This window comes from Natrix helvetica (assembly GCF_964273705.1).
Source record: "Natrix helvetica genome assembly, chromosome: 2".
Taxonomy (NCBI): domain Eukaryota; kingdom Metazoa; phylum Chordata; class Lepidosauria; order Squamata; family Natricidae; genus Natrix; species Natrix helvetica.
In genome coordinates this window covers 67,522,328-67,666,506 of record NC_138552.1, presented here as the reverse complement: position 1 = coordinate 67,666,506, position 144,179 = coordinate 67,522,328, and the positions used below count along the sequence as shown (strand labels likewise).

Genomic DNA, 144,179 nt, shown 5'->3' with positions numbered 1-144,179 from the left:
GAAATCTCTTTACGCCGCCTTTCAAATAGATGGCCACATGATTGGAGTCTTTAAAGAGCTACCTCCAGCGATGTTAAAGTTTAGAAGGGACTTTGGATTTTTGGTAGCGGAATTGAAGAAGAGAGAGATACCAGTATAGATGGGATGTTCCAATTGGTGTTATATTCAGATACGAAGGGGTGAGGTACCGTTTGAATACAATAGACAAAGCCAGGGACTTTTATTATGGAATACTCAAGAAAAATGCAACCCCCCCACGTACATCTACACCAACATCAGCAGATTTGGACGTCTTAGAGCTGAGGATGTTTGAGAAAGAGACAGAAGAACAAAGAAAGCAGTTGCCAACAGAGAAGGAGGTGCAGGGTGCTGAAGGTGGATTTCGAGTGGACCCCTCCGGATCTCTGTTGAGCTCTTTTTTGGAAGAAGGACCGTCTAAGACCCTCATTGAAATGCCAATACTTAAACCTGTGGAACAACGCGTTACCAGATCCACGACTAGACAAATGCTAGAATCTCACAAGCAGGTGGACCCCCAAATACAATGTGCTAAGAAAGAAGTTAAGAAGCAAACTGGAGCCATGGGAAGAGCCGGGCCGAAGATTAGTCTTGTGGAGAGAGATCTTCAGCAAATGCTCTCAACGCTCCAGATTAGACCTAAAGATGCTTAAGCTATTATCTTGGAACGTGAATGGATTGAACTCTCCACAAAAAAGGAAAAAAATATTTTATTATTTGAAGCAATTTAATAATGATGTTGTTTGCCTTCAAGAGACTCATATTAGGCTGCAAGACCAGAAGTATTTAGTGAATTCAAAACTGGGAACATTGTATGCTGCCTCTAACTTGGTAAAGAAAAATGGAGTGGTGATATATATAAATAAAAGATTTCCAACCAAGGTTATAGAGGCAGACGATAGTGGTAGATATATAGCAATTGAACTTGAAACAGACTTTGGTGCTATTTTGGTTTTAGGAATTTATGCACCTAATCAATTACAAGAAAGTTTTTACAAGATGCTTCATTTAAAAATTTTAGATTGGAATTTTAAGAGTATTTTAATTATGGGAGACTGGAATGGAGTGATTTCGCCAAGAATAGATAAGAGAACAACGACCAAATTCATTACCAAATTGCCAAAGGCCTTTTTTGACCTACAAGATGACTTGAAATTAAAAGATGTTTGGAGGATACAACATCTAAATGAGATGGACTTTTCTTTTTACTCAGATAGACATAAATCCTTTTCAAGAATTGATTTCTTTTTGTTAACACCGGATCTACTCCCTAAAGCTAAGAAAACCAAGATATTCTCCAGGACACTTACGGACCATAGCCCGGTATGGTTACAAATTGAACTAGGGAAGAGGCCAAGAAGGTCTTGGAGAGTAAATGAAAATTTATTTAGATACGAAAAAAATGTTGATGAACTTAAAAAACACATGAAGGAATTTTTCAGTTTTAACATGAATAAGGGTACTCCCATTGAAACAGTTTGGGATGCAAGTAAAGCTTACATGCGTGGGGTCCTGATACATATGAATTTCAAACATAAACAAACTAGACAGAAAAGGAGAATGGAACTGGAAGATGAAATAAAAAGCAAAGAACAGCTGCTTATAACAAGCCCGAAAGACGAGGCGCTCCAGATGGCGCTAAAATTGTTGAAAGACCAATTTCAAATGCTTATAGCCGAACAAACAGCAACTAACTTGCAATTTGCTAAACATAACACCTTTGCTAACGCTAATAAACCTGGTAGGTGGTTGGCTTATACTTTGAGAAGGAACACGAATGATAGAATTATTGATAGAATTGAGTATGGAGGGAAGATGGTATATCAACAAGATTTGATTAAAAAATCATTTGTGGACTATTATGCTAAGTTATATGTACACGATAATATACAGAACAAGTCAGTAGATGATTTTGTGGAAGAAAAAAGAGTTACTAAAATATCTGTGCTTCAAAAGGCAAATTTGGAACGTCTGATAACTGCTGATGAGATCACTTTAGCTATAAACCAACTTAAACTAGCAAAGGCTCCAGGGACTGATGGTTTGACTGCAATGTACTATAAAACTTTACAACTGGAAATGATTGAATATCTTACACAACTTTTTTGTAACATACAGCAAGGCGGTAAAATACCCTCCTCATGGAAAGTGGCTTTTATCTCATTAATACCCAAAGATAAAGAGGGCCCTAAGAAACCAGAAGATTATAGGCCGATATCTCTTCTGAATACAGATTATAAAATATTTGCTAAGGTACTAGCCAACAGATTGATGCCGGTTATTCAAGAGATTATTCATCATGATCAAGCAGGATTTATTGAAGGCAGACATATGAAGGAGAATGTAAGGCAACTCATAGATTTAATTGACTATCTTGATAAGAATAAGCAGATCTCGGCAGCGCTGGTCTTCTTGGATGCAGAGAAGGCCTTTGATCGAGTGAACTGGAATTTTCTAACCAAGACTCTGGAAAAGATGGATATGGGACCACGATTTCGGCAGGCAATTGGAGCAATTTATCAGCAACAAAATGCACAACTTATTATTAATGGAAATCTGTCAACAACTTTCGAGATACAAAAAGGTACAAGACAAGGTTGCCCATTATCTCCATTGTTATTTATCTTAACTTTGGAAGTCTTGTTGAACGCAATTCGGGACTCAGAATCCTTAGATGGCATAACTATTAGGCAAAAGGAATATAGAACTAGAGCATTTGCCGACGATCTGGTTGTTACCCTTTCACACCCTTTGAAATCAATAATCCAGATGAAAAATATTATAGTAGAATTTGGCATGGTGTCTGGGTTTAGACTAAATCAAAACAAAACGAAAATGATGGTTAAAAACATGACAGAGTCTCAAAGAAAGAGATTTGAAAGTTTAGCAGGCTTTGAAATAGTCTCCAAGGTCAAGTATTTAGGAATACAAATTGCAGAATCAAACACAAAACTTTTCTCAAATAATTATGAAGTGTTGTGGCAAAAGATCCAGAAAGACCTTGAAGTATGGAAAAAGCTACAATTGTCTTTGCTTGGAAGGATCTCAGCAATTAAAATGAACATTCTACCTAGATTTATCTTTTTATTCCAGATGATACCGGTGTTTAAAACAGATAAAACTTTGTTAAATTGGCAAGCAACATTAAATAAATTTGTTTGGAAGGAGAAAAAACCGAGAGTAAAGATGAAGATTATGCAAGATATTCGTGAAAGAGGCGGCCTTAGACTCCCAAACCTTCGATTGTACTATGAAGCTGCGGTACTAACGCATATAGCAGATTGGTTTGGGAAAACAAAAATGGATTTGCTGAATATAGAAGGCCATGATCTTGTTCTGGGATGGCATGCATATCTTTTTTATGAAGATAGGGTGGACAAAGTGTTCAACAATCACGTTCTCCGAAGTGCCCTGATGAGAGTATGGAAGAAGCACCGGCCCAATTGGGATTATAAAATACCGCTTTGGTTGGATCTTGCAGACACCATGGGGATTATGATTAAGTCACTCGGGGGTTGTTTATACAAAGATGTGCTTATTGCTGATGGTGATGAATGGAAGTTAAAAACTTTGGAACAACTGTTGGAAGAAGGAATTGTTTTAAATTGGTTACATTATATACAGCTACAGAAGAGATGGGAAGGAGATTGAAGGGTCGGTTTTATGGACAAAGAAGTGGATCTGATTAAGCAGATAAAAGAGACTGGCCCAAAACAAGTTAAAAGAATATATAATGTACTGTTAGAAAGAGATTCAGAAAGTGAATTGGTTAAGGATTGTATGATTAAATGGGCTCAGAATTTTGGTGAAGTTGTTATGTTGGAAACATGGGAAAGAATATGGGTTCAGAATGTTAAATTTACACAGTCACAGAATTTAAGGGAGAATTTTTATAAAATGTTTTACAGGTGGTATTTAGATCCTAAAAAATTATCATGCATGTACCCAAATATTCAACCAAAATGTTGGAGATGCGGGTGCCTAGATGCTACCTTTTTTCATGTATGGTGGACCTGCAATAAGGTTAAGGCTTTTTGGATAAAAATATGGTGGGTCATGCAAAATGTACTGAAAAAAAGAATACAATTTACTCCGCAAATGTTTTTACTGGGTATAGCTAAGGATCTTACTAAAGGGGAAACAAAATTGGTTCTGTATATGGTCACAGCAGCTAGGCTGCTGATTGCGCAACATTGGAAGAAAGATTTTTTACCGACAATTGGTCAATGGACTCAGAAAGTGGCGGGGTTCGCCGAAATGGCAAAAATTTCAGCTTTTTTAAAAGATCAGAAGCAGGAGAATTATACACAGGAATGGGCAAAATGGATTGATTATATACAGAATAAGTACCAGACTAGGAGGTATTATGTAGCCTTTAGCTAAGATTGTTTAGACTGATAGTTGATTAGAGTAAATAATACATGGGATGCTTGGAATCATTAGAGTGGTGTATAGTGGAAGTCAGGGGGGGGTTGAGTGGGAGGTGGGGGTGGGTTAGGGTGGAGGGTGGGGTAATATATATGTATAAATATACTAGAAGATGGGATTAATGAAATATTATTTTAAGAGAAATTTATATTATGATTTATATATGTTAAATTAGTTTAGAAGAAGGGATTGATGGGCTATTATTATTCTAAGAGAAATTTATATTGTGATTGTTGGGAAGAGAGGGGGTACAATATGTGTATGAGTAATCTACTTTTAGACAGGGGGAGGGGAGGGGGTAAAATAATTAGTATAATATTTGAATTTCCTTTTTTAGGGGGCGCTGGGGGAAGGGGAGGGGGTATAGTATCTGTATGGGATTTACACTGTATGGTGGGGGGCTTAAAGGGGGAAATATGTTTGAATAAAACTTTTTCAATTAAAAAAAAAAAAGAACTGAGGAGAAACTTCCTGACAGTTAGAACAATTAATCAGTGGAACAGCTTGCCTCCAGAAGTTGTGATTGCTCCAACATTGGAAGAAGAAATAAGACAACCAGTTCTCTGAAATGATACAGGGTTTCCTGCCTGAGCAGGGGGTTGGACAAGAAGCCCTCCAAGGTCCCTTCCAATTCTGCTATTGTATTGTAACGCCATGCGTGCCGGGCGACATGGCTCCTCATGCCACTTTTGGCATGCGTGCCATAGGTTTGCCATCACGGTTCTAGAGGCTAAAATCTGGAAAGGTCACACATTTCTGTGCTGCATGTGAATCATAGAATACCTTGATTTTGAGCAACAAACTTCATTGGAATTCCTCTATGAGGAATTTTGGCAGTATGCTCTTCAGGAACCAAAAGCATCAAAGACAAGGTGGTTCAACAGGCAACATGTCCTTTTGGTCACTACTCAAAAAAGACATTCATTTCTGATAAATGGTTTTCAATTCTTTATCAGCAGAATGCTGCACCTGAAGACTTTGTTTCATTCCCATCATAGTGTAATATGATTGATAAAGTGAAGCAAAGAGAGGTCCCTATTAGTCAAACCAAGATTCTTGGGGACTGATATAAACATTCATAAACTTATGAAATGATCAAAACCCATAAACAAATTGATCTTTTCATCACTAAATAAAAAAAAGATTAATATGAACACTTATCTTGTACTCGGCAATATAAAAATGGTACATTGCTTTAGTTAATATGAAAAAACAAATACTTTTTTACTGTTAAAATTAAATGTGTGCCATAGATTTACCATCACAGTTCTAGAGGCTAAAATCTGGAAAGGTCACACATTTCTGTGCTGCACGATAAAAAGAATGTGTGGCTATGCCATTGAATTGTTATTGAAAACTTTTTTCTAACATTTTAAAGTTGAGTTTTCTTATGTTAACCTAGATATAATCAAAGCCTAAATATTTGAGGGTTCATTCCTAAGTAATGAGTAGTTAATTTTCAATCCAATTCTTATATTTTGATAAAAGCTGGGTGTATTGAATAAAAGCATGGCCATTAAAACATTTGAGAGACAAAATTCTGATTGATAAATTAAATAAAAATCTGGTGACATAAACAATAAAACTCAGTGAATTAAAATGTTGCTATTGAACAATTACCTACCGTATTAAATGTGCTTCACCACTGAAAGATTTATGATGTTTAGTTCATGCTTTATTAAAAGAACCTTTTAAATCTAGTCAAACTTCCTTAAATACAATTTACAATGTACTTTTGTGATGTGCAGCTTTGAATATCTGGCACCTGTATAGACTACACAATGAATCTCCTAAAAGGCACATTTACTTAGGAGTTAAGATCCCAAGGTAGTAAATGTTCATTAGGCCCTTAAATGATTGCTTTAAAGCAGCTTTTGTAATGTTGAGAGCATGGTTGTCCCTCCCCTCAGCTGCTCAATATTTATTTTAAATGTATTAAACTGCCTTTGAAATATTCATTGCACGAAAACCCTTTTTATGTTTGCGTGGATTAAATTTACGCGTCCAAATTAATGCTATAAATTGCATTTACATAATTCATTTGCCACAAAGCAGCATTTGTTTCCCATGTATGGCTGTTAATATATGCATTGGAAAAAGCAACACAGCGCTGTATTGTTTTCACATCAATAATTTGGCCTAAACAATTTGTCAACCACTTCTGTGTCACTCAGTTGTTTGGCTGCAGAATTTCTTCTTCCCTCTTTCGCCAAACACCAATATCCCTATTTCACAATTAAACATCTATGTGTGTTCTCAGGCAAAAGAGGATCTTGTTTAGAAGGCTACTGTGATCCTTAGGAAAACATTTTATTAAAAAAATGTGTTAGTGTTGTGCTTATTAGAAAAGGCAGCAGGGGACTTATAGAAGGTCAGCCTCTAATAGCTTTCCTTTTGGATGTTAAGCATCTTAATGAGGGAGAGAGAGGGGAGGGAGGGAGAGAGAGAGATAATGGAGTTAAAATGGGCAAACAAAATATAGCAGCTTAGAAGGATATCCCATTTTATCAGAGAAAAGCAACATAAATCATTGTTATAGTTTAAATTATAGGTGGGTTGCAGGGCTTAGCCCATTTTTCTGTGCCTTGGAGGCAGTGGTGGGTTTCAAAAATTTTTGGAACCTCTTCTGTAGGTGTGGCCTGCTTTGTGGGAGTGGCTCGGCAGTCATGTGACTGGGTGGGAGTGGCTTGGCAGTCATGTGACCGGGTGGGAATGGCCAAGACGATGTCACAGAATTCTTTGCCCCAATGGATGATCTACAAAAAGATATAACAAAGGAAATTTATTATTTTGTGTACTTACGACTTAAATAAGATTAAAATAAGTACACAAAACAATAAAAGAGCTACTTACAGAAGGAAGATGACTATCTTTGCCAGTCTTCAATATTACTGACTCCAATGAATGGCCTGCACAAAGAAGAGATGCAGAAATGAACTCTTTCATTGCATGCACTGCATTAGGATGAAACCAGCACACAAAATAATAGAAAAGGAAGATCACTGTCCTTTTGTGTGTTGAAGTCACACACTGACCATCTTGCTCCAATGAAAGGCCTGCACAAAGAGATACCGAAAGGAAGACTTTAATTGCTTGCACTACTATATTAAGGATGAAACAAGCACACAAAGCAATAAAACAGCTGCTTACATAGGAAATATGACTGTCCTAGCGGTCATATTCTGTTGCCTCTTCATCCTGTTAAATAATACTAACTGCAGAAGAAATAAAACAATATTGGACTCGATTGTGGTTGTAAGCTGAGGACTACACTACAGGTAACAGAAGGGACCTCTGTTTTCACCCAACAATGTACAGTCTTTTCAGGAAGGATGTCCCCCAACAAACAGGAAAGATATAGTTTTTCATCTAAGAAGTTAGATCAAGAATGAATGTTATAGGTAGATTCACAGAGCAATACAGATTTCTTTTTCTGAAATTTATTCTTCAGTTCAAAAAACAGGAATATATGAATTAGGTCCAGTACTTAGGACAGACCAAGTAGCTATTCAAGAGTTAGTGGTGTCATGGTTAGAAGCAATGGTAAAGCAAGATATGGATTTAAAACCAGTAATATTTGGGCATTTCAAAGGGAATACAATACATATTTAATTTTACACATGTTAACAGCTGCTGGAATTGTGTTTGCACACAGTGGAAAAACAAAGATATGAAAATGAATAAATATTAGAATGTGCAGGAATGAATAAATTGACAATTAAAATCAAGAAGGCTTCGAATACTTTTTCACGTGAGATTTGTCTTATCAATAGCTAACTAACAGAAACAGAAATTAGAAATCTAAAAGTATGAAAGAAAACACCAATTATGTAAGGAAAGGTCACTAAAATGTATAAGAAAATATTATTAGTACTTGATCATGATTAATGTGTAGATAACTGCGGGACATTACACACCCACACAGACAAACTATGACAGTGCCAGGAAAACACCAAAAAATAACAATTTCCCCCCAAAAGACTGCAGATGAAACCAGTTTTTTCCCCTAACCCTAAGGACAGGAAGGACAAAGCCACTGGAATAAAAACCTTCAAGGCATTGTGGGAAATTATAAAGGACAGTGCCAGGAAATTCACAGAACCAGGAACCTCAATTACCTAAGCAACCAGGTATCACACAGAAACACATAAAATCTGTCAAAGCTGCCTTACACCAACCTGACCTGCCCATAGAAAAGCAGCCACTTTGAGACACATAAACCATGCACCAACCTGCACACTTAAAAACAACATATTGCATCCCAAATAAAACATTTGCAAAAAGGAATAACATTTCTTGTAATAAACATATTCTATAAACAATAAATAAATAAAAATTCCCTAAAATAATTTTTTAAAAAGATATTCTATAAATAATAAAAAATCCTTAAAAACCATTTAAAAATATTATATCCACAATAAATTAAAATAAAACCATTAAAAATATTCTATACACAATAAATTAAAATAAAACCATTTAAAAATATTCTACACACAATAATTTAAAATAAAACCATTTTAAAGTATTCCACCCACAATAATTCAAAATAAAACCATTTTAAAGTATTCCACACACAATAAATTAAAACAAACCATTAAAAAAATTCTATACTCAATACGTTTAAATAAAACAATTAAAAAAAATTCTATACACAATACATTTAAAAGTATTGAGTATAGAATTTTAAAAAATGGTTTATTTTAATTTATTGTTGATAGAATCCTTTTTTAAACAGTCTAAGACAATTTTAAAAAAGATTCTATCAACAATAAATTAAAATAAACCATTAAAAAAAATCTATACTCAATACTTTTAAATAAAACAATTTTAAAAAAATTCTATACACAATAAATAAAATATTCTTTAAAAAACATTAAAAACATAAAAGAAAAAAACTATGGGTCACTTACCAGCAGGCAGAATCAGCAGCTCTCCGATACGATGGATGCAGCAGAGAGCAGGCAGGTGACGAGGCAGCAGGTAAGCTGGACTGAAGGGACAAGGGACAACCGGGTCAGCTAGGCCCGCAGCCTGGCAGGCTTAGCCAGCCAGGCGAGGCTGGAGATTGGGGGGCGGAAGGTAGGGGGGTAGCAGGAACCCCCTTTTCGGCAATGTGGTGTACGCCAGCTCAGGTCTGGCGTACGCTAGCCTCCTGCTGCCGCTGCCCACCCCCTTTCGGCCACGTAGCGTACTCCAGCTTCCCATTGCCACCGCTGCGCCCCTTTCGGCCTTGAGCTGGCATACATTAGCCTCCTGCCGCCGCTGCCCACCCCCTTTCAGCCGCAAGTTGGCATACGTTAGCCTCCCGTCGCCACTGCCCACCCTCTTTCAGCCGCAGGCTGGCTTATGCTAGCTTTCCACCATCGCCGCACCCCTTTCAGCCATGCGGCATATGCCAGCTCACAGCTTTTGCGAGGGAAGGCCTGAAGGACTTCCCTTGCGAAAGCCACAAGCTGCCATATGCTAGCTTACTGCCACCGCGCTCCTTTCAGCCACGTGGCTTACACCAGCCTGCAATCCTGTTGCTCCTTGGTCCAAAGTCTTTTCTGATGAGAGCAACTTTTGCCAAAAGCACCAAAAACTGGTTCAATGACTGTAGGATTACTGTGCTTGATTGGCTTCTCCATTCTTCCTCCATACTCTGGGTCCTTGGTTTTCAAATGAGATGCAAAAGTTGCTCTCATCAGAAAGAGGACTTTGGACCACTGAACAACAGGACTTTGGACCACTGTGCTTCATTAAGACCAGGGTCAACACAGCCGTCTACCAGGAGATTTTGGATCACTTCATGCTTCCTTCTGCAGATGAGATTTATGGGGATCTTCATTTTCCAGCTGCCCACACTGCCAAAAGCACCAAAACCTGGTTCAATGACTGTTGGATTACTGTGCTTGATTGGCCAGCAAACTCGCCTGACCTGAACCCTATAGAGAATCTATGGGGGAATTGCCAAGAGAAAGATGAGAGACATGAGACCGAACAAAGCAAAAGAGCTGAAGGCCGCTATTGAAGCATCCTGGTCTTCCATAATACCTCAGCAGTGTCACAGGCTGATAGCTTCCATGCCATGCCACATTGAGGCAGTAATTGCTGCAAAAGGGGCCCAAACCAAGTACTGATATGCATGCTTATACTTTTCAGAAGTCCGATATTGTTCTATGTACAATCCTTGTTTTATTGATTGCATGTAATATTCTAATTTTCTTTTCTTTTTTTTCAAAAATTTTTATTGGTTTTTTAAACATTTATAGGGAAAAGGGTAAATGGAAGGGTGTACAAATTTTGACAGTTGCAAGTGTGGCAGGCGCCCCCTCCCTCCAAACTCATAAAATACATCTAAGTATAAAACATTAGTACATAATCATATAAAATCAGCATATTAATTCTAGAAAAAAAAAATTTCAATCAGTTTATATATTGTAATATATAATCTACATATAATTTCATTACTACTTTCGGTCTGTTTATAACAATGTGGTTTTCTTATTCATTTTTGTGATCTGAGCTTTCTTGGTATTGCCCCTTCTCCCCACGCTGGCAGAGCTCCGGCCCCTCCCGTGTCCTGCATAACGGTTGTAGAGTCTTCTGTTTTTTCTAGGTTTACTTTGTTTTTTTCCATAAAGGCCTGTGCCTCTATGGGTGTATTGATTCTAATTCTTGTTTCCTCCCAGAATATCAGCATACCTTCAGGCATCAACCATCTAAACCACACCCCCTTCTGGTATAATTTATTCGCCAATTGCGAATAGCTTTTCCTTTTTTCCCTAATTTTTTGGGGGATCTGCTTCAAGATGGTTATCTCCCTGTCATGATATGTCAATGCTTGCCCCCTTGTACACCCAGAATTTCGTCTCTTGTGCTTTTTCTAAGGAACTTAATATGGACCTCCCTAGGTACATTGTGTGTTCTGGCATAGGCTGAATTCACTCTGTAAACCAGATCTATCTCCCATTCCATCTGTTGTTTTTCTTTATGTATGTATTCCGCTAAAATGTTAGTCATAATGTCCCTTATATTTTCCCCATCTGCTTCTACAACATTTTGAAATCTAAGATAAAAGGACATTCTCTCAAATTCTGTTTTCATTTGCTGGATATCAAGTTCTTTGTTTCTCTTCTGCACTGCCTCTACCCCCCCCCCTCACCTCTGCCACCCCACCCTCCACAAGGTCCAGTCTCTGTGAGTTCTTGTAAATTTGGACTTGATTCTCTTTAATTTCTTCCTTCATTTCCTTTAATTGTTTCTTGATTCTTCCTGGCCCTGTATGAGTTGCTGAAGCATTTGTTGCAAATCCATCTCTGTGCTCTTAGGTTGCATCAGTTCTGTGATCTTTGACTATGTGGCAGGGCTGGATGTTGCAGATGTCGGGGCAGAAGTAGCAAAGCCAGGTTTTCCAGGGGGTGGTCTTTTTGGAGACATAGTTTATAAGGTAGAGAAATCAGTCAGTATAGAGAGTGGACAGCTGGAGAAGTAGAGCAGACAGATGAGTCCAGGGGGCAGAGAATCCAGGCAGAAGAGAGATTCTTTAGTCAGTCTGGCAATAGAGAGGAATTTTTCCCCCAGGGAGTTCAAGAAAATAACAATCCACAAGAGGTTCTTCTGGGTGACACGGAGACAAAGACCGGAAGCCTGAATTTTAAAGGTGGAGTCAGGTTTCACAGTTCATGAAGACAACGGAAGTGTGCCATCTTGTCCTGCCAGCTTAGGGCTGAGAGGCATATTAAAGTTTTAAAAGTTGACAAAGTTCTCAGGTCATCAATAAACTATGGAGCTAAGTCCAGCGAAAATCACTTTTACAGGGGTGAGGCATCATTGGTTGGCTCTCCCCCCTCCTCCTTCTCCTGAGGGCGAAAGCAAAACTTTTCCAAGCCGCTTATCCAAGGGGGGGGGAAATCCCCCTCCCTCCAGCCGCACCTCCAAAGTAATCCGAGAGTTTAACAATTTAAATTGCTGAAAAGTCCATCAAGTCAAAAGAAAGGGAATGAAGAGAGGAAGCGCCTCACCACACCGCCGCTGCTTCCTTCAATTTTGCATCGTCCGATCAGCCTTAAGCGAGACGCATGCGCGCCCTCCGAGACTGCTCCTCGATGCCTGGAGCGAAGCGGAGAAACCCCCACCAGCTGCCGCTGATGCTAGGGTCCTCCGCGAAGCCGCTCCTTCGGCAGGATGCCTCTCCGTGGCATCCTGTGCCCCCCAGAAGCAGGGAAGCCCACCGGGGAGCGGGAGCAGGCAAAGGACTTGCCCGTCGCCATCAGCCGCCGGAACCGGAACTCGTAATATTCTAATTTTTCTGAGATGGTGGATTTGGGGTTTTCATGAGCTGTAAGCCATAATCATCACAATTATGACAAATCACAGCTTGAACTATCTTGCTTTGCATGTCATGAGTCTTATCTCATATATTAGTTTCACCTTTTAAGTTGCATTACTGAAATAAATGAACTTTTGCACGATATTCTAATTTTACAGCTCCCTATAAAAGGGCTGCTGTCAGACTCAACCTTCGCTGGATTGTTCATACATGTTCTGTTACAATAAAGAGCTGTTGTTACCGTTAGCCTGTGTGAGCCTTTCCATTACCTGATCTAACACTGGCGACGAGGATGGGATTGAAAGGCAACTAGGCAAACCAAAAAGAGCATAGCAATCCAGCAAGTACATCCAGCCCGGAACTCAGTGTGGCTTCAAGCAGCCATTTTTGAGCAGCAAACTCAAAACACCCTCAGAACAAAAAATGGCAACTTCCGGTTGTTCCACGAACGTCGCGGGCAGGCTTTCTTTGAGCTTGTCGAATCAATAGGCTGTAGAGGTGTTTTTTAAAGATCTTTAACACCTTGGACACTCTTAAATTCTTGGAATTTACGAGGGAGAGATACAGTTGTCAGGTAGAGCCACTTGTGTAGCCCTCCAGAAGGATTTATAGCCTCTGGAGTGCGGGCAAGGAGAGCCCCCCTTTGCAGTTGTTGCATTCTCCGGTCTTTTGAGATCCTCCGCTAATGTTTTAGTGGAGCAAGACGCCGGGAACAGCTTTAACTCCGAGAACCCCAAGAAGGAAAACTCTTGCAAGTATTTTAAGTCTTAAGTTTGAAAAAAAAAATTCTTAAAAAGAATGCTACTGCTGAGTTTGAAAGGCATGGGCTTAGAACAAAGGATTCAAAATGGTGTTAATTTATAGATGAAAACCTAAAGAAAACGAAAGCTAATTGCTTGCTGACAGCCGGGGCAGTAAAGGCGGAACGGCTGAAATAACTATTAACAACTCCTAAGTCAGTTTATATAACCTGACCTACTTGGAAGAGTATTTTGTGAGAAAGTTGGGAAGAACTGTCCTCCTTTTTTCTGTTAAATATGGCAACGGATCAAGGGGCGGTTCCCCCAGCCGCTACAATTACAATGAATCTCCAGGACTTGAAGGATTTTATAGGCAAGGATTTGATGGATTTTATAGGCAAAGAAATTAAAGAGGTTAAACAAATGGTTCAGGACACTATAAAAAGGTCTGATCAAATTGATAAAAATATGCAAGCTATAGCGACGGGATTGTCAGAGGTGGTTCTTAAGGTGGACAGCAAGGTGGAGCAACTAGTCGTGGACTTGGAAACCAAAACGAAAGAAACAGATTTGAAATTTGTGGAAATGGAGGGGAATATGCAAAGGATGGATAATGAGATTATTATGATACAATTTAGATCTATGGAGTTTGCTATTAGACTTAGGGGCTTAAGAGAAAACTCTAGAGACGACTTAAGAAAAGTTTGTGCAGACGCTTTGGCTTACATTATTAAAAGTGGATGACCCCCGTGAGATCTCAGCTAAGATTGATAAAATCTACAGAGTAAATTCACGCATAGCATTACAAAGGCAACTACCAAGAGACGTTGTGATATACTTTACTGAGAGAAATTTTAGAAATGACATCTTGCAGAAGTCTCTTTACTCTGCCCTTCAAATAGATGGGAATATGATTGGTGTTTTTAAGGAGCTCCCACCAGCGATGTTAAAGTTTAGAAGGGATTTTGGATTTTTGGTAGCTGAGTTGAAGAAGAGAGAGATACAATATAGGTGGGATGTTCCAATTGGTGTTATATTCAGATATCAAGGGGTAAGATATCGTTTGAATACAATAGATAAAGCCAGAAACTTTTATTATGAAATACTCAAGGAAAGTGCAACCCCCCCCCCCACATACATCTACACCAACACCAGCAGATTTGAATGTCTTAGAGCAGAGGCTGTTTGAAAAAGAGTCAGACGAACAAAGAAAGCAGATGCAAAAAGAGAAGGATGTGCAGGGTGCTGTAGGTAGATTATGAGTGGACCCCTCTGGATCTCTGTTGAGCTCCTTCTTGGAAGAAGAACCATCTAAGACCCTCATTGAAATGCCGATACTTAAACCTGTGGAACAACGTGTTACTAGATCCACGACTAGACAAATGCTAGAATCTCACAAGCAGGGGACCCCCAAACACAATGTGCTAAGAAAGAAGTTAAGAAGCAAACTGGAGCCATGGGAAGAGCAGGGCCGAAGATTAGTCTGGTGGAGAGAGATCTTCAGCAAATGCTTTCAACGCTCCAGATCAGACCCAAAGATGTTTAAGCTATTATCTTGGAACGTGAATGGATTGAACTCTCCACAAAAAAGGAAAAAAATATTTTATTATTTGAAGCAATTTAATAATGATGTTGTTTGTCTTCAAGAGACTCATATTAGGCTACAAGTTCAGAAGTACTTAGTGAATTCAAAATTGGAAACACTGTATGCTGCCTCTAATTTGGTAAAGAAAAATGGAGTGGTGATGTATATAAACAAAAGATTCCCAACCAAGGTTATAGAGGCAGATGACAGTGGTAGATATATAGCAATTGAACTTGATACAGACTTTGGTGCTATTTTGGTTGTAGGAATTTACGCACCTAATCAATAACAAGAAAGTTTTTATAAGATGCTTCATTTAAAAATCTTAGATTGGAATTTTAAGAGTATTTTAATTATGGGAGACTGGAATGGAGTGATCTCACCAAGGATAGATAAGAGGACAACGACCAAATTCATTACCAAATTACCAAAGGCCTTTTTTGGCCTACAAGATGATTTGAAATTAAAAGATGTTTGGAGGACACAACATCCAAATGAGATGGACTTTTCTTTTTATTCAGATAGACATAAATCCTTTTCAAGGATTGATTTCTTTTTGTTAACACCGGATTTACTTCTTAAAGCTAAGAAAACTAAGATATTCTCCAGGACACTTACTGATCATAGCCCGGTGTGGTTAGAAATAGAGTTAGGGAAGAGGCCAAGAAGGTCTTGGAGAGTAAATGAAAATTTATTTAGATATGAAAAAAATGTTGATGAACTTAAAAAACACATGAAGGAATTTTTCAGTTTTAATATGAATAAGGGTACTCCTATTGAAACAGTTTGGGATGCAAGTAAAGCTTACATGCGTGGGGTCCTGATACATATGAATTTCAAACATAAACAAATTAGACAGAAAAGGAGAATGGAACTGGAAGATGAAATAAAAAGTAAGGAACAGTTACTTATAGCAACCCCGAAAAATGAGGTGCTCCAGATGGCGATAAAGTTGTTGAAAGATCAATTTCAAATGCTTATAGCAGAACAAACAGCAACCAACTTACAATTTGCTAAACATAACACTTTTGCTAACGCTAATAAACCTGGTAGGTGGTTGGCTTATACTTTGAGAAAGAATACGAATGATATAATTATTGATAGAATTGAGTATGGAGGGAAAATGGTATATCAACAAGACTTGATTAAAAATCATTTGTAGACTATTATGCTAAGCTATATGTACAGGATAATATACAGAATAAGTCAGTAGATGATTTTTTGGAAGGAAAAAGGGTTGCTAAAATTTCTGTGCTTCAAAAGGCAAATTTGGAACGTCTGATAACTGCTGATGAGTTTACTTTAGCTATAAATCAACTTAAACTAGCTAAGGACCCAGGGACTGATGGTTTGACTGCAATGTACTATAAAACTTTACAACTGGAAATGATTGAATATCTTACACAACTATTTTGTAATATACAGCAAGGAGGTAAAATACCCTCCTCATGGAAAGCGGCTTTTATCTCATTGATACCTAAAGACAAAGAGGGCCCTAAGAAACCAGAGGATTACAGACCGATATCTCTTCTGAACACAGATTATAAAATATTTGCTAAGGTACTAGCCAACAGATTGATGCCGGTTATCCAAGAGACTATTCATCATGATCAAGCAGGATTTATTGAAGGCAGACACATGAAGGAGAATGTAAGGCAACTCATAGATTTAATTGACTATCTTGATAAGAATAAGCAGATCTCTGCAGTGCTGGTCTTCTTGGATGCAGAGAAGGCCTTTGATCGAGTGAATTGGAACTTTCTAACCAACTTTGGAAAAGATGGATATGGGACCACGATTTCGGCAGGCGATTGGAGCAATTTATCAGCAACAAAATGCACAACTTATTGTTAATGAAATTTGTCAACAACTTTTGAGATACAAAAAGGCACAAGACAAGGTTGTCCATTATCTCCATTGTTATTTATTTTAACCTTGGAAGTCTTGTTGAACGCAATTCGGGACTCAAAATCCTTAGATGGCATAGCTATCAGGCAAAAGGAATACAGAACTAGAGCATTTGCCGACGATCTGGTTGTTACCCTTTCACATCCTTTGAACTCAATAATCCAGATGAAAAATATCATAGCAGAATTTGGCATGGTGTCTGGGTTTAGACTAAATCAAAACAAAACGAAAATGATGGTTAAAAACATGACAGAGACTCAAAGAAAGAGACTTGTAAGTTTAGCAGGTTTTGAAATAGTCTCCAAGGTCAAATATTTAGGAATACAAATCGCAGAATCAAACACAAAACTTTTCTTAAATAACTATGAAGTGTTGTGGCAAAAGATACAGAAAGATCTTGAAGTGTGGAAAAAGTTACAATTATCTTTGCTTGGAAGGATTTCAGCAATTAAAATGAACATTCTACCTAGATTTATCTTTTTATTCCAGATGATACCGGTGCTTAAATCAGATAAAACTTTGTTAAAATGGCAAGCAACATTAAATAAATTTGTTTGGAAGCAGAAAAAGCCAAGAGTAAAGATGAAGATTATGCAAGATACTCGTGAAAGAGGTGGCCTTAGACTCCCAAACCTCCGATTGTATTGCGAAGCTGCGGTATTGACGCATGTAGCAGATTGGTTTGGGAAAATAAAAACGGAACTGTTAAACATAGAAAGTCATGATCTTGTTCTGGGATGGCATGCATATCTTTTTTATGAAGATAGGGTGGATAAAGTGTTTAATAATCATGTTCTCCGAAGTGCCCTGATGAGAATGTGGAAGAAGCACCGGCTTATATGCATAATTAAACTAGAAGATGGGATTAATGAAATATTGTTATTTTAAGAGAAATTTATATTATGATTTATATATGTTTAATTAACTTAGAAGATGGGATTAATGGGCTATTGTTACTTTAAGAGAAATTTATATTATGATTGTTGGGAGGTGAGGGGGTACAATATGTGAATGAGTAATTTACTTTAAGACGGGGGGAGGGGAGGGGGTAAAGTATTTGGTATAATATTTGAATGAGAATTTTTTTTGGGTTGGGGGAGGGGAGGGGGCATAGTATCTGTATGTGATCTACATTGTATGGTGGGGGGGTTAAAAGGGGGAAAATTTGTTTGTATAAAACTTTTTCAATAAAAAAAAATGGAAAAAAAATGGCCATGCACACCCCACCAACTCCGTATGACCCAGTCACCGAGCACTGGGACTCGTATATGCTGAGGTTCGACTGCTTCCTCGAAGCCAACGACCTCATGGGCCTTTCTGAAGGCCGCAAGAAGAACATGATCCTCGGTTACTGTGGACGGGAAGTGTTCAAAACTGCCAAAGAACTATCAGAGCCAATGCCACTACAATCAGTCGCTTGGTCTTTGCTCCAGCAGACGCTGAGGAATCACTACGCTCCCAAGACATCTAAGCACATCCACCAGCACGAATTTAATATTCTCAACCAGAAGGAAGGCAAAATGATCAATGAGTACATTGCGGTGCTATGAAGGGCTGCATAGTACTGTGAATTCCGAGACCTAGATGAACTTATTCTTGACCGCCTCATATGCAGTGTGCGGGACATTAATTTACAGAGGAGATTACTTGCCAAATCTAACCTCACTCTACAAATTGCCTTGGATGAAGCCAGGGCATCAGAATCGGCCCACAAGTCAACAGAAACCCTGCAGCGCCAAAGCACTGAAGAAGATGCGTGAAAGAACACACGCATACATTGCGAGGCTGCAGAGGCCGAGATCACAGAAGGTGAAGAAGATGACAGCTGCTGCATGCGCAGTAGCAGCACCAAGCCGATGCGCAAATTCAAACCTCGTCTCCCGCCTTGTGCTAGCTGTGGAGGAGACCAAGCCAGATTGTCTTGCCATTTCCGTGACGCTATCTGCCAGCGCTGCGAGTGAAAGGGGCACATCGCCAAGGTTTGCAGAACCGAGCATCCCACAATGACCTGGCAGCCAAGAGGCTGACCTAACCTCCAGCAGAGGCTCGACCAAGGGGAAAGGCAGCCACCACCATGGCGCTCAGAGGGCGACACCAGAGTCACCTACCACACCTCAATCGGCCAAGTCTGCACAAGGCGGTCAAAAAAACTGAAGGTCACAGTCCTCATCAAGGGCTCTCCATGCGAGATGGAGATCGACACGGGGTCATCATTGACCATCATGCCATGGTCTACACTAAAGCAGGCTATCCCTAGCCTGAAGAAGCAATATCTATGCACCCCTGACATCCGCCTTCACGATTACCAGGGGAACTGAGTCCCCATCGTGGGCCAGGGCACTTTCCGGGTGAACTTCAACAACTTCAGCGGCTAGCTCCTAGTGACGGTGCTCATCGGTGACCTGCAGAGCCTCCTGGGGCTTGACTGGTTGGAAGCCCTTGGCCTAGAAATGACCAGTATCAATGAGAGCGCCAACAAGCTACTCGCAGACCCTACCCCCGAGATGCCAGTTTTTCGCATTGACTGCTTAGCGACTGGTCCCATCTCATTTAATGATGTTGCCCGCCACTCTGCAAAAGACTCCACGATCAAACAGGCTTTGAACTGGGTGTGGAGTGGGTGGCCCAAGGGGCCTTTTGGGTCTGATTTCAAAATGTACTATTGTAAGAGAGATGAATTGTCTGTTGTTAATGGCTGTTTGCTGTGGAGGGACCGGATCGTTGTTCCACCCAAACTGTGCATGGCAGTATTAGAGGCTTTACACTTAGGGCATCCTGGAATTGTCAGGATGAAGTCTTTGGCCAGGAATTATGTGTGGTGGCCTAACATGGATAGGGAGATCGAAGAATGGGTGGCTACCTGCACACCGTGCCAGGAGTAAAGACCAGCTCCCCCAGAGGCACCCGCTAAGGAGTGGGAGCGACCTCAAGCACCATGGTCTAGGGTGCACATTGATTTTGCTGGCCCAGTTCATGGCCAGACATTCCTCGTAGTTGTGGATGCCCACTCAAAATGGCTAGAGGTAGTCCTGATCACCTTCACTACGGCAGAAGCAGTCATCAAGGTACTACAGAGACTTTTCTCCACACACAGCCTGCCCAACGTCCTGGTCTCTGATAATGGCCCCCAATTCACAGCCATGCAATTTGAGACTTTCCTAGCAGCTCAGGAATCAGGCATGCCCTGGTTACACCATTCCATCTGGCCTCCAATGGTCAAGCAGAGAGAATGGTGAGATCTGCAAAAGAGACCCTATCTAGGATGGGCCCGGGAGATTGGCAAACACGGGTTGACCATTATCTGCTAATTCAACACATCACGCCAAGTGCCACTACAGGGAAAAGCCCCTCCGAGCTTCTCATGGGTTGCTGGCTAAGGTCCCACTTAGACTGGCTACATCCAAACTATTCTGCCACATCACCCCCGAACTCCACAAGCAAAATTTGCAATTTTAGCGTAGGGGATTCAGTATACGGCCATGACGCCGGGGGAACTCTGTGGATTCCTGCCACAGTGATAGGCATCACCGGGCCTCGCTCTTATCTCGTTGAGCTTGAGTTGGCTGAATTGGAGAAGGCACGTTGACTAACTCTGTGGTTGCCTCTTCAACTCCACTCTTAGACAACCAGAGGTAACTTCTGCACGAGTTAGCCAAAGCCCTACCCAAAAGGAGCACGAAGTCACTCCTTCCACAGCCAACTCAAACCCAAAGTCACCGGGATACTTAGCTTCTTGTGTTGCAGGCCCGCAGCGAGCTCTGAGCGAACCAGTTCTAGAAGCTCCAGCTGCAGCCTGTGAAAGGTTCCAGGAGCTTCCATCAAGCAGAGCTGCAGAGCAAACAGGTCCGTCTGACCTGTGTGAACAACACCCTCCGACAGAACTGCACAGGTCTGGCAGAGCTACCAAAAAGCCTGCCTACCTGCGTGACTACGTTACCAGTAGAATTATTCCATCTAAGAGGGGAGGGGTATTAGATACTAGCTACAGTTATAATGGTTTCCACCAAGGTCCTCTGTTCCAGCAGGAACAGAGGTTTAATCTCATTGGTCGAAGGGTCTGACAGCTCCCTATAAAAAGGCTGCTGTCAGACTCAACCTTCGCTGGATTGTTCATACTTGTTCTGTTACAATAAAGAGCTGTTGTTACCGTTAGCCTGTGTGTGCCTTTCCATTACCCGATCTAACAAAAGGAAGACTTATTTGTGAGTAAATGTATTTTGGCTTGAAGGTTAGATATCGGTACTCATTAAAAAAAAAAAACCAGTCTATTTTCCACTGCAAAAGCTAAATTCTCTTGGAATCAATTGAACTTTAAAATAATGTTATGTGCACATCTGATAAAATTACAGAAAAGGCTTCACTTATGTGCACTTGGGATGATGCTTAGGTGTAAGAAAAAAATATAACAAAAAATGAATAATGGCTGCTAGCATCATCTAAACTGGAATACACTTAATGTAATATCTTTTTGACAACTGTTATTTTATCTACTCACATTACCCTTGTGAGCTTTTCATGAAATCAGATTTGCATTGATACAGGATAATACACAGTATCAATCCCATTTGATGAGAGTTCTCCTTACTCTCTGCTTTCGATCCCAACAGAGATGTTTTCATTCTTAGGGAATGTCCCATAGACTGCTTTGTACCAAGCTTTTAAATACAGACAGTCCTTAACTTACAACAGTTCGTTTAGTGAACATTCAAAGTTACAACGGGAAAACTTTATGATCATTATAGCATTCCCATGGTCAGCGGTGGGATTCAAAATTATTTACTACTGGTTCTGTGGGCGTGGCTTGGTGAGCGTTGTGTGGCTTGGTGAGCATGGCTTGGTGGGCATGGCAGGGGAAGGATACTGTAAACCAGGGGTGTCCAAACTTGGGAAATTTAAGACTTGTGGACTTCAACTCCCAGAATTCCCCAGCCAGCCATGCTGGCTGGGGAATTCTGGGAGTTGAAGTCCACAAGTCTTAAAGTTCCCAAGTTTGGACACCCCTGCTGTAAACTCTCCATTCCCTCCCCACTCCAGGGGAAGGTTACTGCAAAATCCCCATTTCCTCCTGATCAGCTGGGACTTGGGAGGCAGAAAATAGATGGGACTAGTCAGAGATGGTATTTATCGGTTCTCTGAACTACTTAAAATTTCCGCTATCCGTTTTCCAGAACTGGTCAGAACCTGCTGAAAACCACCGCTGCCCATGGTCGCATGATCAAAATCCAGATATTTGGCTACTGATTCATTTATGATGGTTGCAGTGCCCTGGGATCATGTGAGCACCTTTTGTGACCTTCTGACAAGGTAAGTCAATGGGGAAGCCAGATTCACTTAACAACCGTGTTACTAACTTAACTGCAGTGATTCAGCTAACAACTATGGCAAGAAAGGTTGTAAAATGGAGATGCTGGCTGGGGAATTCTGGGAATTGAAGTCCACAAGTCTTAAAGTTCTCAAGTTTGGACACCCCTGTTCTAGAACATCACCATCTGTGCTAAAATTTCATTAGAAACCTCCAGAGTTCTGGCTGGTTCATCATACAGTTTTGTAATTAATACATTCTTAATCTTGCATTCTAGATTCTGCCAAATCCACAATGTGTATTATCTCTGCCATTGTTGTCTTTAGGGCGTGCTTAGAAAAAAAAAACATACAGAAAACCACCCAGCCCTAGCACACAAAGAAGACTTGTACAGGAGCAAAGAGCAAGATGGATCTTTGCTTAAAAGCTCCAGCTCTTTCTCATCTGTCGTTGACAAGAAAAGTCTGCAATTCTACTCAAGCATTAATTAGCAACGACTGCCTCAGATATCTGACTTATCACGATATATGCAAGTGGTCCTCAAGTTACAACTACAATTGAGCCTAAACTTTCTTGTTGTTCAGTAAGTGAAGTGAGCTTTGTTCCATTTTATGACTTTTCTTGCAACTGTTATGATTGTTAAGTGTACTGGCTTCCCCATTGACTTTGCTTGTCAGAAGGTCTCAAAAGGTGACACATGACCTTGGGACACTTCAACGGTCATAAATACATGGCAGTTGCCAAGCCCCCTAATGTTGATCATGTGACCAGGGGATGCTACAAGAGTTGTGTGAAAAACAGTCCTAGGTCACTTTTTTTCAGTACCAATAACATTGAACAGTCACTAAATGAATGGTTGTAAGTCAAGAGCTACCAGCGTAAGGAAAACCAAAAATCACATTGCAGCTGGATTTATACTTTGTGCCAACCAATCGAATGGTCTATATAGTTGTGATGTAACATGATGGGGGAGCCTGGTCACTGTGACTTATTTAAAAAGAAACATGGTTAAACAAACTATGGATTAACACAACATGTGAATGAGGTGGTTATTCATGCTTACAAAAGAAACTTGATAACTGCAGAAGGTTATGGGTGCAACATAACTAGATCAGCAATCACAATACAGACAGGAAGAATGCATATATGCATAGAAATCAGATCTTTTGCAGGATTTAAGTTCTATCCATTTTCTTTCAATTTTTGAAGTCATTTGAAAATTTAGCTGTTTACTCTGTATCCTTGAACCTGGGAGCAACCTCAGTGTTTAACACACTTGTTCTGCCTAGCTTAGAAATTGGGGGTTCGTACATTATCAACTTCACCTCTGCGGGCCATTTTGCTTCTTGGGCTTCATTGCCTAAAGCTGTGATTTGGGAGCCTGTGTGCTGCTTGCAGCTCTCCCCATTCTAAAATTGCATTGTTGAGATTTGGTAGCAGAAGGACCAAGCTCACAAGACCACAAAATTAACAGAGTTGGAAGAGACCTTGTTGGCCATCTAGTCCAACCTCCCGACCAAGCAGGAGACTCTACACTGTTAGATACTAGCTTCAGTTATAGTGGTTTCCACCAAGGTCCTCTGTTCCAGGAGGAACAGAGGTTTAACCTCATTGGTTGAAAGGTCTGACAGCTTCCTATAAAAGGGCTGCTGTCAGACTCAACCTTTGCTGGATTGTACATACTTGTTCTGTTACAATAAAGAGCTTTTGTTGCCTTTAGCCTGAATGCACCTTTCCATTACTCAATCTAACACTGGCGACGAGGATGGGATTGGAAGACAACTAGGCGAACCAAAAAGAGTGTAGCAATCCAGCAAGTAAATCCAGCCCAGAGCTCAGTGCAGCTTCGAGCAGCCATTTTTGAGCGGCAAACTCAAAATGCCCTCAGAACACAAAATTGCCATGCACACCCCACCAACTCCATATGACCCAGTCACTGAGCACTGGGACTCGTATATGCTGAGGTTCAATTGCTTCCTCGAAGCCAATGACCTCATGGCCTTTCTGAAGGCTGCAAGACGAACATATTCCTCGGTTACTGTGGATGGGAAGTGTTCGAAACTGCCAAAGATCTATCAGAGCCAATGCCACTACAATCGGTTGCTTGGTCCGTGCTCCAGCAAACGCTGAGGACTCAATACGAAAGGCTGCAGCGTACTGCAAGTTCTGAGACTTAGACGAACTTATTCTTGACCGCATCATATGTGGTGTGCGGGACATTAATTTACAGAGGAGGTTACTTGTCAAATCTAACATCACTCTACAAATTGCCTTGGACGAAGCCAGGGCATCAGAATCGGCCATCAAGTCAACAGAAACCCTGCAGTGCCAAAGCACTCCACAAGCCACATGAAAGAACACATGCGTACATCGCGAGGCTGCAGAGGCTGAGAGCTCAGGAAGCGAAGAAGATGACAGCTGCCGCATGCCCAGTAGCCGTGCCAAGCAGGTGTGCAAATTCGAACCACAATTCCTGCCATGTGCTAGCTGCGGAGCCATTTCTGATCAGCTTGCCATTTCTGTGACGCTATCTGCCAGTGCTGCGAGCGAAATTGAGCACCCCACGACGACCTGGCAGCCAAGAAGCCAATCTAACTGCCAGTAGAGGCCCAACCAAGGGGAATGGCGAAGCCACCACAGCGTTCAGAGGGCGACACCAGAGTCACCTACCACACCTCAATTGGCCAAGTCCGCACTAGGTGGCCAAAAAAGCAGAAGGTCACAGTTCTCATTGAGGATTCTCCATGTGAGATGGAGATCGACACGGGGTCATCACTGATCATCATGCCATGGTCCACGCTCAAGCGGGCTATCCCTAGCCTGAAGAAGCAGCATCTACACGCCCCTGACATCCGCCTTCACGATTACCAGGGGAACCGGCCAGGGCACCTTCCAGGTGCAATTCAAAGACTACAGCGGCCAGCTCTCAGTGACGGTGGTCAGTGGCGACCTGCAGAGCCTCCTGGGGCTTGACTGGTTCAAAGCCCTGGGCCTAGAAGTGACCGGTATCAACGCCTTGAAAGATGAGAGTGCTGAAGCAATTTTTAAGGAGTTCGAGGACGTTTTCGGCACTGGTCTGGGTAAGTATGTGGGGACTCCAATCTCTTTTAATTTGGACCCCAACATAGCCCCCATAAGGCTAAAACCCAGGAGACTACCATTCGCTCTCCGCCCAATAATTGATCTGGAAATTGACAAGCTTGTAGGCCAGGGAATCCTAGAGCTGGTTGATCACATATGCTGGGAGACCCCTATAGTGACACCTGTCAAATCTGAAGGTCTGTCCGCATCTGCGTGGACTACAAATGCACAATCAATAAAGTGTTATAACAAAGTGCTTACCCTGTGCCCATTGTACAGCATTTATTACATTCTTTAGGCCCCGGCAAAGTATTTGCTAAATTGGACATGGCACAGGCATATCAACAATTGCCTATAGATGGCGCTACGGCAGAGGCCCAAACCATTGTGATGCACAGGGGTGCATTCAAATGTCACCGCCTGCAATTTGAAGTTAGTATCGCCCCTGGCCTGTTCCAAAGCATCATGGAATGGCTTTTGCGGGGGATTCCAGGAGTCGTCCCCTATTTTGACGACATCTTGGTATTGGCTACAAATGAGACGCAACTTTTCAAACGTTTGCGAACTGTTTTGACCAGAATTAGAGACAAAGGCCTCCATCTCAAAAAAGAAAAATGCCAAATTAACGTGCCAAGGGTTGAATTCTTAGGGTACCTAATTGATGCCTCTGGGATTCACCCAACCACTAAAAAAAATCAAGCAATCCAGGACGCCCCTACAGCTTGCAATCAAACCGAGGTGCAGGCATTCCTCGGGCTCCTTAATTTCTACAGTGTCTTTCTTAAACAGAAAGCCACTGTTGCTGAGCCCTTACATCATCTCCTGGTGAAGAACATGAAGTGGTCCTGGGGCAGAGCTGAGGCTGCTGCATTTGCCACGGTAAAAAGACTCCTGTCAGCAGACACGTTCCTGGTGCAATACAGCCAGACCCTGCCACTGGTGTTGACTTGTGACGCTTCCCCGTTTGGTGTCGGAACCGTCCTCAGCCACCTCATGCCCAATGGAATCGAGGCACCCATAGCCTATTACTCAAGGACCGTGTCCGCTGCTGAGGGGAACTACAGCCAGCTGGACCATGAGGCTTTGGCTGCAGTGGCCAGTGTAAAAATGTTCCATGAGTACCTCTACGGCCATGATTTCAAACTAATTACGGACCACAAACCACTTTTGGGCTTGCTGGCTGGGGACCGACCTACTCCTGTGTCATTATCCCTGTGAATGACCAGATGGACCATTTTCCTAGCTGCCTACTCCTACCGTCTCATCCACTGACCTGGCTCCACTTTGGGGCATGCTGACACCTTGAGTCGCTGCCTGCTGCCAGAATTTCTTGCAGACCCTACCCCTGAGTCGCCAGTACTCCTGATTGACTGCTTAGAGACTGGTCCTGTCTCATTTAGTGACATTGCCCGCCACTCTGCAAAAGACTCCACCATTAAACAAATTTTGAACTGGGTGTGGAGGGGGTGGCCCAACCTTCATTGGATTGTACATACTTGTTCTGTTACAATAAAGAGCTGTTGTTGCCTTTAGCCTGAGTGTGCCTTTCCATTATCCGATCTAACATACACCATTTCTGACAAATGGCCAATTTCGCTGATGCTTTTTTGCTCTCCAAAATCAAAGGTGAACTGTGACAGATAATATTTTGTTTGGGTGCTTATTTGTCCTGTGCTTTTATGTTTTTAGTCATCCAGCAGTGAGATTGGCAGAAACATATTGGGTAGATAAATAAATAAATAAAACATGCAGTATTAGTTTAGAGCTAAAATAGAATTCATATGCAAAGCCTGTGTATCTTATTTTTGCAACATATATGTGTCAGTGTAACACAAGTTCACTTTAAATATTAAACTGTGCATTTTTTTTATCACACAAACAAGTATAAGCCTAAGCAACTGGAATGGATTGATTACTTTCAATCCCTAGGAAATATATATATATATATATCTTATTCAGATGGTTAATGACCATATTACCCCATGTTTAATTTTCTAGGACATAGATAAAAGTCAGATTTATAATATTAATGAAGTTTAAGCCTCAGTCAAGTCACAACAATAAAGGGTCATTAAGTTTTAGAAGAAAATTATCATGTGGACGATTCTAAAACAAGCAAGTCTTCAATGCAAAATATATTCAATTTTATGTTTGTCCTTTTTTAGGTTGATGTTTGTTTGCTCTTTGGAATCCATAAAACCCAGCCTATCTGGGTTTGGGCTGTTCCTGCTGAGGTAGAAACTTTTGAAGATTGATTTGAGTATCAAATACTTTCCATTTGATTTTGCTCCAAAATATGAAGGGAATGCAAGCACAATATTTTTTTAAATTTCAACTTGGGCAGAAACCAATTTTTTTTAAAAAAAGTTCGATACAGAGTGCAATGACTGAGGCAGCTTTGTTTTCAGGTTTCAAGTCCCTTTGCTTTTATTTTTTTTACTCCCTTGGATGTTGTGTGTTTCATCCAACGATGTAGGTAGTTTTAAATTACAGCTGGATTTATACTTGTTAAAGATGCAAAGCCCCAATTGCTGTCTGCAAATCTAATAGTTCAGTTCTGTTTGCAAATAGAAATCACCTCAGGATCTCGTCCTCTTTTCTCCTATTCCATTTTAGATGCTAACAAAGTGCTCAAAAGGTAGCACTTCCTCGCTTCTTTTATTGTCCATGTTAACCTGCCTAGTGAAAAGCTCAAACATTCACACATTATTTCCTTTCTTTTAAATAAATATTTTGTTAGAATGTTAAAGTACAATGAAGTGAAAAAGAATGAAAAGAAATAACAGTGAAAAGAAAAAGAAATATTAGAAAAAATAAAATAAGTAAAGAAAAGAAAGAAAACATTGAAGTTTGACTTCAACTTTTCTTTCTATTAAGTAATTGCCATCTTACTTTTTCTTCTTCTTTAACCCTTTCTAATCTCCAATCCATAAATAATCAGTTTTGTCTTTTCTTGTTTTAGCAAAAAGTCCATATAAGGCTTCTAGTCTTTATAATTGTTTTTCTCTGACTTCGCCATTTCTGCAAGCGGTGTAAATTTTTAAATCCAATTCTCTACTGTGGGTATTTTGTTATTCTTCTATCTTAATGCTTACAATAATCTTGCCACAGTTACAATATACAGTAATGGTTTTTCATATTTATTTTCGAGTTCAACATTCACAAAGCCACATACAAATAATTTTGGTTTCATTGTAATATGCAATATCTTTTGCATCATCATATAAATTTGCACCCAAAATTCTTTTGTTTTTTTCACAAATTCACCATGTATGGTTAAAAAGTTCCTCTTTCTTTTTATACTTCTAACACTTGTTTGCTGTTTCTTTATACATTTTAGACAATTTAGCTGGAATTGTATACCATAGCCACATCATTTTATAAAGCTTTTGTTTTAAATTATTACAGTGTAAATTAAACGTATAAGACTGTCTTTTCCATAGCAATATTTATATTATAACCAAAGTCTGAAGCCCTTTTAACCATACAGTTTTACTCTGTTCATCCTCGGTTCTAAAACCTAGCAACAATTTGTACATTTTAGGTATTGTATAAAAATCATTTGTGTATAAGTCTATTTAATTGTTTCATTCTTGTTTCTGATTGTGCTTTTGTCCATATTAAACTTTATTTTCATCTACTTAAAAGAAAAATATTGAAAAGAATGTCCTTCTGTCACTAATTATTCTCTTCATCGTCCTTTTTTCATCTTGTACTAATAAGTCCTCATATATTAACCATCATTTTATAGCCGCTCTTTTGCTTCTATAAAAACCTTCTTGTCAATAAAGATACTTTTGGACAAAGTCAGGGATTATATTTATTCCACATCTTAACATGTTTCTCAGGTAATTATTCTTAAAAATCTACATTTACTCTCACTTTGTCATAAAAGGTTTGTACATTATTTTCTGATCATAAATTAGCCTAATTTTATTGCCTCAAAGAATTTCAGAAAAAATACAGGCTCTTTAAATTTGGAACAATTTAGAAGTATCTCAGTCAGGCAAATATGACTGATAGAAAAAAAGAAAAGAAAAACAAATTCATAGCTATTAATGTATTTGGCACCAACTGTTTCTTCTTTTTGAGATAATCAAATCTAACTGTCCTGTGTGTAGAAGATGAATAAATAAATGTGTATTATTACTAATTCTTTGAATTGCCTGTTGCAGCTGCCCAGTATGTTCTTGTGAAAGCTTCCTGTGGGATTCATCAATTGAAGAGCATAACTAAAAATATTTACAATAATAAACAAAATACTCTATGTGGTCAATTGAATTAAAACAAGATTTTTCTCTGAAAAACCTGTTATTCTCTTCTTATTTTTGAATGGCCCAAACAAATTCATTTGATGAGCTTTACTGAGTCCCTGTATGAGGTAAAACTGGAGAATTATTATAATTCCTATAATTTTTAGAGAGTATATTTTCTTGTAATTTCTATATGTATAAAACCAGGATATGGTCCTTGAGATATTGCAAATGGAACTGGCACTTAATTCCTGAGAGAATGAAAGCACAGATGGGAATGGGAATAATATAATGTTATTGTAAATTAGAAGGAGGTATATTTCTATAAACATTATTTATTAGAGTTTATTGGTAGTTATTTTATATTTATTTTTTATAAGTTGTTTTGTTTTATTAATCCTAGGAATCAAGCCATAATAATAAGTTAGTCACTTGCATTCACTCACAGTTGACTATGGTAGTTCTGAGGGAACTGACTGGGGTGAAGACTAGCCCCAGATATCTGACAATGGTTTGAACCTCTTGGGCCTAAGGAAGTGGACAGGGTCCTGAGGACTGCTAGCTCATCTTTCTCTTTAGAACCAGGCCTCTCCTGGTTTGTTAAGACAAACCCAGGATTGGCATTTGAGTAGACCAGGGGTGTCCAAACTTGGGAACTTTAAGACTTGTGGACTTCAACTCCCAGAATTCCCCAGGCAGCTGGCTGGGGAATTCTGGGAGTTGAAGTCCACAAGTCTTAAAGTTCCCAAGTTTGGACACCCCTGGAGTAGACTCTAGGTCTGGTGAATTCTTTGAGTCACAAGGTTGTTCCTTTACCTTTTAAGGAGGATTTGATCTGCCTGCTACCCAAGAAGCCATTTCTGGACCTCACAATACTGGATAATTTTCATCCAGTACACAATTTCCACTTTTTGGAGAAGGTGATTTAGAAATTGGTTGTGCAGCAGCTTCACAAGGCCTTGGATTTATTAAATTTATATGCTACTCATCTTCCTGATAATATGACTTTGAAGTGTTTTTATACATTCTATATAATTTCTCTGGCATCCTGTACCAAAGATACACAATTTTTAAAAAATGAACAAGGAAAGGACTTGAGATCATTCACAAGTGCTCCAGCCAGCTGTTCATCAGAGATAATGGTCTCTGACAGGTTTAATACTCTGAAAGATAAGGGAATAGCCACCTTGCTCAAATTATGGTCAGTGCCTTTAAAAGGACAATAGGTTTTCATATTTCCTTAACCACCACCAGAAATTACTTAACAGAATTACTTAATAAACAGAAAAAGGGTGATTAAAACTTCAATTTTAGAAAGCTACAAACAAATTAAGGTTCCAGATAGATCTGAAATAAGATTTTGGAATTATTTATAAAGAATCCTTGTTTGAATTTTAATTTTTTTAAAAAATACATTTTATTTTATTCAAAATAATAAATTATTAATTTTGATAAAAAAGACAAGACTTTAAAATTTGTACACTAGGAGTTTATTTGTTCAGTGTTAACACAGATATGTTGTTATTGCTGATAATCTTTAAGTGACTTTTGGTGACATCAAGACTGAAATAATGATGTTTAATGGACTTGTTTATAGATAAAAGATGGATATCAGAAGATCAATTGTTTCATTTTAAGAGAAGGTGTTACTAAAGTTACTAAAATTGTTCATACTCATGATAAATGTGAGAAATCTTCTTTATATTTCTTTTCTTTTTCTTAGTATATTTTTATTTCTTTTCACTTTCTTTTTTGGTTTTTTGTGTTTGTTTTTTTCATCTTTTTTTCTTTTTTTTCTTTCAAGTTCTTTAAAGGTTGCATTAGTTTTATTTTTACTATAGAAAAAGGGAATAGGAGAATAACTCGATAAATTCTTGGCTTTTCATTTTCTGTAGACTAATACTTGCTGCTCAATTGCTTGTAATTGGGAGCACCATATAAACCCAATAATTAATGGACAAATAAACAAATAAAATATTCCTCAGGAACAATTATAGTCATTACAATTTATTTTTTATTTTTTTAACAATGAAGATTGTATTCCACACGTGGATATTCTAGTAAACAGAAAAATGCTTTTTAAATGGTAACAATTATTCCAGAAGTATTGGATGTAGAATGATTTGACTGTACCCTAACTTTACAAGAAATCTATGATATTAGATGCTGAAGTAACTAACTTTAGAATGGAATAAACTTTTGAAGATGGAAATAACTCCTATACCATTGGGGATTTTTTTCTGGTGTCTTATGAAAACAAACCCTGCTACCTTCAAACAATGAAGCTTGAATCACTTTGAAGGTAGGGAGAGATCAGGTATCAAGTATCTACAATTTATCACCCATTTTCTCTTTTACAGGTAACAATCTTAAGGCAGCATATTTATAGTAACAATCTTATTGTGCTGATAGTAATATTTTAATAATTTCATTGTTAAGATGATGATCAAAGTATTGCAATAACTGATCCAGTACAATCTTGGTCCATGTTGGTGCATCGTTTTCAGATAATAGACTCATCTTTATTTTTACAAATTTAATAACCACAAGCCAATCAGGTTATTTTATGGAAAAAGCTTTTGATGTGGTCCAAATCAAGTTCTTTGTTCAAACATTCCAAAAGTTTGTATTTCTTATATATTTCATTTAATGGATTATCATGTACGGGTAGTTCTTGACATGATAATTCATTTAGTGACTGTTCAAAGTTACAACAACACTGAAATAAGTGACCGATGGCCAGTATTCAAACACTAGGTAACTGACTCATATTTATGACGGTAGCAATGTCCCAGGGTAATGTGATCACCTTTTGCGACCTTCTGACAAGCAAAGCCAATGGGGAAGCCAGATTCACTTAACAATCATTTTACGAACTTAACAACTGCAGTGATTCACTTAACAACTGTGGGAAGACAGGCCATAAAATGAAGCAAAACTAGCTTAACAATTGTATCACTGAGCAACAGAAATTTTGGACTTAATTGTGTTCATAAATCAAGGACCACCTGTATTATCTTAATGCTTCTGTACATTTAATCACAAATGTGATTATTTCACTAGCAATTAAAATGCTATGAAGATGTCTTCTACGTTTCAGTACTAGGATGTTTGTAAATAGGCATCCTGAGGAATGGCCACTGTTTGCTTATAGTAGTTTGCTTATAGTATGTAGCCTGAGGCTGTCATTTCCCATAGAAAGTTGACTTAAGTGATAAGTAGAACTTTTCAATTAATGGAACCTTTCAATGCTTCATTTACTAAAAGAGTATATCCTTTTGGCAAATGATAAGTTTTCCATCCTGTTAGCATTTCTCAATATTTTAATTTGACAAAGTTGGGCTAATATTTTTGAGTGAATTATAATGATTGAGTTATTTTTTTCTATATATCACATTCCTCTTATGTTTACAGTTCCTACTTGGTATCCTTTTAACAATATAAGTTCGCTTATTATTACTTTGAGTCAATTAAAAATTTAAAAACATCCCAAAGTTGCTTTTTCAAGAGGCAACTGGACTTCCTGATTTTTCTTTGAAGACATTTCGCTTCTCATCCAAGAAGCTTCTTCAGCTCTAAAAACATATTTCTAAAACATTGAAGAATTAAGAAACGAATCTGAAGTTACTCAGAATACTTTTTGGTAGGTGATTCAATTTAAGCGTTTGTATTTGTGTAAAATAAAACACACTATTTTGTTTCTTCTGTTATAATTCTTAAAAAAAGAATTTCAGAATCTTAGTTCAGATATTATTGCTGTTTCTGAAAGTCTGCATCATGAGAAGTGCTTGAGGAATTAACTCCTAATTCCTCAAAATGTAACTCCTAAGGCAGTAATTCTCTTTTACACAAAGTGAAATGAAGCTGATGAAACCAATACTAGTTTAGTCACATAACTTCTACAATGATGCATTTACATGTTCCAATCCTGTCAAGCAGTAGGAGATTGTTTTAAATAGTATGAAATTCTATGGCATTAAAATTAGGTTAATTCAAAATTTTGTTTCAAATATATTGGACACCTTAGGGAATGTTTAAGATGGTTGCAGTTGACATGCTGATGAGAATGGAAAGTAGAAACTGGAACATTTGCTCATTTTGGATAAGATATATTATTGTCACATTCTGGATTGAAATAAATAGTCTTGTTTTTCGGGGCTACATTGTATAGAATTTGGAATCCAGAATTGAGGGTTTTATCATAAAACATATTACAAAGGGAGGAGCACTCTCTCCCTAATTTGTATTGTTTTCAACTTTTCCCATTTTTTTTCCTCACAAAGAGGCAAGGAAAACGGCTTCTGAATGATATTCAGTTAATTTGTCCAGTATCACCCTCAAACAGCATATACAGTATACCAAAGCTGGCTTCTTCTTAGAGGTCCTAATAAATGTGTCGATTAATCTTGGATAGAAACTTTCTTTTAAAATGTGTAAGTTGCATCCTGGATTCAACAATACATGAATCATGAAGGGAGTAAGAAGGTGAAATATTTTAAAAAAGAACTTCCCTGATGAAACCCTGCCACCTAGTGTTTCTTTTTCAAGAATTAGAAAAGAAGAAACAGTGATGTGCTTTATTTTACCCAAACAGAAACTGAGTTTCTTAAAACTCATCATTGTGCTTCATCAGCCTAATATTTATCAAGTCTGGATTTACAACAAGGATGCTGTACGATTTCTTTTATCTCTCTCAAAAGAACAAAGCATTGCATCAGATGAAGGGTGGGAGGTAAGGAACAGACACACAGTTCCGAATTAGGTCTCTGTGTTACAAAACTCAGGCTGGATTTCCCCTCCCCCCCTGATATTATTACTACCCTCACTACTATATTTGACAGGAAATCAGTTTCCATCTCAAAACATTAAGAAAAGTAGCTATGAATTCTTTGGGCATAGGCATTTGACAAGGAGAGATGAGTAATTTTTAAAGGATTAGGATTGGAGGTGGATTCCTACCAGTTCAGACCAGTTCAGCCAAGTAGGTAGTAACTCAGCCTGCCATGCCCCTAAACCGTTTCTATCAGGGGTGCCATAGGCACCACCATCTTGTTCTTTGCTTGCGCAGAAGCATTCTTTTACTATTGTGCATGCAGTAGTAAAAGATCTTGCAGGGAAGGCATGCGCAGAAGCATTCTTTTACTACTGTGCATGCATGCATAGCGCACATCAAGCGCACGTGCATCCGAAGCATGTCCTTGAGCAAACTGGCAGTAGCAGAAGCTGGAACCCACCCCTGATTAGGATGGTAAAAGAGCCAGCTGCTAGCCGAAATCATGTGGTCTTCCATGTTTAGCAGCAATTTTTAAAAACAATGAATATAATGCAATGCTTTCCCCACTTAAAATATGGACCTCACAAGTGATCTTTTAGATACCTTTTTTCTTTCTTTCAGATTATCTCATTGTAGATTTTTTAGTATCAAAAAACCCCCAAAAACCCCTACTCAGATTGTTGTATCTAGGCTGCAAGTACTTTTATATTCTACGTATGACCAAAAAATGTATGCACGGTCTCTACTTAATTATTTTCCTGTGCAATCTGGAGGTCCTCCTGGACTTATGACTCCTGCTTGACTCCTGACAGTCATGGCTGGAGGGCCATTCCACAATTTTGTTTTGTGTACCAGCTGTATTAGTTCTTGGATTAGTGGGTCCTGTTTACACTCACTCGTGCCTTGGCCACCTTCAAGTTTGACTACTGCAATGCATTCTTCATGAACAGCACATGTTACAACTCTGCTCCACAACCTGCCTGGTTGCCAGATTGTTTCTGGGTCCAATTGAAGGTACTAGCTTTAACTTTTAAAACCCTGTATGGCATGGGACCAGGCTATCAGAGGGACTGTTTTCCCCACTTACATCAACCTGTCCCATCAGATCATGCAGGGAAGGCATGCCATGAGTATCACTGACCAGGGACCTAAATTTGGTGGATTTCAGAGATGTGCCTTCTCTGCTATAGCACCTGCCTTATGGAACATCCTTCCCACCAAAAACAGATTGGCCCCATCCCTTTAGTCATTCTCCAAAACCTGAAGATCTGGATGTCCTTGGAGATTCTCAGTCATGGGTCTGAGGGCATCCTAAAAGAAGCTTTTTGGATGAGAAGTGAAACATCTTCAAAGAATAACAAGAAAGCCCAGTTGCCTTCTGAAAAAACATCTTGGGATTTCAAGATCTAGTTATGTGACCAGGCCTGGTCAACTGGAGACTTGACTAGAGGACTCCACTATTGAGGGGGGCATAAAAAATTCCCCTCACTTTAATTGTACTTTGAGGACTGTAGAAAGTTGGCACCCACCCCTCTCCTAGAAGAATGAAATATTCCAGGAAATATTAAAAAGGCAGAATATTATATTTCTCTGGATGGGAAATGGAGAAACATGTTTTTAAAGAGCAGCTCCCTGAAGCTCCCTGCTCCAGCAGATATTTGGTACCCATCAAGCAGGACTGGGCCAGCCTATCTACAATTAGACCTTCAGCTCCAAGGTGATAGGATTAAGACATGACCCTCCAGGACATAATAGGATTATCTATCAGCAGAGCTCACCACATGGCACAACAAAGCCCCTTCATTGCATCACCCAGCAAAGTTCAACCAAACGTATCTCAGACAACCTCAGCTATGCCCCCTGCATAGCCCCCTTTGAGTCTGACAACCAATATAATACATTTCTTGCACAGGAGCAGGAAGCTCAAATTCAAAGCCCAATGGAGGATATAAATACCCCTCTCTCTCTCCTCCATATGTTCAGCTGTTCAGGGCCTCAAACCCATGTGGTCCTGTCCATCGATAAACCATCTTTCCAATCAGCCTTCATGTTTCCAGTGTCTTTCTCCCCACTTGGAACCGAACCAGATGGTTATTTTTTCCAACAAGGGCATTTACTACTATTTTTTTTTACATTTTACTCACTGTTTAAATATTTTTAATCTATTGTTGTGTGTCACCCAGAGTTGCTTTTGGTAAAATAGGTACCTATATAAATTTGATTAATAAATAAATGAATATAACTCTTGACTTGTAGCTCTCTTTTCCCTAAGCTAGTTAATAAAATTATTTACATTACATTGTGCAAAAATAAAAAACATACTTGTGTCAACATTTCAGTTCTTTAACAAAACAAGAAAGTTTTTCATTGAGACCTTAAAAAAGAAAAGCTGTTAGATCAGTTTTTCCTATAAAAATTCTTATTTACTTACAGGTTCCTGTTTACAGCTCTATATCTTGGCAAAATACACACTGAAAAAGGTCTCTCCAAATTAACATTTGAACAAAGTGAAATTTGAACACAGATGGGCAAAAAAAGAGAGGCATCTGCTGTGATTTAGTTGGAAGTTATATGCAAACGGGGAAGCTTCATTCTGGATTTCCTTGCAGTAGAAAGAAATTACTTCTTGTCCCAGAAAACCTTTGTGGAATCACTTTGGATCATCCAAAGTCTTTTTAAAAAAAATACCTGGAGATTAAGTAAACAAAGGAATCCCTGGTTCATGAACTATTGTTCCAATCTAAGTAATTTTATTTTCCTCGTTCAAGTCATTACATTTATAATTAAAAGCTATACCTCTATTTCCTTTATCAAATTGGCAGCTTCCTATTGTTTTTTTTTTCTAAACAGGGAAAATGAGTAGAACAAACTGAGCTCATTCACGTCATATGTTCTTTATCCGTGTCAATTCAATTCAGTTATTGCACTCATAGTCCAGAGACCGGAATAAATAGAAACACCCAATGAATATACAAGTAAAAATTCTAGGATAAAATAATAAATAACAATTTAAAACTTTGATAAAATCCAATCTGTTCTAACATGGCCTAACTATACTAAAATTAATAATCCATAAACTGTGTGGCCCGTTGTTATCTTAACACTAAAAGGGAAAGGAATAAGCAATGCAAAGGGTTTGCCACATTTGTTATACAACATAACTATTGTGGATTAGACATGTGTTTCCGATGAATCCCCAGTGCTGCTGCGCAGAATCTAGCCACCTGCGCTGTAGTTATGGATCGTTCTTCCTTAAGTATCTGTAGTCACTTGCCGTAAAACAATTGGCAAGATTATTTGGTTTTGTACTTACTGAGGGAATATGCATAGAATGATATGCCTTTTTGTTGATATAATGAATTATTTTGCTGTGAGGAAGTGTAACATATATCAGAAAATGCTTTTAAAGTCCAGGTTTCTAACAATATTGCTCAGATCTTTCCAAAACCAGTGAGAAATTGAAAAACATCATGTAGCTGTACTTGAAAGTTGAGCATTAATTTTAATTAAAACTAGTTCATTCCCCATATAAACTATTATTATTTTCTTAGTATTCATTACTAAGGTAGCATTTCATCTATGCTTTCATATAGCAGCCCTGGATAGAAAAACATTATTTCAAAAATTTGACTGATAAAAAGTTTTGCTGGTTGGGAAAATTCCTTTCATCTGTATAAAAATACAATTTCGATGAATTCAGTTCATGGTTCACTCCTTTATTAGGTTGGAAAAAGGCAAATTCCATGTTAAGAAACATCAGGAAAATTAAACAAATGAATTAGTAATAACTTTAAGGAAATCTAAAGTGCCTCCATTTCTGCAATCATGTGTACAATCCTGGTCATTACATTTAACTACAACAACAACACTACAACAAAACCCAGCCACAAAAAAGCCTTGAATGGGAGTATGGGGTAAGGGAGAAGCTCAAGACTGCATCATCTTGATTCTCTTTATAGTATAAAAGGGGAAGGGGAAGAGAAAGAAAATTGTCAGGCTTTCATGCTTCTTTTATTATACTCTTATAACGGTAGTTCTTGTGAAGTCTCTTTCTTGACCTGGCCTACCTTGAAGGACTGACATGTGCTAAACTCATATTTACCAAGTTTAGGCGACCTTTCCTTCTACATGTTTTCTAGATGTACTGAAGTTCTATTTCCACAATGCAGCATAGATTTTAAAATTACTAGAACTGAAGTTTATCATACCTGAAGAGTACTGCACTGAGATCAGACAAATACCAGTATGTCAAGAATATCAATAGCAATGTTATATATTATATATATTAGACTTATATACTGCTTCATAGTGCTTTTACAGCCCTCTCTAAGCGGCAGCATATTGGCCCCAACAATCTGGGTCCTCATTTTACCCACCTCGGAAGGATGGAAGGCTGTGTCAACCTTGAGCCTGGTGGGATTTGAACTGAACTGCAGCTAGCGGTCAGCTGAAGTAGCCTGCAGTACTGTACTCTAACCACTGCGCCACCTCTGTTCCGGAATAATTGTTATATATTTCCAGGATCAGAAACAACATATCACCAACTGCAGAACAACAAATTCTATTGCCGCCATATTGTTGTGATTATCTGAGTAGAAAATATATATGTTCTCATCTCACAAGAACTCCCCCCCCTCACACACATATGAACTCATATACAGCATATTTTTTGTTACACAACTAAACTACAAGAATTTAAACTTGCACTTTAAAAACACACAATAATTCTATCAGATGTTTTTTTGAAGAATGAGATCAGCAATTTTATATGACCAGAAAGAACTACGCATGTAGAAAAGAGTTTATTCATTTTATTAAAAATTAAATGTTACCATTAGAATATATACAAATTTCAGAATGATATATTTTATCAACAGGTTTTCCATGTTGTAGAAATAATGTACAAAATAACCTTGGAAAATATTTTGAAAGTAAAAAAATGACTGCTTAAATATTATTATCATTTATCATTTTTAAAAAACACAGATATTTGACAAAGCTCTATTGCAACACCCGATAATTTAAAAAACCCAAGCTTTTATTTAAAAAAAACATTTTTCTCTCTCTGTTCTTTTCTATTTAAAAATTGTTTTCTATTTCTCTTTTTTCCTCTTCATTAAAAAAAAAAGAAAAATAAAGGATCAAAGATATCTATTGCTGCGTGGCAATTTCCATGTATTTATTCATGAAATAACAGAATAGATACTATGATCTATCAAAATCTCCACTGCAATGTTTTTCAAATTCAACAACTTGAAATTATGTGGATTTCAGTTCCCAGAATTCCTCAGCCAATATGCATGCTGGCTCTGGAATCCTGGGAATTCAAGTCTTCATAATTTAAAGTACTTCTTTGAATGAGGGGATTGTCTTTTTATCTCTTAAATAGGCCTTGGTTTGCCCTCTCTTTGCCTTAATAGACCCCTCCATGCTGGACAACTTTCATTCAATATTTAACCTTCCCCTTTTGGGGAAGGTGATTGAGAAGATGGTTAGCTAGATTGTAGTTTCAGTGGGCCATGGATGAAGTGGATTATTTGGATCCTTTTCAGTCAGGATTCAAATCCGCTAATGGGATGGTAGTGGCATTGGTTGTACTTTTGGATGATCTCTAGCTGGCACGATGGGGGTTGTGCATCTATCCTTGCTTTTTTGTAAGATTGGCAGCAATACAAATTGATAAATATATAAAAGTAATTGAAAAAGAGCTTACTTATTTAATTATTTGGCATTATACCTGTTAATATTACCCCCAAAGCTCATTAAGAATCTGGCAGAACAAATTCTAATAGTGAAAACTGTGTTTTCTTTTATAGATCATATAATAGTACTTACATTGATATTTTGTGAATATTCTAGCAACAAAAGTGCCTATGTGCCTATACATTTCATTAATTTATACCCATGACACTGCATTGTAAGAATAGAACCTGTTCTATATATTTTTGGATGGTGGTGATGATGATGGGAAGCTGATTTTCAAGTGGAACTGGCTTTCCTTGATTAATTAATGAAAATATTCCCAGCTTATAACAATTATACATTTTGTTCTTACATCAACTGATATATAGTATGTAACTGTTAAAGTAAATAACAACTCACTTCGGCGAAAGAAGAAGGGGTAGGAAAGATAGCCCTTTGATTTTGTTTGGCACAAGATGGCCAAGAGGGAAACTCTGGCAGGATTTCATTATTATACCCTATAATACCAAAGTGGAGTTCCATAAGTTTGTGAGTTTCCTGTTTTCTGACTTGGATTTGGAAAGAAGCTTTCCCATATGGGAAAAAGAAGCAGCTTAATTCTGAGCAGACATACTTAGGATCACATTAAAATAACAATCTTCTCTCAGTAGAACAAAACAGGTATCTAAACAGAAATTGAAAGGTGTAAATCAAGCAAATTTAGAGTCATTTTAAGTAATTGTTGAATATTTTTCTGACTGGTTCAAATTGAATTAATGCGACTGAATGTGTCCCCATCACAGGCTGCATTTTAACCAAGGTTAGTGGTTTATTGCATCAATGTAATCCAAATAGGCATTACTGGGAATTGGGTGCGAACCAGACCTTTAACCTACAATGTGTTGTTAAGTTATTTCCATAAATCCAAGATGGAAGCCATTTCAGATTCCAATGTCATTCTAAACCTTAAATGTGTATTGTGATATATGTGTGTGCAAGTTTTTTTTCCTTAAAAATATATCAATATGCCCTTCATCAGCAACATTATGACAATAGAGGGTGCAGATAGCTAACATTCCAGTTTAAGTTAAAATAGTTTTTTTCCCCTGTCTACGTTAGCAACAAGATCACCCCATTTTCATTTTGTCTTCATTTTGTTCATCCACCATGAATTTGAATTCTGTACAGCAGCTTAAGATAATGGAGCGACTGAGCTGCAATTAACCTTGGATGGGCCCAGAAGTTGACAGCATTGGTGCAAGGATTTTAAATCGCTGTTAGACTTTGGGAAAATCTCTGCAGAACTGTTGCCACTGTTTGATAAAAATAGAGAATGATTTAAAAAATAAGAAAGAATAATAAAGTTACTTATCATACTTAACATTTCATCAGTGGATTAAAACATTATTATAAACTGTAAAACAGAAAATACAATGGATAAAATGTCCATTATGAATAATATTTTCAAAATGTTCTTGCGTAACCAACAGCTTGTGTCATTGGCAATAAATTGGTATGATTATTTCAGACTAGCTAGAACAGAATAATAAATTTAGCAAATGTAACAAAACTCGCCAGATTTCTTTGAGAGGTTCCCATTCTCCCTAAATTAGCATTGGCCAGTGGGAAAAATTCTGTGCATGCAGGAGTCTTTGTTTGTGTATTAGCATCCTGCTTAGAGTAAAGTTGCTTAAAATAAGGATATTAACTGGAAAAAACGAAAAGATGTAAACTGCATTTCTCACTAATATTTCTGCTCTTGATCATACATCTATAAGATTTCCAAATATATACACCAGGTAAGAGAACTCTTAATGTATTGCAAATGCATCACTGAAGATAAAAAAATTACCACCCATCCATTGACCATCTTTTGACCATCCTGTGACCATCTATAGACCAGCTACAGACCAGCTACAGACTGATGGACTGGTCTGCTACACCCATAATCCCCACCTAGGACTTATGGCCTTTTACCATCAGTATCCAGGCCCTGGCTCCCTATATCCCTCTGCATTTCCCTTTCCTCCTGGACTCAGTGCTGTATGCAGCACCTATTTTAACATCTTTGTAAAGTAATTTTAATATCTGTAGCACCCTCAATTCGATCTGAGGCCCTGCTGAACCATGGTTTATTTTTACTCTAGGGTAGACCTGATTTTATTGCGGGAGTCCCCCCTCTCGCAAATATGGCCCTCTGCCCTTTCAAGGGCCCACCTTGATGACGGATGTATTAATCCAGAGAGGTGGAAGAAGAGGAGGCTCCGGGGTTTTTTGTGTAAATGTTTTTTAAAGGTTTTAAAGGGATCCAGGGCGGGGGGTGGGTCTAGCCAGACCAGGAATAGGAATAGAGCCAGACGAACAGGTGGGGCTGAGGAGGAAGGGAGCGGAGCGGGGGAGGGGAGGCAGTATAACGTTCCTTTAGAGGGTTCCTATATTCCAACGGTCGCAGGAAGGGGTAGATGCGAGGACAGAAGAAGATCCTGCAGTCGGTTGGGAGACCGGGGGCGTTGGTTACGCCCGGTCGTTTGTACCAACCCCCGCATCCTAGGTGGTCAGGGTTTACAGAGCCGTGGCATAAGACTGATGTTATGTAACGCAAGGTCCGTTGTTAATAAGGCCCCCCTCATCCATGATCTGGTTTCTGAGGGGGAGCCGGACCTTGCAGGGATCACGGAAACCTGGTTGGGCCACGAGGGGGGTGTGCCCCTCGTGGAAATGTGCCCATCAGGATACCGTGTATTCCATCAGCCTCGTGCCCGGGGTAGGGGTGGTGGGGTAGCGGTCATTATACGGGAAGCCTTGACACCGAGAGAATTCATCGTACCTCAGATATCCGGATGTGAGACTCTAGGTGTGAGATGGGGCCCAGGGAGTCAGTTGGGCCTGCTGATTGCATACTTGGCTCCTCGCTATGCTTCAGCGGCCCTGCCTGAGCTCCTCGAGGTGATTGCGGAGGTGGCAGTTGAGACCCCTAGACTATTAGTCATGGGGGACTTCAACTTGCCATCGACGGGTGAATCATCCGAGGTCGCTCAGGAGTTCATGGCTTCCATGACAGCCTTGGACCTGACCCAAATAATTCAGGGCCCCACACAAGAAGGAGGACACATGCTGGACCTTGTTTTTATCTCTGGTCGATGGAAGAGTGATCTGGGAATAGGGGATCAGGTGATCACTCCCCTGTCATGGTCAGATCACTCGCTTCTCCGGCTGGACTTCCCTGACGCCACCCCCCATCGCGGGGAGGCGGAACCAGAGGATCTTAGATGGTTCCGCCCCAGGCGACTGATGGAACCAGACAGGTTCCAGATGGAGCTTGGGCCACCTCCTGTTGCCCTGACCCGCTCCCGGACGGAGGACCTGGCGGCTGCATGGAACAGTGCGGCGGCCGGGGCCTTGGACCGGGTAGCGCCCTTGCGGCCTCTCCGGTGGCAGCGAACCACCCTGGCCCCTTGGTTTTCCGAGGAGCTGAGGGTGATGAAGCGCCACAAGAGACGCCTAGAGAGCAGATGGAGATCCTCTCGGGCTGAATCTGACCGAACACAGGTAAGAGCCCATTTACGGACCTACCTTGTGGCACTAAGGGTGGCTAAACGTCGATATTATGCCACCCTTATTGCGTCTGCAGAAAACCGCCCTGCCGCCCTGTTTCGGGTGACCCGCTCCCTCCTATCACAGAGGTCGCGGGAAGCCCCTTTACAGGGGAGGGCAGAGGAATTTGGGGAATATCTGCAGGACAAAATCGCTCAGAATGCGTCCCCTTCAGTGATCGTGAGGAGACACCGGAGGCGAGTCTTGAGGTACCTATCTGGGAGGAGTTTGACTCTGTTGCCACCGAGGATATGGACAGGCTACGCGGGCGACTGCGGGCCACCACATGTTTATTGGACCCGTGTCCCTCCTGGCTTGTACTGGCAACCTGGGAGGTTACACGTGACTGGCTCCTGGGTCTGGTGAACGCCTCGCTGGAGGAGGGGCTCCTGCCAGCCTCCTTGAAGGAGGCGGTGGTGAGGCCCCTACTTAAGAGGCCTTCCCTAGACCCAGTTGAGTTAGCCAATTATCGTCCTGTCTCCAACCTTCCCTTTTTAGCGAAGGTTGTTGAGAGTGTGGTGGCGCAGCAGTTCCCTCGACACCTGGAGGAAATTACTTATCTAGATCCGCGCCAGTCTGGTTTCCGGCCGGGCCACAGCACAGAGACGGCTTTGGTCGCGTTGGTGGATGATCTCTGGAGGGCGAAAGATGGGGGCTGCTCCTCCATCTTAGTCCTGTTAGACCTCTCAGCGGCTTTCGATACCATCGACCATGGTATCCTGTTGCGTCGGCTGGAGGGGATGGGGGTGAGGGGCACCGTTTTGCGGTGGTTCTCCTTCCTCTCCGGTCGGACGCAATGTGTGTTGGCGGGAGAGCAGAGATCGACCCTGAGGCCGCTCACGTGTGGAGTGCCACAGGGGTCAGTCCTCTCCCCTCTCCTGTTCAACACATACATGAAACCGCTGGGTGAGATCATTCGAGGATTCGGGGTTGAGTGCCATCTGTATGTAGATGACACTCAGTTATACATTTCTACCCCGAACCACCCCAACGAAGCCGTCGAGGTGATGTCCCGGTGTCTGGAAGCAGTGCGGGTCTGGATGGGCGACAACAGACTCAGACTCAACCCTTCCAAGACGGAGTGGCTGTGGCTACCGGCGCCCCGCTTTAGCCAATGTGTTCCATCTCTGGCCATTGGGGGGGTACAACTGCCCCCGGTGGATAGGGTACGCAATTTGGGCGTCCTCCTAGATTCCCGGCTGTCGCTAGATGATCATGTGACGGCCGTGGCTAGGGGGGCGTTCCATCAGGTTCGCCTGATGCACCAATTGCGTCCCTTACTGGAGCGGGACGCCCTTTGCACAGTCACTCATGCCCTAGTGACTTCTCGCCTTGATTACTGTAACGCTCTCTACATGGGGCTCCCCTTGAGATGCACCCGAAGGCTCCAGCTGGTCCAGAACGCAGCCGCGCGGGTTATTATGGGGAGTACTAAGTACTCCCATGTAACACCTCTCCTGCGCGAGCTGCACTGGCTACCTGTGGCCTTTCGGGTGCGTTTCAAGGTGTTGATTGTCATCTTCAAAGCGCTCCATGGCTTGGGACCTAGTTATTTGCGGGATCGCATTCTACCCCATACATCCCTGCGACCAATCCGCTCTCACAGAGAGGGCCTCCTCCGGGTACCATCCGCTAAACAGTGCGGGCGGGCGGTGCCTAGGAGTAGGGCCTTCTCTGTGATGGGCCCAACCTTCTGGAACGACCTCCCCCCCGATATTAGAACCACCTCTGATCTCCGCTCCTTCCGCAAGAAACTCAAGACCCACCTGTTTCAAGTAGCAGGTCTGGCCTAATTACAACCATAATCGTAACTGCATTTATCATCTATTTAAACCTTCCTGGATGGCTTTTTAAATTTTATATTGGGGTTTTAATGGGTTTTAAAATTGTTCTTAATATTTAATTGGTTTTGGGATTTTATAACAGACCGTGTGTGTGAGTTGTTTATGTTGCATCTCTTATGTCTTATGTCATTTTATTGTTTTGATTACGAATGGTCTGTACACCGCCCCAAGTCCCTATGGGGAGAGGGGGCGGTCTATAAATTAAATAAACTATAAACTAAACTATAAACTATAACCATAAATCTTCAAAAAGTGTACAGTCAAACCAAGCAAGTGTTCAAACATAAATTACTGTGCTGTCTTAAACAGCAGAGAAGTATGGAAGCATTTTTTTTTTAAAAATCTGCCTTTTATAGCCCTTAAACTAGGAACTCTCCAGGAACTTCTGAAATATTATTAGGCCATACCTTTATATATTATAGTTCATTTCACATACAGTATTCTTGGAGTATTTACTGGCAATAAGCAGTTTGACTTTACGTATGATCTCTATGACACAAGGTTCTGATTGTTAGATACTTCCTCTAACTACAGTGGTTTCCACCAAGGTCCTCTGTTCCGGCGGGAACAGAGGTTTAATTCTATTGGTCGAAGGGTCTGACAGCTCCCTATAAAAGGGCTGCTGTCAGACTCAACCTTCGCTGAATTGTTCTCACTTGTTGTACTTAATAAAGAGCTGTTGTTACCGTTAAGCCTGTGTGTGCCTATCCATTACCCAATCTAACACTGGTGACGAAGGTGGGATTGGAAAGCAACTAGGCAAACCAAAAAGAGCGTAGCAATCCAGCAAGTACATCCAGCCCGGAGCTCAGCGTGGCTTCGAGCAGCCATTTTTGAGCGGCAAACTCAAAACGCCCTCTGAACACAAAATGGCCATGCACGCCCCACCAACTCTGTATGACCCAGTCACTGAGCACTAGGACTCGTACATGCTATGATTTGACTGCTTTCTCGAGGCAAACAACCTCATGGGCCTTTCTGAAGGCCGCAAGAAGAACATGTTCCTCAGATACTGTGGCCGGGAAGTGTTTGAGATGGCGAAAGACTTCTCTGAGCCAACACCGCTGCGATCAGTCACCTGGTCCATGCTCCAGCAGACGCTGAGAACCCACTATGTCCCCAAGCCATCCAAGCACATTCGCCAGCATGAGTTTAACATCAGGAACCAGAAAGAGCATGAGTCGATAAATGAGTACAGTGTGGCGCTTCACAAGGCTGCCACGTACTGCGAATTCCGAGACCTGGACGAGCTGATTCTGGACTGCATAATTTGTGGCGTGTGGGACAATAACCTACAGAGGAGGTTACTTGCCACATCTGACCTCACTCTGCAAATTGCCTTGGATGAAGCCAGGGCATCAGAATTGGCTGCTAAGTCTGCAGAAACCCTGCAGAACGAGGGCACTTCACAGGACGTGCGCAAGAGTGCACACTCACATCACAAGGCTGCAGAGGCCGAGAGCTCAGAAGGCAAAGAAGATGACAGCTGCCGCATGCGCAGTAGCTGTGCCCAGCTGGCACGCAATTCAAACTGTGTCTCCCGCCTTGGGCTAGCTGTGGAGGAGACCATGCCAGATCGTTTTGCCGTCTTTGCAATGCTATCTGCGAGTGCTGCGAGCGAAAGGGGCACATTGCCAAGGTTTGCTGAAGCAAGCTCCCCCCGACAACCTGGCAGCCATGAAGCTGACCTAACCGCCGGCAGAGGCCCTACCAAGGGGCATGGCGGCCACCACCACGGCACTCAGAGGACGACAACAGAGTCACCCATCACACCTCAATCGGCCAAGCCTACACAAGGTGGTCAAAGAAGCTAAAGGTCACAGTCCTCATCAAGGGCTCTCCATGTGAGATAGAGACCTACACCGGGTCATCACTGATCATCGTGCCATGGTCTACCCTGAATCAGGCTATCCCTAGTCTGAAGAAACAACATCTACGCACCCCTGACATCCGCCTTCACGATTACCAGGGGAACCGAGTCCCCATCGTGGGCCAAGGCACCTTCTGGGTGAACTTCAACAACTTCAGTGGCCAGCTCCTGGTGACCGTGGTCAGCAGAAACCTGCGGAGTCTCCTGGGGCTTGACTGGTTTAAGGCCCTGGGGCTGGAAGTGACCGGTGTCAACGAGAACACCGACGAACTACTGGCAGACCCTATCCCCAAGACGCCAGTTTTTCACATTGACTGTTTAGAGACTGGTTCCATCTCACTTAGTGACATTGCCCATCACTCTGCCAGAGACTTCACGATCAAACAGGTTTTGAACTGGGTGTGGAGGGGATGGCCCAAGGGGCCTGTTGGGTCTGATTTCAAAATGTATTATCATAAGAGAAATAACCTGTCTGTTGTTAAAGGCTGTTTACTATGGGGGGACTGGGTCGTTGTTCCACCCAAACTGCGCATTGCAGTATTAGAAGCTTTACACATAGGGCATCCTGGAATTGTCAGGATGAAGTCTTTGGCTAGGAGTTACGTGTAGTGGACTAACATGGATAGGGAGATTGAAGAATGGGTGGCTACCTGCACACCATGCCAGGAGTCCAGACCAGCTCCCCCAGAGGCGCCCGCTAATGAGTGGGAGCGACCTCAAGCACTGTGGTCTAGGGTACACATTGACTTTGCTGGCAAGTTCATGGCCAGACATTTCTCATAGTTGTGGATGCCTACTTGAAATGGTTAGAGGTAGTCCTGAAGATCTCCACTATGGCAGAAGCGGTCATCAAGATGCGACAGAGACTTTTCTTCATGCACGGCCTGCCCAACATCTTGGTCTCTGCCAATGGGCCCCAATTCATGGCCATGCAATTTGAGACCTTCCTAGCAGCTCAGGGAATCAGGCAGTCCCTGATCGCGCCATTCCATCCAGCCTCCAATAGTCAGGTGGAGAGAATGGTGAGATCTGCAAAAGAGGCCCTCTCTAGGATGGGCCCGGGAGATTGGCAAACATGGGTTGACCACTATTTGCTAATTCAGCACATCACACCCAGTGCCAGTACAGGGAGAAGCCCCTCCGAGCTTCTCATGGGTTGCCGACTAAGGTTCCACTTAGACCCCAATTATTCTACCTCATCGCCCCCAGACTCCACAAGCAACATTCGGACATTTAGCGTAGGGGATTCGGTATACACCCACAACTACGCCGGGGGAACTCTGCAGATTCCTGCCACAGTGATGGGCATCACCGGCCCTCGCTCTTACCTCCTGGAGCTCGAGGACAGTAGGAATTGGAGAAGGCATATTGACCAATTCCGTGGCTGCCTCTCCAACTCCAGTCTTAGACAACCGGAGGTAACTCCTGCACGAGTTAGCCAAAGCCCTTCCCAAACAGAGCAAATACTCATCCCTTCCATGGCCAGCTCAAGCCCGAGGGTACCGGGAAACTTATCTGGTTATGTTGCAGGCCCGCAGCGAGTTCTGAGTGAACCAGCTCTAGAAGCTCCAGCCGCGGCCTGTGAAAGGTTCCAGGAGCTTCCACCAAACGGAGCCGTGGAGCAAACATGTCCGGCCAACCTGTCCAAGGAAACCCCTCCTGCTGAACTGCGCAGGTCAGGCAGAGCTACCCAAAAGCCTGCCTACCTGCGTGACTATGTAACAAGTAGGAGTGTTCCATCCAAGAGGGGAGGGGTGCTCTAACTACAGTGGTTTCCACCAAGGTCCTCTGTTCCGGCGGGTACAGAGGTTTAATTCTATTGGTCAAAGGGTCTGACAGTTCCCTATAAAAGGGCTGCTGTCAGACTCAACCTTTGCTGGATTGTTCTCACTTGTTGTACTTAATAAAGAGCTGTTGTTACCGTTAAGCCTGTGTGTGCCTATCCATTACCCAATCTAACACTGATCTACTGTAGTTACCTGTTAAAGAGGTTTAAACAGCAGGCAGCTATTTCTGTGCTATTGTCATTCATATTGAAGTTGCTTTGTAGTAACGTTGTACATGGATTTTCAGACAGTATACCTGAAAAAGGATCAGAGAAAATATTTGTATTAAGAAATAGTAACTCTGGGTTATGGAAACAAATTCACTGAGACACTGCCTTGTACTTCATTTCTGTTTTTCATAAGGTTTTTTGATTTAGTTAAACTGACATTGAATGGATTGGTTTGCACAGGAGCTGGGTTGTGGTTTTCAGAATACATCTCAGGGACTGTGCATAATCTATCATACCACCACAGGTGGTATTCAGCAGATTCTGACCAGTTCTGGAGAACCGGTAACGGAAATTTTGAGTAGTTTGGGGAACCGGTAAATGCCACCTCTGACTAGCCCCACCCTCATCTATTGTCCGAAGTCCCAGCTGATCAGAAGGAAATGGGGATTTTGCAGTAACCTTTCCCTGGACTGGGGTGGGAATGGAGATTTTACTGTATCCTTCCCCACCACGCCCACCAAGCCATGCCCACTAAGCCATGCCATGCCCATCAAGCCACACCCACAGAACTGGTAGTAAAAAAAATTGAATCCCACCACTACATACTACCTATATTTTTTGTCCCATTCAGATAGAATCCTTGTGTGCAAACGCGACTCACCAGAAGCCTGTAATGTTTTTTTACAGAATTGAAAAATATCTCAAAGGCAAGACCCATTGCATATTAGAGCAGAGATCCCCAATTCACAGTCCGTGGCATGTCAGAAACAGGACTGCCCAAACAAGCAAAGCCTTATCCATGGGATGCAGGCAGCACATGAAACCATGCCCCCTCTGGTCCATGGAAAAACATTGTCCATGGGGTTGCGATGGGTCAGACAAGACTTTGGATAAGCGCACCAGCGTGCTGCCTACCATCCCTGTCCTACTGTCCCCATTTATTTGTACCCATTTTCTGTGTTCATTGTCCATGTTTATACTTATACCTGTTATCTCATACATGTTTGACAAAATAAATAAATAAATAAACTAACAAGAACAGAAACCCCACTGATTTCAATGGGAAAGTTCAATTTTCCCCATGCAGTATAAAGGATCTGGATCATGTCAAAGATAAATGGTGGTGTATAATGTTACAATACCTGCAACGCAAGCTGTCATGAAGCAGGCCACAGTACCAGCAATCATGGCCCTGAAGGCTCCTCCTGCAATGTCTCTCTTCCTGGAGGGAGCCAAGGATGCTGGAGACGTAAATAGAAGAAAAGAAACACATGAGCAATATGCAATGTTGAGGCATCTGTTCAGTGCTTTTCTAACACTTTTATAATCTCTGGAGCAGCTTCAGTAAAGATTCTTGCTACCTAGGATAGATACGGTTAGATAACCATAAATAATATTGGCAATATCTTTTCAAATGAAAGTTCGCTCGATAAAATTGTACAGAATTTAAACCAATTCTCTGTCCCTGAATCTACAATGGTTTTCCTTGCCTTTAATTCACATCTCCAAATTAATACAATAATTAGTCAACTTCACATACATTCACACAAATATTGTATAGTATATTGACATAATAGAAAGTACATTTCTTTCTGTGTTCCTATAGTATAGCCTCTTCAAAGTCTGTGCAATTGCCTTCCATTTATCTCCATTAAGGATGATATGGTGTTCTTTATTTACTAACAAGCTACTATTTATACTAAGTTTTTGATGAATCAGTATGGAATTTCTGTTTTATTTTCTTAACACTTCCCTTTTCACTGAAACTAGTATGAATATCTACAGTTTTGTTTGAGAGCATCATTTTGAATCTATTCTACTATCTATGTTTTGGGAGAATACAAAGTGAAATTTCACATGGAAGAAACACAGAGAAAGGCAATGGAACAGAGTCTTTTGAACATCCTGAACTATCAAAAAGTGAAGATACAATACAGATCTTTGCCCCCGGCACAGATAAGGATAATGAAGATCTGCATAGGTTGGGTTTAACTACAGTTTTGAGAGGATATTGAAAAAGCTTTGAACTGACTTGGAGGAGCTCATATGAGGCAGCAGATGTGCTGCTGAAATGGGACACATCTCATTCTTACTTGTAAAACAATTCAAAATATTATGAAGTATAATCTTCCAAATAATATCAACTCTAAATAAGCATGGACACTGTTTCTCAGTGTCCAATATTATCTAGGCAAGAGCTGTTGCTGCTTTGCATATCTGAAGTGCTTTTGATGCTGAATTTACCAAATATGGATTGAGCCCAACAGAGGTTAAAAACACAAGCTTAAGATTAATTTATTTATTAAAGATTGAAGTGCATTTTAGTAAGAGCTCCCCAGCCTCAAAGCACTAATATTAGATCAAGTGATCATCTTGAAATATAATTACATTAAATGTTAACCCAGGAATCATTTATTTCTGCTTCATAACATATAAAACAGAATATTTGGAATGTTATCCATTTTACTAAAACCATGTCCATGTTTATTTCAATTTTCATCTGAAATGGATACAATTACATACAAACAGGAAAAACCTGCTTAATTCTGGAGCAAATCTGCTATTTTTGCATTAATTCTGTGATAAGAAGTTTGCCCAAGTTTACATGAAGCACTAGAGGCAGGTTAATACGTTTTGGTGCATTGAAGTGTTTGAATGGCTCTGTTATTTACCCCCTTTCCCCCAAAATAAGACCTCCCTGGATAATAAGCCCAATTGGGCTTTTGAGCGCATGGGCTAAAATACGTCCTCTCTCCAAAATAAACCCTCCCTGAAAATATTGCAAAACAGCAGCAGCCATGAGCCTCCTGCACCTAAAAAATAATAAGACCTCCTTGAAAATAAGACCAAGTGCTTATTTCAAGAGTCAAAACAAAATAAGACAGGGGAAACATGGTAAAAAAAAATCAGTGTATCAACAGCTCTTTCCAACAACAGGTGAGTTGCAGAATGCTTGGAACGCTTTTGCAGTGCCAAAAAACGTCAGTAATTTTGATCATTCTACAATCTCCAAAAGTGAGGGTTGAGCAATTGCTCATCACAGCAGAATACCTTGTTTTAAAAATAGTCATTAGTCTTTCAAATTGCTCTGTGTATGGCAGGTGCAAAGGATCAGGATCATACATCAAGTTGAAGTTCAAAAAAGATTTATTGCTGAAGTCTATACACAACCGTCTAGTCAGCTAAAGTGCAATACTATATTGGCACCAGATAGAGGTCAACAGAATTCAAGAGGGGTTGGATTTAGACCATTTGTGGCAAGGCAATGACTCTAAGCTAATTTTGTGCTTAACGCCACCCCCAGCACTGGCTGCTCTTCTCTATAATATATGAAGTGTAGACAATTCTTACATAGTGCTCCAAGTACCATTCCTACTGAACCAAAATTTGCAAATCCACAAAGTGCGTAAGTGGCAATTGTTTCAGATCGTATCTGAAATAAAGCAGATAAAAGACCAATTACTTTCTCTTTGAGAAATAAAAATTGTTTTTAGTTTCTGGCTAATGGCATTTGAACATACAATAAGGATATAATGTTGGTGCATGGTTTTGGAATGAGAATAAACTTGGACTTTCTCCACACCCCTCCCTTCTCCGCTACAAAGAATTGCATATTAGAAAAAAACCAGAAATAGAATATTTTTATACCCTTTATATATTTATCAGATAGAACATTTGGTTCCCATGACTAGATTTGTGTGTGTGTGTGTGTGTGTGTGTGACACAGAGAGAGAGAGAATCTAGTCATGGGAACCAGATGTTTTATCTGATACACTTCCCCCACGCAGTGCTGAAATAGAGAACTTGAACTTCCAGTCCAAAAAAAAAATCAAATTTCATTTTTTTTATAGTCATGTTGACGGCTTCCTGAGAGTGATTAGAATTTCTCAAAATGTAGCTAATTTCAACACTGGCATGTCTGAATCCATTAGCAAACACATGTAATACTTAATTGCCAAAGGCTATTTTAGATGTGCCAGCTATTTTGCATCAAAAACATTTCTTAGTAGAAAATGGAACACGAGCATAGTGTGTCAATTCTAATCACGCGCACATTTGAACGTTATGCACATCGATGTCATTCTGCATATGGTTTTCAAAAGAATGAGTAGGCTTAGTAGTACATATGATATCTTAAAGGAAAACATATTTTAAAAATGAAATATGTCTGAGGGAAGCACAGCTTCCCTTAGTGAATAGATTTGCATTATCCTGTGGTCATGTGTAAAAAGACTTTGCACGTTTTTCAAACAATGAAATGCAAAATATTTTCCTGAATGTTTCCCCCAATTAAACCACACAACTCTCATGATTAGGGATAAATTATTAGGAACAAAATTCCTAATGGACTAGAACTTAGATTAATCAGTGTAGGTTTAATGGCCTAACAGTTGTATTTCTACAAAGTATTAAACTTGGTTAAGGTTGGTGTGTTGTGTGTGTGTGTGTATGCGTGCACCGGGACGGACGGACTAGTATGTTGTATCCCAGACCGTTTACTAACATACTATGTGAATCCAGAAAATGAGTTAATATAGTAGCTAGGTTTTGTTTTGTAAACATAATAAATATTTTAGTTTCATTATTTTTCCCCAAAACCTATTATAAAATCCATATTACAAAAGCTGTATTACTAGTAGCAGATTTGCTTCCCCCGCCAATGAATTCATCTAATAGTGTCATCTTAATTCAAGGACAGCAAATGCATGAGAGCAAATTCTCACTTCTCTTCCCTGCTGTTCTCAATATGTTAGCTAAATACACAGTAGTAGAACTGCAGTTTTAGCAATTTGGTCCTTTCATACCTTTCCATCAAAATACCCCAGAAAGTTTTAAGCTGACCCATGATCTGCACTTTGCTTGAACTTAAACCACAGAGATGTCATTCATAGCAGTGTACCCTCCCAACTGATTATAACAGGATACACAAACTGACATATAACAACCTAAGGGCTTGTTAGGGTGTTATTCACAATGAGCTTGGGTCTCTTCTATTAATTAAAAGGACTTAAAACTTGATAAGGGAATAGGAGGGTCTAGGAACTGACCGAAAACTAAAAACTAAAGAGCCTACCAATGGTAAAACTGCCTGTTCTTAATACTTCAGAGCAACAGAGATTATTCTACAAAACTGGTTTCAATGTGTTCTCTTCTTGAACTTTAGATGTAATGGAAATTAATTTGCTTAGGTGATGAATTGATAACATGAGATTGTATGAGCATGAATTCCTGATTATATTTGCAGCTTTGCAACAGTTTCTGAAAAAAAAATCCAATTCCCCCGCCCCCCGTGATCATCAATTTATAACACATTATATATTATCAGGAAAAAACACATTTGCAACTTGTGCTTCATGCTGCATGCAGCAGAATTTGACTACAAAAAGCAAGATTTACTTTTAAACTTCAGGTAAAACGTTCCAGTCGTGAAAAATCCTTTCTCCTAATTTAAATTCCAAAGATCTTTTTTTTCTATCTTTGAATTAGGATAGATTACTGAAAAAATGTGTCCTTGTCTTTTGTTTTGGCACAATACAGGTCCAAGAACTGAAGTTTCAATTTTATCCATAACTGTTGAAGACGTCTCATGTAAATTCCCAGAAAAGTCTATTCTGATGCCCTCAAACCAAATATGAAAATTTCCCCTTCTTTGCCAAAGGTCCTTTTAAAATAATGTAAAAAAATAGGACTAGGTGATGCTGTTTTATCCCATTCCTTCTTTACAATGGTTCTCAAAAAATAAAAATAAAACCTTTACATTACGTCCAATGTTGTGTCTGTAGCAAATTACTGATAAATCAGAATTCTCCTTTTCATTGACTTCTTTGCTTCAGTGCTAAAGTCATACACAGTCATACACCCCCAAATGTTCATTTGGTTGATAGACAACATTATTAAATACCACCAAGGCATAATTTGGATTATGAACCACAAGAAAATGGCATTACAAAAGTATTTACACCAATTGTGGCTTCACATCTTTTGGAACGCATGCCTGGCATAGTCACTTTAATTCAGAAATATGTTCTAGGAAAGTCCACTAGACAAAAATCTATGAAGTATTAGATCTAATGAAACAGAGTTGTACAGGAATACTTACACTCAAGTACTGTTTCACACCGTTGATGTACATTTGTCCGCCTTGCTTTCGTAGTTTAATCAAGTTTGCAAGATGTTCATAAGCCACAAATTCATTGAAGAAAGTCTTATAACCAAGGAGCCCACCAACAATAAAGCTGTCTTCCCAATCTACTCCCATCATAAAAGAAAATGGCATGAACAGATATGAACAGATTATCTATAAGGGAGAAAACAAGAACAAAGAGAAATATGATCCATAAACCTTATTAAGGACCTACTGACTTATTGATCACACAAGCAGTTTCTTGGAGCAGGGTAGTAGAGACAATAAATATAGTATGCCTAAAATGTATTGTTATCAGCTAAAACTTTTATCTAGCAATGTAGTCTCAAGGTTAAACAGCCTATTTATTATGGACACTACATCTTTAGTCCAGAAAGAGAAAAAATATAACTGAAATAAAAAAAATCAAAACCTTTTAAATGGCCCTAGGAATTGGTTTAGATCCAAGAATAACATAAAACTGTCCCCTATTTTCAGGAGATCGATGATTGAATTGGCAAAATTATACATTGAGTGGAGAGAACGAATAGCAAAACATTATTACATCAAAATTATACCGCAAGAATACTACTCGCAAGATTATAATATAAAATGGATTTCCAGAAAGTCAAATCACACTGTGGAATTCTACATCTCAAATTCAGATGTTTTGTCAAAAAAAGTGAAAGAGATCCCAGTTTAGAGGGGAAAAAAACCTTAATTCTGTCCTACAAATTTAGTTTAGTTTAATTTAATTTAGTCAGTACAGTGGTGGGTTCCTCCCGGATCGCACCGGATCGCGCGCGCTCCCTTTCAGCGCTCCACCTGGCTTGCGCGCTCCCTTTCAGCGCTCCACCTGGCTTGCGCGCTCCCTTTCAGCGCTCCACCTGGCTTGCGCGCTCCCTTTCAGCGCTCCACCTGGCTCTCGCGCTCCCTTCCGGCGCTGAAACCGGAAGTACAGTTTTGCCCGGCCCTGGCGAAGCAACGACGCCTGCCTGCGCTCCACCAGCTCGGCTGGGAACGGAGATGTTTCCTCAGCTCCGTTCCCAGCCGAGCTGGTGGAGCGCAGGCAGGCGTCGTTGCTTCGCCAGGGGCGGGGCAAGACTGTACTTCCGGTTTCAGCGCCGGAAGGGAGCGCGAGAGCCAGGTGGAGCGCTGAAAGGGAGCGCGCAAGCCAGGTGGAGCGCTGAAAGGGAGCGCGCGCGATCCGGTGCGATCCAGCAGGAACCCACCACTGAGTCAGTAGTATGCTAAAGTAGAGTGGTGTGGTGGCCTAGAGGTGGAGCTCTTGCCCCACAATCACGAGACTGTGAGTTCGATCCTAGGTAGAGATAGATATTTCTCTCTCTGGGCACAATGTGAATATATCTGCTTGAAGAAAACTCCGCATTGGGGACAGGAAGGGCATCCGGCCAATAAAACACTCTTTTAGCTCCATTCAGCTGCCCAGATTCCTCCCTGCAAGGGATTATGGGGTCGTTAAAAGAAGAAGAAGATGATTCCTATGCTAAAGTCTTTTCTTTCTGGCCTGAGACAATTGAGAAAAAGATACCAGATAAGTGTTAATGGTAGGTGCAGCTCTCAGATCATCTACTGTTGAACTTTTATCCTATTGATAGGATGGCATTAGACTAACAGATAGGACGTACAACTGCCTGGGACATTGCAACCTCATCCATGACCAAAATTGGTACTAAAAATACTACCCAAAGTGGCACTCAAAGCCACTCTATCTTGCCAGGGCTCAATTTTAACCTATTGCTCCCTAACCAGATCTCCAAGCACTGAGAAAGGGCGGTCACAGCATTGCTTAACTCACCACATTCTCGAAAACCTCAAAATCTGCTTCAGTAGATTTTGAAGGCATTATTTTCCTTCCGATTGGCTAATAGCAAATACCCACTGAATTCATTTGTAGCCTTTTGCTCAAAGGTAAAATGATTTGATATTTCTGAGCCACTGGAAAATAAAATTAATCTGACCTGTTAAATAAGCATTAAAAATTTATGCAGGAGAATAAACTCTGTAACATCGCTTGGGACATGAGATGCAGGCTCAATTCTCTTTCTACCCTACCTGGAGTCTGTGGATTGCAGTCGAATATACTTTTTCAAATGAATATTCAAAGTGAAGCAGAAAGGCAGGAAGGAGCCATGTTTTAACTAATTAGGATATCTTTGCCTTTGCCATTGCGCCTACCCTCAACTAGGTTGAATATTGTGCTCAAAAAGTATTTTTGTTCCCTTTATGCTCCATTAAAAAGCAGGAAAAAAATTCTCTTGGGAAACTGTCCAGGCCAGCTGTATATCCCTTTTGTTTACTGCCTTAATAACCTCCTCATTGAGTGCTTTTATAAATGGTCCCTTGTAGCTAGATAGATGAAGCATCATTAGATTGTTAAGCAATCCATTACTCTTTTCTTTAACTGCATCGGGACTGCGGCTGCTTCCAAGGTAAGCATCTGCATCTAGCTTTCCATATTTTTCTTCTATGCTTAAAGTGATATTCTTTTTGCTCTCGACGGGAATTGAACCTCTTCTTTCCTTTTTTGCCCTTCTAGATATTGTTTTTCCCACCCATTTATCATTTCCACGGTACCATATGTTACATTAAGCGGAAGCACTTTAATGCAGAAGATTCTGCATTCAGGCATGCCCTAATAAGACATAAATAATTGGCTCAACCTCTAATGAATTAATTCTGCCTTTTTCCTCCATGTGATCATTTCCCTTTTTTATTTATTTATACTTGCATTTTACACCCATCTGCTCATAGTACACAGTTAAAGCAGGGACAGCCATCCTGTTCTTTTCCCTTGCTTTCCATCTGATCATTTCTTGCTCATTGTGAATATGTTAACTGATTGTCTAGATTAATCAGCAGCTTTTAACTGAAGTGGGAACCTTTTTTCTAGGCTTGTTTAACAGAAGTATAGCAGATTTTTCATGGGTTTTGAGCGGTTATAAATGGGGATCAAAGGTGGGGGTCAGGTTTTATTTCATGTAGGTGCAAATTTAATTAAATGTATGTTTAAATAATATAATTCCATTCTACTTATATATTTAATATTAGTATCCTTATGTGACTTAGAAAAGCTAAGTTTGGCAACAGCTTTAGTTATATGTGTATGTAAGCTGAATCACAATAATGATTACATCAAATGATTGTATAAACCTGTGAAGGTTACTCGGGCTGTGACTTTGAAGCCTCAAGTTGTGCACCCAATTTTCATACAAATGATCTGGGGATATTAATCAAACAGACAATATCACAGAAGTAGTGCCTTTATCTGTAAACTGCAAGATATAGAATTTGTATGACTTATTTGTCATGACCACCTGGACACAAGCAGAATTTTTCTCTTTAAGGTGTACAGGTAGTCTTCAACTTACAACTATTTGTTTAGTGACTTTTCAAAGTCACAATGGCACTGAAAAAAGTGACTTATGACTTTTTTTCAAACTTACAACTGTTGTAGCATCCCCATGGTCCAATGATCAAAATTTGGATGCTTTTATCTTATGATTCACAATGAATATATTTATGATGACTATGATCATGATTTATCACTTATATCTTTTATGTACCTGAGAGCTTATGCACCGAAGACAAATTCCTTGTGTGTCCAATCATACTTGGTCAATAAAGAATTCTATTCTACTCCTATTCCTATTCCTATTCCTATTCCTATTCCTATTCCTATTCCTATTCCTATTCTATTCTATTCTATTCTATTCTATTCCATTCCATTCCATTCCATTCCATTCCATTCCATTCCAATAGTAGGCTGAAGTGAGATCTAGGCTGCATCTCCCATGCCTCTTGCTTGTGTGAAGTTTCCAAAAGATGATCTAATTAATTTACGAGCCTCAAGACAAAGTTCAAAAGAAATCCATTCATTTATTAGGATCAACATTTTGGGCATATTCTTCTGCGGAGCCGAAACTGATTCTACTTTATGGCGTCTGAAATTTTCCCCTGTATCCCCTCCCTTCTGTCTGTGTCATAAATCACATCCACCAACAAGGTGCTGCGGCAGGCTATGAACATGCACATTTCACACGCTAGCTGTAGAAATATGAGATCTGACTCTGGCCAAAGGTATGCATGGCATTCTCCTCCCTTTTCTCTCTTTTTTATGTCAATTTGATAATAGTCATGGAAACGCTTTACAAGTTGACAGCTTGAGCTAACAGCTAATAGAACAATACCTCAAAGCTCAGTTGTGGGTAGTCAAACATATTCCCCAGCCAAGACAGGACTGCATTAAAGAAGGCCAGCAAAGCAAGGAAGGCAATCAGATTCACAGCAATGTTGGCTACCAGCGGGATTGCAGCACTGGCACCTTGGCTGGCAGCTTCCAGCAGGTTCCTGGCTTCTCTTCAGCAGCAAAAGAAAAAGTGCACATTAATATGATATTTCTATGGCTCAAAGTACAAACTTAAACAACCAAACAGTCAAAACAATTTTTCCCTTATGATAACAGTATTCATCCTTTTTAAAATATCAGGAGGGCCAGCAACCAGAATAATGTTTTTGTGAATTAAAAAGCCCTTATGAGGGCATTAAACAGGAATGCTGATCTTTAGCGTCTGTTGATCCTACAGTGAAGGGAACAGAATAAATAACCCCAAGCAGCTGTTAATTAATTTAATGTTAATTAATAATGGATTATCATTAATTATTAGATGTTGTTGAATTATTTAACCATACTCATTGCCTGTGAATTAGGAGGTGAATCACATTTGTGCTAAGGGAGCTTACCGCTACCAGAGAGCTGAAATGGCCAGTTATATTTTCCCTTATTTAAAAGTACTCAGATTATGAGAGATATGAGCTTTAATCCCTTCTCACTGATGCTTTGTGTTTTCAAATGGCTACGTGAAAACTAGCAATTCAGCAGCCGCTCTTTTTTCTTCTTACAGTTGAGCATTAATGGGAATACATTTCAATTGATATTTGAGCTTCTGTCTGAGGCGGCAGGGTCCCATTGGCGTGGGAATGATGGCAATATTACCTCAGTAGGTTCTTTTCATTACAGATGACTTTGGTCAAATCAATCAAAAGCAACTTTGTGTTCCCCAGGTATGTTTCTTCAAGTTTCAGTTAACTGAATCGTCCATAGATGAGCATCTCTCTCTCTCTGGTTTTTCAAAGCATTACTAAGTCCAGCAGCCATGAAAATATAATACAAACATATACATTGCTTACCCTTTTTCCATTTTTGTATCCTCTTGGGCATTTATCTGGGGCTTTTCAGTCTCAGGCCAGAAGAGTTTAGCAATAGCTAAAGCTGCTGGTGCTGACATCACGGAAGCAGTTAATAAATGAGAAGCTGAAACCTGACAAATGAAAACAAATTATTTTTTTTACATTAGGGCAGTGTATTTCAACCTCAGCTGCTTGAAGTCAGTGTGGACTTTACTACCCAGAATTTTCCAGTCAGCATTCTTTAGGGAAGAGTTGAAAAAAAATGTTCTTTTACGAGCTGTAATAAAATATTTATTGGAATATTGGAATGATATGAATGTATCTCTTCTTCTCCTCACTTATCTCTATATAGCTCCATGTAAAAATGGAGGCCAACAGGATTTTAAAGGACAGGCAGAGTTTTGTACGAGAAAGGGGAATTTTAACTAGAGAAAGAAATCTAGAAAAGCTCTGGAAATCATAGACAACAGGAGCAAATTCAATGGCCACAGAGCCAACTCTCAGTAGGGAAAAGACAACCTGACAGAAGAGAGTCATTAGGGTTAGGATAGCTTCAAGGAATAAGAAAACACACACACACATACACACTAATGAGGCAAAACAGCCAATTGAAAACCAATCATGTTTAACAGCACAAACTCCTGAGTACAAGCAAGATCAAGTAATCACCATCAATTACTGTGTTTCCATTCTTACCCCAAAGGAAATATATGCTCCTAAAACACTTCCAGCAATGGTGGCAAATCCAGCGGTCATGATAGCATGGAGTTCAGACTTGGTAACATAGGGAAGATACGGCTTTACCATGAGAGGAGATTCCGACTGCAAGGAAGAGAAATCAAGTAAGTGGATTTTAGTGATATCTTCCTCTTCTACGTTAGAATGATCCATCAAGCACCGTGCCATAGGGTATTGCCAGGCGCAAAGGATCAGGACCACATGCTAAGTTGCAACACAGAAGATTTATTATTTACACCTATGAACAAGAATCTGGTCAAGTAATGGCCAGCATCAAATTGGAGCTAGTTAAGGATCAACAAATTCAAAGGGGGGGGGTTGGCTTGGGTCACTTGTGGCAATGTAAGGACTCGTAAATGATGATGTGTTTAACTCCCTCCCCAAGCTCTGCCTGTTCTTTACCTACAGATATGATCCACGACAGCAGTCCCCAACAGTGGCGGATTAAGGCTCACTGGTGCCCTAAGCACTGACAAATCTTGGTGCCCCCCTCCTTTATACATACTATACAAATCTTCATTGGTTTTTTCTTTCTTTCTTTCTCAACTTTGTGATGTCTGCTTAATGGTTAATACACCACTGGTCCCCAATGTTTCTGGCCCTGTGGACTGGCAGCAGTGGCAGTGAGGGGGGGGGATGGTGTTGCACATGCACATACCCCTTGTTCAAAGGGAGCTTCCTGCGTTCACCCACCACTTGCGTGGCCCAGTTGCCAAAGGGCTGTGGCCTGGCAGCTGTCTGCAGACTGGGGGTTTGGGACCACTGATCCAGGAAGCAAAAATCACATAGACTACAGCAAGGAATTTTAATGCAAAGAATTAGGGATAAAGATCAGAATCTCGGAAACTTAACAGGCCCTCCATCCCTTGTTTATTAGTGAGCTTGTAAAAGAAGAGCCTTTATGAAAATTTTGAACAACTTCTTCCTTGGCTTTTTGCAGTTTGAACTGGGGTTATTCTTCGGGTAAAAAAGTGGTCAAAAGATAGAATTGTATAGGTTTCTGCTTTTGGAGGAAATCTTGACAGAAAACATCTGCCTATTTTGGACACTGTTGCATGGATTTTTGATGCCCTTTCTCATATAACCTAATGCAATTCCAGATCTGTATATTAGGCTAGTACAAAAGCATGAGCCTGCAACATTCTTGTATATCAGGCAGAATCTCTGCTCTAGGAGGAATCCATAACCAATTTATCTTGCTTCTGAGTTGTCTAGAACCATGAGAAACAAACCAAAAAGAAAACAAAAAAAAAGAAGAATGAGATAATTGATAAAATTTACTCCCCATGTAAGAATGTGTACTCTGCTAAGGCAGTACAATTGTTGACCTATTATTAGAAATGCTGGATCTTCCTTCATGCCTGCAAACTGAATATTTGCACTGCTTTGTGTCTTGGGAATAGTACTGAGTTGTGCAATGGCATTTTAAGTAGAAGATTTTATCACTGTTAATACTTACACAGTAAAATGTAAGAAAAATATTATGGAAGCTTAGTAAAAGTAGCAATAGCACTTAGACTTACATACCGTTTCATAATGCCTTTACAGCTCTCTCTAAGCGGTTTACAGAGTCAGCCTCTTGTCCCCAACAATCTGGGTCCTCATTTTACCCACCTCGGAAGGATGGAAGGATGGAAGGCTGAATCAACCTTGAGCCTAGTGAAATTTGAACTGCTGAAGTGCAGCTAGCAGTCAGCTGAAGTATCCTGCAGTACTGCATTCTAACCACTGTGCCACTTCAGCTCTTCACTCAACATTCAAGTATGGTACATATTCTTGTCTTGCTAGATGGGCTATTTTCTGTCAAAAAGATTTGTCCTTAGGCTACTAGCTTACTTTTCTGCTTTAGAAACTTACCATTCCCACAAATATATTGCCAGCTGCAACTAAAGATTCAACTGGACTTGTCTGTAAGGTAATTTGCATGATCCATCCAACCTATGAAAGTTACAATAGACAAAATTAATTTTTTGGCTACATTCCAGCTGCTCCATGTACATAGAATTCAACAAACATCTTAACTGAGTTAAAGTATATGTGTAAACTCCTCAAAGACTTATCCCATGTCAGCAATTTTCTTTAGGATACTCTTTGGAATATGCCAATTGTATATGCCAATTTATTACAATGCGTGAATCCCTAACTCAGTCAGGTCTGCCAGTGTAGAATCAATGCCAGGAATATTGATGGGTATCTTGATTTAGACAAAATGTTATAAACTGGAACATACAAAGCTGCTTTGAGCTTTCATAACAAATCTACGAATAGATCAGTTTAATCTGCCATATTGGCTACATAAAGTCTAAATTGCAGAATTCGCATAAGACTAACAGAGCTTGGATAGTGTAAATTGTATAGTTTATGAATACTTTGGCAAAGTTACAGGGACCTATATCTTCCAGTCTCTCCAGAAACCAGGAATTTAACCATAGCTCCATTGCAGCATCAAGTTAATGTAATTCTACCATTTTAACTTACCAAACAAAGAGATACAACTTTTAATAACCACAATCTTCCTATATCTGCTGAACAGTTTAGATAGCTGTTTGTCATTATAGACAAAATGTTAAACAATTTCGATTGGAAGAATTTCAGAGAACAGAAGGCAAAGAAATAGTAGATCAGGGAAGCTTTTAGAGCGGGAATGAAATCAAAACATTTGGACTATCTAGTAGGTTTTTTAATTTGGATAATGGTCAGATATGGGAGATTCCATTCTATATCCTACAATGAGCGTCTTTGCATTTGTGGAACAGCAGCGGTAGAAGACCTGGCTCACATCCTATTTCATTGTTGCCTGTATAAGGGGGTGAGAGACATGTACCTTGGTCCATATACCAAACGAATGACCCATTGGGACCCCCATATCAAAACAACTTACTTCATGTGCGGCCAGAACCTGAAAATAACATTTAACACAGCACAGTACTTAAAACAAAATGGTTCAGTTGAGATCTCCATACGTGGGACTGATTGGGGTAGATTGTAAGGGTGAAATATAATTTTATGTCATTTTATTCTATTTTACATACTTATGTATTCAATTATATTGCATCTTATCCTATAATTATTGTATTTTACCCTACTCTTATTTTAAATTGTTTGTATAGGATTTTATTGGTGATATGTGTTTGAACCTTGTGCTTTGATATGGCCTACAGACTAATCAATAATAATAATAATAATAATAATAATAATAATAATAATAATAATAATAATAATAATAATAATAATAATATAATAAAAGAAAAACATGGATTTCAAAATCGAATGTATCAGATTCGGAAGGTGAACCACACGGACCCTGATATCAGTGAACAAAGGCTAATGGACCACAACGTGTAATTCTGAGCCACAAATTTTTCACCACAGCAGAATTAACAGGAATCGAAGAGAAAGCAACTAATGGTCTGAGTATACCAATAAAGAAGAGTAACATCAAGGACAATTTGCAGACTCAAAAGCAAACTGAGGAAGAAAGGGAGGAAGAGGCTGCTGAAATGGATGAAGATAAAGTATAAGGAAGCACTGAAGAACAAGCACCAACAGATACTAATTACAATTAGCTGAGAAAATAAAGATCAAATGGAAGATGCTGAAAGAACACGTTTGCCAAAGCTGAACCAAGTGAACCGGAAAGAATTGAGAAATGTACTAAAAAAGGTCAATGAGGCTGTGCAAACATTCAACCACTACATTAGCTGAAACATTAGCTGATGTATGCAGCAGTCTTCATAACCACCAAAGAATTGGGTTTGAAAATACAAAGGAAGCAAAGAGGCAAGAAGGGGACGCCTAAGTGGAAAATTCGGTTGGAATTGAAGATCAAAAATTTTCATGGAGACTTGAGCAACTTGAAGAACCTAAGGCAAGGTCAGCTAAAGAACAAGCAAGTCAAAAGCAGCCTGGAAGCAATACGATTTGGAGAATAAGGAGATTGTGGTAGTAACTGAAGAGCTGAAGCAAAGGGTTGTTGCCATTGCTGAAAAAATTAAACGGTATGAAAATCGAGTAACTCAATTCAAGGAAAACTCACAGTTCAGCGCAAATCAGCACCAGTTTTATAAGAGTTTAGAAAGTGGAGATGGAGTGACAACAAATGAAAAGCCTGATAAAGAGGTAGCTCTGAAATTCTGGAAGAATTTGTGGGAAAACAAGAAGCACAACAGAAATGCAAAATGGATCAAGCAGGTTGAGGATTCTGTTAAAGTGCATAACATGGAAGATATGAAAATAACAAAAGAAATGGTTCAAAGGCAGTCAAGAAAAGTGAAGAATTGGAGTGCACCTGGACCAGATGAGCTACATGGTTTCTGGCTAAAGGCACTTACAAGTATGCATGAAAGATTGGCAGCCCAAATAAACCAGATTTTAAAAACACCTGAAAATGATGAATGGATGACAACTGGAAGGACATTTTGATCCAGAAAGATAAAGAAAAAGAAAAGGACCCTGGAAACTATAGGCCAATCACCTGTTTGCCAACAACATACAAGCTCCTTACTGGTATCATTGCAAACCAAATTTACGGATACTTGGAAAAAAATGACTTGCTTCCTGTAGAACAGAAAGGATGCTGCAAAAATTCAAGCGGAACAAAGGGCCAACTGCTGATTGACAAGCTAATCCTAAAGAATTCAAAGAAAAGACAAACCAAGCTGTTCATAGCTTGGATAGACTATAAGAAAGCGTTTGATTCAGTTCCCCACAGCTGGATCAAGAAATGCCTGAAAATCTTTGGCATCAGCAGCAGCATACAAAAATTCATGGAAACTTCAATGAACCTCTGGAAAATGAAGCTTATGGCTAATGGAGAAGAACTGGGTAAAGTTGAAATTAAATGAGGCATTTTCCAGGGTGATTCCCTTTCACCCCTACTTTTAATACTCTCAATGCTACCACTGACAACCATTTTGAAGAAGGTGAACTGTGGATATGAACTTGCAAAGAAAGGACTGAAAATTTCACACTTGGTGTACATGGATGATTTGAAGCTGTTTGGTAAGCTGTGTGCAGCAAAATTTCACAAATTGACTACCCACAACGCCATGACTGCGTTGCTAAGATCATTCACTGGAAATTGTGCCAAAAGTTTGGATTTGAGTACAGCAAAAAACCACTGGGACCATCAGGTTGAGAAGGTTTTAGAGAATGAGAAAGTCAAGATCTTGTGGGACTTCAGAATCCAGACTGACAGGCACTTGGCCTACAACATACCTGACATAACAATAATTGAAAAGAAAAAAGTATGGTTCATTAACATTGCAATATCTAGTGATGCACGCATTGAAGATAAACAGCAAGAAAAAAATCACAAAATACCGGGACTTGCAAATTGAGTTGAGTGATTGTGGAAAAAGAAATCATGTGTTGTCCCAATTGTAATTGGAGCCCTTGGAGCAATACCTAAAGGGCTACCTTGCTATTTGGAAATTCTAAATTTACCTGACTTGAACATTCTGACTCTACAAAAAACCACCCTACTTGGAACACCCTCTATCCTCTGACGTTACCTTAACAGTTCCTAGGTCCTTGGTTAGGACTCGAGCTGTTGAGCTACCAACCAGCCCCAAAGGCTGTGAATCTCACCAAAGATTACCCACATAATAATTTGGATAATTGTAAAGTATAGAGCTATGGCAGCACTTAAAACAGAATCAACTCAAAGTTGAACCAATGACTTGATACTATCAAGGTAAGATTTGAGAGATGGGAAGCCCCTTCGCCTCCCCAAATTCTTTCTACAACCTTCCAGGAATGTTTCTTCCAGTGAGAAGAGTGTCAGAGTACATCAAAGGATGTAATCATTTCCAGTTCCCTTCCATGAGAATAATTCAACTTTTGTTCGGAAGAGGAGACCTAGATCCAGGCCATGGGTTGAAATTTTGTAATTCAGGGCTAAGGCCATATAACAAGATGATATCCTAGTACTGGTTCTAGAAATTGATAAAGAGATGGTGATATCCTGTGGAGATTGATATTTATTCATAAAGCACTTGGTCCACGCTCTCTTACCTTGCACATCCTATTCTAGTTTTATTGCAGTTTGAAGTTCTGATCAACTTTTATTGTGTTAGGTGGAAGGAAGAAATTATATTCTAGAAGCAATAGTTAGTGATAGACTTTGTTTTTATATTCAGATCTTCCCTGAAACGTTCTTCAGACCAGTGTTTCTCAACTTTGAGATGTGTGGATTACAACTTCCAGTTAGCATGCCAGCCAGTATGGAAAATGGATTTTTACTTATTAGCACATTTCATAGGCAATACATCTACTCTTCCATAAACTTAATCCCACATTTAATGTCTAGTTAATGGAAGAAGCTTCATAGACTCATCACTATGAAATAATTCTCCCTCTTATACATGCACCTATGCATTCATTCACACTGTGAGTCTCAGATTTTAAATTCTAAGTCCCTCTGACCTTTCTCAATAAATGATAATTCTCTGCTCAGCCAATTGGAAGGTACCTACTCAGATTTACACACTGGTTCTATTTGATCTGAGGACCTCTGTTGCTAGCTTTATCCCTTATACCCACTTAAAGTCAGTGTATTGGGAGTCACGAACTCAAGGCATGTAGAATGCTTCAGGTTAAGTAAAGCTAGTTTATGATCGTTTGCAAGATGCATTAGACCTAGGAAAGAAAAATGCTATATACTTTTAAAAAAGAAAATGTCTGTTCCATATACTGCATATGCTTTTATAATTATAATTTTATGGCCAGAGACCAATTATAATTTTATAAACGGAGACAAAGTCCTTGTGTGTCCAATCGCACTTGAACAATAAAGTATTCTCTTCTACTCCATCCCATCCCATCCCGTCCCATCCCATTTCTCAAAGGACCCAGGGCACTGTTACCTTTTTAATAAGCCACTGCATGAATCCAACATAGTATAGCACAGACATCACTGTACTGAAGAAAATAATAATAGGCAGCACCTAGTTGAAGACAAAACATCTATTGTCAAGAATTGTTTCCAAGTTATCTAAATGCTTTCCTTTGTTATAAATTTCAAACAGATCAACCCTGAAATACTGTACATCAATCCTGTAATCAATGACCTACAGTTTGCCAGCATTCATAAACTGAAATAAATTAAAATAATCCCAGAAGCATTTTTTTATATCAAAGATGCCTGGAGAAGGAATCCTAAAGCCCGAGTGCCACCAAAGAAAGAGCAGCTATCCTTTATTTCTTTAAAAAACATGATTTGATAGAAATCATGATTAAAGACAAAGATAAAAACTAAATCAAAATTAATATGAAGTAAAGAAGAAAAAGGAAAAGAAATAAAAGAGAAGGCAAAAAGTACAAGAAAATGATTTTTGGGGGGAAAAATAAGAAAGAAAGAAAAAAAGATAAAAGAGACTTTGGTCAGTATATTATAGTATTTCAGACAGTGCCAAATAATACTTCTCCCATCAAAGAACTGGCTGAAACTGACTGGTACTTTCAACAAGAATATGTCTTTTAGGAGAATATTGTACATATGAAATGTTCTGTGCTTTACTGATTTATTTTGTAAACTTACCCACTATAACTTGGTCGGTGAAAGCCAAGGACAACAAAAACAATGGCTATTTACCTTGAAGGCAAAGAAGTGATCGGTATACTTTTCACCAAACACAAATTTAGCACCAGCATCCGTGTATCCTAAGAAAATCTTAAAGGGAAGAGAAAGAGGAAGAATAAGTTGTTTTGAGGAGAAAACCCCCACCATCTCAATTATTCTAATCCAAATTTTTGAAGACACTTATTTCTCAAATATTCAACCAATGTTCATTCAATGTTCAAGTAGTGAATTGTATGACTCACTAGATGAGGTCAATTGAAAATAAGAACTAGTGAATCATGAACTCTTGAATCAAGGGGAAGTCCTTTGAGTAAAAAAGTATACTTTCCTTTCTGATTTAGGACATTGTCAAAAACTGGGTGTGAAGCATCCTACCACTCAGGCAATTTTTTTCTTCATTAAATGGAAATTAAGATTGCCGCCTTGGTTTCATTTTCATACAGACCACGGACTTCCCAGGAGCGAAAGACAAACTTTTCAGAGCTTCAAGTTAAGCAAAAGAATAAGCTGTGTGGGAGTGGCAGTTATCTTTCTCCTTCCTGGTTCTTAGCTGCTGATCTAGTTTTATTTGTCATCACACAGGATTAGTATCTCTGCACCCCACACATTTAATGCTACAAGGAACTGTAATTGCTTCCTCCTGCCTAACCCAAGATAATAGGTAAAAGAAATGTCTCAAGGTAATTGAGAGATTCATGGTTGTGACGGATCAGCGGTCACAGTTGATGTTTTCTGCAATTTCATGAGGGGAAAAAAAAGCAATATATTGTTCTACAAAAAGAAGACAATTATTTCTGGGACTTAAAAAAAGCTAGTGGGGGTATATAAATGCTGCAGCATTCTTAAAAGACTAGGGAGAGTTTCAGTCATCCAGGTCATGATTGTCCTAAAAGTGCTTTTTCAGGAGGCAACTGGACTTTTTTTTCGTTCTTTTGAAGATGCTTCTTGGATGAGAAGCAAAACATTTTCAAAAGAAAAAAACAAGAAAATCCAGTTGCCTCCTGAAAAAGCATCTTTGGGACTGCAAGGTTCTTCTATAATAAAAATGTGTCCCCTCAGACTGATTCTGAATTTCAAAAATCCAAAACTAACAAGGAAACGTGCCAGTTTAATAACGACCTGAGTGAAATAAAATTTGGGGGCCTTATAACTCTATCCTTTGCACCAGAGGTGGGTTGCAAATCCCAGCACTACTGTTTTGCTCATGCTTGCGTGCAAACCCACATGTGTGTGCGATACTTCTGTGCATGCGCAGAAGTGTCTGGGTGGGTGGGTGGGTGGAGCCTCCTGCCACCACTACTGGTTCATCTGATCTGGGCTGAACAGGGAGAAACCTACCTCTGCTTTGCACATGTTAATGGCAAAATTATTTTATAAATTGTACAGATCAATGCAAACCTTCAAAGGAAACATTATGGGATTATTTAGAAACAAAAGGCACTTCCACAAGGAGAGAATTGGGAAATGTATTTATTTGTCAATCACATTTCTTAACAAACCCCCCCCCCCTGCTCTCAGAGAGGGACTTCGGGCATTGTAGCAATGGTAGTAGAAGAATATTTAAAAGAAAAGGCTGTATTTAAAAATTCTTCACTAACAGTTACAGCTGCTACTGGTATTGACATGGGGAAGAGGAAGACAATGACTGAATCATGATTAAGGCTCAATCAATGTGGTTTTGTAATCCTCTGTTTTTGCTTTAAATATGATTAAGACTTAAGAGTTTTTTTTGCTGCTTCTACAATCAACAATATTTCCTTGTTAATTGGCAAGGAAGAGAACATTTTTCTGCTCTTAGTGTTCATCCTCACGCCCTCCACTCATGGCATGAATAGCTTCCAATAACTGCTTTATATTCTTCCATGACTGTGTGGCACTCTATCATTGCCAGCTGATGCAATTTAAAGTTTTCTGTAGCTTTTCTAGTTTTTCCTTTTACCCCAGTCCAACTTCTGACATGGTTGAAATATGGCATACCTCACTGATGATGCAGCCATTGACAGAATCAGGGCTTAAGATCTGCTAAACAATTTCAGCAATTTTATATAATTGCAAGGAACATCTTCTCTCTGGTCACTGGAAACTGTCTTGGCTATTTTGTTTTGTGCTTTAGGAAAGATCTATTTCTATAGAGACGTTTGTCCAAGTAATGCTTGACTGGCACCTATGAAAGCCGATTGTCAGGTCTTAGGAAGGGTTTTTAAAACAGAAGGAGTGCTAGACTTATGTTTGAAAAGAATTCTACTGCTATATTGCTAATCTTTGTTAGAGATCCCTGCTGCTTCTATTGACCAGGTGTTTTGCTTAGCCATATTGTTATTGCTTTTATTACTTTGGCAATGGTGGTTGATGGGAACACTGCCATCTCCTCTATTCCATTCCAGTGTTGATGCCATTGGTTGTCATGAAGAGCATTGCTGTTATTATGTGCAAGTCAAACAAAACTACTGGTCTTAATCTGGGTGTGATCAACCATGAATTCATAGAGCTCATCTGTTATCAATTGCTCCTTCCTGCTTCATCACGCATCCCTCTATAACAGGTTATCTATCAACCAGGCTTCCTTTGAATAGGGATTTACCTCCCCCCACCCGCACTAGAAGAATACCAAATCTGTGTTTAGAAAAAGCTGAACTATGAACTATGCCCTGAAGACCTGCTGATGGGGAATCTTGACAAGCAGTTCAACACGCAGTTCCAATCGTGTATCTATATTTGTTCATCCATTCCCTATCCCACTGTAGGTAAAGTAATCGGTGAGTGTTTACTCATTGACTAGGAATGATTAGCAAGAGGGGATATCAAACTGGAGACTTCCTTAACATGTCCCACCTTGAAATACTAAGACTAGCACAATTTCTGGCTGTGTTTCTGTGGCAGATCAACAATGTGGGAAGTACAATTCATGCTGGAACATTTTTCTACTGACTGGAGGATCACACTGTAATCCAATAGCATTGGGTTGGGCTTTTAAATATTAAATAGAACAATGTTTGGATAATAACATTGTGCATTTTTTCAAGTGAATGTGGTCCAATCAATCAGTTTAGTTGTGAGAAACCATAGGAAGGACAACATAGTCTGGATATAAGAGCCATGGGAAGCAAATCTTCACTTAGAGTTGTCAACCCATATTATGAATGCTTTATGAAATCTGTGTGATTCTTACTTCTTTGGTTCGCCAGAATTACATTATGTTGTTTTAGTTTAATGCTATCTGTGAATCCAGCCAAATATAGTTTCTTAAGTAAACCACCACTTACCTAGAAGGCAAGGTGAGCTGTAAGTGGTGATTGAAAGTGCTATTTACAAACTGTATGGCTTTAAGTTGATTAAAGAAGGGGGCTGCACTTTTAAGATATTCCTTTTTGAAGATAAAGTCTGCTCATCTCTATCCTTTTTAAAATTAAAAAAAGATTGTTTTTATAATCGCATTTCTTGCTTTATAAGTGATTTTCTACATGCAGCCTGAACCATTTTATAATTTAAGATGCACAGGGAAATCAAATTGCCTATTGCAGGTTAATTATAAGCAAATCCCTTCAATTTAGTGAAACTTCATCACAAGTGAGGACATCTGACTATTTCTCTGATATTTTTTGAAGCAGACAAGCAGTCTTAACTGTTCTTGAGAGTGAGTCCATATGAAATCAGAATTCAAAATTTAATTGTAAGTGAACATGCACAGGAATGAGGTATTAGCAAAATATTATAGCTGCTATTTTACTCAGTGAGTTCAATTATCTGTCTAGTTTAAAATTATCTTGACCTCTGACAAAATTCATCAGCATTTCGAGAAACGCTACTTACTAAATGATGCTTTAAGCAGAGGCATGAATGACCCAGTAAAAAAATGCATCACCAAGGTACCCCTCCTTGATTCCAACAGGTTTAAACAGATCACCTGTCACAAAGATTATGAATAGGATCTCCTTTATTTAACCCTTACCTGCACTTGATTACCAAGCCAGTTAAATGCATCAAATCCTACTTTGGTCCTCAAAGTTATAAGTCCAAGAACAAACTGCATTGCAACACCCCAGATTACTGGCCTCCATACAACCTGTTCATATGTAAAGAAAAACAAAACTATCAGATTTAAAATCAGCTCGAATTTGACAATATTGCACTAAATACTGTAGTAAATGCAGATGGTGATTCCAAATAAGTGAAATGAGTGGGAAATATATTTGCATATTTCTTCCAAGTATATAAATGTTTACAAAAGAAGGGGAGGGTTTTTTTTAAAAATAATGCACTAAATTTAAAAGTAAGACAGAAAAATTATGCATGTTTGATTCCTTCTGGCAACCTTCCCCAATCTGGTTGCTTTTCAAGCAAGGTATTTGTTTTAATGAGACGCCTGTACACCGCCCCGAGTCCCTTCGGGGAGAGGGGGCGGTCTATAAATCCTGAAAAATAAATAAATAAATAAATAAAGGTTCAATATCAAAATTATTGATAAAGACCAGGCTGGCTAAGGAATATTTGGAACTGATCCATACTTCTGGAAAGGACTGGAGAGGTTACATTATAGTTTATAACAGGGGTGTCAAACTCAAGGCTCGCAGGCCAAATTTAGCCTGCAGGTTGCTTAGATCTCATGCACTGGAAAAAGTGAAGGACTGGCCCATGGTGGCCACTGCCTGCGCAAAAGGAGCTCGGGAGGGCCACATGTTTTCACTGGCAGAGGGTTGGAGAAGACAGTCGCAGACAAAAATGGAATTTGGAAGTCTGTTTTTACTGGCAGAGTGCTTGGGCCACCACAGGTGCCCCCAAGATGAGTGACATTGAGCTGGGCAGGCCCACCCTGGCCATGCCCCCCCGTGACGCCCAAGGTCAAGCACAACCCTGATGCGCTCACATCCTGCCTTAGCCATGAAAGACAACTGGATGACCTTGGGCCAGTCCGCCCAATTCACCTGGCAGGATTGTTGTTGTGAAGGAAATAGGAGGGAAACAGTGCGTTGGATATGTTCATCACCTTGAGTTATTTATAAAAATAATAAAGTCAGGATACCAATAAACAAACAAACAAACAAACAAATAAATAAACGTATAAATAAATAAATAAATAAATGGCTGAATCATGTAAAACAAATATACTAATAAAAGACAGTGAATAAGCTATGTTATCGGACATCTCCTCAATTTGTTGCAAATAGATGTTAATTGTAAAAAAAGATATAAATGAAAGATTATAAACACACTCACTTTAGTTGGGTACTTGGAGAAGATCAGCATCAAGAGAATATACATAAGAAGCCCACCAAAGGAAATAAGCTGGTTGGTCCCTTGCTTGGCAGTATCGAAAATCAACCAACATAGAACAGCAACTATTAAGATGATCCACACTACCCTAGAGAAAAGGTATTCAAACATTGCAGTGAATGACTTATAGGAAAGATCATCACATTATTTTAGACTGTATCTCTGTCCCCACTCCCCCCACATAGACTATTCAGTACGCATATCCTCACATCTATTTATTGCTAAAAACACACTGGCCACATATTGCTTCCCATTAGATAAGTCATAACTTGCTTCTGTTGGCCTTGGACTGTAAAAAGAGAACATTGGTCAAACTCTTAGTTGTCAAACTGGAAGTACTGACTTCAATTGGAGAAGTTGTCAGAGGCAGCAATTGATGATGAAAAATGATTTCTGGTAAAAAGCCATTAGAGAGTTAAGTAATCTCTACTTCCTTGAATTTTTGGATTGTTTCTTTTTGTGTGTATCCTTAACAAAAATGTGGCCATATAAATCTGACAAATCTTTCTCTTTCTTTTTTATTGTGTTTTGCTTGAGAGAGAGAGAAGGAAGGAAGGAAGAAAGAAATCACTTGACTTCCATTAATGGAGAGAACCCAACCTTCTGAATTTACTTCTATATCTAATTTTGTTATTAAATGTAAATTAAGAGACTGCTTTACAAGAGCTTAACTAAACCTAATTTTCAAATAATAAAATGAATGGCGGGGTGGGAGTGGGAGGTAGGTAGCCAGAAAGACATAGAACAGTTCTTTTTTGATACATATTGTACACTCACTATTTTGTAACAGTTGTTAGACAAAGACCACTGTTTAGTGAATGCCACATATTGAGTGAATACCATGGTCATTAAGTGAGTTGGTTTTCTCCGATAGGTGTTTTTTTTTTTTTTTGCCAAAAACTGAAAGTAAACACCAGAAATGGCAAAAAATATTAAAAGTGTGACCATGGGACACTGCAAACAGCCATCAGTGCAAGCCAATTGCCAGGTGCCCAAAATAGAATCACATGACTGTGGGGGGGGGTGAGGGGTAGACTGCAGTCATTGGAACTTCAAAAGCAGGCCCCAAGTAACTCAGGGGAGATCAGTCATAATCTTGAATGGTCATTAAATGACCTGTCATTATGTGAGGACTGCCTGTACGTGGGTCTGACAAGAAAGTTGGATCACCAGGTATAAACATTCTGCAAGAAAAGGTGTGAAGTTTACCAAATATATATGTCAATTCTGGTATTTGGATTAGATTACTCTGTTGTAAAGTTTTTAAGTTCAAGGCATTCCCACCTCCCACCCCCCAAAGTTAAAGAATCAAGCAAATGCCCTTAAAATATCAATAAAAGAGTAGAGTCAATATTTTGGGCTCTTATAACTAGTAAAACCTGATACAATTTAAGTTGTTTTAGTCTGAAAGATGTTTGGGCCCTACTCCCAAATATGCAAGTGTATGATCATATCAAATGACCACTGGGATTTTTGTCTGAAGACAAGTTTTCAATAATATATGATTATATATTATTGGGCTAATTTAGCTCCAATAAATGTTTAAGACTACTCAATCTCCTCCTCCTTACAAAGGCTAATAGCTATAATTAAACCAGATGGCTTTGGTAGTATACCTATATGATCAGTTTGATGATGTATTAACTAACATTAGGCTAAACTTTTCATCTGCTAATCATTACCAAACTCTTGTTAAAAACATAGCCATGGGAACTACTTTAATAATTGGCAATATTTGGTGTTTTACTAGTACATCCCTTATGAAGAGACTGAAAAGCACTTCTTCAGAATACAGAAAACTAAAATTTTATCCTGAGTTAATATCCCAAAGTCCCGTTATTTTTTTAAATAGCTAGGAGGAAATGTAACGTATTTTATAGCATTTATACAGCATTGAAAATCACAAACAACTGCATAATCTCATTTTTACTTTTTTTAAAAAAAGCAATCCTGATTAATTACCATTTCAGCCAAAACCATTGAGCTTTCAGAAATGTTCCCAAAGGAGACAGCAACTCTGCAATTTTACTCTCATATCTGGCTATGAAAAAGTCCCAACAGATGAAAAAAATGGCGAGGAGAGTGAGGATGAAGAGCGCTAAGGCTCTGTGAAAATTCAAGATGCAGGCCGCAATCACCACTGCCAGATAAGCTGTAATGGAAAAAAAGCAAGATCATGTCAGCTGCCACACTGCATACCCAACGTCTCCATCTCGTGTGGAAATGTTGGGCTTGGTTGTGGTCGTAAGTCACGGAATACCTATATGCTTCCTGCTGGAAGAGGGAAGGGAAAGATGCAAATTCCTCTGTTTTACCCAAGCAGACATAACAGCGGTTAATGAAATTGATATGGTGACTGTTTAATCTTACTTTGGCCTTGGGAAAAGTATAATTGCTACAGGAAGCTAAGCACAACAAGCTCAAAGCAATTTTGATATCACCACCTGTTCCGAGACAGTCGGTTATTTCAATGCAATCTAATTATCTGAATCAACAAAAAAAAAACACCCCATAAAAGAAGTAAATAATAAAAGTGCAAAGATTTCACTCAATAGTAATAGCGGGAGAGAGTATTAAAAGAAGAGATGGTCCCTCAGACCTTATCCACCTGTCCCTCAAATCACAAGTAAAGATGCCCTCATGACATTACCATTGTCTCATTCCCATCCCATAACAGAGACGTTTGTCTAATTTTTCTACTTTTAAAGTAATGTTTCCCTTCTTCTCTTAATATTTGTCATGGAAGCTTTACAGAGAGAGATTCAAACTTGAAACAAGAAGGTGTCTCTTGACCTTGGAAGTCTTCTAATTCAATTCTTTGTCCGAGGTAAGAATCTCCATAATATCCAGGCAAAAAATGCTGCCCAAACTTTGCTTGAAAACCTCTAATGATAGAGTATCCTTGTCTCCAGGAGACAAGTTCTTCCACAGTAACTCTTTGTAACTTGTCTAACCCTGTCCCACCACATGTTTAGGAGAACAAACGTTATTTTTCCTGCTAGCAAGTGATGCTCAATGGGAAGAGAAACCAAAGCAGAGGAATCTATTGTTATATTCCTCGACATACGACTGGGGATTACCCTGCCTGACAGCCAGCAACAGCCAAGCCGCGCCTGATTGGCTAAGACACGGCTTGGCTGAAGCGCGGGCTGTTCCTCTTGTCCCATTGGTTTCCCTGCTTGACAGCTTCGTATAAATAGCTGTCAAGCAGGGGAAGAGCGCTTCTCTCCTGTATTCTTGTTGTATGCCTGTTGCAATAAATTCCTGGAGTTTACCTCAGCTATGTCCAGCCTCGTTCATCGCCCACTATTTAATATCTATCAATCACTTTTCTTAATATGTCATCTATCTATCTATCTATCTATCTATCTATCTATCTATCTATCTATCTATCTATCATCTGTCTGTCTGTCTGTCTATCTATCTATCTATCTATCTATCTATCTATCTATCATCTATCTATCTATCTATCTATCTATCTATCTATCTATCTATCTATCTATCTATCTATCTATCATCTACAGTATCTATCTATCTATATGGAATCTATCAACCACTTTTCTTAATATGTCATGTGTATGTGTGTGTGTGTGTGTGTGTGTGTGTGTGTTCCAGCATAACTCTGGAACACCTCAAGCAATTTCAACCAAACTTGGTACACAGATGACTTTCTTTCTGGAAGCAAATACTGTGAGGATAAGGCACCCCTAAAACCCCTTGGGGGGGTGTTCTGTTAAGATACAGCCTGTTGTGCTTTAAAATGGCTTCTACTGTATTGCCATAAAATGACTTCTACTGTACAGCGTAGTGGAGTTGCCATGGTAATGGCTTCCCAGTACTCCACAATGGGGCTCCCTCTGGTAAGGAGGAAAATCCAACATTAGAAATTATGTTTGGTCCAGACATTTCTCCTCTATAAATAAATACACGGACAACACTGTGTTATCAGCTAGTTAAAACTATAAGAAGAGTACAGCTTTTGAGCTCCATTCCAGAGACAACATAAGGCTCAGCAGTCAGGACCATTCAATTTATGCATCCTTACTTTTTTATTAACATAAGACTGGAGGTAAGCACATTAACATTGGCTGTATATTCAGGTAGTCAGGCTGTAATTCATTTAAGAATTTGAAAACTAACATATTAAATTGTCCCAAAAAGCAATTTGTCAAACAGAACTTTCAAAATAGCCACTGTATAATTCCAATATCTGTTCCACTGGTCTACACCTTAGCGGACATGTTTTACATAAATAAGAGCTTACAAGCTTTTTGCAAAGATAGCCTCATGGCCGGAGAAGATTGCAGTAATTAGACTAGAATATAACCAAGAGATGGATTTTATTTTATGCTATTAGTCTCACACTTATAGACCCAAAATTCTACATAAAATTGCTATTTTCTAGAATGTATAAAACATACCTGTAATTAATATTCCATAAATTATGTATTGGATTCTAGTTTTATGTTTCCTGCAAAATTGAAGGACCATATCATATTTCCTTGCAAGTTTCCTAGAAGGATAAATAAATAAACAGGATAATTTAAAAACAGACTATTTGTAGTGTAAGTAGATAAGTATGCATTACCCAACATATTATAATTAAAATAAACAGTACATATTGATTAAACAGGAATTTAAGATTGTTTTCACATGTCTTCCTCATGTCAATAAAGATTTTTACAATCATGTTTAAATGAGCAAACTCATTAGTAAGTTTGAGTTACTAGTAACTAGTTTGAGTATAGTAATTTCATTTTAGATATCATATGAAGCCAAAAAGCAAACAATCCACATGATGATAGCAATAGCACTGGGACTTATTAGCGGTATATACCACTTCACAGTGCTTTACGGCCCTCTCTAAGCATTTTACAGAGTTATGGCCCCCAACAATCTGGGTCCTCAGTTTACCAACCTCAGAAGGATGGAAGGCTGAGTCAACCCTGTGCAGGTCAGAAATGAATTCCTAGCAGTGAATTAGCCTGTAGTACTGCATTCTAACCACTGCGTCAACACACCTCATGATCTTAGTGACATGTGTGAAGCAAGCCTAAGATTCAATGTGATGTGATTAGAATTTGTGTAGTAGTTGGAAATCAAGGAGACCCAGGTTCTAGTGCATCCTTGGCTACCTAAGCGAGTAAGTTTGGGCCAGTTTAATTAATTAATTAATTAATTAATTAATTAATTAATTAATTAATTAATCAATCTCACCACCAGGTGAATCTGGGTGGCTTACAAAGTTAAAAGCAATCAACAACACAAATATATACAGCAATAAAACCATAAGATGGTAAAAATGTGGAGCGAGTGGGAACAAGGTGTGCAGGGGATGTGATGGGATCTGATTTTAGTTCATCAACTACCTCCGGGGTGACACTCCTCTTGGCTGCAAGCCAAGTGGCAGAGTCAGGTTTTCGGAAGGTCAGGAGGATAGGAGGAGATTTTACCCTGGAGGGATTAGATGTTCTAAAAGGTATCTCTTAATCCAAACTACCCCAAAAGGCTGTTGTTATGGGAAAAGAATAGGGGAGAGAATCTTGCGTAAGACACCTTGAGTTCTTAGAAGAAAAATGGGATATGATTTCAATAAATAATAATTATATGCCAATAAGTTAGAACAGGGGTCTATAGTGGGGTCTATAGCAGGGGTCTCCAACCTTGGCAATTTTAAGACTTGTGAACTTTAACTCCTACACTCTGGGAGTTGAAGTCCACAAGTCTTAAAGTTGCCCAGTTTGGAGACCCCTGCTCTATAGAATCTTTTATTAGAAAAGGAGCAAAGTATGACAGAGTGACCTGAAGAGGAAGTCTTTGCTATTTACGTATTGAAAAGAACCCTGAAGCCAAAAACTGAACTCAGTGTTTCTGAATGCACTAAAATTACACTTGACGGAGAAATTAATCAGTGGAGAACTCCCAATGAAATTATTACCCCTTGCACCCAAGATTCTCGTTTTCTTCTGATTCAGGTTGGCTTCCATGTGGCTCACTGTCAATATCAATGTTTGTCTCATGCTAGGAGAAAATAAAGCAAAATGGGTTATTAATCCTGTATTTTTATTTCCTTGATTCTCCTTCAAGGGCCAGGTACAAAGAAAACTCTCCTTCTAGTTCTCAGTGACTCTCAAGCTGTCTGTTCTCTTTTAACCACCCAACATTACCTCAGTTATCTTAATAATCTTTACGTATGTTTAATTGAAAGGGTGGGGTTTGGTTACCCAAAGCTTATAACTTTACTTCCCCATGCCATAATCATATTCTGGCTTCTTCCCAGTTCCCAAAACTGCTTGTTTAAAACACCTGTGGCATGGACACCAGCAACCAGAGTAAACCACAGTGTATTAAGCACACAAAGCCAACATAAACAAAACTTATCATGACTGAGTGCGACCTATGAACCTACCCATTTTCCTCTTACCTCATCAGGTGGAAGGGAGTTACTTCTTTCTAAGTTCCTGTTTCGTAATGCAGTACCGTTTGTCTTTGAAATATCAGCGTCTTCCTGCAAAGCACAACAGTTGAAGATGACATGACTTGAGATGAATAGACTTTAGTTAGCACATGGGACAACAGGGGTGATGTTCCTCCTGCTGCCCCACTAGGTAGATCAATCCAGCAAACCAATTCCATATGGAGGCTACAGATACTTTTCCTGAGACTGCCTGTAATACCAGAATCTTGCAAATCTGATTGAGCTCATCTTCCTTAGCATTCAGCAAATTAGGCAGGCATCTCTGCCTGAGCCATTTCTGAATGTTATCTCATTGTCCTGGACTTTAGATTTTTTTCATCCCCTGGAAACTGTAGAGAAATGCATAATAAGGTAAAAGGTAAAGGTTCCCCTTGCACATTTGTGCTAGTTGTTCCCGACTCTAGGGGGCGGTGCTCATCTCCGTTTCAAAGCCGAAGAGCCAGCGCTGTCCGAAGACGTCTCCGTGGTCGTATGGCCCACATGACTAAACGCTAAAGGGGCACGGAAAGCAGTTAGCTTCCCACCAAAGGTGGTTCCTATTTTTTCTACTTGCATTTTTACATGCTTTCGAACTGCTAGGTTGGCAGAAACTGGGACAAATAACAGGAGCTCACTCCCTTACACAGCACTAGGGATTTGAACCACCAAACTGCCAACCTTTTTGATTGACAAGGCGTCTTAGTCACTGAGCCATATAATAATTATGGATTATTATCATGGAGGACCCATTCAAGATGCAAATTTTAAGTTGGCAATCTGATCTGTACTGTATCATTACCCACAAAATAACCTCAAGTGCAGTTCCTGGTCACAAAAAGATGGTCCAACTTTTTTTTTTTTTTTTGGTTTCTGTATCCATGTGAATAACTTTGGCACAGCCTCTAAAGTTTCACAGAGAAACAAAGCCAGAGTGTGACTAAGAAAGTGGGGTAGAGAGGAACAGAATGAAAAGCAAATAGGTAGAATGTGTAGCCTTACATTTTGAGCAAACTAACCATTAGCAAGCACTCAGGCTTGGCTGGTTTCTGCTGATTTATCCTTTTCCAGACAAGGAAGCAAGAACATGGATTTTAGTACAATACCTTGCCTTTTGAAAATTAAAAAAAGCACCCTTGAGTTTCGCAATCATGGTTCATGGGCAGAAATCTGTTAATAAATATACCGATTCACTGTAAAGGTGAGATCGGTCATTTCATTACAGTGGACCTGAGCACAGTTTAAGGGTCAGACAAACCAAACTCTGAAACCCATTAGAGTCTTAGTAGCCAAGCTTCAATTTTTCAGGGATCAAGAGGGCCAAAGGAGACCATTTGGTACAGCGGGAACAGAGGGGAAAAAAGCAGTGCTGTTTTTCCCCTCAGCTTTTACTTTATTTCAATATACTGAATTAAGGATAGGAAACAGTGGAAGGCATATGGGAACAAACCAGAGGTGGTATTCAGCAGGTTCTGACCAGTTCTGGAGAACCGGTAGTGGAAATTTTGAGTAGTTGGGAGAACCGGTAAATATCACTTCTGACTGGCCCCACCCCCATCTATTCTCTGCATCCCAAGTCTCAGCTGATCGGGAGGAAATGGACATTTTGCAGTATCCTTACCCTGCCATGCCCACCATGCCACACCCACAAAGTCATGCCACGCCCACAGAACAGGTAGTATAAATGTTTGAATCCTACCGCTGGAACAAACTCTTCCCCTCATCAGTCTTAAATTCCACAAACACAATGTTCTTGGCAGAAATATGGTTTGGGGCAGTGGTGGGTTCCAGATCCCGTTGAAACCGGTACGGTGCAATGAGGCCCAGCATCCACCACATGAATGCGCGCAGTGCCTGCATGCATCCTTACCTCCTGAGACGCCTTGGCGGAGCGTCACACAGGCGCCATACGCTCTGTGCGTGGAAGCACCAAAGAGCTCAAATACAAGTAAGGAGGGCAGGCGGGCCCTCCAGAGCACCGTACTGGAACGGTACCCAGTGCTCCTGGCAGGGACTGGTACGCCCGTACCAGGGCGTACTGCCTGCAACCCACCACTGGTTTGGGGCCTTGGTAGTAGATTCATTGAAATTTTATAAGTGGAATTGGAAATACCTTGCCTTCCAGAATCTTCCTTCTCCATTCCCACCCTTTATTTCTTCCCTAAAGAATCCAACACTGGGTCCAAAAGATGATCTCAGGCAGGTCAAACTGGTGGCCCATGGGCCGGATACATCACATGAAGGCCACACCCACCCAGGCTCCGCAAAGGCAAAGAAGTCTCGATATGTCATGATCCGGCCCACAGTGAGCATGACTTTGACATCTGTGATTAGCGGTTGACATTTGGCCATTTTGCCACTGAATATTTGCAATGGGATCTTGGGGTGCTATGAGGATTGTAGGGTGCTTCTTCTACTTTAAGATGTGTTGGGAGCCTCTGCTAAAACTGGAGGCCACATGCTGCTTTTTAGCTGACCTCTACTGACTACAAATGGTCCCATTGGCATTTTTTTTTAAAAGGATGGCTTTTAAGCTTAATAAATTATTTAGCTAAATCCAAAGAGGCACATTTTAAAGCTAATAAAAGCCACATTTTTTTTGGTATCTGTATTAAATAGAATCAAGTATCTTTATGTAAGAGTATTAAAATGTGATAAATCTGTAAATTTATCTTCCATCTGATAATGATAGTCCTTTGTTGAACTTACTTCTCAAACAACAAACGGACAAATGCAAATCTTAGTAATATAATAAGGAGAACCAGTTTGGTGTAGTGGTTAAAGTAAAAGGCCAGAAACGGAGAAACTATGAGTTCTAGTCAGAGGTGGGATTCACATAATTTTACCACCGGTTCACTATGCACCAAAAATGTGATCATGTGTACCTTCCACGAATGCGTACTGCCTTCTCTGCATGCGCTTTGCTTGCATCCGTGGCTTGCACGCTTTTCTGACCTAGGCTTCCTGAGAAAGCATAAATCACAATCTTAGTACCAAAAACCATCTTTTTATTTAAACGGCTGTGAATTATAGTCATTCACAGGCCACAATGCTTCACAAACAGCCTGTGAAGATTCCAACAGATGTCCGCTTGAGTTGCCACAGTCTTTCAGGGGCATGTTGATAAACACCCACCTTATCTCCCTTAGAATGCTGCCAGAGACCTAATTGCCAAATGCAGAGCAAGGCCAAACTTAGCACAGAGTCAAACAGAACTTTTCAAAGTGTGAACCGACCAGATGGTCTAATTGCTTCCTGCAAAAGCTAACATCCCATTTGCTCCTCTTATGTCTTATGGGAGGGGCCAATCCAAGCCTTACTCCCGAGTCAACCCTATTACCCTGTTTTCTTAATTGTTCTTGCCTTTTGGCAGCTCTGCGCATGCTTAAACTGGGAACAGGCTTCTGCTGTTCTTCTGCCTTACTGATGTCAGACTTTGGAGGCTTCTGAGACAGCACATAACAACCAGATGGCCTTGGCCCCCTCTCTGCTTCCAATGTAGAGCCCTCATCAGGACCTTCCCCTGACTCCAGGACTGTCCCATGTTCCTCCCCAAACTCCTCACTGTCTGACTCTGCTGCCAGCTCCGCTGGCTGCCGGCGTATCACAACACACACTTGCAGGCAGTTTAGAAAACATGGCTAAATAGGATGGCATAGCGCCGTGGCAGGTGGGCAGGTCCACCCGAAGGTCGCCACTACCGGTTAGCCCGAACCGGTCCAAACTGGCTGAATACCACCACTGATTCCAGTCCTGTCTTATGAACCCATCTAGATGACCTTGGGCCAATTATTCACTCTCAGTCTCTGTCAAATATTTAACTTCTTGATATACATATATTAGCTACATAATAAACTTAAGCATTGAGGGAAATCCAGATTCAAATATCTGCAAAGGCATGAAGGTTTTTGAGTATCCTTGGATACTCACTCAACTCATTTCAGAGAGGATAATGTGAAGACAAAATGCAGGATATACACAAATAGAGATCTACACACACACAAACACACATTCTGCTCCCTGAGGGAATAGAAGAAAGAGGCAAAGCACAATAATCAATTCCTTAATTCCATTAAGTTTTCATTTTGTTTGTTTAAACAACACCTGTTGTCTGCCTGTCCTGATTCTGCTAAATAAGAGGTCAAACTGCAAGTGCTGCACTTTTACTCACCTGTTTAATATGCCACAAACTTTAAGATGCAATTGCACCCTCCAAACTTCAGCCATGCAGCTATAAAATGCAGGAACTGTATTTTTGCAAGGAGCATAAATTATTCTCCTTACTTTCTTCCTCTGGCATTTTCTCCTCCGCGGTACCATATTTTGCTAAAGATAAGATACCTTTTTGGTTCCTTCAGTAGCTGGTTTTGCAGCAAAGATGCAAGCTCTTAGTTTTTTTGTAAAAGAGTTTCTTTTTCCTTTTTTTAAAAAAAAAAGCTTCCTGCAAGTGAAAGACTTCCTACAAATCTTGCAGAGGAAAGAGCTGAAATTGGACATCTTGCAAAAGAGGTTGCAAAGAACGCTTTCCTCTTGCATTTTAGAGAAAATTCTGCTGCTTGCTCATGATCTATTTTACTTTCTTTTCCTCATCTGACCTTACTGAGCAGAATGGGAGGAGATGTTTTTTTATTAATAGCTGGTTTGTTCCCATTATCCCATCAAAGTTTCGTTTGCTTCTTAGAAAATCGTAAGAGTTTTATTCCAATCTTGTGCTCGCGTTAGTAAATACTTTTTTTAAAGCATTCTCTCTTAGTTAAAAGTTATGACATGAGGGCTGAAGATCCATATCTAGTTTGCTATGTTGTTGGTTATTTGATTTAAGTGATAAATGCATATGTGAGTGCTTTCTATAATAGCTTTATCTTACCGTTAGTTTCCACATTTGGAAACAGGTCAATTAGGCAGAGAATGATGTATCCCACCTGGGTACCATCCAAGGGTGCTATAGAAATTGCACTGTAGTGTAATGGTTAAAGAATGGAATGGGGTGAGGTTAAGTAAACATTTCACTCACAGTTTACCTTTAGGCATATTTCAACAGGATTGTGAAGATAAAATAAGGGTCATCCTATAGACGCTGCTTTAAAAAAAGAATAACTATAGCTGGACCAGGATGCCATGATATCAGCCACTCATAGCAAGAGCAGTAAGAAAGAGCAATAATTATAGCACTTAGACTTATATACAAATGTCAGCATATTGCCCTTAACAATCTGGGTCCTCATTTACCAACCTTGGAAGGATGGAAGGTGGGGTCAACCGTGATCCCTATCAGGATCGAACTCCAGGCTGTGGGCAGAGTTAGCTTGCAATACTGCATTCTAACCACTGCACCATCAGGGCTCTTTACCATGACTCATACTTCTGATTACCTCTGTCTGATTGCAGGGTATTCTGTGTTGGGCTACCTAAAGCTGAAATCATCTTTAAATACATTTATCGCACAGAAAAGGAATATATCAAGCAACATCTTGCCACATACAACATCATCCTATCAATCATCTAAGGAGGGCCCATCAAAAATGGGTGAGGGATGGACACAACAACAACAACAACAAAAACAACAACAACATGTTACTTGTGAAAGCTACTTCTCTTTGCAACAGACTCTCCCTGAGTGTGACCTCAACCCTGCTGGTATTTCATAAACAAATGCAGCCTGCTGTTTCAACAAGATTTTCCTCCCAAGGAAACCTCCCAGTCTTGCTTTTGGGGTATTATAGGCTGGCTCAGTTTATAAATACTGTTAAAAAGCACATGTGCACAGCCTTAAGTGCAGGAGTGTCCAAACTTGGGAACTTTAAGACTTGTGGACTTCAACTCCCAGAATTCCCCAGCCAGCATGGCTGGCTGGGGAATTCTGGGAGTTGAAGTCCACAAGTCTTAAAGTTCCCAAGTTTGGACACCCCTGCTTTAGTGCATGCACTTTTGGCAAAAAAGGGGCCTTAATAGGATGCCGTAGAGCCAAGGCAGGTGGATGTGCCCCCCCCCTACAATTGCCTCCACTATGGGTTCGGGCGAACTTGTAGAATACCACCTCTGCCAGGGGCTGTTAATATGATATTTTGACCACGAGAAAGCAGCTAAGTGCCACTGGATGATTTATATAAATCGAAAAATCTTTTACTTATTTTGTAGCATAAATAAATAAATTGGAAGACATTTATATTTGTGTTGACTGATGGTCTTTGTTTTAAGTTTAATGATTAATCCATGCCGCTCTGAAAATCAAAGAAATTAACTTGGTGCCAAAAGGATATGGGAGATCCAAGGAAAACATTTCCCTTGCTTCAGAGTAAAGGTTCTATCAAGCTGGGTTGCTAACCTATTCTTCTTCTTCTTTTTAACGAGCATGATTTAAATTGAAGCATGAAATGGGTATCTTTGGTTCTTTCCCCCCACTTTCTTATGATGGGGTTATTTCAGTCTTCTCCCATCTGGCCTAATCTCTTCCAGATATTGCAAAATAAAACAGCCAGAATTCTAGCTGATTGGAATTGCAGTCCAAACATTTAGGAAGTATCCTAACTCCAAACTCTTACTAGATGTAGGAACCAGTCAGGCTGGGAGTGAGGAGTGGGGAGTGGGGGGAGGCAATTTAAATTTGAATGAGATTTCAGGAGAAAACTTCCTTCCTAAATACATTTGTTCCCATCAAAATCTGAGCCTCTTGATTTTCTACAAGTTGTTTAAAAATTAATCTTGACATATATTCTAGTTAATTCATCAGGCTATACTTTAAGAGTATTTTCAAATCACAATTATTTTACACTCTCAATAGTGTCTAGTGTACACTACTTTTTCTTTCTTTCCATTGACAAAAAAGTTAAAAAATATTTGAAGTTATTCTAAGAAATGGCAAGTATAAACTGGGTTTTGAATCAAACTTTTTTTTTGTTAAAATAATGATATATAAGAAAATATTGGCATGGAGATACATAGTGTGAGAGCTTCTCAAGATTTAACTGCAAGTTGCTACAGATAATTAAGTAACAATTATAAAGTACTGACAGCCACTTAGAAAGCAATCATGTATAAAGTGAGGACCTATAGGTTCATTGTAGCCAAAGAAAATTTCTCTGCATATGGTACATGGGTGGGAAAGTGCATGTGCCAATTTTTCACACTCAAGACAATAGTTGGTCTTAAGAAACCCGAGAGCTTCTGCCCCAAATCAAGTATCAGTTTGCTAAAACTGGGAATGAACCTGTAAAACACCTGCAAGCTACAGTGCTGACTATGATGGCCCCTCCAGAGCTGCTAATAATTTTGAGAAGCATTCATGCAACTTGAATATTCATTTAAAATCACACAGAGATTGATTAAATCCATCGAGATCGTGTTGAAATTAAATGTTGAGATTGAACACTGATCTTTATGGATGCGCTAAGAATGCATTTTTAAAGAGGAAAAATTAACACTGAGAAGGGCTTTCTCATAAAGGTTGCTTTTCTGTTGGAGGAAAAACCAAGGGTTGGGTGCATGTGTGAATTAATTCAAAAAGTTGAACTGTTGTGGGTTATAAAGTGCTATATAAAACAACGTAGCATTTTATAACCCATAGCAGCCAACTTTTGAAAACTCAAGTCTGAAATTTAAAAAGAGTAAAAAAAAGTTGAGCTAGTATATCTGAGTTGCAAAACTCCAGGTAACCATTAGATGGTAGCAAATATAGATACAAATATTTAACTGAAATTCCTATGTAGGTTTCCCCCCAACTGTGTTGTAGATATGCTAAATCTAAAAATAATGTCCTCAGCTATGACAGTGTGCCTTCAAAGTAAGGAAGACTATTTTTTTTAACCTATTGGACTTATTTAATCAATCAGACTCTCCCATTCAGGTGTCATCCAAATGGGATGAGTTGCAACTCAAAGAATTCTTTTGACTGTGCTGTTTGGGAAATTTGGGATGTTGTAATCTTAACCAACCTGGAAAGTGCCAGGTTGAGGAAGTTACACTACTGAAGCATTTTAGATGTAAATATTTTCTGTCCCTACGGGTACTATTATAGTAAATGCTAATTAGTGTTGATAACATTGCTACAATGGCACAAGATGCTTAAAGATGCAATTACACATAAATACGTGTTGCACAACAATTGCGCTGTGCAACAAACACTGCTACCACAATCATTACAATCTGTGCAATGTGATCTAGACTGGCAGTCTGATCCCCCCCAAATAGGTTAAATAAGTTCAGAATGTATCTAAAAGTTGTACTTGCAACTAATTCAGTTCCCAAATCAAACAGGAGTAGGACTAATTTGTTCTACTGATATAATAATCCAGGAAGGAGGAGAAAAAACAGTAAATGGCAAATCTCTTCACAATGGCGTAATTGTATCCAGTCTTTGAGAAAAGAGCACTTGTACTGACAGGATCTTTCTTTGCAACTTTATTTGTTATTTCTGTAAATAATAGTTGGTTGTTAAGAAACAGGTGACTGTGTGCTTCCCAGAAACTGTGTTAACATATTTAAACTTTTTCTAGAACAACAACAACAACAACAACATTTTAGACTTACCTCAAATCCTGGATTCTTGTAGCTATTGGAAGAAGTGCGGTTAATCGTGGACATAGTTGTAGACTTAATCCCACAAAGGTATTTAAAGAAACAGACACCTTTCCTGCTGGCAGAGCTGTAACTATGGTCCTACCCAGCCAGCAGCAACATCCAGTTAAGCTGTGTGTTCTCTCTTTCTTGACGTTTATCTGACTCTTAACCACACCGACAGTCCTTACACTAAGGTCATTGCTCCACTTTCCTGTCTGTCTCTGAGCAGTCATTCTCCTACACAAAACTGTAAAACTCCAAGCTTGTGAAATTTGAAAGATGATGATTAACACTTACCTATGAGCATCAAGAGCTTGGGGAAACAATGAAACCACCCATTCTACAATTTTGGGAGACAGCCCACATTTCTACACATTGTTATAAATGAATGGGAAAGGACATTGTTCATAACAATTTAAGAACTTCTGAGAGAACTGAAGACTTGGATTTATGTCTGGGAGTGTCCTGGGGAAGAAATAGGCAGAACGTAGATCTAGAGCTTTGCAGAGCTAGGTAAAGATTCATGACCAAGAATGGTAGCATGGTTTGATAGTGTACTACAATGTAGTAAACTACAATGTTACAATGTAGGTTATTCAATTTTGGTTTAGCATGTTGTTTATACACAGCATGATGTGTAAGCCTATCTATGGCTGAATATAACAAATCAATATGGCTTACTAAAAAACGTGATGTACCATGATGCAAAATCTCACTAGAGGTGGGTTCCTACCGGTTCGGACTGGTTCAACCAAGTAGGTAGTAACTCGGCCAGCCACGCCCCCGAACCGGTTCTATCTGCGGTGGCGCCATTTTGATTTTTGGTTCTGTGCATGAACAGAACAATCTTCATCACAAATTCCCCCCCCTTCCTAATGTGCTCATGCGCAGATCTTTTAAGGTGCAAATGCACACACACGTGGAGCCGAATCGACACTAATGCCGGCACAACCCACCCCTGAATCACACTTATCTTGAATTGTTAACTATATTCTTAGCCTCTGTTCAATTCTAATATTTAGAGCAAATTTAGAGCAAATTTACACTTCTCATTATATCAGTCAGCACAATTCTATGTATGTTCAGGTTCATGCATGTTCAGGACAAGTAAAGAAATAAGTATATTTTCATGAATACTAGTGTTTCCCACAAATGGAAAGTCTGCATCCCCCCCCCCCGAATCAATCAAGTACCAATCCATTGGTTGCAACAGGAATTGACCCAATGGCTTGAGGCCTGAGCCTGATGTTATGGGATTAGGGTGTGTGACTGCCCCAAAGTCATCCAATGGGCTTTCATTCATAAGATGGAACTGGAACCCCAAGTCTCTTGGTTTCTAGCCTGCTGCTCTAACCACTAGGCCAAACTGACTTTCACACATATATAAACATATCTTTTTCAGATCTTTAACTGTAATTGTTAAATACATTATTTTTCTGTAGAAATAGAGATAGAAAAACTTTAAATATAATACACTAAAAGCTTGATTTTATGGTATTAGCAGAATACCATAAAGTAAAACAATAAATCAGAATCAGGGAAGTGTCAGCCATCTTATATTGTATGTATGTCATCGCACACATATCGAAAAGGAGATGGGGCTTCTATTGTACAGTTGTACCTGCCACCTTGACTTTTTTGACTCCCTTAGGCATCTCCCTTAGGTATCTGTATGGATTGGGTTCATAATATACATTAAGTCACATTGTGGTTTCTCTGAATTAGACTTAGTCTATTGCTTATTCTTAAACAATGGTTTGTAGTGCATGTTGGGCAAACCTAGCCAATCATAATTTATTCAATAAAGTATGTTTAAACAAACCATGATCATTCAATATATGGTCTTTCTTTTTGAAGGAAAAAGCAGAGATGGCCAGTTGCAAACCTTAACAATGAAGCATGTTTCTGAACTTCAAAGGAAAGGCCACTGTTTATTTTGAGGAACACTGTCTGTTTTTTTTTTTTAATGGCTGAAGATAGGGGGAATCACTCAGAATGTTCCTCATAGACCTTAAAGCGATTACACACAACCAGGGAAATGCAACTATGTTATAGGAAGTTAATTTCACAAACAAATAATCCCACTCTTTTCTTGATTCTGTTCCTGCTGTCATTTCCTGCTGTTTAATAATAACACGATTGAAAAACACTTCATAATTATGTAAATATTCTTCTCATGTTAGTATCATGTGAACAAGCAACAAGTCAATTACTCAGGAAACAGCACAGGAAGAGTAGTTTAGAAGGCACACAAGCCTTTTATTAATCTATACATTACTAGCTAATTCTACCTGAACTTGTATGGAGCTTGTTAAAAACTGACCAACCAAGATTAATTAATCATTAGTTACCTTTTATGTAAAGGAGATATGATTGCTGACAGTATTGGCAATGAGTAGGCAGCCCAGCTGAGAGATCTGAAGGACCTCTAATGTGAACGTGTTGATCTTTGAATAAAAATATGCACATTATTTGTAGAACTGGCCTCTACAATAAAGGATTGGAAAATAGCCAATGTATTGCAATAACACAAAGGAAGTTCCTAGGAAACAGGTTAGGTAAATGTGAGGTAAATATTATTAGGTACAAAATTATAAATTATATAACAGGACATTAACAAAACAGATACTGTACTTTCTGCAAAGATCTAAGTTCTTTGAGGGTGCCAATTGGCATGCTTATGAGAGGTATTTTTTGCATGTTCTTTCATCAAAATATATACCAAAGTAAACTAAGAAAACTTAGTAGACACAGAATAAGCACTAAAGAAGATGTATCTTTTAATAACACATGTAAGAAGTGGGTCCCCTCCAAACTCACTCTTGCAATAAAAATATCTAAAATACTATGGATAGATCTAGATTTCACAAATATCTTTTTAGAACTGACTTTTTGAAATGCGTGTACAAATGGCCTAAGTTAATAATTACATTAAAGGCACCAGAGTATTTTAAATGGTTAAACAAAAGTGGAGTATGCAGAACTTCAGAAGAGATTTACAAGTAGGGGAAAGTAACAAAATGTTAGCAAGGTAAAATAATGTTTTTGAGGGGAAAATGTTATAATATCACATACATATGCACCATACGATGGCAGTGTTCGTTGTGTCATTCTGGGATTTGTGCATTGTGAAAATAATATGACCATCTTGAGCAGGGCTGTCAAACTGCCACACCCACGCCCGGTTTAGCGAAGGGGAAAATATTCCGATACGTCTCGTGATGCTGCCATGACGACGTGAGTTTGACACCCGAATCTAGACGTTCATTGGAAAGTAAATAAAACCATCCTTTTCACAATATTTTTATCCAAATCAGTGGTGCAATTACCTGTAAATATCAGAATCATGCAAGCTAAGGTATTCCTTAAGGTTTTCTTAATAAATAAACACATACATCTCTTTTCCAAGGCCTTTGTGGCTTTTTTGCCAAGTGCTGGTCTCTGATGCGTTTCTTGATTGATTGCTCCTTCAGTGCCCCTTAAATTTGTTGTACAGTACCAGCTCACTTCTCACTTCATGAACATTTTCCATCTGTTTGGAACAAATTCTGAGCAAATTTGAGGGATACTTTCTGTTGCTAGAAACCTTCATCAGCAGACAATGCGACAAAATCCAGAGTTATTAATTTAGTTACAGTGAAAGATTACAATTGAAAAGAAGCCTAGATATTACACTCCACCTTACATTTATAGTTTGATTTTAAATGTCTCTTGAGAAGTAGATGATTTGGAATGTTCTGTAATGTTTACCCCCCAAAATATTGTTACATTACAATCAGCATTACGATCAGTGGTGGGTTACGACCGGTACGCCCCAGTATGGGCATACTGGTGCCTGCTGGGAGCACCAGGTACCGTTCTGGTATGGTGCTTCAGTGGGCCCACCTGCTTGCCCGCGCTCCTTACCAGTATTTGAAGTTTTTGGGGCTTCTGCGCATGCGCACAGATCTTACGGTGCCTGTGCGACGCTCCACCGAGCAGCTGGAGCGTCGCGGAGGCATTGCAGGTGGTAAGTACACCTGCAGTGCACTGCATGCATTCATGTAGTGGACGCCCATTCCCGTTGCACCGTATCGGTTGCAATGGGATCCGGAACCCACCACTGATTACGATCAGCAATAAAACCAGCAAGTGTTTTACTGCATTTGTCTCAACAAAATGCAAATTGCCTTACAAAAGAGTGCTGTGTCAGTATATAAATAGATCAAATTAGTCATAATGCAAATTCCTCAACAAGAAAAGGCAAAAGAAATGTCTCTGGGGAATTAGACAGACACGGAAATTGTGCAATATATAATATTTTCCTGTGGTAGATTGTTGTTGTGTGTGTGTGTGCGTGTGGAGCATGTGGAGCGTGTAGTAGTTAGTAGGGACTTCGTTGGTTCAGTGCTGTCTAAATTTATTTGACTTGCAGTTCTCAGAATTTCTGACAAAAAGGTGTCAGGTTAAAGAAGGCCAATAGGTGGTGCTATTTTTCAAGGCTATGATTCCAAGGTGCATGGAAAACCAACAAAACAAAAATGGATTTTTATCCTAAAAAGGTAACAGAAAATTGTATTTATTTACATTTCATAACACTGAATGAGATATTACTTCAACATATCCAGTTTAGCCTAGGCCCTAGAGTTTAAGGTCAAAGTATCACCCTAGAAACCAGAAGTCCCCGAGTTCCAGTCCTACCTTAGCCATGAAAACCAACTGAACCAGTCCATTTCTTTCAGCCCTTCCACCCACTCCTAGAATTGCTGTTGTGGGGCAAATAGGAGGAGGGAAGGAGTATGAGATATATTTTCCATCGAGTTATTTATAAAAATAATAAAGGTGGGATATATGGTAAATAAAATAAATAAGTGTATGAAAGTAATAATTTTCTATAAGGATACTTTCCCTTTTTGAGTGGTAGTATATGATGTTAAATAAATCTTAATCAAGATTTTATTAAATCTTAATAAAGATTTCTTTCTTTTTATCTATCTATCATCTATCTATCTATCTATCTATCATCTATCTATCTATCTATCTATCTATCTATCTATCTATCTATCTATCTATCTATCTATCTATCTATCTATCTATCTATCTTCTATAAGATTATATATTTATTAAGTTTCAACATCATACATTAACATAAGTGCACACACATGGAGCATATACATATGTATTTGTGTGTATGTATGTATATATAGATAATTCACTTGTGGATGTATTGTATGTATATGTACATATGTGTGTGTATGTATGTGTTGTATGTATATGTGTGTGTGTGTGTGTATGTATGTATGTATGTATGTATGTATGTATGTATACACACACACACACATATCCTAGTAGAGGATATATAAATATCCTTTACTTAGGACTACAATTGTTCTCAAAATTTCAGTTGTTCAAAATTTGTTCAACATTCGTTAAGTGAGTTTCCCCACATTTTACAACTTTTCTTGCCACAGAAAGGTTGTTAAAGTGAATCCCTGCAGTTGTTAAATTAGTAACACTGTTATTAAGTGAATTTAGCTTCCCCATGAATTTGCTTGTCAAAACCTTGGAACACTGCAACGGTCATAAGTATGAGCCAGTTGCCAAGCATCTGAATTTTGATCACAGGATCATGGGGATGTTACAAAGGCCATAAGTGTGAAAAATTGTCATAAATCACTTTTCCCCCAGTGCTGTTGTAACTTTGAATAAACCCTAAATGAACTTTTATATGTATATCTATATCTCAATGTGAAGCCACAGTTGCCAGTTTTATTAGCTGGTGTTGGTCTTCATATATATCAAATTCTTCTCAAGATGTTGTAATGTATTTGTGCAGTATATATATGTGTGGATGTAAGCACTGAAAAAGTGTCATTAGAAGCAGTGACGTGCGGTGAGGTTATGACTGGTGAGGCTGGTGACATCATCAAACCACGTGGTTGCTCCGTTCACACGGGCGCAGCCCAAACGGAGAAGTTTCTTTTCTCAGAAATGTCAGAAAGAGGCAGGCAGGCTGCCACAGCTCCACTGAGAAGACATTTCTGAGAAGAAAAACTTCTCCTTTCTCCTCCTTCCCCCCCCCTTCTAGCACTGATGATGTTACCGTGTTTCCCCAAAAATACGACAGGGGCTTATTTTCTTTTGCCCCACGAAATATGCCCTTGGGCTTATTATCAGGGAGGGCTTATCGTTTTGGGGCTGCCGGGCAGCTGCTCCCTTGTGAACTGGCTCCCGAAGAGCCGGGCACAGCCTCAGGGGCGAAGCAGCCATGAGGTAACCATGCTCACGAGCAGCCGCCCGGCAAATCCCCTCTCCAGCCGGGAAGAGCGCCATTCACTGACCTAGGGGGTATCCCTAAGGTGCCAAGCCATGTGGTGCTCTGCCCCAGCTCCCGCGGCTTGGCACATTCGGGATACCCCCTAGGTCAGTGCATGGAGCTCTGCCCGGCTGGAGAAGGGGGTTGCGCAAGCACCTGTTTTGCCCACAGCTTCACCAAGTTCTTGCGCAGCTCTCCCAGGCCACCGGCGCTAGCCGCTGCTGCCCGCCGCCGCCCGCCGCCGCCCGCCGCCGCCCGCCGCCGCCCGCCGCCGCCCGCCGCCGCCCGCCGCCGCCCGCCGCCGCCCCGCTCCGAGCATAACTTTCAAACTCCAAAACTCGCGGCCGAATCTTCCAGCATCGGCCGCTCTAGGAGTGCTCTCTATGGTGGGCTGGCTGCTGGAAGACTCTGTCCGGAAAACTCTCAGTCTGGCAGCCGGCCCACCATAGAGAGCACTCCTAGAGCGGCCGATGCTGGAAGATTCGGCCGCGAGTTTTGGAGTTTGAAAGTTATGCTCGGAGCGGGGTGGCGGTGGGCGGTGGCGGGCAGCAGCGGCCAGCGGCGGTGGCCTGGGAGAGCTGCGCAAGGGCTTGGTGAAGCTGCGGGCGAAACAGGTGCTTGCGCAACCCCCTTCTCCAGCCGGGCAGAGCTCCATGCACTGACCTAGGGGGTATCCCGAATGTGCCAAGCCGCGGGAGCTGGGGCAGAGCACCACATGGCTTGGCACCTTAGGGATACCCCCTAGGTCAGTGAATGGCGCTCTTCCCAGCTGGAGAGGGGATTTGCCGGGCGGCTGCTCATGAGCATGGTTACCTCATGGCTGCTTCCCCCCTGAGGCTGTGCCCGGCTCTTCGGGAGCCAGTTCACAAGGGAGCACCTGCCCGGCAACTCTCCCCTCTGGCCAAACAGAATGCCACTCCCCAACCTAGCGGTATACCGAAGGCAGCAAGCAACGTGAGCGCTCCCCCCCGGCTCCTGTAACTTGGCCCGGGATCCTTGCAAGGGGAATGGGACCACGTGTGCAGGCGGCTCCCCAGCGCACAGCCTCAGATTAGCAGAGCCGCGATCCCCATCCCCTGCACACGTGGTCCCATTCCCCTCCTTCCTGAGCCAACATGAAGGGGACCGCGGCTGCGCTGATTGAGGCTGGAGCTGAGGAGCCTCTTGCACACGTCCCATTCCCCTTGCAAGGATCCTGGGCTCGCCCGATGTAAAAAATGGCGAGATCGGCACACTTGGGGCTGCTGCTGAGATGTCCAGGGAGGCTAAACCAAGCCGCGCGCCTCTCCCAGCCACTTTCACGGCTTCCTGGAGTAATTCTTTTTTATTTTCATGATGAGAGTGGTGAGGCTCCACCTCCCCTGCCTCCCCTGACTGCACGTCACTGATTAGAAGAAAAAATCACAATATACCTGACTTATTATTTTCTTAGTTTGGTTATTACTAAGAATCCCTATGGTACACTTGTACGAGTGCATTGATTTAAATGAAGAAATATGTTTCCCTTCCTTCTATTACAAGTCCCCCCAAAGGCTGAAAAAATATTCAAAATCATTTTGTTTCTGACTTAGTAATTTGTTTTGGGACAGTTCTAATTACATACAATCGAGTATTCATTTCACGCGGTTTTACTCTTAAGCACTTAAAATATCTGTCATAATTCCAAATGGAAACAGGAAGTGACATACCTTTAAAAGCTGACTAAAGCAGTTAAAGCAAAGATGGACTGTCGGCATCAAGCTAGAATAGATGGGAAACATACGGAAGCCAAATTAATGACTGATGTGGCATTATGGTTCTCTCTCCCAAACCTAACTGCAGATATTGTTTCAAGATGATGGGGTGGAATTTCTCAAAGCATTTAGAAAGAGGCTCATCTGGGTACTGAGCACCATATATTCAGAGTGTGAAATCTAACACCATACAATGGAATATGCTATATTCATATTATTGAAGACTATAGTTTAATTCTTAAGGAAGATCCTTAGCTATTGTATAGAATTCTGTGCAGAGATTTGAGGAAGAGTCTTACAATAAATGTCTCATTTATTTTGAGCCCTGGAAGCTCTGTTTAAACACATTTAACATGGTTGCTGTTTTCTAGGCCTGTGGCTTCATTTCTGTCCCTATCTACCATTTTTTTTTACTTGTGAAAAATAGCAATAGACTTATATACCACTTTGCAGTGATTTACAGCCCTCTTTAAGAAGCACATTGCCCCCCAACAATCTGGGATCCTTATTTTACCTACCTAGGATATATGGAAGGCTGAGTCAACCGTGAGCCTGGTGAGAATTGAACTTGAAAAAGTTAATATCCTCCCTTCTTGGACCTCCAAGGTCCCTTCCAACTCTGCTATTCTATTCTATTCTATTCTATTCTATTCTATTCTATTCTATTCTATTCTACTCTAATCTACTCTACTCTACTCTACTCTACTCTACTCTACTCTATCCCACTCTATTCTTGGGAATGATGATGGTACCCGAGTCTGGTCTGTTGCTTTACAGAATCCAATGCATTTTCTTGAATTAAAAGACTTCTAAAATAATATTAAAAATCAGGTGAAGCAAGGAAAGTAGCCAGTGCTAAAAAAACAGATCAACTGGTGCCCTCTGAGATTTTTGGATTCCAATCCTAGAGTGTTGAGATGATTGGTTTTTATTTCTGGTCTGGTTAAACACAAAATATTCAAATTTCATAAGAAGCAATGTCAAAACCCAGATAATATTAAAATAGATAGAATTCCAAGATACGTAATGGGCACCAAGAGCAGTGAGGAAGAGAGAAACTTTATAAACCATGAAAAATCTCAAAGCAAAATGATTGAACCTCTGAACAGAACCTGAGCTTCTCTGCTTTTGTAGGAAGCATTCTGATTTTATAAGCTAATACAATTTTCTCTTAGCAATGACAGGTATTAAACACATGATGGCAGCATTCACTTGCATTCATTCGTTTTTCATAACGCAGAGGCAAAATAGTACTAATAACAGTAATTCTTTTAAAATAGGAATTTATTCTATAGGCGTTTCCAATTATTAAAACTATATTTTAAAAAGAAATGCAACATTAATAAGTTGACCTCCACATTAACAGTGAAATATTTGATATATTTCAAAACCTAAGACAACAAGACTTACCTCCTGTTAGTGTAACCTTACTATAAAGTAAAATTAGTTTATTTGGGCATGCTTCCTATTTTGACTACCACACAAGGCTGGTAAAATTCTGATATAAAAAGAAAAGATTTTCAATTCCTTCCTGAATGCCAAGAATAAATGGAACCCAAATGCATCTCATAAGAGCATATACCCGTAACGTAGGGACAGTCACCGAGATGACACCTCTGCCCATAACCCTTTCACTTTTGCAGACATTTGATCTTAAGTAGACCTTATCTAGATGTCCTGAACCATATAGGACAATGTGGTTACCAACCCAATGCTGTCAAATCACCTATGACACTCTGTGTGATAACCATTTGACAGCACCTGCAGCTCAACCTGCTGATAATGCCCCAGCACAAATCAACAGGTGAACTTTACCAGAAGTTTGATACACAGGGGTGGGCCTCAAAAGATTTAGCGTGTTTGTTTGTTCTATTTGTTTTGTTTTATTGGATTTATATGCCGCCCTTCTCCCAAAGGACTCAGGACGGTGTATAGCATTAGAAAACACATATTACAAAAGTTAAAAGGAAATTAGAAACAATCCAAAAAACAAACCCAATTAATATAACACTAACATTTTAAAAATTAGATAAAATTAACAGGCCAGGCTGGCTTGCTGGAAAAGCCAACTTTTTAGGGTGCGTCGGAAGGACCGGAGGTCAGGGATTATGCGAAGCTCCGGGGGCAGCTCATTCCAGAGGGAAGGCGCTCCCACAGAAAAGGCTCTCCCCCTGAGGGTTGCTAGCCAACACTGTTTGGCCGACAGCACCCTGAGGAGGCCAACTCTGTGGGATCGTACTGGACGGTGGGAGGCTACTGGTGGCAGTAGGTGGTCTCCCAGGTACCCTGGGCCTAAGCCATGGAGCGCTTTAAAGGTCATAATTAGTACCTTGAATCGCACCCGGAAAACAACCGGCAACCAGTGCAGACTGTCTAAAAGGGGTGTACCATGGGAGCACCTAGGTACCCCCGTGATAACCCGCGCAGCTGCATTCTGGCCCTGCTGAAGCCTCCGGGTGCTCTTCAAGGGCAGCCCCATGTAGAGAGCGTTGCAGTAGTTCAGGCAAGAAAGGATGAGGGCATGAGTGACTGTGCATAGAGCATCCTGATCCAGGAAAGGGCGCAACTGATGTACCAGGAGAACCTGGTAAAAGGTCCCCCTGGTCACGGCCGTCAGGTGTTCTTCTAAACTAAGCCGCATGTCCAGAAGGACTTCCAGATTGCGGGCCCTCTCTGAGGGGGCAAAAATTTCTCCCCCTATCATTAAAGGTGGAACAAGATGCACAAATTGGGATGATGGAAACCACAGCCACTCAGTCTTGGAGGGATTGAGCTTGAGCCTGTTCCTCTCCATCCAGATCCGCACAGCCTCCAGGCATCGGGACATCACGTCGAGGGTATCGTTTGGGTGGTTTGGGGTAGAGATGAAAAGTTGGGTATCATCAGCATATTGATGATACCATACCCCAAAACCATGGATGATCTCGCCCAGCGGTTTCATATATATGTTGAGCAGGAGGGGTGAGCGAACTGATCCCTGGGGCACCCCACAAGTGATGCACCTCGGGGTCGATCCCTGCCCTCCAGTCAACACAAACTGCGACTGATCCGACAGGTAGGAGGAGAACCACCGTAAAACGGTGCCCCCCACTCCCAACCCCCCAAGTCATCGCAGTAGGATACCATGGTCGATGGTATCGAAAGCCGCCGAGAGGTCTAATAGGACCAGGACAGAGGAGCAGCCCCTGTCCCGGGCCTGCCAGAGATCATCGACCAACATGACCAATGCTGTCTCCGTGCTGTACCCAGGCCTGAAACCCAACTGAAACAGATCCAGGTAGACAGCTTCATCCAGGTACTGGGGAAGCTGACATGCTACCACACTCTCAACAACCTTTGCTACAAAGCGAAGGTTGGAGAACGGACGATAGTTGGCTAAAGAAGCTGGGTCCATGGAAGGCTTCTTAAGGAGAGGCCACACCACTGCCTCCTTCAAGGTTGTGGGAAAGAACCCCTCTCTCAATGAAGCATTGGTGATCCCCTGGAGCCAGCCTCTTGTCACTTCCCGGGAAGCCGAAACTAACCAAGAGGGACATGGGTGCAGCACACAAGTGGCAGCACTGAGTTTCCCCATAATCCTGTCCATGCTCTCGGGGGTCACAGGGTAAAACTCATCCCAGATTGTCTCCACAAGTTTCATCCCTGTCAACTCGCCCAAACCTACCCAGTCAGAATCCAAGCCTGTCCGGATCTGAGCGATTTTATCCTGCAGATACTGAACAAATTCTTCAGCCTTACCCTGCAAGGGGTCTTTCCCAGTTCCTTGGTTAAGTAAGGAATGGGTCACCCTAAACAGGGTGGCTGGAAGTTATCTGCGGACGCAATAAGAGCAGAAAAATGTTGCCGTTTTGCCGCTTTTATAGCCACTAAGTAGGTTTTAATATGAATTCTTACTAGTGTTCGATCAGATTCGGACCAGCTGGCCCTCCAACCACTCTCTAGATGTCTTTTCTGGCATTTCATCTCCCTGAGCTCCTCGGTAAACCAGGGAGCCACCCGGGATCGACACTGGGTCAGAGGCCGCAAAGGCACCACGCGATCCAAGGCCCCAGTGGCCGCCCTATCCCAGGCTTCCACTAGGGCTTCGGTCGAGTTATGAGCAAGGGATTCAGGAAAAGTCCCAAGCTCCATCAGGAACCTTTCAGGGTCCATCAGGTGCCTGGGGCGGAACCATCTAGTTAGTTCCACCTCCCTGCGGCGAGGGGTAGCAGTATGGAAGTCAAGCCTGATGGGGAAATGATCAGACCATGACAAGGGTTGAATAGAAATATCCCCTAAATCTAGATCATTCATCTACTGCCCAGAGACAAAAATCAGGTTGAGCATGTGTTCTCCATTATGGGTGGGGTCTTGAATTAACCGAGTTAGGTCCATAGCCATCATGGAAGCCATGAACCCCCGAGCTGACTCGGATGTCTCACCAATGGAAGGCAGATTGAAATCCCCCAGGATCATAAGCCTGGGGAAATCAACCGCCAATCCAGCTAAAACATTTAGCAGCTCCGGCAAGGCCGATGAAACATAGCAGGGAGACAGGTATGTAACAAAAAGGCCCACTTGAACTCCAAGGCCCCATTTCCCAAAAAGGGACTCACACCTGCCTATCTGAGGCACAGTGACCTCCTGAGGTCCGAGACTTTCCCTAATAACCACTGCCACCCCCCGCTCCTGCCCTGGGCTCTCGGCTGGTGAAACGGCTGGGAGCCTGGTGGGCATAGTTCACTAAGGGGAACATCCCCCTCATGGCCCAACCAGGTCTCTGTAATGCATGCCAGGTCCGCTCTACCCTCTTGTATGAGGTAGTAAATGAGGGGAGCCTTATGCACCACAGACCTGGCGTTAAGCGACACCAGCCGAGACCTGGGTCCTGTAATCCCGAGCACCTGGGGATGCGAGAAGGGCGATGAGGGTCGGAACGTGTGATCGCTCTTAAACAGTGTCCCTGCGTCCCCCAAATATAATTTGGCTCTCAGCCCCCACCATATCTGCCTCTCCCACAAACAGTAGAGATGGTGAACCCCCCCAATGGAATGGCTTAATGTGTCCCCCAGAATCCCAACCCTTCCCAGCACCCCCGACCCACGCCCATTAGTTAGCTCTGGCCTGTGCCCTGGCAGACTCCCCCCCAAGCCTGTCCGAGCCATCCGAATCACCCCCCCTTAAAATTTGATTTAAAAACCCCTGTAAAAACCCATAAGAAATCTCTTCTTCGCATGCCACGTCTCGGGATCCCAAGATCCGTCATTAAGGAAGTGTCTTGATAGGCAAGAAGGCCATCCCCGGGAAAGGAGGAGTTCCCAAAGGGAATAAAGTTCTGTCGCAGTATAACATAGAGGAGAGTGTGGCATCAATCAAACGGGATGACATCATGGGGAGATGGAATGAGACGATGACATGTCCATGGGGGGTGGGGGCAGCTGACAGTGTTCAAGGGAGTAGCGGGAAGCTTGTGTCCATCATAGAAATGGTCAGTGTTAAGGACAGTATGTAAGAGTAATGGCCAGCTGTCAAAATCGCAGCAGATGATAGATTGCAAGGTGGTGAAGTGGCCAGCGATGGCAGCGGTGAGGACAGCGGTGGCAGCGGCGGCTGCTCCAACTTCAACAATTCCAACAGCCAAGCTCCATCCACGCCAGCCACGCTCATATCCATTGCCAGGGCCGCACTCCATTGACCCAGTCCATAGTGTCACAGGAGGAGGGGCCAAATAGCCAAATGGCAAAGTATGGTGGCCCAGGCAACGGCGGTGATACCGGAGGGGGTGGTACAAAGGACGCCCCCCACTCCAACCACGCCTACGCCAACTACTGAAGCCATCTTCTGCTGGTGTCAATATCCATGCCAGCTGCCTCAGCCACTCCCCGCTGATCCAATCTATCCGGTTATAAGCAAGGTGGAGGGGGGGGTGGAGCAACCAGGATAACACCATGGTGTGGAGAGCGGCAGCTGCAGAGACCCCAGGCTGGGTGTCCCACCGCTGCTGCCGCCGACCACTCCCACGCTGGCTACAGAGACCCCAGGCCGGGCATCCTGCCAATGGCGACCACACCCATGCTGGCTGCAGACACCCCACGCCAGGCATCCTGCCACAGCCATTGACCACACCCATGCCGGGAGTGCTAATGCTCTCCATTCTCCTTTCACCGCCAACTGCCCCATTTCACTCATGACATTCTGGCTACAAGGCAGGACATCGCAGCTCAAGGGTATCCCTGAGGTCCCAGAAAGTTCTCATAGCTGGACCTGGAACCAACGATGGGCTAGAATGCCCCCTGCAAGCCCCAAGAAGGACAATCATCTCCCCGAAGCTCTCCTCAAACTCGACTGGACACCATATTGGGCATGCACAGTGAATTTCCACTAACTAGGGTTCTCTGCCCGTTTGCTGGGTGGGCATGGCCATGATGGGTGGGACCTAGTTGGCCTCGGGGTTCACCCTCCCCAGGCTCTGGAGGTTTTCTTTGAGCCTCCGGGAGGGCAAAAATGGCCTTCCATGGTTTGGAGGCCCTCCGGAGGTGGGAAATGGGCCTGTTTCTGGTCTCTGGAACTTCCAGCCCATTTTTTGCCCTCCCTGAGCCTCCGTGTGGGCCTTATACTTACCTGGCATCCCAAAAGGGGCACATGCAGACTCACGGGAGGGGAGGGGTGGGCAGGGCCAGCCAAGGGTGGGAGTTGCGGGTTCGCTGAACTGGGCAGATCTTTAGCTAAAGGATCTCCTGAACCTGTGCGAACCCTCAGCAGCCCACCCCTGTTGATACAGATGTTAAATATTAGGGGAGGGAAAGAGAATTCTGCTCAGTGATACTCTGTATTGGAGCACTGCTTCTCTGCGATGACTAATATTTGGAATTCTATGCTCAGGTTCGGAGCAGATCCATCTCTAAGTGCTGAGGGAGCCAGGGAGTTGATCATGGTTCACAACATCACCAAGAGGACTTGTAGGACTAACAGGGATACACTGGTCAAATTCATTCCTAATGAACCATCCACCAATGGAACCAATGCTGCCTCCTTCCCACACCCTATCTTAATCCTGTTTGAAGGAGATTTATATCATTTGCTTTTCCCTACAGACTCATGTAGCTGACTCTTCACCATTTTCTCTATTTTTGTTAAAGAAAAATATTTTATTAAAGTTTTTAACATACTGTAGTAATGTTTGTAGTCTATACTACAGTAGAAGCAAATACAAAAATAAAAAAAATGTAAAAAGAAAAGAAATACAAAGTGCCAAAAGAAAAAGAAAGAAAATAAAGAATGAAATAAGAAACAAATAAGAACAAGAAAAAAAGAATATTTAAAGAAATGAGTCCTGATCAATGAGTGCAAGCAAATGGGATATTTCTCCACCATTTGCAGAATTGGATATATATAGTCCACTTATTCCCATAATCCCCCCTTTCCTTTTGCAAATCCCAAAAATTTTGTCATTTCATTGCAGATATCAAGAAAAGTCCATAAAGGTTTTCCAGCATTGTTTGATACTATTTTTTATTTTATCCCTTATCAAATATGTCAACTTGCACTAGCCGGTGCAGTAATTATTGCTGTCAATTTAATTATAAGTTTCTCTTCCAGTTCTTCAATGATCCTTTGAAATATCCTAAGTTCCCTTTCTGTATGTATTGTTTTATAAATTTCACTGTTATTTTTCTCCAAATCCAAGATAAAAAACAGGTTTGTCTGCTTCCTGGAAATTTAGCCCCCTCTAGTGTCCAATTTCTATAGAGTCTCAGATTTCTTTTTTTATATTCAAATTTCAACTCTTTCCTGGTAGGTTAAATAATTTAGTATTACATGAAGATATTATTTTATTTATTTTATTATTTCAAAAATCTTGGCAACAGTTATTTAAAAAAATCTTAACAAAGGTTCCAACCTTCCAAAATCTTGTGGTCCCTTGATCCATTTAAAACTTCCATGTTAAAATTCTTATTTATTTTTTTACCCTTTTAAATATTTTTTAAAGTTCTTGCACTTTTAGTTACTTTTTCCTCTATTTGGAGATGTAGTTTTACTCACCATATGATTTTTAAAATCTTGTTGCTTGGCAGACGTCCTTTAACTTTGAAATAATTGTAAATCTAAACCATTTTACAGATTGAGGCTAAAAAAAAACCAATCTCCTTAACGGCTCTGCCCTGGTTGAGGGTTTTCCTTGTCACCCAGTTTTCAGACCCATATGTTGACCCATCCCACAGTCTCCACATGAAGAGAAATGGTTTGGAGTACAAGTCGACAATCTCTCGTCCTTATCTGGAGAAGTTCCATCAGACTAGGTTTATTATCAGTTCTTTGATCTTTGTTGATAATGTTAACTCTGTTCGGAAGATTCCCAGCTCACCATTGCCTCACCTGGAAGCTCCAATTCTCTACCACTTTACTGTCTGCCATTATTGTGACAACACGTTCTGATATGATGACAGGTGAAGCTTGAACCAAGTCAGTTTGTTACCAAACAAGAAACAGTCTACTTTTGTACCAGGGAAAATATCTTCTGCATTGCACAGGCAAGATAATAAAATACAATACAATACAATAGTAGAGTTGGAAGGGACCTTGGAGGTCTTCTAGTCCAACCCCCTGCCTAGGCAGGAAACCCTATACCGTTTCAGACAGATGGCTATCCAGCATCTTCTTAAAGACTTCCAGTGTTGGGGCATTCACAACTTCTGGAGGCAAGCTGTTCCACTGATTAATTGTTCTGTCAGGAAATTTCTCCTCAGTTCTAAGTTGCTTCTCTCCTTGATTAGTTTCCACCCATTGCTTCTTGTTCTACCCTCAGAGGCCTTGGAGAATAGTTTGACTCTCTCTTCTTTGTGGCAACCTCTGAGATATTGGAACACTGCTATCATGTCTCCCCTAGCCCTTCTTTCTATTAAACTAGACATACCCAGTTCCTGCAACCGTTCTTCATATGTTTTAGTCTCCAGTCCCCTAATCATCTTTGTTGCTCTTCTCTGCACTCTTTCTAGAGTCTCCACATCTTTTTTACATCGTGGCAACCAGAACTGAATGCAGTATTCCAAGTGTGGCCTTACCAAGGCATTATAAAGTGGTATTAACACTTCAGGTGATCTTGATTCTATCCCTCTGTTGATGCAGCCTAGAACTGTGTTGGCTTTTTTGGCAGCTGCTGCACACTGCTGGCTCATATTTAAATGGTTGTCCACTAGGACTCCAAGATCCCTTTCACAGTTACTACTACTGAGCAAGGTATCACCTATACTGTAACTGAATGAAGCACAAGAACCAGAACCTTCATTGTACTATAAATTGGACTTGGATTTAATGCAAAATCAGCAGACTTGGATTTCAAGTCAGTGGAATTCTTTTTAAATGGCTTCATTAACTTTGATTCAATGAATCTACTTATCATATATTTGGTATCCCGGAAAGTTTATTCTTCTAGTTTCTTGCCTAGCTGCCAAGAGATGACTGACACTTCATCATGTTGAAAGTTTTGAACATGGCTGAATCAAGATAATGAATTGGCCCCTGATATTTATGTGGCTCCCACCCTGATATCTTCTGGGAAGCCTTGATGATCTGGATGTTCTCCCAGGACTTGGGTTAGGACTCCATCAGATATATTTGGGTGTGGGTGCTGTTAGCCAGATTCACTATCTGTTCTTTTTTCTTTTCTCCTTCTTCTTCCTTTTGTTTTTGTTCTTTGAATTCTTGTATTTTGTTTGGTTTTATTATATACCACCCAGAATCACTTTGGAGTCAAGCAGTATCTAAATTGAATACATTAAGTTAAATGAAATTGAAAGAGTCTTTTCAAATAGGGCGTATGTTCACTGCTTTAAGGCAAAGGCTTCTTGCCATTCCTCAAGTAACCAAGAATTAACCAGTTCTTAAATTTCTTAAATTCTGCCAAACATACAAGGATCCAGTTGAGGTATTGATCCAACCCACCAATGGCAAAATTCATTCATCCTCAGAGCACGTACAGCTTCCACAAACTACAAACAAACCCTGGAAACATTGCAAAGAGTTGACTCCCTTGCTAAATGGGGCTCTGTCCAGTTGGCACTCACTTCCAAATGAATGTGAACAATTTTATGTGCAAAGAAACCCACGAAAACATCTGGGTGGACTGCAAGCATCTAATTCTATTCATCCTTCTTCCAACAGGTCCAGCGCATCCAAATGGGACATTGAAAGGAGCCAATGGATACAGTAAAAGTGGAAAAGTACTTTCTTCACCATTTTATTGCCACTGAGAAGAGCCAAATCTTGGCAGGCACCAGTATTAAGTCATATTCAAATTCCAGTTTAATTGTTTATCTATTTTGGTTTTAAGAAGTTGTACCTTTGAAGATTTAAGAGCACGACATAAACTATTTAGATCTATTTTTGAAAAGAAGGACCAAGGGTAACACGATAGCAGTGGTCTAATAATTGAGGGGCTGCCACCAAGAAGAGGGAATCAACTATTTTCCAAAACACCTGAAGGCAGGACAAGAAGCAATGGCTAGAAACGAATCAAGGAGAGATCTAACCTAAGTAGAAATTTCCTGACAATTAGAACCATCCACCAGTAGAATGGCTTGCTTTCAGAAGTTGAGAGTGTTCTGTCACTGGAGGTTTTTAAGGACAGCCATTTGTCTGAATTTGTATAGGGTCTCCTGCTTGAGCAGTGGGTTGGAATAGAAGATCTCCAATGACCCTTCCAATTCTGTTATTCTGCTATTCTTCCAGACTCAATAGACCACATCCATGGGCAAAGTTCCAATTAAACTGATTTATTGCTAAGCCCCCTATGCACTGGAATCTTCCCAATTAATGGTTAGCACCTGGTTGGAGTTAGATAATGGCCCACGAAATTCAAGGGAAGTTGGACTTAGTCTGCTTTTGGCTATGTAGTGGTTCTAGGCTAATCCTCTTTTAACTTTGCCCCCAGGTTCCCCCATTCCTTCCCGTACAATTTCCAAATAGATATTAGCCTTACCTGCAGTCACAAATATATTGATTTCTCACATTATCTCCTAACATTTTGAAAACAGATGCACACACAACATTTATAAGAACTGCTAACCTATAAAGGCTAAAGAAACACAAACTATTTGACTTTCTAAAAAATATATATAAAGTAATATATTGCTGGGTGTACATACGTTAAAGATCTTAATCTTTGAAAAGTAAATATAGTTATCAGCAGAAATCAGACTGACCATGTTTTGTAATTACAATAAGAGTTTCATTTAAATGTTTAGGTTTAAGCATATCTGTTTCAATGAACAATTTGCCAGAAGTAAGTTGGCTGTGTAGAGAGGAAAGATAAAAATGTGTAATCGAGTATGAATGATGGAAAACACACACTCAGGGTGGAATTGTTACTTCTTGTTGCAAGAAAATCTCTGTTGCTCACATATTTAAGCTGGAAGAAGGGAGGGAAGAAGAAAGTTATCACACCAGCAGGATCCTATCCAAACAACCAGTTAAGGAAGAGAGTAGAAAATGAGATTTAAAAAGCTAAAAAGGACATTTCTCAGTCCCCCCACCCCCCAATGCTAATGGCTGGGGAAATAATGGAAATTGATTTGATGACTGCTCTCGATTGGAGTGAATGTAAAACAAAAAGGCATCTTTCTGCATAAGTGCAGAACTTTAAAGCAAGGACTCAAGGGCCCTCTCTCTATTAAGAGCCAGATTAACATCATATTTTAAAGCAAGGTAATAGTAATTCCCCGAAGACAGCAGAATAGAAGAGAAAGGGCTGAAGAAGAATCACAAAATACAAAGCTTTGCAAATAGAAGTAAATGACTGTGGCAAAAGAAAGGAAAGATAGTATCGATAGTAATCAGGACCTTGGGTACAATCTCAAAACAACTGGGGCATCCCTTGAGCACCATTGGCATTGGCAAAATCACATCAGTCAGTTGCAAAAGGCTGTTTTACTTAGAACAGTTTATATCCTGGGATGATATACCCTTGGGACGCGCCCGGAGACTGCAGTTAGTTCAGAACGCAGCCGCGCGGGCTGTGATGGGGAGTACGAGGTACTCCCACGTAACACCTCTCCTGCGCGAGCTGCACTGGCTGCCTGTGGTTTTTCGGGTGCGTTTCAAGGTGCTGATTACCATCTTTAAAGCGCTCCATGGCACGGGACCTAGTTACTTGCGGGATTGCATCCTCCCACATACATCCCTGCGGCCAATTCGCTCACACAGAGAGGGACTTCTCCTGGTGCCGTCCACTAGGCAATGCCAACGGGCGACACCAAGGAGTAGGGCCTTCTCTGTGATGGGCCCAACCCTCTGGAATGACCTCCCCCCCGACATTAGAACCACTACTGACCTCCGCTCCTTCCGGCAAAAATTGAAGACTCACCTGTTCCGATTAGCAGGCCTGGCATAATTACAACTGTCCCTCCTGGCAAATGTATTAACTGGTTATTTTAGGGGTATTGTTTTTAACTTATTGTGTGTGTTTTAGGGGTTCAAAATCCTATATTTATATATATTGCTTTGTACAGTTCTTTTAATTCCATTTTTAACCTCCTCCATTCCAACTGTACATATTCAATTTTTATTGTATTTTGATATATTTGGCATGGACTGTACACCGCCCCGAGTCCCTTTTTGGGAGAGGGGGCGGTCTAGAAGCATGAATAATAAATAAAAATAAATAAATATCTTTTAATGCCATCAAACAACATATGCCTATCCTAGGCCCTTGGGAAGGACTCGATAGGTGGATAAAAATGTATAACAACAACAACAACAACAACAACAACAACAACAACAATAATAATAATTTGACTCATTGCCACATAGTTGGATCATAAAATGCTTAGAAACAACTGGCATTAGCAAAAATATTACAGCCTTCACTGAAAAGGCGATGAAACAATGGAGAACTGAATTGGCAGTAGGGAATGAGAACAACGGAATGGTTAATATCAAGTGAGGATTTTTCCAGGGTGATTCACTTTCACCTCTTCTCTTTATCATCGCGATGATCCCGCTATCGGTAATTTAAAAAAAAATGAAATTAGGCTACCAAACAGCAAAAGAAGCTGAAAAAAATTCGTATTTATTATATATGGATGATTTGAAACTCTATGGTAAGTCAGAAATAGAAATCCAATCACTGACAAACACAGTCCAAGTATTCAGCATCGATATTTCAATGCAGTTTGGCATGGAAAAATGCGCCACTGAATCCATAAAAAGGAGCAAAATCACTACATATGAGGGAATTGAAATGCCCAATGGCCAACTAATTAAATGCAACGAAAATGAAGCCTACAAATATTTAGGCATTCTGCAGTTAGATAACATCAAACGTGGAGAAGTAAAAACTATTGTCAGGAGAGAGTACACCAACAGAGTTAGGAAAATTTTGAAATCTAAATTAAATGGTGGAAATACAATCAAGGCCATAAATACCTGGGCAATACCAGTTATAAGATACACAGCTGGTATAGTTAACTGGACACAAGTTGATTTGGACATTTTGGACCGAAAAACCAGGAAACTAATGACAATGCACTACAGTTTACATCTACGCGGTGACACTGATAGACTATACCTTACCCGAAAATCAGGTGGCAGAGGATTATTACAAGTGAAGCAAATAGTTGAAGAAGAAAAACATGTACTGGCTGATTATTTGAAAAAAAGTCAAGAACATCTATTAATCGAAGTAAAGAACAAAAATCTACTGAAGGCCCAACAGACGAAACAAGAATACAGAAAAGATGTGATAAAATCAAGAATGGAGAGTTGGCAGAACAAAGCATTGCATGGTCAATTTCTGGAAAAAATAAAAGATAAAGTGGAGAGTGAAAATACCTGGTTATGGTTAACAACAGGTACATTGAAGAAAGAAACAGAGTCACTAATCCTGGCTGCACAAGAACAAGCTAGCCGAACAAATGCCATTAAGACCAAAATTGAAAAATCTTCTGATGATGCCAAATACAGACTCTGCAAAGAAGTTGATGAAACTGTTGACCACATACTCAGCTGCTGTAAAAAAATAGCACAGACTGATTATAAATTGCAGCACAATTCAATAGCACAAATGATCCACTGGAATTTGTGCAAAAATTATAATATTAAATCACAAACCAGCAGTGGTAATTCCAGTGGTAATTGGCACACTGGGTGCTATTCCAAAAGCACTGGAATTACATTTAAAACAGTTAAAACTTGACAAAATCACCATCAGTCAAATGCAAAAAACTGCACTGCTTGGATCGGCACGTATATTACGAAAATACGTTACGACGTCCTAGGCCCCTGGGTGGGGCCCGACTAGTAATCAATGCCAAATCCGGCAAAACAACTGGCCGCTGTGATACAATTGTATAATAATAATAATAATAATGATAATAATAATAATAATAATAATAATAATAATAATAATAATAATAATAATAATACAGATGGGTCATAATTTGAAACACAACACACCAGATATCACAACTGTCGAAAACCAAATTGTACAATTTATTTATATTGCGGTACCAGGAAATGGCAGTGTCATAGAAAAAGAACTGGAAAAAATTTGTGAAATATCATGACCTGGCCATCAAAACTACGCGATCATGGATATAACATGTAACAGTGATACCCATTGTCATTGAAACATGTAACAGTGATACCCATTGTCATCTGGGCACTTGGTACCATGTCCAAGAATTTTATAAAATATATCAAGAAATTGCAGCTTCCTGCAATAACACCAGCGGAACTGCAAAAACTACTCGGAACATCATATATTTTAAGAAGATACTTGGTTGATACCAGCGGTGGGTTCCTACCAGTTCGGACCGGTTCAGCTGAACCAGTAGTGGTATGGTGGCCCGGGTTGCTGGAACCGGCTGGAAGCGCAAAACAGGTAGTAAACCCACTACTGGTTGATCTAGTACACTGGTAGCAATCCGTATCAACCATTAGCACCAGTCAATGGTATTTGTGATGCATTTTTTAATGTTCAGTTTCACATTTAATGAATAATGAGATAATAATAATAATGTTTCCACAGAATAATTAGAACTACACTTTACTAAGAAATGTGCAGTAATAGAATCTTGCACATATATGCTTGTGTTTCCATTTCTTTCCCCACCATCCCCAAGGAGTTAGAGGGGAGCCAATCTGAGTCTTCGTCTAATATTTTCCTCCCCTCCCATTACGTCCCTCACTCCAACTTAATGCATGCTTCTTCTGCACTTAATGCATGTTTCTTTTTCTCCAAAGGCTTGTGGATGCCTTATCCAAAACATCTCTTTGTAAGCTTCCTGGAATCACTGAAAATGAGCTGGATGGCCATATAAAATTCTATAAACAAACAAATAAATAAATATCCATTGGTACCTATCATTCAATCCAGAGTTTAAAGATATCTTGTTAATTCCTTTCCTCATTAATGTCTTCTTTAAGACAATTCTTCAAGAAGTTGGAATGGTAATGAGATGGGAGGAAACTATTGCTTAGTAAACAGATGATCTAGTGAGATCTGAATCTCCAAGTTAAACCTCAGGAGGAATAATGAATTCACATGTAAAAATATATCATTTAAATATGCCTGAGAGCTTTAGTGCAGGAGCAACGGGGGAGGGGTCAGTGTCAATAGTATGAAAGTGGCAGATGCAACCAGGTGGGTTAAAGCCATTCCCTTCTTTTTACATCTATGCACACTTGGGTTTTAACTTTCTTAGATCCACCACATAGGCCCTATCTTAGTGTAATATTCATTATTATTTCTATAATAAATATAATATAAGCAAGGGAATTGTGCAGGTCCTTTCCAAACAATGACCAACTTACGGAGCAGGATCTGAAGGTGCTTCCAACTGAGGCTTTTGTGACAGACATGCCCTGCTTTATTTAAAGAATTTTATGTGAACCTCGGCCAACAACATTACTTTATCTGTAATTTGCCCATCTTTTCCCACTCCTGGCACCATTTTAATTTCCAGAGAAAAGATGCTAAGAGGACAAAAAAGAAGAAACGATTGCACAATGGTTTTAAATTGTTAGCACTACAATCCCTCTGTCTGGAAGCAACCGTAATAATTTGGATGAACTTGTTGCAGACACAGCACAATGGAAAAAACAAGTCCTTCCGTGACATGGAATGAAGAATCTTGGTACAAATTCATTTTGTGAAAGAAATGGCTCAAAAATACCTTTAACCAAGACCCAGAAGATCCAAAACTTCCCATCTGCCCTCAATCTATTTGTGTAAAACCCCTAAATTTGTCATTATCTCTGCCAGAGCACATAGACAGAACCCACAATAAGGAACTTTGAAAAGGTGGGCCTCCCCTTGCTGTGATCCTGACCACAGACGGGACAGGAGCAGCTCTATCCTAATTTTCCACTCCGGCAGAATTGGAGCATTAAGCCTTTTAGAATCTAAATTAAAAATAATAATAATAATACCATGTTTTCCCAAAAATAAGACCTCCCTGGATAATAAGCCCAATCGGGCTTTTGAGCGCATGCACTAAAATAAGCCCTCCCCCAAATATTGCAACACAGCAGCAGCCACAAGGTGACCACGCTCGCTGCCTCCTGCACCTCAAAAATAATAAGACCTGCCCGGAAAATAAGGCCAAGTGCTTATTTCGGGGGTCAAAATAAAATAAAACCCTGTCTTATTTTTGGGGAAACACGGTAATTGTGGAACACTTTAAAAGTTTCTTGCTTTATTTTTGTATCGGTGGGACAGAATTAGGAATTTCAAATCAATTAAGATAGGTGATAATAGATATTCTATAATGACCAGAATCAAAACAGGAGAGATTGCTAGGACCTTTAATAGATGTGCGGTGATGCAGCTCAATTATTTTAGACTATAGTCTTACAACTTACTTCTGTATATAATTTCAGCTTTGAAGCAGATAATTGACATTTGTCTTTTGTCTTTGTCACTGTTGTTGAACTCAAGTCTTTCCTTGAACGGATGGACACCAGATTTTCTTTCTTAGAAGTATAAAATTGTGAGGATTCATGGTCACATATAAATGATTTGGTGTTTTTTTGGAATTGTACTTTCATGCATATGCTGTAAGTAGTTTTACAGGAATTAAAGATGTGATTTTCCTAAAAATCTAAAATGTTAAAAAGTGTTGATCTGATGTTCGACCGTACACTAAAACCTTGGAAGCTGACTGTTTAATAGATCAAACGGTTGTATCGAGCCTGGAGGGGAGAGCGGGGTAAAACAATTACATTGAAGAAGTGAAAAATTGTTTATTCCAGATGTAATGAATGGCTTTTGGAAATGTGTGATTTATCCCTCTTGGAAAAGTCAGTGTTTTCTACAAAGCAAAGAATGAAGCAATATGTACTACTTTGGCAGAGTTTAGGGGATATTTTACAATAATATTTTGTTGTAAATTACACCATAGTACTTCACGGTAATTACTAATAAACTAACAACTATTGATAATTTTAATATATAACGTCATTTTTTTCCTTTGGTATTTCTCCCCCCCCCCCCATTTTGCTTTTAGTTTAAGGATTGTTTTATTTAACTGTATTAAAAAAACATATTTAGTTATTTTGTTAATACTTTGCATTTTACGGTAAAATAAAATTCAATAAGCTTTTCCTTTGACCCATATTTCAGCTCCGCAGACACCAATGTCAGTGAGAATCTTTTCAAAGCATATAGAATTTAAGTTTGGCTCAGCAAAAGGGAACAGTGTTGATTTGGGAATATCATGTAGCTCAGTGGCCCCCAAGCTTTTGGGCACCAGAGACCGGTTCTATGGATTTTTCCATGAACTTTTCTTTCCATGGACTGGAGGAGGCATTGTTTTGCATGCTGCCTGTATCCCATGGATGGGGCTTTGCTTGTTTGCACAGCCTGGTTGCTAGCGTGCCACGGACCGGTGCTGGTTTATGTACCAGGAGTTGGGGACCTCTGCTGTAGTGGGTTCCTATCCTGTGAAGGATAAGTAGATTCTGCTTGCTAGCATATCACTTTCGCATATATATATTGTATGTATGTTTGTCATTTTTTGGACATTTTAAATGCAGTGCTTTCTCAAATGATGTTACAATGCTTCTGGTATATTCACTGCATTACATTTCCACAATTTGGTACCTTACAGATATCTCAGAAATATAACAATGTCATTCAAATATTAAGAGACAGAAGAGAACAGAATAACAGAATTGGAGGGGACGTCGGAGATTTTCTAATCCATGGGTGTGAAACTGGTGGCCCAGTTTGACACCCCTGGATCCGGCCACCAGTTTGGTGGCTGGATGCATCACATGTAGCCCATGCCTACCCCAGCTCCACAAAGGGAAAAACATCATGATGGCAATGTGATGTCACAAGTTTGACACCCATGTTTTAGTCCATCCCGCTGCTCAAGCAGGGAACCCTATACCATTCCAGACAAATGGCTGTCCTGTCTCTTCTTAAAAGCCTCCAGTGATGGACTACTCACAACTTCTGAAGGCAAGCCATTTCACTGGTTAGTTGTTCTCACTATTAGGAAACTTCTCCTTAGTTCTAGATTGCTTCTCTCTCTGATTAGTTTCCATTGTTTCTTGTCTTGCCTTCTAGTGCTTTGGAGAATAGATTGACTCAGGGGTAGGTTTCAAATTTTTTTTACTACCGGTTCTGTGGGCATGGTTTATTTTGTGGGCATGGCTTGGCAAATATACATTTCAGATTAGAGATGGGAAATAAAATATGCTGTAAAACTTTTTAAAAAGGGCCAAAGAAAGCAGCAACCCGAGCTGCGCTGAGCTGAACGCAGGAGAGTTGGAGGGGCTGAAGAGTGTGTGGTTTTGTTCCCTGCCTGTGAGTTCCAGGGGCAGGGCAGCTGCTGAGCACCCTGCTCATGAGTAAAATTGCTCACGAGTAAACTTGTTCACTAATAAACTATAGATTAGAGGCAGGCAAGCAAGCAAACAGCAATCTGCCGGCTGTTTACTAATCTGCTCATGAGTAAACTGCAGATTAGAAGCAGCCGGCAGATCTTGGCATGCTTGCTTGGCTGCTCAACCTCCGGAGCTCCCAGGCAACAAATGAAACTGCCACCTCCTGCCTCCGTGCTTCGAGGAGGCGGGGAGGCTCGATCCCACTCAGGAGGCGGTGGTTGCGAAGCCTCGGAGCTCCCTGAGCAGCCCATGCTGCTTACCTGTGTGTAGGCACTAGGAGGCAGTTGTGTGGATGCAAATGGCAAAGACGAGGCAGTGCGAGCGTCGGAGCGAGCCAGTTCGGGGATGTGGCCAGCCAGCCATCACTACCGGTTTAGTGACCCACACCCAATTACCACTACCAGTTCTCCTGAACCGGTCCGAACCGGGAGCAACTCACCTCAGGATTGACTCCTCCTTCTTTGTGACAGCCCCTCAAATATTTGAACACTGCTATCACGTCACCCCCTAGTCCTTCTTTTGACTAGACTAAACAAACCCAATTCCTGCAACCATTCGTCACATGTTTTAACCTCCATTCATCTAATCATTGTATTGAATAAAGCTGCCCTATAGAAATTGTAACATTTTAAGAGTAGTGATTTGAAACAGCTCATCTGATATATGAATTTGCAGCTCTACGTCCCGCGGAGAAAAACAACTTTGTGTAATAAGAGGTAATAGATGCCTAAATCAGTTGAGAATTAAACTCAGGAAGAGCTAGAAAACCTGCTAATGCAGCGTATTTGGGGCAAATGTAGGAAATCTGCTGCAATAGCATATTTCACACTGAAGATAGTCAGAATAAATATGTTACTGCCAATCTTAATATATATGCTTTTGTTCAGTAGTCAATGGAAGTGGGAAAAGACAAAATAGACCCAACATTCTCAGTCCAGTTCTCATCACTGTCTTCATCCAAAGCCTCCATTATGTATTAATATTGAGTTCTAACAGTCTTAACCTTTTTAAAGGTTAAATACGAACCTCAATGCAGGAACCAGGTTGTTAGCAAAGTAATAATTTAAAATATCAAACAGTGCATACTTAAAATGATTATAAAATCTGTATAATAAGCTTTTACTGTACTATAATAAGGGACAATTCTGAAGCAAATCAGGAGACACAGCAGCTTCTATTTAACCAAATGTTTGAGTAAACATATATATTACACCGATATCAAATATTTAGCAACTTGAACAGCAATTGTATCTGAATATGAAGATGGAAGGAAATTCCTCCTCTAAGGTTGCTAAAAAACAAATCCTTGGAGTAAGTCATTCTCCCGAAGGCCATTCCATTTGATTGAAGTTGATTGGGCAGTAGAGGTGGTATTCTACTGGTTCAGACCGGATTGCCTGAACTGGTAGCGGAAATTGTGGGTGGCTCCACCCATCCGTGCCCAGTTCTACAGCATCCCATTTAGACCATTTTTTTTTGCTAAATGTGCATGCACGCTCACATTTGCAAACTGGTAGTGAACGTAAATGTGTACCACCCCTGTTGGGCAGATATAAAAGGTAACATCTTGTAGTGAAGGTTGCATCTAATCTGACACTTCTCTGATGGAAGATCGATTAGAACGTCTTTCAGAGGAACATGAAAAAAGGCAATTTTGGCCTCCCTCCATCCTCAAAATGATCCCAGATTATTCTGCTGGGGAGACTGTCAAAGCAGGGTGCAAAATCAGAGAGCTGAAGAAAAAAAAATCAGCAAAAGTGACCGTATTTACTGTTTGATGATGGAAGCTTTTGCTAGATCTTGCACCTTGTTTAGCTAGGGGGGATCTTGATTACGTTAAACTTTAATTGCAGACAAACCTATGATTTGAGATATGGAGAAAAACCATTTTTGTTGCTTCACAGAAGCATTCTCTTTAACTATGCTCCCAACTATTTCCATTATTACCTAACTATTCACATCTGAGAATATTTCAGTGTCTTTTAACGATGTTGAGAATTTCAGTAACTACTTTCATGAAGCTCAGTGACCTCATTATTTTGATCAGCTGGGTGTTCGGCAGCATAACTTCACATCCCATAAATGATTAATTTATTGCTGAATGTTTCAAGGGAGCAGAGAGGAATATTTCAGCGAGATAAGGAGATCAGCTGGAACATTATGAGCACTTGTCTAATAGGAGCTTATTGGACTCTAGCCTTGTACCTTTTAACAAAAAAGCTACGACTAAACTATGTTGCTAATATTTGAAGAATTATGAAACCAACATTGAAAGCAACTATGAAACTGATGTTATTCCATGGTCGCTTCTTCCTTATAGATTATGCACAGTGAAAAATTAGATGTTTAGCTGTGTGTAAATATATTCCTTTCCACTGGCTTTACTGGAATTTATTGAAAAGGCTGCTTGTATATGATGTATTTCCTCTACATCGCTTTTCACAATTAAAAGATTTGTGTATGTGCATTCCTTTGCTTACATTATGCAGGACATGATTGTTTTATGCAATTATCTGTTCTACTTTGTCCCCATTTTTTCTCAAATGATAATAAAAAGTGATACCATTATTTCTATCAATCAAAAGTATATGACAAGGCAATAAAAATACAAACCAAGTAAAATAATAAAATGAAAAAGAGCTAAGCATTGGTATGAATGAAATTTAAATTGAGACCAGACCTATGGTACGGATACATTAAATGAATATTGTCAAGGGATGGTGTTTAGTAGTATGTTCAAAAAAGATTCAAATGAATTTACCATGACAGGAATTCCACTTTCCAATCAGTGAAATAGCAAAATGCCCTCTTGTTTTCAAATTACAACTCTACTGAGTTGTGTGCAAAGAGCATGGATTTCTCTGTGATTCTTTATTCGACAATTTTAGTTTCATTTGGTGTTCACAGAATCAGTGTCTCTCCTACTGATCTTTACTTTATAGGTGAAGCTAGTAACAAGGATGCAATACTGGATCCAGGTGTTAGTCATATAAGAGTTATGCTGAGGGCAGGATGTTCTTCAGGGGTGTTAAACTGGTGGCTGGATGTGTCACACAGGCCACACCCACCCCAGGTCCGTGAATCAGAAAAACATCACAAAACGTCATGTGACGGCAATGTGACGCTGTGAGTTTGACCCCCATGTTCTAACTGGAAGGCTTCACATTCATTCTAAACAAACCTTCACATTAACTTGCTTCTTTGATTGGTCTGTTGCTAATACATATTGGGCAGGATGGGGGTGATGCTTTCATCCTTCTCCCATCACTCAGTGGCTTTCTTCACCTTTTACTCCTTTCTGTTTCCTTTCCTTTCTCTAAGGTTGCATTAGATGTTTCTATTATAATAAAATACTTAATAATAATTAGAAACAAAAATGTATGCAGTGTTTGGAATGAATGTGATTACGATTGTCCTTGGGATTAGGGCTGGCATATAAATAAATTGGTCATCCAACGAGCCAGATTTAGACTGGATTTGGTATTTTTTTAATCTCAAGGACCTGGGATAGGCAGTTGTGGTCTGATGATGTTAAAGGTATCATCACAGATGTAACCATGGGTGTCAAACTTAATCGCATGACGTATCATGATGTTTTTTTGCCTTTGTGGAGCCTTTGTGGGTGTGGCCTGCGCATGATGCATCGGCTTGCAAGCTGCTAGTTTGACAGGCCTGAGGTAAACTGTCCTTTTGCAATTGACCGATGGTGATTGTATTAATGCTGATGCTGTTGGTGTTTGTGAGGCTGCCCAGATGTTTTGGAACTGCACTCAAGGCAGCTGTTACTATTGGTTACAACCTTTGTTTTCTTTTGACACAATTGTTCGATTTGCAGGTCTTTGCAATTTTGTGATTCTTCTCTGATTTTTTTTCTCTTCTCTTCTTCTGTCTCCAGGTATTATGATATCTATTATCCAGATGTTTTTTCTTTCATATGGATTAATTAAAATCAGTAAAATTAGTGAATTGATAAATTTAAAAATCAGTTTTTTCCTCTTTTCCTTTTTATAATTCTAATGGGTATCATTAATGGATGGATGGGAACAAAATGGCTCATTACAGAAAGTCATTTGGCAATCTAGGAATGAACGAGAATGGTGATTGATTGGTCATCTGTGCTTCTAAAAAACCTCTTTTTTCCACCCCAAGTATAGGGTTAAGTATAAGCCTATTCATGTGCAGAAATGGCAAAAGAATGAACATAATGGCATGAAGACTTAGCTGTTTATGATGAAAGTTCATGTAGTAGTATCAAGAGTTTGTTTTTCCTGTTATTTTAATATAATGGATTTTTGTAGTCCATTTCTCATATTTGCCAAATAATCCTGCCTGATCCCAGGCTCATTTCCTGCGTTGCCAGCTGCAACCCTCACAAATGGTGTTTTTCTCATTTATGTTTGGCTATGTTCCCTTTCCTTATCTCATGCCTTAAATTTAATTGGTTTATTATTTCTTACTCTTTTTTTGTTTCTTTGCATGTAGCTTTTCCCAAAAATAAAAACAGTGTAAGGCAGTCATGAAATTCAATGTTTGTTTACTACCAGTTCTGTAGGTGTGGTTCCAGAACCTGTCAGAACCTGCTGGGTTTCACTCCTGGTGTAAGGGTTAGGTATATGTATAAACCAGGATGTTTTCTATTAATGATCATTTCCAATTTTGTTCATATCTTTTGGAATAAATATTGTATTCTAATTGCACCTTAATATTAATTCTTGTTATTAACAATATATCCTAGTTTTAACAATAAAATGACCAAACCATGCCAAAGCTAGTTTGACTTTTCTACTTTCAAAAGTTTATCTTTATTCCCAAAGTGGTTAAACAACTTGCCCATTAGCACCATTCCTCTTCTGTCAAACTGTTTTTTTTAATGACTAATTTAGGATTTTTCTGAAAGTTAAGGTAGTTAAACTGGACGAATTGAAAAAGTTGTGATAAAGGATTACTGCACAGTAAACAAAAGATGGCAATTAATGGCTCATTGCATTAGGACTAGCACTGCTGGTTTTAATTGTTATCACACTAACCACAAATGGCTACTTTATAACCAGGCAGTTTAATATTCTTAATATCAGTTCATTGGCAATAACATCTTCAGAATGTTTTCAGGCTCCAGCTGAACAGTTAAATGCTTCAAAAGTGTATAAGAAATTAGGGGTCTACATATAGCAAATGCTTCCTGATTTTAGCATAGGGTTCTGTCACAACAAACTTTATGGTACTGAAATTTAGAGAGAAAAAGACAGAGAACACATTTAAGAACTACAAAAAATGTTTTAATTCTTTATAGTTTATTCAATTTTGCCTTAGCATGTTGGGGGGATCAGGATTGTTATCCATGGTATAAACTATTTGATACATGGTATTCATGGTATTTATGGTATATGTTTGGGTGAATGCAGGTCATTGAAATTGATTCAACAAATCATACATTTTCCAATATGTAACTCAATGCTTGCCAGGGAAGCTGGGAAAGTTTGAAATTGTAAATTAAACAACCAACTTTCAGGAGGCAGGATCTTGTCAGATGGGTTAGTGTATACATTAAACAGAAGTACAGGTTTTGGGAAGAGGTAGGAAGATTTTCCACAACCATACTGACATATTGTTTAACTAGCCCTAACTCCGAAAGTTAGTCAAAGGGAGGGAAGATAAAATGAAAGAAAGGATGCGAGTTTGGGAGGAAGTAGAGAAAATGACAGAGAGACTAGGTTAGAAACATACATAAGAGGCTGATTTTAGACTGGGGTATCCAACTGTGGCAACTTTAAGATTTGTGGAGTTCAACTTCCAGAATTCCCCAGCCAGACTTGCAGGCTATCATTCCCCATTCCTGCCTTAGAGATTCCCCGTTGGTGGGGGAGTTGGTAGTAAACTTCGTGAGAATAATTTCTTTAGGATTAGGAAATATTTGGGACTTGCCAAACCCAGGACAGACTTCAGCTTTTAACTGGGGAAAGTGAATTTAGACTGACAGGGAAATGATGGGCTTAAAAGGTTATTAAACAGAGTTGGGTAATTGTGTATGCAAAATATATCTAGAGCCATTAGATTGCATCCAATGGTGTTTCATTACTAATTGGAGGCTTAATTAATCACTGCCTGGATATTTTACTAAGATTTTTTTTTAAAAACCACTTTCTGCTTTTCAGCAGTTCTCTGAATTTTTCCTGGATCTTGAGAACAGCATAGATCAGTGATGGCGAACCTTTTTTAGCTCGCATGCCACAAGTGGGGGGAGCGCAGGGGGGTCGAGTGCGGGCGTGCTGCACCCATAATGCAACGCGCGACCCCCCCAGTGTGCATGCGCGCACAACGCGCGACCCCCCCATTTTTACATGTTTTTTTTGCCCTCCCCAGGCTCCAGGGGCTTTATAGGAGCCTGGGGAGGGCGAAATGAGCCTCCCCCAACCCCCCGGAGGCCCTCCGGAGGCTTCAGGGACTGTCCGGAGGCTTCCCTGAAGCCTTTGGAGCGCTTAAAACAACCCTCCGAGCAAACCGGAAGTGACTTCTGGGTTGCTCGGAGGGTCGTTTTAAGCGCTCCGAAGGCATCAGGGAAGCCTCGGACGGTCCCTGAAGCCTCCGGGGGGGGGGCGGGGGAGGCTCTTTTCGCCCTCCCCAGGCTCCTATAAAGTCTCTGGAGCCTGGGGAAGGTGAAAAATAGCTTTTAAAAAGGTGAACTCAGCTGGCCAGCGCGCGAATGCGCGCTGGCCAACTGACAGGGCAGCGCCTCGCGTGCCCTGACAAATGGCTCCGCGTGCCACTTGTGGCACGCGTGCCATAGGTTCGCCATCACGGGCATAGATAATCCATACAATTTGCATTGGGAAGATAAAATTGGTAAGTCAGTGCATCCTCTGATGGTCCATCCAATGAATGAAATGCAACATATGCGCACATACTTATTTATTTACTGAATAAATTACAATGGAAAAGGAAAGAGTTTGACAAGAGTATGAACTGTGAATAGGAATAATATAAAGGGCTATTCTGAAACCTGTTTGAATTTGTAAAAAAACAGGGTTAACCCTGCAGATACAGTTTTGCATGTGTGATTGTGTCTGTGTGAAAGAAGGGGATGAAGAAGGAATCCTAAGTTTGAATCACAAGAGGCAATGAAAAAACTCACGGAATTCAATAAAGTGCTACTTGGAATACTGTTAGAATCAGAAATTATTTTTTAAAGCAAGTAGTCCTCTTTGACTACTTCCCCAATTTTTAAAAATATCCCAGCTTTATTAAAATAGAATTAATGAAGAATATCAAACAGACACAAGCAAGTAGACTTACTATTAAAATTCAATGATTTAGAGAGCTTGAAGAAATATTGACTGGAAAGTAAACTTGTTTTCAGGTCCTATTTGTTGGTTTGCTGATTGTACTTAGCCTACCTTGCTCAATCTAAAAAAAAAGACAGGTGGAATCTGATCATTACTTGCATGGGGAATTACCAAGAAATTCTCAGGATTATAGTCTAACCAAGGAGAGAAGCAACCTAGAACTAAGGATAAAAATTCTAACAGTGGGGACAATTAAGCAGTAGAACAAATTGCCTTTAGAAGTTGTGGGTGCCACATCACTGGAAGCTTTTAAGAAGAGCCTGGGCAGAGACCTCTGAGGTCACTTCCAACTCTGTTACTGCGAATAGGAAGTAAGTAAAAGGAAAATATGGAAGAAAGCAGTGGTGCAATTCAGCCGGTTCTATCCAGTTCAGGAGAACCGGTAGCGGTGGTGGCAGGAGGCTCCACCCACCTGCCTGAACCCATTTTTGATGCTCTGCGCATGTGCGGAAGGTCCTCTAGATGGGTGGAGGTGGCGCCTGCGCGCTCACATTTGTGAACAAGTAGTGACGGTAAGTTGATTTCACCCCTGGATGAAAGCAAATATATTGCTAAATTATCACCATTAGTCACAAGACAACCTCAACTGATCTATATGCTTTATATCCCCTCTTCCTATTTTAAATATCCTGAAGGTGTTTACAGTCATTAAAAATAAAACAGGATGGAAACAGTTTTTATTCTCTTTGTATTCTATTTATAAAAACATCATTTTGTGTGGCTTAATAGCTGGAAAGGACAACATAAAAAGTTATACTCTCCATTTTATAGAATTCCATTAGTGGAAAAATAGAAGCAAATTATTATTATTATTATTATTATTATTATTATTGTTATTGTTATTGTTATTGTTATTGTTATTGTTATTGTTATTGTTATTATTGTTATTATTGTTATTATTGTTATTATTGTTATTATTGTTATTATTGTTATTATTGTTATTATTATTGTTATTATTATTATTATTATTATTATTATTATTATTATTATTATTATTATTATTATTATTATTATTTTCAGATGCATTTCTGTAACTGCCCAAATCATTTTGCAGACACCCAATACTGTGTAGACAATTCTACTTTATCTTAAAGAGTCACCAACTCTCTCCAAATGGTCTAGATTTGAGATTTGGCCAATTTTGATGCACTTTCTAGCTATAATTAATTTAATATTTGATAATTGGAGCACGTTCTCAATACAATGACGAAAACACTCTACGTTTTATATTCTAGACAAGGTATAAATTTTATTCTCAACATTGGCATTTTCAATACCTCATCATTAAATTAATGCTATGCACCTATCTGAGTTACTTTTCCTAATGAATGCCAACTGTTTCCTTTTTATGTGGGGTCTTCTTTTATATATTTGATGTTGAAATTGGAAAGTATGTTCTTTCATTATTGGAGAAACATTATCATAAAAGCCATTATATCAAAGTCTAAAGTGGGTGAGCCTCGGAATGCAATTTATAACAAGTGATGCAGAGGAATATAGTGACCTTTGCAAACCTTTCCACTTTTTTAAGCTTTAGAATATGTTATTGCTTCAAAGAGTAACCTATTATAATACTTTTGCTAGGTTTTTTTAACCTAATATTTAATTAGAGAGCAGTGATCACTTATTTCCCATTATTATTTGACTTGATAAATTCTCATTTTGGTTTTGTGAAACCAAAATTGAATAATGAACTTCCTAATTTCAGTGCCCAATTTGCATTTTGTAACTGGAGGGAAGAAAAGGGTAATACGGAATCAAAGTCAAACTATGTTAAAATGGATTGTATTTATTTATTTAAAACATTTGTTTAACCATCCATCTTAAAACTAAACTCCAGGCAGCTTGCAGCACAAGAATAAAACAACATAATACAATAATAATGTGCAAAGGACCTCATTACTTAACTTTACAATCAGTTGATTAATCATCATGGCTGCTGTTTATACTTATTTTGTTTGTGGATTATTTTATTGTTTTGATGTCTTTTAAATTGTTTTAATTGTTTTAGCATTTTAGAATTATAAGCTGCCCAGAATCATTTGGTTGAATTGGGTGATCAGAGAAATTGAATGAATGAATGAATGAATAAACTAAGAACAGAAAAATTGGGCACCACAACCACACCTCCCTGATGGATCTCACAACATTCTCATTCCACTCTGATCTCACCCTATTCCATTTTGTCACAGCTGACCCTTCAAGGTATGATACCATAAGAAGTGGAAATGCTGTCACCGTTTATTTACATTTATAATAATGCAGAAGAAATGAGAAACAGCCTTTTCAAACGCCCTGAACAGAGGTGGGCTGCTGCTGGTTCGGCCCAGATCTTTGGCCCAGATCGGGCGAACCAGTAGTAGCGGCAGTGGGAGGCTCCGCCCAGAAGTGCAGAAGCATCACGCACACTTGCAAGTGCGCACACATCCACAAGAGAACTGGTAGTAAAAATAATAGAAACCGAACCACTGACCCTGACCCTCTGAAACAATAATAATTGTACTTTTAATTTGAGTTCATTAACATGTAACAGGTAGGTACTATTTAGCTTTTTGCATCCACCTTTATTAGTTTTATCAATAACTCAAGACAGCCAATATATTCAGCACACCTTGTTCATCCTATTTTCTCCATAACAACCACCCTATGAGGTGAGTAGGGCTGAGAGAAAGTGATAGTTATTTTCTAATCTTATGGAAGAGCCATGGTGGCGCAGCGGTTAGAATGCAGTATTGCAGGCTAACAATAGCCTTTTACTAATTTACTGTGAATTCTGCTCATTCACATACAGCAAAGTGTTTCAGGGGAGGATTTACAGTCACAGACCTTATCTGGCTTGGAGAGCTGACAGCTGACCTTGTCTGCAAAACTTGACAAGGAGTCTCAGAGATTCACGAACCAATTAAGTGAACTAATTCTCTCCTGCAAACTCCACTCCCGTTTCGCTCCTCTTTTATTTTCTCTGGGAGGGGTCATTTATCGTCCACCTGTGGCCTTACTCCCTGTTCTTTAGCTGATCCCTTTGTCTGGCAATTCTGCATATGCGCACACTGGGAACAGGCTTCAGCTATTCGACTGCCTCACTGATGTCTGACTCTGAAGGCAACTGATGACTGGCATACGGCTCTGGCCCCCTCTCTGTCTCCTACATAGAGCCCTCATCAGAGCCTTCCCCAGACTCCAGGACTGGCCCATATTCCCCCCAACCTCCTCACTGTCCGAATATGCTACCAGCTCTGCTGGCGGCTGGCGGGCCACAACACTAGAGCGAATTTAGTGCTGACTGTTAGTTGACTCGATTCTTGTGTATACACATGAGCAATATATTAATCTTAACTAGAATTTAATGCATGGTCTTCGCACCTGACTCTATTGAGTAAAATGAGAATGTGAACTTCCCCTTCTCATATCCAATCACAATCATGACGTACAGTATGGGAACTCTTGTCACACGTGAAGCTGCAATGAAAATATGGATAAACACATCATGATACGCTTACTGGGTTTAACTTTTAAAGCAACTGGAGTGGTAAGTAAGTAGCACATTACAGTAGGGCTACAATAATGAACATTATTGAGTCATGCACAAAAATAAACTATTATCTCCACCAGTGATGCTCTTAAACACAAATGGACAAAAATATTTTTAGAAGTATTCTATGAAGTCTTGATATGGAGACATTTGCAATAGCTAATTCAATATTGCTTAATATTCTCCCTCATAACGTTCTTTTTCCTACTTTAAAAAAAACAGCTGCTCTGTTATTACGTAATCCAGAGCAACTAAAATAGTTAAATCTGCATGTCTTACGATTAGGTGCCTTTCCTCAACGTCTAGGCTTGACTGGATTCCCATTCTTTAAAAGGTATGTTCTTCTTTAACTGTTTAAAAATATTAACCGAAGTCAGAAGTTGACAGCTGAAAAATTAATTAGCTAATCCCAGGAGTGCCTGATAAACACATGTGGTCATGGGAACTTGCTTTGTTTTGACATCTAGAAGAGAAAACACTGGAACAACATTTCATGTTTAACTCCAGGAAAATATTTTATCTTTTTCTTCAAAAGTGAAAAGAATCCTTTATGTTTGCAAAGCAAATTATAAGAAGCATAATCTAACACTGCACTGTTCGGGGTAATTCGGCCCATGTTGTTAAATGGTTGCCTTAAGAAGCGGTCCTACAGCTCACAGAAGGAGCCAAGAGCATTTTGGCAAGTAAGTTTAGCAGGAGAAATTAAATTGAAGGCACTTTCATCCTTTTCTTTTTCTCTCTTCTTTCAGTCTAGGCTAGTCTCACTTCTGGAGCTCATGAACACAGAGAGAAAATGGAGAGGGGGACATTGCTGTGATCTAGAAAGTGCATGTAAGTCCTTAACTTACAATAATTTGTTTAGTGACTTAAGACTGTTTTCACACTTAGGACCATTACTAAGGACCATTACAGTATCCCCATGGTCACATGATCAAAATTTGGACACTTGACAACTGACGATGGATTTATAATGGTTACAGTCTCCCAGGGTCATGTGATCATCTTCTGCAACCTTCTGACAAGCAAAGGAGAATGGAGAAGCTAGATCAGGGGTATCAAACTCAAGGCCTGTGAGCTAGATCTGGCCTGTAGGTTGCTTAGATCTGGCACATGGGGCCACCCTGGAAACAGTGAAGGAGCAGCCTGTGGTGCTTCTGCCAGTGAAAATGGGCTCCTAATCTCTGTTTTTGGCTGGAATGGTCTCTTGCAACTCTCTGCCAGTGAAAAAGGAGCTCAGGAGCTCAGTTTTCACTAGCAGTGGGTTGAGGAGGCTGTCCCAGTCAAAAACGGAGATTGGGAGCCCATTTTCACTGGCAGAGCACTTGGGTCATCACAGGTGCCCCTGAAATGAATGATGTCAAGCTGGCCATGCCCATCCTGGTCAAATCCCCTCCAAGGTCTTTCTGCCTGAAGAGGATCCAAGCTACACCTCCATCAATTGCAAAGTTGTTTTTTAATTTGAGGAGAAAATGAAGAGACTCGGAGAGAGTTGCTGTATTGACTGCACCAGGAAACCAAAGAGATATCCTCAATTGGATAGTTGAAGCTCTCCAAAAGAGGTAGAGAAGGAAAGAGAACACCAAAGTTGAGGAAGAAAATCCACCTTGATTTTGGTGCCTGTTCCACTTATTTCAATGTAGAAAATAATACATTATCTTCTTTTACAAAAAGTGGATTTTTTTACAAAAAGTGGATTTGCTTGGGGAAAAGACATACCTAATCCTTTCTCTTTTCACCTTTTCTCCTCTGATTGTCATGGGAAGCCTTTCTTCCCTAACGGAAAAAAGTATACAAGCACACCAGTGGTGGGATTCAAAATTACCAGTTCTGTTGGCGTGGCTTGGTGGGTGTGGCGTAGCTTGATGGACATGGCTTGGTGGGCGTGGCAGGGGAGGGATATTGCAAATTTCCCATTCTCTTCCCACCCCACTAATCTGCTTTCCAGCTCCGTTCTCTTGTTCAGGGCAACAAAAGAAGATCAGCTGGGAGGCTGGGAAGCAGCGGGGGCAGGGCCAGCCTATTTGCTGGTTCTCCAAACTACTCAAAATTTTCACTACAGGTTCTCCAGAATCTGTCAAAACTGGCTGAACACTACCTCTGAATCACACAAGCAATACAATCCTCTCTCAGTTTTGCCATTCTAATAGAGAGGTCCTCCTGAGATGCTATTTTTTGTAAAAAACAACAACACAGGGAGTTCCCATCTCAATTGCCCTACATAATACCGAGGTATGATAGGATTTTAAAGTCAAGCTTAGCTTTGTCCATCCAAATTAATGAGACTAAAAAGCGTGTAACTCTGTCTGGATTATACCCTTTGTTTATAGAAATGGATGTATACTTTTATAGAAGTACCTTCAGCTCCAAGCTCTTATGTCTTTCACCAGACACATTAAATTTCATTCCTTGACTGCCATGCATTCCCTTTTAATGAAGCCTAGAAAAAACCATTAACTGGAGAACTAGTCTACGGTTGCTACAACCTGTTATTCCAATTTAGTTCGTAGACTGGAGTTATGAAGCTTCATTGATTGCTTTCAGCATAACATATTTCAAGGGAAGGGAAAAAGATCAATGGCTATGGAGTGAAAAACAAAGAACGCAAGTTAAGAGTATATATCTTTTAGCAGTCAATTAGACCCTTGGTAATGTTCTGTATCTCATGCCAAACACAGCACACATTATGACTTGATCCTAGCCAAAAGGTCGAGAAGCTGTTGTTTTATTTTACACCATCTTCATGGTGAAACAAGTAATGGAGGCAAGGAATTGTTCGCTGCCTTCATAGGTCTCAGTGTAGCTTCTGATTTCCTAAACAGAAAGTTGGTGGAAGAAATTGGCAACCTTAAACATGGAACCCAGACTGGTTAAGGCTCTCAAAAGTGCACATGGCTGTAAATGGTTCTCTAACTCAAAGAATACTTACCCATTAAAGATGTTAGACAGGGTTGTAGTCTATCCCCAGGGCTCTTCAACCTCTCTGTCAATGATATTATAGGATTCCTGTATGCTTCATATGCCAACAATCCATGATAAATTTATTAATATTCTTTTCTGTGCTGATGATATGGTTCTAATGGCACAGTCTCAAAAAGGTCTGAGAAGACTGTTGTGAAAGATAAATACCTACTGCGTTCTCCAACTTCTAAAGCAGAGCTTTCCAATTTGGGCAACCTGTAGACTTCAACTCCCAGAATTCCCATGTGGGCTGGGAAATTCTGGCAGTTGAAATCCACAGGTTGCCAAGATTGGACACCCTTACTCTAAACATTAATAAAACCAAACCAAAAGTGGTGGTATTTAGCAAAAAGAAGAAGTGTGAAATATAATTGGCATCTGGCTGGGAAGCCTACTGAGGAAAGGAATTGTTTCACCTATTTAGGAGTGGCCTATATTAACACTGGATTGTGGGTAAATTGGAGTGAGGACTGAAGAAAGTACCGTATTTTTCAGAGTATAAGACTCACCTTTTTTCCTCAAAAAAAGAGGGTGAAAATCATCTTATACACTGAATACAGCATTTTTGGCTTCTGAAATCCACCCGCTTCACCAAAATGGCCGTGCATAGCCTTTAGGAGGCTTCCAGAGTGCTGATGAGGGCTGGGGAGGGCAGAAATGAGCAAAAATGGACTGTTTTTATTCCTCAATTTTACCCCCCCAAACCCAGGAGCATTCTATAAGCCTCCTAAACGGGCCCTTTTTTTGGACAAAAAATGGGCTGCTTTTTGCTCGTTTTTTTGGAGGGGGGACATCTCCCAGGAGCACTCTACAAGCCTCGTAAAGGCTATGCATTATTATTATCTCCATATTGAAAGTATTCAGGTAGCCTCAATGCTGACCTATGGCATGGAACTGTGGGGCACCTCCCTGCCTTGAATAACTTCAGATTTGTTTTTTTAAGAAGCAAACTGGGAAACATCAGCTGGCTGTGGTCAGAGAAGAAACAGGTATCAACTTCATATGCACACCTATTCAATAATGAACGTTTTTATGTATTGGCAGAGGATCCATTCAGTGATCCATTCAGCCAAATAGGCTACCCAAAATGCAAAGGTAGTTACAACAGCAGGGATGGGGGGGGGGATTCCCTGTGCCACATGATTTAGATTAGCTAGAAAACAGGAAATCCTGCTTTCTAGCTAATGTAAATCCTGTGTCATAGCTGATCGTTGGAAATACTCAATTCGCCTGAACCAGTAGCATTTTTTTACTACTGGTTTGGGTGAACCAGTAGCTTTTTTTACTACTGGTTCTGGCAAACCGGTCCAAACCAGTAGCATTTTACTACTGTTTCCCACCCAATATTTATTCTCAGCAGCCTCCCTGGCTTATTAAATCAGGAAGTCTAACATATTAGTGTTCAAATGTACATGGAATTATTGACAAAAATAGATCTTCAAATTGGGTTGGTTAAGAACAAAATCATTTCCCAAATTGAAAAACATCTATCAATAAGCTTGATGCAATCCCCAGAAGGTAATTTACCTTTATTTTTTGATATGGTTATAAGATCAATCAATAAACTTCTCCTCTTCATGCAGAACATAAATTGAGGAAATATGTCTCATATACAGATAGTCTTTAACTTACGACCGCAATTGACCCCAGAATTTCTGTTGTTAAGTGAGACATTTGTTAAGTGAGTTTTGCCCCATTTTATGACCATTCTTACCACAGTTGTTCAGTGACTCAATACAGATGATAAATTAATAACCTGGTTGTTAAGTGAATCTGGCTTCCCCATTGACTTTGCTTGACAGAAAGTCGCAAAAGGGGATCATGTGACCTTGGGACACAGCAACAGTCATAAATATGAACCAGTTACCAAACATCTGAAATTTTGATCGCATCATCATGGGGATGCTGCAAAGGCTGTAACTGTGAAAAATGGTCATGTCAGATTTTTCAATGCCATTGTAACTTTGAACTGTCACTAAATGAACTGATAACTACCTGTAGTTTTTGGGATGGCTTCTCCTTGACTGCTGGCCAGCAACTAATATTGCTCCACTTACTGATGAAACTTTAAGTTTACTGTAACCACTATTTATTTTATACATATCTGCCAGTGGTGCGTTCCGGATCCCGGTGCAACCGGTACAGTGCAACGGTCTGGGCATCCACCACATGCATGTGCACAGCACATGCACAACACGCTCATGCGTACTTACCACCTGCTTCACGATGGCTCCGCGATGCTCCAGCTGTTCGGCGGAGCGTTGCGCAGGTGCTGTACGCTCCATGCGCATAAGCCCCGATCAGCTCAAATACAGGTAAGGAGGGTGGGCGGGCAGGTGGGTAGGCTCTCTGGAGCACCATACTGGAATGGTACCTGGTGCTCCCAGCAGGCACCAGTACACCCGTACCGGGGCGTACCGGTCGTATCCCACCACTGATATCCGCCACAAGTAATCAAAAGGAAAAAAAAGTCTATTTTAGGGACATGGAATATATCCATCAAAAAGCATGCAGAGAACAATGGGAATCAGAGCATGTAATCAAGCAAATGTAAAGGCAAATATCTGATAGATTCATGGGAGACATCCGATCTTGGCATCTCTCAGGCAAGCACGGAAAAAGATTGATGTTTGGAAAAATGAATATATTTTTGAATAAGGTGCCCTTGAGCATTTAGAGAGTAACTTTCTGGAGTAGTATTTTTCATCTCTATAACTTTAAGATATGTGGATGGGGACTCCACGTCCTAGCAGGGGAATTCTGGGAGTTAAAGTCCACACGTTTTAATATTCAGTTTTACTAAAGAATGTCTACCAAAATGGATGGGATTTGTTTTGCTTTCTTTCCTGACTTTTAGAGTGCTTTGATGCTACAGAAGAAAAGCCCACACAACAAAACATTTAAAGGTAAAGGTAACACATATGTGCTAGTCATTCCTGACTCTAAGGGGCAGTGCTCATCTTCGTTTCAAAGCCGAAGAGCCAGCGCTGTCCCAAGACATCTCCATGGTCATGTGGCTGGTATGACTAAATGCCGAAGATGCACGGAATGCTGTTATCTTCCCACCAAAGGTGGTCCCTATTTTTCTACTTGCCTTTTTACATGCTTTCGAACCGCTGGTTGGCAGAAGCTGGGACAAGTAACAGGAGCTCACTCCGTTACATGGCACAGGATTTGAACCGCCGAACTGCCGACCTTTCTGATCGACAAGCTCAGTGTCTTAGCCACTGAGCCATTGTGTCCCTTACAAAACATTTACATACTAATATATTAAACATAAATTTAAAAATCCTCTGGGATGTCTCTGATAGATGCATAGCTATTAAGTGTGCTAATAAATCTAATAACTTCTTCATAACTGATGAACATGCAACCATCATTTAGCATCCAATGAGTTCTTCATCCCATTGCTTATCCACTTCCTTCTACACCTCTTGCTGTAGAGCAAATATATCGTGTAGCCTCTGCAGCAGCCAATGGTGACTGACATTTTCTCCCCACATTGAGCAGGCAGAATGAACAAGGTTTCCTTCCTTTAAAAAGTTCTACCTCAGAAATTGAGCTGCTCAGATTACAGCAGCCATCCTGGGCCTTACTAGCCAAATGTTTTGTTCTCACAGGAAGTGAGGGCCTCATATTTTCAGCCCTGTCAGGCATGGCTGATATTTCCTCCCCATTGCTGCACATACACTATATGGCCACTTCCACATGGACAGAGCTTTCTTCTCTTTGGCAGAGAAAGTGGTTAACTTGAAGGTTTTGCTAGACTCTGAACCTATGAGGTGTGTTCAACCTTGGAAACTTTAAGACTTAAGTATTTCAACTTCCAGAATTCCCCAGCCAGCATATCTATAGTATGGAAGCTGCCCTAGATTCTGCATTCCTGGATGATCATGGAGAATTAGCATTCTCGGCGTCTCCCCACTACAAGTTCCTAGCCTCTTTTTATGAGTCCAAATCTAGGTGGAATCATCTCCTCCTTTATGTCCATGTAAATAGGACAGTGTCATAAGAATTGGCAGCTATGGTGGTATAGTGATTAGGATGCAGCAGAGGTGGTATTCAGCAGGTTCTGACCAGTTCTGGAGAACCGGTAGCGGAAATTTTGAGTAGTTCAGAGAACCGGTAAATGCCACTTCTGACTGGCCCTGCTCCCATCTATTCTCTGCTTCCTGAGTCCCAGCTGATTGGGAGGAAATGGGGATTTTGCAGTAACCGTCCCCTGGAGTGCGGAGGGAATGGAGATTTTACAGTATCCTTCCCCTCTGCCCACCAAGCAGTGCCCATCAAGCCACACCCCGCACACCAAGCTACGCCCACAGAACCGGTAGTAAAAAAAATTGAATCCCACCACTGGAATGCAGGCTCATTCTGCCGACTGCCAAGATTTCGATTCTGGGTGGCTCAAGGTTTACTTGGCCTTCCATCCATCTGAGCTCAGTAAAATGAGGAGCCAGATCGTTGGAGGCGATATACTGACTCTGTAAACCACTTAGAGAGGGATGTAAAGCACTATAAAGCTGGTATATAAGTCTAAATGCTAATGCTATTGCTATTGTTATGATGCTCTTGCCATCCAGTGTTCCTCTTGAAATTTTCAGTGCTGAAAAATTTCCTTTTCCAGATGTGTTTGTTCTCACCTAGCTCAGTAAATGCATTCTAGCTACACTGTTGATGGTGCAGACTGAAAGCCCTGTATGCTGTAAGCCACATTTTGAGAATATTTTAAAGAAACTTTTTTTCCTGGGGGCCGGGGGGGGGGGGGTATCAGGCTATCCTTCATAAGATTTTTTTAAATATTTGCAATGATATCGTATATTTTTCAGAAAGAGAAAGAGCCAGTTTTCTGAAACCATAGATTACACCTAGATCTTTACATTAGAAGGAGCCATGTAGCAGCTTTTATTACAAGGTACATTTGCATTTGATGAAATGAGCTATAGTTCAGAAAAGGACAAGTCCTTTAATAAAAAAAATTGTTAGACAAGGTTATACCCAACTTGTTTTTTTCACTGCAGTAGGCCAACATTACTCTCTTTCTACAATATCCAGGTCTTTTAACGGTGCATCACTATTTTTTGAAGAATGGTACAATCATTTGTAGCCAACATTATTTTGAAAGTTTCTATGAAGGGGATTGAATTGGAGCTAATTCAGCCAGTGTACACGAATCTTGGCAACTTCCAAATGTGTGAAACTCAGCTCCCAAAATTCTCAGCCATAACTAGACTGACTGAGGAATTCTGCGAGTTGAATTCTATGTGTCTGGAACTTGTCAAAGTTGGAAACAGTGCCTTAAGCAGCACCGCATACCTTCACATAGCCTAGATTTGAAATACTACCTTAAGCAAGTTGAGTAATATTATATCACGGAGTCTGGAAATGTAAAGAAGCCAGTGAAGTAAGATCTTTAATGCTCCAGTTTGTACAGCTAATCATTTAATTTCTCCTCTATAGCCAAGTTCTATACAGATTCTATCCATTTTTATTTTTATTCCAGTTATATCTTTTTTGTCAGTTGTCAACTCTTTGGATGTTTGCACCCTGGTTATTATAGAACTGTTTATTCTGTGTCAAAAGGTTAGAGTGCACTTCTGTTTGAAAATGTGGTCAATAAATAATTGGCCCATTTGTTTTATAAACATCATTGTTCTGATTTATTTTTAAGAGAGGATGGTTAATGTGTAGAAAAATCTTTGGTGCACATTAGAGTGCAGACTTGTATTCTAGTCCCTCTTTGTTTCATAGTTCTCATATATTATAAGGTCATCTATTATTTATTTTGCAGTTACCATAAAGTCTGAACATTTGCAGCACCCATGAGTAATTGACCAAACAGACTATCAACAATAAATCTCTGCTTGGGAGACTTTATTTCCCCCACAATATCACTGCTGGCTAAAAATGTGGCAAATGAGGATTGAAAACTTGGCTCTTGGTCTTCTTGTATATGAGATAAAACAAAGAGGCAGTGGGAAGTTGAATTATATTAAACAACATTATTAAAATAAGATGGGATTTAGGAAGCAGCCAGATATGCAAACTTTTTACTTCAGTTCTAGCAGCTTACTTCTCAAATATGTATGAATTGCCATAGATCAGGGGCATCAAACTCGGTTTCATTGAGGGCCACATCAGGGTTGTGTTTGACCTGAGGGGGTGGGTGGGCTGTGTGGCCAGGGTGGGTATGGCCAGATGTCACTTGTGTCGGGGGCTCCTGTGGTGGCCCAAGAGTTCTGCCAGGGAAAATGGGCCCAGAGCTCTGTTTTTGGCTGTGACCGCCTCCTGCAACCCTCTGCCAGTGTGGCCCTCCTGAGCTCCGTTTTCACTGGCAGAGGCACTGCGTGCCAGTACTTCGCTGTTTCCAGGGCAGCTGCATGGGTCAGATTTGGGCACCCCATGTATTGGATCCAGCCTGCAGGCCTTGAGTTTGACACCTTACGATAGATAGTTCTGAATAAAGTTAAGAGAAGGATTGAGCCTAACTTTTACAATGACGAATGTGAGCCAAATATGGAAACGCAAGGACAGCCAGATGTAGGTTAGTCTGCTCTATCCTGTTCCCTGTAGTTACACAAGCTATGATTGTGGAAGTTGAACCTTAAAAAAGCAAGGCAGGAAGAAAATTGACTCATTTGTGTTGTGGTGCTGGAGAAGGCTCCTGCATATTCCTTGGACAGCAAAGGGGACTAAGAAACAAGTACAGGAGCGCATAACAACAAACACATCACTGGAAGGCAAAATCACAAAACTGTGCTTATTCTGGCCATGTCATGAGGGGGAATTCACTTCAGAAAGCAATTATGCCTAGAAGAGTTAGTGGTAAATGGAAACCAGGCCGCCAAAGAACACGGTGGCTGGACACTATCAAAGCTGATACCAGCCAGAACAGCATAGAACAGTGATGGCGAACCTATGGCATGCGGAGCCATTTGTCAGGGCACGCAAGGCGCTGCCCTGTCAGCTGGCCAGCACGCATGCACAAGCTGGCCAGCTGAGTTCCACCTTTTTTAAAGCCATTTTTCGCCCTCCCAGGATCCAGAGGCTTTATAGGAGCCTGGGGAGGGCGAAAAGAGCCCCCCCGCCCCCCCGGAGCCCTCCGGAGGCTTCATGAGCTTCCCTGATGCCTTCGGAGCGCTCAAAACGACCCTCCGAGCAAACCGGAAGTCACTTCCGGTTTGCTCGGAGGATCGTTTTGCGTGCTCCGAAGGCGTCAGGGAAGCCTCCGGACGGTCCCTGAAGCCTTCGGAGCGCTCAAAACGATCCTCCGAGCAAACTGGAAGTGATTTCCGGTTTGCTCGGAAGGTCGTTTTGAGCGCTCCGAAGGCTTCAGGAACTGTCCGGAGGCTTCCCTGACGCCTCTGGAGGGCGTCTGGGGGGGCTGTTTTCGCCCTCCCCAGGCTCTTATAAAACCTCTGGAGCCTGGGGAGGGCGAAAAAAGCATGTAAAAATGGAGGGGGGTTGTGCCTGTAGTGTGCGCATGCGCACTGAGGGTGTCACACATTGCATTGTGGGTGCGGCACGCCCGCACACGACCCCCCTGCTCTCCTCCCACTTATGGCACGCGAGCCAAAAAAGGTTCGCCATCGCTGGCATAGAACAACTCAAAGAAGTAGTGCAAGATCAGAAGACGTAAAGAGATATGGCCCCTGCCAAGAATTGTACACGACTGAATGCATAACATCATCATCAACAACTTTTATGAGGAATTGATATGAAAAAGAATTTCTAGTCCTAATCTCAGATTTAAGAGGAGCATATTATTTTTCAGTGCCAAAACTTGTGGAGAACGATGGTAAATAGATTTAATCTTGTAGATTTGAATCGTTAAATCTGTTGCTTCCTCCCTCTCCCTCCCACTCCCCCCTTTGTTACATTGACTTATAGTGAACTTCTATGGACTTGGTAACCGTAAATATCTTGACTTAATCCAGAAGGCATAGTAAAATCTATCCATTTCTTTGCTTGGAAACAGAGCTAGGAAATCCACATTTGCAACTGGCTTTCCAAATCTATGCCTCTGCCAAGGTTGCAGGACCTTTATCTCCTGCAGAATTTTCAGTAATCAGCCTGATGCCTGGAAGCAATTCTTTAGGCAATTCAGTAGAGAAATTACATTGCTAGACGTCTTACATGGCAGCAGCCACATAACTTGGACCCAGTGATGTCCATAGGGCAGAGTTCTCCAACCTTAACTTTAAGATGCATAGACTTCAACTCCCAGATTTCTCTAGTTAGCATGCTGGCTGGGAAATTCTGGAAGTTTAAGTATACATATCTTAAAGTTGACGCTAACATGTGATAGAGAAAATAAAAAAAGTTAAGATGGCAGCAATTGTTGGAAGAAATGTCCTTCTGGGTTCAGTTGCAAATGGGGAAAAAGACACTGGAAACATGGAGGCTGCTTGGAAAGATGGTTTAATGGTGGACAGAATCACATGGTTTGAGTTCCTGAACAGAAAATGGGGATCACATGCTTCCAGATGTTGGGTGAAGAAGAAAGGATAGAAAAAAGGGGCTTGCTGAGAGTTCCTGAGTTTTTTATATTCTCTGTTCGGCCCCACCTCTCTGTTTCCTGTTCCTGTGTAAGAAATGTATTCTGATTGATTGTCAAACTCCCAGGGGTGGGGGTGGGGGTCTTAGCTAACTTTGTAGGTTGCCTTTTGAGTCCCAAGCTTGGTTGAATTCCCAGATGCCATGTGGTGAGTTTATGTAGAGGGTTAATCCTACCTTTGTTATGTAGAGTAGACCAACTCAGGCATTTTTAATGGCTCATTGACAAAGGTGGGGCTATTAAGGGTTAGTCTGTTTCCTGACTAAAAACATGTTTCTCCATTTGTTATCCAGGGAGATATAATATTCTGCCTTTTCAATATTTCCCAGGATATTTCATTTTTCTAGGAGAGGGGTATGGCTAACTTCCTACACCATGATGGTTGGTCATTCTCCATGCCACTGCTGCTGATATGCTGGGTGCTGAGCACATTGCTTAGGTCTATTGCGTGACTATAAGCTGCCATGGACATTTGAAATGAAAAACAGCATTGCTACTCAAATCCCATGTTTAAGAAGTCCAGATAAATTTGAGACTGAGGCAATTAAGTTCTCCCACTACTCTCCGCCCTCCCACCAAATCCCACAGCAATTCAGAAAAGAAAATGAGGGAAAAATCTACAGTGTCAACAATAAGTAAGCAATAAGTAAACAGCACAACAGGTTCCATTAAGTTTAATGGCTCTCTTAGGATGTGTGATAAGACTGGCCCTGCCTGAGGCAGCTTGAATCTAGGGGGACGGGCAGTGGGTCCAGGGATGGCAGGATGAGAGCACTCTGGCTTGCCTGTCCTTGCCAGCTGGCTGACTTTCTCTACTCAAGAGAAAGCCAGATTGCTCTAGTCACCAGGGAATGGTAGCCATATCTAGAAGTGCCAAAGCTGCAGGTGCAAAACGAGAAGGGTTTTAGAAGACCCCTTTAAATAGCACTTGGTGAAGCAGCTGGCAATGGTGTTACAATTCTCCTGGCCTGTCATTCCAGTTTCATGCTCTGAGGAAGGACCCTTGAGAGAGAGTTGATAGAAGCTGTGTGAAGAACTGGAGAGGAAAAAGAGCAGGCTGAAGAGTAAGGAGTAGTCCTTGCTACAGCTTGGATATGGCGGTGAACTTACCAGAGGGACAGAATTTGGAGTGGCAGGAGGTGACCCTCCAGACTTACATGGTAAGCAGCTGAAATGGAGAAAGGAAGCTCCCGTCTGCATGGTGTCACTTTTGATGAGAATTGTTTCATGCTAGGATCTGCAAGTCCATGGTCATTAACCTAATCAGAATAGTTTGTATCATGCATTTCCACTGCTGAATACAGATAATTAATCCTCGACCTACAACCATTCATTTAGTGACGGTACAGAGTTACCATAGCACTGAAAAAAGTCACCTATGGGTCATTTTTCAAACATCCCCATGGTCATATGATCAAAATTTCCGTGCTGTTGTAATTTTGAGCCCTGCGCTACGGATATCACTGGGTCCACATATTATGTGGCTGCTGCCATGTAAGACGTCTAGCAATGTCATTTTCTCTACTGATTGCCTAAGGAAATGCTTCCAGCTTCTCAGGCATCAGGCTGATTATTGAAAATTCTGCAAGAGATAAAGGTCCTGGTACCTTGGCAGAGGCATAGCTTTTGGGAAGCCAGTTGCAATGGTCACTAAACAAATGGTTGTAAGTCAAGGATTACCTGCAAATGATAAATGAGACTGAGAGATTGTTAAGTGGTGAGCTTTGTGATCAAAAGAGGGTTTGTACACAGGTTTATCCCAATCCTAGTCCAGATCTCTAACCACTGAACTTATTTGCTATAGATAAAAATAAGGTATTTTCTAGGTTTCAGGTTTCACTTGACTGGCAACGTTCTGTTGTTTCCACTCTATCAATATAACTCTAAATAAATAGCTACAGTATGCCATTATACAGAGCAACGTTTCTCAACATGGAGCCTAGATATATTGTACCAAATGTGTTTTTCCAGGTGTCCTCAATGACTCTAAAAAATGCAAATGACCAGCTGTCTGCAAGGAGTATGAATCCTTCCATTTCCCACCATCCACTCAGAGCCGCAGAAGCCTCCTGGATGAGAAGTGAAACATCTTCAAAGAAAAACCAGAAGGTCCAGTTGCCTCTTGAAAAAGCACTTTGGGACAACCATGATGTGGATGACTGAGAATCTCCATAAACATTTAGATATATTGTACTATAATTTTAATCATCCTCTCCCCCAGCATGCAAATCTAATCAATTAATCTGACTTCGGGTCTTTTCCCATTTGCATCTTATCACTGCATAAGTATGCCCTTGCCATGTGAATCCCCCCCCCTTGCAGGGTTGATGTGACACAAAAGAGGCTGCCTTAAGTACTTTACCTGGGAAGCATATCAGCTGACTGATATATCCAAAAGTATCCAAAAGGCTTTAGGTAGATCTGTTGGAGTTTGCCATCTATTACTAGGGAAGGATATCGTGAGACTTGGAACAAAGGCAACAGATGCTGCATAGGAATTGGCAACGGGGAAACAAACCTAATTGTGGGGTACTTTTCTGTGACCCAAATATGAGTGAAAAGCATTTCAACTTAGTGGTGGGGAAAGGCAATTTGTAACACGATAGGATGCCACATTGCAATCTAGAATGACTCTTTTGCTTTATACTTGATATGGGACACAGAATAAAGGAAATGCAATTTAATCACTGTCGACTTTTCTGCCAATGAAGATCACTCTTCCTCTCTACCTAAATATACACAGATGCTAATTCTAAATATTGGATGCTAGAGAAAGAGAGAATATGTTTGTGTGGTCAGAAAGAATACACAAGCTGTGCATATGCACGAATTTCACAATGAAAATCAAGAATGAACATAGAATTAATGATAATCTAGGGGGACTCTAAAGGGGAGGTTGATGAACAATCTGCAACTTCATGAAGAAGTTGATGAGCTAATGAGCTAACCCCTCCCCCGCATTAGATGACAATCTGTGTATTTTGTATCTGTGTATTTGATCTGTGTATTATCTTGAGGAAAAAAGAGTCATAAATGTGGATGGAGTATTCTCTGTCTGTGTTCGCTGTTTGGTGATTGAGACTTTATTTCAAATGGTTTTGTGAGGAATTAAGAACTAGAAATGGGTAGGTGCTACTCACCCACTGCTATTATCTTCTCAGATGTTTGTATTTATTGCAGGTAGGTGTGATATATGGGAAGATATAGCGGAAATTGTAGTAGGCTTTGATAACATTGGATCCTATGCTCTAGAAAGTATTTCCCCCCCCCCACCCCCAGTGATTCTGATATTCTGAACAATATAACCTCATTTTAGGTCTCGCTTCAGCTGCTATCTTTCTATAGCAGACTCCTAAAATCATACCAACAGAGTAAACTGATACAGAATAGCTTTATGAAGTTCACTGCTGGCTAGTCTCAAGTAAGTAGGAAGAGGAAATTAGCCTAAGCATAAAGCTAAAATACAAATAAATAATAAAGTTCCTGGAGTTTTTCCCAAGAACATGATAAAATGTTCCTCTCTACTAATTGCATTTTGATACAGTTAAAAGATAAGCAAAGCTTTTGTTGCAATTTCCAAACAAAATGGCCATCCAAGGTGAAGTACATTGTGGTTTGTCAAATTACCTGCCAACATTTTTTAACTAATTGTCAGGGTGAAATGAATACACAATGTATTTACAAGACATCTGGAGAACATTTCAGGAACTGTTTTATTAGTCAATTGTTTAACTAAAAACACATTTACTTTCTTAGATTTTATATGAGTCCCAGAAAAGGATATCACGGAGCAAAATAGATAGATGTACCTTTTAAGGATTGGAAATATAGGTCTTATTAAAGCTTAACCAAGCAATTGAGTTGTTCTATGAAAGTGAATCTTAGTCCTTAAATGGGACAAGTAAATCTTCTTTAGAGTTACATTAGTGTTTCACCAGTGTACAAACTGCATATCCAAAGTATCCTAAGACCATGTAAAATAGGGGTGTATAAAATATGGGGCCCCAAGCATAGGTCATGTTTCCAAGATCCTCTTCAAAAATTGCCATCAAGTTGAACATTTTACTATGGCGGAAGATGAAAATTATTACATCTTCATAAGGAGCAATATTTTCAAAATGATTACATTCAAAGGCATTGCATAAACACATTTTAAGTTTGCATATGGTGATAGTTCTTTAAAGAAACAGCTAAGGTTTTCATCCAAATTGTGCTTGTCTAATTTTCCATATTTATTTAGGTCCAACAATTTCAGCTTGGATTTAATTTTGTGGCCGCATTTATACATTACACTAAGAAATTTTAAGTAATAACTGATGGGTTCATATATCACACAAAGCCAAAAGTATGAAACCCACTTAAAATAGGTGTATTTCACATTGAATATGAATGAGCAAAACAGCTTTTTCCATTATTAAAGGAGAGACAGAACAGAAACCATAGCATTGTTTTCTATGGAAAAAACATCAGGAATATATTCTCCTCCTTATCAGCTGAGCCAGGGAAATAGGTATGTATTTGTGTTTCAGAGCCTGTGGCTTAGTGGCTAACAAATCTGCCTAATATGTAATACAGCCCAGGTTCTAATCCCAGTAAGGGTATGGCTAGCTGATGAGAGCTAAATAGCTTGAAATAGATCTATACTAGTCTCCCTTTATTTATTTATCAGCACAAATACAACCCAAATATAAAAAGGCAACATTAAAAATAAAAAATATATATGGTTTTCTGCCTGGATGGTCCTCTGTAATGAGCCGAAGGACAGAAAGGAGGAGTAGTGAGCTCCCTCCCATATTTGGGCATACCAGGGGTTGTAACACAAATACATACATACATACATACATACATACATACATACATACATACATACATACATATATTGCACTTGTGCTGATAAATAAATAAAGGGAGACTAGTATAGATCTATTTCAAGCTATTTAGCTCTCATCAGCTAGCCATATCCTTACTGGGAATCGAACCTGGACTGTATTCCATATTAGGCAGTTGTATTAGCCACTAAACTAATACATTTATCAGCACAAGTGCAACACAAATGTAATGAAGGCAACATAAAAGATGGTTTTGTGTCTGGATGGTCTCCTGAAGTGAGCCGAAAGACAGAAAAGGGAAGCAGTGTGCTCCCTCCCATATTTGGGCATACCAGGGGTTGTGACACAGAGCAACATTTGATTAGAAATTTTAAAAAAGACGCTATGCACAAATCAAGGAATTAATTTAGATATTTTGTTCCTGGCAGATGCATGGTAGGAAGAAGATGAGTCAGAACAAAGACCAGCCTTTTCTGGGAATAAAAATCTATGCAGGGCAGATTGAGATTACATTTACTTTCTAAAAAATATGAAATAGCCAGGTATATCATTATCTTCTTGCAACGTACAAAAAGACCTGGCATTCTTACAGAATGTAAGAGGAAAGAGGAATGTTCTGGGAAGGAATAATCTTCAAATAGTTCAGTAATGTCCTGGTGAATTTTTTTTTTTTTGTTCCTTCAGTGCCTTCGTGGTAGAAGAATCAAGTAGAAATTATCCCGTGATAAAGCAGGTGGTGCAGATAC

At 40.3% G+C, this 144,179-nt stretch overlaps 1 protein-coding gene across 3 annotated transcripts; it reads right to left on the bottom strand.

Annotated features, from left to right (window-relative positions):
* Positions 1 to 39,196: 39,196 nt before the first annotated feature.
* Positions 39,197 to 89,661, bottom strand: SLC28A3 (solute carrier family 28 member 3). 3 transcript variants are annotated; one of them, XR_014174712.1, is made up of 19 exons: positions 89,293 to 89,507; positions 80,737 to 80,820; positions 80,251 to 80,333; positions 78,734 to 78,825; positions 76,275 to 76,464; positions 74,256 to 74,400; positions 72,991 to 73,104; positions 69,054 to 69,131; positions 68,326 to 68,406; positions 63,317 to 63,397; positions 61,418 to 61,543; positions 60,722 to 60,852; positions 59,722 to 59,890; positions 55,487 to 55,684; positions 52,738 to 52,819; positions 50,529 to 50,627; positions 49,370 to 49,472; positions 39,823 to 41,395; positions 39,197 to 39,751 (listed from the first exon to the last, which is right to left on the bottom strand). XR_014174712.1 is itself a non-coding variant. In XM_081945000.1 (18 exons), the coding sequence occupies exons 4-18, from the start codon at positions 78,801 to 78,803 to the stop codon at positions 41,275 to 41,277; spliced, it is 1,788 nt and encodes a 595-aa protein (XP_081801126.1). In that variant the 5' UTR covers positions 78,804 to 78,825; positions 80,251 to 80,333; positions 80,737 to 80,820; positions 89,620 to 89,661; the 3' UTR covers positions 39,197 to 41,274. The 3 variants fall into 3 exon arrangements, 2 of the variants coding, with proteins under 2 accessions (XP_081801126.1, XP_081801125.1); XM_081945000.1 differs by lacking the exon at positions 89,293 to 89,507 and adding an exon at positions 89,620 to 89,661 and having other exon boundaries at positions 39,197 to 41,395; XM_081944999.1 differs by having other exon boundaries at positions 39,197 to 41,395.
* Positions 89,662 to 144,179: the final 54,518 nt, after the last annotated feature.

Excerpts from the sequence above, each read along its gene's own strand:
- SLC28A3 (XM_081944999.1), bottom strand. The coding sequence starts at position 89,346 with ATGTCCACGATTAACCGCACTTCTTCCAATAGCTACAAGAATCCAGGA. Across the intron at positions 52,820-55,486 it reads GTGTGAAACAGTACTTGAGT|ATACGATCTGAAACAATTGC; the intron begins GTAAGTATTCCT and ends GCTTTATTTCAG. Across the intron at positions 50,628-52,737 it reads AATGGTACTTGGAGCACTAT|CATCCTTGGCTCCCTCCAGG; the intron begins GTAAGAATTGTC and ends TTACGTCTCCAG.